Source organism: Toxotes jaculatrix, chromosome 3 (assembly GCF_017976425.1).
Source record: "Toxotes jaculatrix isolate fToxJac2 chromosome 3, fToxJac2.pri, whole genome shotgun sequence".
Lineage (NCBI taxonomy): Eukaryota > Metazoa > Chordata > Actinopteri > Toxotidae > Toxotes > Toxotes jaculatrix.
Window position 1 is genome coordinate 13,451,860 of NC_054396.1, and position 141,717 is coordinate 13,593,576.

General features: G+C 36.1%; 8 protein-coding genes across 33 annotated transcripts in view; 5 read left to right on the forward strand and 3 right to left on the reverse strand.

Moving 5' to 3' along the window:
* The window catches only part of cdk4 (cyclin-dependent kinase 4), an 11,583-nt gene extending 9,916 nt beyond the window's left edge, over positions 1-1,667 (forward strand). The window contains exon 8 of the mRNA XM_041034570.1: positions 536-1,667. Coding sequence (XP_040890504.1) covers positions 536-637 — 102 coding nt within the window. The 3' untranslated portion in view covers positions 638-1,667. The remainder of the gene's footprint in view (positions 1-535) is intronic.
* A 2,627-nt stretch (positions 1,668-4,294) lies between these two features.
* Positions 4,295-19,380, forward strand: LOC121179287 (arf-GAP with GTPase, ANK repeat and PH domain-containing protein 1-like). Of its 2 annotated transcripts, none has more exons than XM_041034046.1 (19): positions 4,295-5,444; positions 10,425-10,483; positions 10,582-10,669; positions 10,941-11,026; positions 11,141-11,282; positions 11,370-11,504; positions 11,622-11,743; positions 11,952-12,113; positions 12,807-12,890; positions 13,165-13,269; positions 13,371-13,530; positions 13,938-14,066; positions 14,166-14,303; positions 14,510-14,569; positions 14,998-15,149; positions 16,745-16,835; positions 17,822-18,044; positions 18,305-18,608; positions 19,099-19,380. In XM_041034046.1, the coding sequence occupies exons 1-19, from the start codon at positions 4,295-4,297 to the stop codon at positions 19,378-19,380; spliced, it is 3,672 nt and encodes a 1,223-aa protein (XP_040889980.1). The 2 variants fall into 2 exon arrangements, with proteins under 2 accessions (XP_040889980.1, XP_040889981.1); XM_041034047.1 differs by having other exon boundaries at positions 13,371-13,518.
* A 3,539-nt stretch (positions 19,381-22,919) lies between these two features.
* LOC121179311 (phosphatidylinositol 5-phosphate 4-kinase type-2 gamma-like) lies at positions 22,920-29,704 on the reverse strand. Its single transcript, XM_041034089.1, has 10 exons — positions 29,536-29,704; positions 29,344-29,441; positions 28,040-28,136; positions 27,416-27,565; positions 25,955-26,101; positions 25,455-25,493; positions 24,480-24,593; positions 24,145-24,403; positions 23,878-23,981; positions 22,920-23,735 (listed from the first exon to the last, which is right to left on the reverse strand). Exons 1-10 carry the CDS (start codon positions 29,683-29,685, stop codon positions 23,655-23,657), a joined length of 1,239 nt encoding a protein of 412 aa, XP_040890023.1. The 5' UTR covers positions 29,686-29,704; the 3' UTR covers positions 22,920-23,654.
* A 1,538-nt stretch (positions 29,705-31,242) lies between these two features.
* LOC121179405 (insulin-like growth factor-binding protein 3) lies at positions 31,243-33,582 on the reverse strand. The gene is made up of 4 exons (XM_041034232.1): positions 33,107-33,582; positions 32,447-32,475; positions 32,233-32,352; positions 31,243-32,103 (listed from the first exon to the last, which is right to left on the reverse strand). Exons 1-4 carry the CDS (start codon positions 33,441-33,443, stop codon positions 31,999-32,001), a joined length of 591 nt encoding a protein of 196 aa, XP_040890166.1. The 5' UTR covers positions 33,444-33,582; the 3' UTR covers positions 31,243-31,998.
* Positions 33,583-36,454: 2,872 nt separating this feature from the next.
* Positions 36,455-53,904, forward strand: LOC121178793 (SPRY domain-containing protein 3-like). Of its 2 annotated transcripts, XM_041033155.1 has the most exons (12): positions 36,455-36,559; positions 39,238-39,384; positions 39,570-39,645; positions 43,168-43,292; positions 44,364-44,496; positions 44,646-44,834; positions 48,062-48,211; positions 50,089-50,146; positions 50,604-50,723; positions 50,863-50,987; positions 51,089-51,142; positions 52,344-53,904. In XM_041033155.1, the coding sequence occupies exons 2-12, from the start codon at positions 39,257-39,259 to the stop codon at positions 52,368-52,370; spliced, it is 1,185 nt and encodes a 394-aa protein (XP_040889089.1). In that variant the 5' UTR covers positions 36,455-36,559; positions 39,238-39,256; the 3' UTR covers positions 52,371-53,904. The 2 variants fall into 2 exon arrangements, with proteins under 2 accessions (XP_040889089.1, XP_040889088.1); XM_041033154.1 differs by having other exon boundaries at positions 51,089-53,904.
* Positions 53,905-53,948: 44 nt separating this feature from the next.
* LOC121178792 (LIM domain and actin-binding protein 1-like) lies at positions 53,949-68,500 on the reverse strand. 2 transcript variants are annotated; one of them, XM_041033152.1, is made up of 10 exons: positions 68,459-68,500; positions 64,647-64,789; positions 64,071-64,116; positions 60,284-60,727; positions 58,818-58,872; positions 58,544-58,641; positions 57,738-57,816; positions 57,525-57,556; positions 57,284-57,417; positions 53,951-57,132 (listed from the first exon to the last, which is right to left on the reverse strand). In XM_041033152.1, exons 2-10 carry the CDS (start codon positions 64,766-64,768, stop codon positions 56,040-56,042), a joined length of 2,103 nt encoding a protein of 700 aa, XP_040889086.1. In that variant the 5' UTR covers positions 64,769-64,789; positions 68,459-68,500; the 3' UTR covers positions 53,951-56,039. The 2 variants fall into 2 exon arrangements, with proteins under 2 accessions (XP_040889087.1, XP_040889086.1); XM_041033153.1 differs by lacking the exons at positions 64,071-64,116; positions 64,647-64,789; positions 68,459-68,500 and adding an exon at positions 61,843-61,973 and having other exon boundaries at positions 53,949-57,132.
* Positions 68,501-70,310: 1,810 nt separating this feature from the next.
* On the forward strand, positions 70,311-92,779 carry znf740a (zinc finger protein 740a). 23 transcript variants are annotated; one of them, XM_041033113.1, is made up of 22 exons: positions 70,312-70,592; positions 72,643-72,783; positions 73,274-73,436; positions 73,652-73,834; positions 74,326-74,472; positions 75,156-75,276; positions 75,522-75,605; positions 77,439-77,522; positions 79,453-79,536; positions 80,044-80,127; positions 80,525-80,608; positions 80,983-81,066; positions 81,748-81,831; positions 83,856-83,939; positions 84,324-84,407; positions 84,768-84,851; positions 85,324-85,407; positions 86,247-86,330; positions 86,773-86,856; positions 88,478-88,561; positions 88,960-89,078; positions 89,248-92,779. In XM_041033113.1, the coding sequence occupies exons 3-22, from the start codon at positions 73,392-73,394 to the stop codon at positions 89,419-89,421; spliced, it is 1,965 nt and encodes a 654-aa protein (XP_040889047.1). In that variant the 5' UTR covers positions 70,312-70,592; positions 72,643-72,783; positions 73,274-73,391; the 3' UTR covers positions 89,422-92,779. The 23 variants fall into 23 exon arrangements, with proteins under 23 accessions (XP_040889054.1, XP_040889057.1, XP_040889056.1 ...); XM_041033115.1 differs by lacking the exon at positions 70,312-70,592 and adding an exon at positions 70,637-70,945; XM_041033112.1 differs by lacking the exon at positions 72,643-72,783.
* A 1,261-nt stretch (positions 92,780-94,040) lies between these two features.
* On the forward strand, positions 94,041-96,503 carry smug1 (single-strand-selective monofunctional uracil-DNA glycosylase 1). Its single transcript, XM_041033051.1, has 2 exons — positions 94,041-94,450; positions 95,115-96,503. Exons 1-2 carry the CDS (start codon positions 94,208-94,210, stop codon positions 95,643-95,645), a joined length of 774 nt encoding a protein of 257 aa, XP_040888985.1. The 5' UTR covers positions 94,041-94,207; the 3' UTR covers positions 95,646-96,503.
* Positions 96,504-141,717: the final 45,214 nt, after the last annotated feature.

Sequence of the window (141,717 nt, forward strand, 5' to 3'; positions counted from 1 at the left end):
AGTGCTGATATAATTTAAAATCAAACCTGAAATAATTGTTTTTCTCTTGGATTTAGTTTATCAACTCATGTAACAAAGCAAATGGACAGTAAACGTTACTCTTTCTGGGACTGAATCAGTGACCTAACAATACCTTTTAAAGTAGATGGTATATTTAATTCTGCCTCTCCATATAATGATGAAAATATTGCCATTTTTAACATTTCATTTTTTTTTGTACAGATCAAGCAAACGAGATACAACATGTTCATTAATGACCTTTAGAAGTGCTGGGAAATGGATTTTATTGCCTTTGGACAGAGCCAGGCTAGCTGTTTCCCTCTGTTTCCAGTCTTTCTGCTAAGCTAAGATAACTTGCTTCATGCTCCACCATCATATTAACTGTATAGACATTAGAGCAGTATCAATCTCATCTAAGTCTTGGCAAGCAAGTGAATATGGGTATTTCTCAAAATGTCAAAGCATTCCTTCAAGACCTGAAATTTGGCAGTCACATAGCTATAACACCCTGCTAATGCTTTTGCTTCTTCCACAGAAAATGCTGACCTTTGACCCCTTGAAACGAATATCTGCCCTGAATGCACTAGAACATCCATATTTCCAGGATGAGGAGAAATTGACTCAAACAAAAAGCTGAAGTGATGCAGCGAAACATGCAGCGAGAGGTAACAGCGTCTAAGTTTAGACCTGGCCTACCAACAAAGGATTTCAGTTTCATTCAGTGCATTGCCTTTCAACATTTCTGGGTTACGCTTTGGGATATTATTTTATTACTCCTGTATCAAAAAAGGATTAAAGCCTGAGAAATGGGATAAAAAAAAATGAAGAGGAGTGAACTTAAGGATCACTGGCATGCTTTCCAACATGTAAATGTCACAGTTAATGATGTTAACATGTCACGTCTTCAAGGACAGTACCAGTGTTTTTGATGTTTTGATTTCTGTATCTGTCTCATCAGCAGAGACTCATACATACAAAGAAACGTCTGTCGTCCTCTTCTCAGACGCTGCTCGTGTTTAGACAGAAAGAAGCAGCGATGTCGTCTTTTCTTGTTACAGGCTGAACAAAGTCTGATAGAAGTGCCACCTCAGAGGGTCAGAGCAGCCGGTCGTTTGTGATTTTACTGTATTTCTGACAAAAGGAAATCTGTATTAAAATTATTAAACATAACTGTATTTAAATCATGAAGAAAAGCAACAATAGTTTTGACATAGAACAAAAACGCACAAGAAAGACACGTGACAAAATACTGGTATTGCTCTTAGAAAAAGTAAGAGAAGTTATGTTTATTGAAGGACTGAAGGATTGGACCTCATTTTATGTTTAACATTTTCTTGTCAGCTGCTAAAACCGTCTGAAATCAACCAGCACTGCAACTACAAGTGAATAGAGAACAGTTTAATCACATTCAGACTTCATTTGTGTATTATGGAAGTCCATACAAAATGAATAAATATGATTCTAAGAAAACTGAAATGGACTGAAATATTTTGTGAAAAACACAACTATATTGAATACTAAGAAAAAGAAAATACTTAGTAGCCCAACTAAACAGATTTTTTCTTCTAACATTGCCTAAATATACAGTTAATGAATGTGACTGTCAGAGATGTTGGTTTTTGTGGGTGAACTGTTATGGCGTCTTTCTCAAAGGGTTACTCAAACCGTTTAGTATTTCAATTAAAAACATGCAGCTTCCAGACCCAGTTCTAAACAACCATGATGGCATCATTGGGGTTTTTTTTTCACAAACTTAATGAAGTTCCTTTCAGACGCACAGAAACTGTTTATACAACTTTCACACTTAATTTATGCAGATGTTTTTTGTGCAGATTGAGCAGTGCGCTCCACGTTGAGTTAATTGGTTTTGATTTTTCCCCTTTAAATTATTTCAATTTTTCACTGTGGTCACAATTGAAATGAATAATGTGTTGAATTAAGTACAACTGTAAAAGTGCAGCACTCCGCAATATATAAGAATATCATAATAGACTGCACATACTTATTGCACAGCCATTTGCAAACATTCATACACAGCATAGTTCAACTACTTAAAGGCTGCAAGTATGTTAAAGGAATAGTCCAACATTTAAAAAAATGTACTCATTAGCTTTTATGTTGAGCGTGGCCATGGTGGCTCCATATCATCACGATAACAGAATAAAATTCTGCAAATTTATATGACACGTAAATCAAAGAAAAATCCAGGGTGCAAAATAGATCCTCATCCCGATGAGCTACAGAACATATTTTTTGACCTAAATAAGCTTTCAGTATTTACTTAAAATTCATAGTGCGCTATGCAAAATATTCATATGCACATGTAATGTTTGTCCTTATTGGATTCACTTAAAAAGGATCCGGGAGCATGAAGTTTGAAAGTGTCAAAAAATGCTGATGAAATTGATTTTGTATTTTCTAAATTTTGACATGTTTATGATGAGGATACAAGCGCAGAGGGAAGGCAGGCAGCTTCCCTCTGAAGAGAGATGATGTGGTGAACAGAAACATGTTTTGTGCATTTATTTTTTTCCAGAATACATTTTTTTTCTTTCCCTCTGTTCTATTTTATTCTACTGTCCTGCATGTAATTATCCAAGCCCTTTAGTCCCATCAGTTTCTTCTCTCTTTCTTCTAATGCAATATAGTTAAAGGTTCCCTCCCTTAACATCTGCCTATTCTTTTCCTGATGTATTTCCTATTGTACTTATCCACAGACATGCAGATTTCTCTCTCCTGTGCATCCTCACTTCTCTCTCCCTCAGAGGGGACAGACTGCGAGGCAGGGAGGGAAAGCAGGAGCTGCACATAAATTGCTTTGGAAAAGGAGAGGGGGAAGAGAGGGAGAGAGAGAGAGAGAGAGAGCTGGAGACAGAGCAGATGCATTGGCAAGAGCAGAGCTGAGGTTTTTTTTTTTCTCCCTCCTGTCTCTTTTGTTGTGTCGGCACAGATAAAAATCTGATGAACGTGGGCAAGGACCACCACCACCTTACTGCAAGCCTATCATTCCCAGCCCGTTTGCCAGAGCTGGATCCCAGTGTGGAGCTGGTTGTGCGGCAGGCTAACGGCGGGCTAGCGGGGGGCTGCAAAGCTCTGTGGGCACAAGAAGAGGAGGAAAAAAAAAGGAGGAGGGGCTGTGGTGAGCTGGTGGGCTTCCTCTGCCTCACAGACACATTTTATTGACTTGCTAATTGGATGAGGCACTCGGAGGAGAGGATGCGGTGACTGAGAGGAGCAGCTCTCCAGAGGAGGGATACAGGGAAGCATTGCTTGGGTTGCGTAAATCTGGTTACTTTATCTTTTTTTTTTTTTTTATCAAATTTCTGGAGACATAACAACAGATGTTTTTCAGCATCTCCCAGTGACCCTCACACCGTGCATACATAATTTTATGCATGACATTGTCGAACGGAGGCTCCAGCTGCCAGACGCTTTGTGACAAGTGAATGATTTCCATTTTGATGTTTTTTCACCCTGTTCCTTCTCACCTGTTTTTTGCTTGGACTCATGAACTGGAGCTCTTTTTTTTTTTTTTTTTTAGGCAGCCTTGTTTGATGTACCATTTGATATGAACGATCATCTGATGGCAAGATAAATTCTTCATCAAATGTAATGTACAAGAAGCTGTGCAATGGGTGTTCTTCAGGAAAAATGAAGGTATGATATGAGAAAAAGCCAAGACACATACTGTAGTAAGGTGGCATTATTCAGCCAGAATTAATTTCAGTCCTAGTCAAAGAAATGGATCAACCGAATGTACTGACTGTTGCATAATTCCAGGCTGAAATCTGAAGCTGAGACATCAACACTGTAAAAAGGAATGCCTCCTACATGTCCATCCGTGTGTCTACATGTCAGATTTGTGCAGAATAAATGAGTTTAAGAAGGAAAGCAAAGGAGACACAGGCAAGGATTATGAATGAATCAGTGGTAGAGACCAGTAGTAGCGGTGTGCATTGAAGAGGATTAATGGAGGCATTAAAAAACAGTCTAGACTTGTTTCACCACTGGGTCAGCCTTTAAATATATTCTGGAAATTTGCAATTCGTAGCATTCCTTCTTTTTTTGACTGGCTCCCCATGTCTTTATTAAAGGTTTTAAAAGGGATGCAAGATTCCCGACACAAGCCTGATGTCAGACACAATCAACAACACAAGGTTTGATCAGATGTCTGTGTTTGATCTTAGATCTTCTTTCTCCTCTGCTTCAGTCTCGTCCCGATTGCCATGACTGAGGTGTGCAAGTCTGGCTAGGTCAGAGAGCAGGTGCCACTGTGCTGAGGTCTGCTGTCCCAATGAGCAAAGCAGGCAACCCACAGAGACGCACCACCTACCTCATTTCCCTCACTCTGGTGAAGGTTGAGGCTGTGCCAGAGGATGTAGCAGAGAACCAGAAGGAGGCTCTTCCAGAGGGGGAAGGGAGCCCTAAGAAGAAGGAGGAGGAGAAGGAGGAAGTGAGCAATGTCCCTGAAAAGGAGGGAGGACTTGTATGTGCAGAAGTGGTGGGAAAAGAAAACACACAGGTGGAAGCAGAAGTGGAGCTGGCACAAGTCAAGTATGGCAGCCCCACTGAGAATAGAGGGAAGCTCGAGCGGAGAGAAACTCATGGACACCAGAAAGATGTTGCAACAGCTGGTAAAAGCAAAGACACTTCTCTGGTACATCCACCTGTTAGGCAAATGGTCAAAGTATATGGAGGAACTACCTCTGAGGGAACTGTGCGCAGAGAGGGGCCTCGCTCAGAGGCCTTGCGCCCTAAGACGGAGATCTACAGGGAGCCCCCCATGCTGTTCTTGAAGGGTGAAAATGGAGCAGACCTGAGCAGTCGCTCACGCTGCAGCCTCCCTTTTTCCGTCCCGCCACAGGTCAGCCAGCGCCCTGAAGTCCTGATGAGATCACATGCAGGAGGCAACTCTGCATGCTGGAGAGAACTCAGAGAGGCCAATACGAGCCTGTATCACTCTGCTAAGACTTTGGACCGAAGGGATAACCGTATCGGGGACCAGTCCCCCTTAATGGCAGCTACAACTATGGGGCCTTACAGGGCGTCCTGGACCGACAGCGACGGCAGGGGCATGTTCATTCGCCCCGGAGCTCCCATCAGCGGGGGATTTTCAGGTGCAATGACCCGGGACAGCCCTCAGGGGGAGAGATTTAAGACAGTTTCTGTTTCCCTGCCTGCACCTCCTGCCACCGATGTGTCCAGGCCTCAAAGAAAAGGTACAAGTCGTACCCTGGACAACAGTGACCTACATTCCCTCTCTGAGGACCTGAAGAAGGGGAAGGAGGGCCAGGGAGGAACAATCCAGCGAGCTCCTCCACGCGACCGCAAGATGCTCAAGTTCATTAGTGGGATTTTCACCAAAAGTACAGCTGTGCCACCCAGCGTCAACACTGCACCACCCCTCTATCCAGCTGTAGAGAGGGGCTCGAGCGAGGAGGAAGGTAAGTTCACCTCATGCGTGTCCTGTACATGCACGCAGAACTTTTAATGTCAAATCAATCCTCATATTATACTGTTGCAGAAACCACTGTCACCATCTGCTGTTTCAGTGCATCCATCATTGCTCACTTGGGTTGAAATTAAGCAACCAAGAGGACCATTTTGTTCAGTGTGATTAAACAGGATCACATGTTTATTACCATTTATATTGCCCTCTCTGGAGTTGTATGAACCTGAACCAAAAAAAATCTGTCCCCACTTAAGCCCAGTAATGCTCTAATGCTCTTACAATTCATTCATTTACTTAAACATTTCATTTATTTTGGGCAGTTGCTGGGAATTAGACACAGTTGTGACATTCAATTATCAGGTGAGCGTAAATTTATTATGCGTATCTTCTTGCAAAGTGGATTTGAATTTGGCTATACCACTAATATACATTTGAATTGTCCTTTGTGATTATCTTGTTAGAATAAGCTGTTGAGATCTGAATGCTCTTTGCTTCAAGGGGAATGGAGAGGTTTACATGAGTGTGTGGTAACTGAAAGCTTTACAGGTTAACACTACAAGTGTCTGCAAACATGCTAGATAGTGAGTAAATAACATTTAGGGCAAAGAAACGGGTTTAAACTCCAACTTCTAATCTTTCCTTTCTTTGGTGAAGCAACTGCTGTTTTTATTACAGCCCTGAGCTCTCAGTGTATCTGAAACTACTCGGAAAGGCTACATAACTTAAAATAACTACGTTTGGTGAAGATGCAATCACAATCAGATCAAATGAAATGCGGCTCCTTTGAGATCTAACGCAGCTCTAAAAAGGAAAAAACACAGGATGCTCTTCCACTTGAAGCTGCAAAAGGGTCAGGTTTTTAAAAGAACTGCACATCTGTAACATTTATATAGTATTTATCCTCTTATTAGTCATTCATGAATATTATCATCGCACAAATGGGTAAAGCATTAAAGCATTAGATTCTAAAATGATCTGCAGCTTAAACAATTAGTCAATTATTTGATTAGCCAACTGACAGAAAAGTAATGGACAGAATATAAACAAACTAATAAAGATTGGGTATTTTGATTATCAGTTAATCGTTTAAGTCATTTTCAAGCAAAACTACCTTGATGTTCTCCGGTTACGGCCTCTTAAACGTGAGGAGTCAGTGCTGTCCTTTGTCTTATGTGATAGTCAGCTGAGTATTTTTTGGTTTGGGATCAGATATATTTTTCACTATCATCTGAACTTTTCCCAGATCTAATTATCAGCTACTCTTGACCAGAATTGTCAGATTTATAGATAATGAAAATGATTTTAGCCTTTTAATGAGTAGATATTAGATTTGCTACAAAAATGTATCCACATGCCAGGATAAATCATCTTCCTTTAAAACCAAATCTGGGTCTGTTGCTAATGATCCTACAGGCCTACAAGATGTCTGTTAGTGAAGTTAATAGACTATTATTTAGCTGTAATTAAATAAACTGTTGCTAAACTACAAACATTGCAAACACATAAAACCAACCATGATTAGATTATTTACTTAATAAACATTAAAGCCAAAGGTTTCAAAGTTAGTACAGAGTGTTCTTTGTTAGGAAAGAACAGTAAAGCCAAACAAAGCTTCACCGTAGGCATGAACAGCGAAAGCATTTAAAATGCTGTTACTGCTCAGGTACTTTGCACTTTGTACTTAATGGTTTGAATATGTGTTTTAGGGAATTCCCCAAACCATGACACTTAAACAAACAATTTATTTCACTCGTGTCAAAACCTATGAAAACACTTCATGAAATATTCAGGCTTCTCTGTTCAAAGTAAAGGAAATGATGCAACTTTATCAATCTTTAATCTTTATTAATATGTTCTAAAGAAAATCATCTGTGACAGAGAGTGTAGGATTGGAGTAAGCTCTGAATAATTTGTCAGGAGTAAGTGGGACATGAATAATTAAGGTTGGGGATACACAGAGCTGTGTTCATCGGAGGAGCGAGGAGACCGGGAACCTGCTGCTTCCTGCTCTGTGCATAGAGTTAATCAGCCTACAAATGGAGCCTATTCATTCGTCGACGCTGTATTGTGTTTAAGTGTTTGTGAGCAGCAAAGTCAACGCTGTGCCATGTTGAGCCTGTAATTTAAGCATTTTCTGTTGGTACTCTGATGACAAATAAGCATTACTGATCATATTTAATTAACAATTCGTCCCCAATGTCAAAAATGCGACAGACACGCACAGCTGCGTATTCTCAGCATCATGCGTGCACAGGTGGACATCATGTCTCTATGCCTCACACACACACATTGCTGTATCCATGAGAGACCATTTATTGTATGGAGACCAGGGCTGGAGGCTTCTGGAAAATGGAGTTGCCATGGCAACAGCAAGCCGTGAGAGATGCTATTTGGTCTGTGGTGTGACGCTGTTGATGGAGGGCAGTGTGGGTGTGGGGTTGCCCAAAGATGGGGATGAGGGAGAGTCGTCAGAGTTTAAAGTTAGAATCTGTGTCCCCAGAGATCCGGGGCTGATACCGCGGCCCCGCCCAAGCACAGCGTGACCCGACAGCTTCACAGTGTGTGTATGCAAACAGTATCTGTGTCGTTGGCTCTGATGATGCGAGTCCTACATTGATGTACATCTGTAAGCACTTCCACAGTGTTGCCTCCTGCCTCCTGAGTATGTGAGTGAGTGTGTTCACACTAGCAGACATTTGTCTTTGTCTGTTCAGCGTCAAGTCTGCAGATGTGTATGATGTCCTTCACAGCTCTGTGTGTGCATATGTGTGCGTATTGTATTCACCGAGACACCTTTGCTGTGATTCCACTGAGGGAAGACCTAAGGCATCAAAGCCCAATGTGTAGTTGAACCTCTTAACAAATAAGTCCCTAGCAAGCCATTTAATCTAGAACTTGAACCTTTAAAATATAAAGAATGAATTGTAAATCATTTAGATTTTTCTCACGCCAGTGGACTTATCTGTCTTGTTCCACATTGTTTCAAGATACTGACATTGTTCCTGAGTTAATCCATCATAATATATGAGCTGAATCTTTCACTTCTTTCAGGAGAATGTTATACAGTTATATTTTCTGTAGAGTGTTTTTACAGAAATATATTTATGACCTCCGAATTAAATTAAAGAATGAGCTATGGGATTAATATAATAAAAATACATTTTAACAGTTGCTGTAGTGTGGAAACGTCCACACAGACTGAAAACTGAAAAATCTTACTAACCTTACTTTCTATACCACTTTTATGAATTTGTGTTATATAAAACTTCTTTTTTTAAGTTCTACTTTGGTCTCTCAGCATCAAGTCTGATAAAGCATTACTAACTGATCTGACTGCTAAAATGACACAGCGCAGCTGGAAGATCATTATGATCACAGTTAACCAGTGACGTAGATATATTTGGTTATAATCTCAGAGCTATTTATCATCATGAACATAATGTAAGTATTTAAAATTAACACTAAATCATTTTGTCACTGCAGAATGGATGTCTATTTTCTCTAAAAAACAAAGCCAGAAAACCAACATAAGCACAACGCTGCTTGAATTTTTAAGCGTTCAATAAATGGTAACAGATCATTTAAGTAAAGGTAAAAGTAAAATGGTGATGAAAGAAGGTGCATTGTGTTCGAATTATATTCTCATGGTGTTGATTTACAATAGAAACATCGTATTTTCCCCTGTTTAAATGAAAGCACCCTTCTTTATAGAGTGGCTTAATAAGTGCTTGCATTTATTAAAATTCTGGTGCAACTCAGATACTTTAACCAACGGAGAACATGAGTTTGTTTATCTCTGGGGATTCTGCCTCAACTTACAAATTATGTTCTGTAACTATATCAGCCACTTGACACCAATTATCGTCTATCATTTCTTAAAGAGCCATTTCCATTCTGTCTGATGCAAAATAAAGTTGCATATATAACTAAACAAAAGCTTACTATTGCTCAGTCAGTTTTAAAATCTTTTTAATCTTTTAAATCTCAATCTTTTTGCTCTCAGATTCTGCCTTCAAGACTTAATTTTCTTACTTATTCCTTATTCACTTTTCCCAGTGCAGTTTTCCCTTTTTATGTAATACTTTAGAAGGTATGGTCAGTATAACAGTACTCAAGCAGGCAAATCGCTGCACTACCATAAAGGCTCTGGGTGACCCAGTGATAGACTAAAGTAACTTAAAGTATTTTAGATGAAACTGGAAAGATTTTGTGGTAACAAATCATTTTTATATTGGGCTATTTGACTTGTTTCTAATGCAGATCGGCTTCTTTCAGAAATCTTTTTAAATCAGGTTTCATCTTCTTTATACCACAGAGCACCGAGTGGCGTATTCTGTCTTGTTTCGCTTGACACCGACTTCTATAAAATTCATGAAATGAGGGAAACTCTACTTGGAATAAGATGAATTATCTCACCACAGCTGGCTGAATTCTTTCTTTTCTTTCAGTCTTCAAGGCTGAATAAGACAATAAATGACTTGTTAGAGGGAGTTTTTGCCAATCAACCACAATAAGAGACAAAAAAGTGGCATGCTTAACAATGTAAGAGTAGACTAAAGATATCTGACATGCTCACTGACTTGTGTAGGCTTTCACGTTCGTACACTTGATTGAATTTGCTGGGAGCTGCAGCCTTTCTGCACCCAGGATGGATGCTCGGACACCTTGACTTTCATCAATGTGCTGGGTCCACAGACCTTTAGACCCACAGACCTTTTCCCCCTGCTTCCAGTGTTTGTGTTTGTGCCAAACACAAACACTGGGAGCAGGGGGAAATTGTTAGCCCAAATATTAGCGCTGCTGAAATTGCAAATATAGCTTCCAGTAACTCCAAAGCTGTCTTATTTGTAGTTTGCATCCTGTATCTTGCTGTACAGCAAATAACCAATACAACAAATCATTACAGCACTGAGCTTTTTATTGATGAATCTCCCCCCCCACTCTTTTTTTTCCTGTGACTTTGTTTCTTCAGCTGTATGCACCAGTAGTCAAGAATGGACCATGAGCCAAACTGTACAAGAGCTTCACCTGGTAAGCACGAGGACATAACCTTTACTAACCGCTTAGTGGGAATTTATTCTAAATTAATATTTCCTTTCTCTCTATCTTTTTCTGTGTGTGGTCTCCAGGGTGTCCTGGGAGGTCTGTGCAGTGGGAAGTCTGCTCTGGTCCACAGACACCTAACAGGAAGTTACCTGCCGCTAGAAAACGCTGAGGGTTCGTTTCACATGTTGTCATCTACATCCTTTATGTGTGATTTTCTATGACACTCTCAGTACACATCTGGCAATAAAACTTTATCACAGCACGTTTTGCCTTGTCATGCACAGGTGTAACTCATTACATTAATACTGTCTATATTTGATTTAGAGGATTTAGGCCATGCTTGTCTTGTTGTTAGTTACACATGTGCTTTTACGGCTGTAACAAATGAAAATATCTGCTGAGAAAAAGGTCTATAACAGCTCTTTTTTCCCTACATTTACAGGACGCCAGTATATTAAGGATGTCCTAGTTGACGGACAGAGCCACTTGTTGATAATCAGAGAAGAGACTGAACTCCCAGGTGCTCAGGTGGGTTGAGAAGTGATCTGAATTTGGACATGATGTACTTCATGTGACTTAACCTTTACTCTCGGTGTGCTCTCGTGTATATTGAGTGATATTCTTCTTCTTCCTTTTCCTTAGTTTGCAAGTTGGGTGGATGCAGTTATCTTGGTCTTCAGTCTGGAAAATGAGGCCAGCTTTCAGGAAGTTTACAGAATCTACCACCAGCTTGCAATCCACCGGCCTGTCACTGAGATACCTTTCATAGTAGTTGGCACTCAGGGTAAGACGCTCCTACACAGCATCTTCTTTCATTCAAATGTTTGCTGAGGTGAATTCTTTTTATATTTGTTGTTTGTTCCTTTTCTAGATAAGATCAGCAGCACCAACCCCAGAGTAATAGATGATGCCAGGGCCAGACAGCTGTGCTCAGATGTACGACGCTGCACTTACTATGAAACCTGTGCGACGTACGGCCTCAACGTGAACAGAGTCTTCACTGATGGTATGTGTCCCTGACAAAGCCAGACCAGAATATGGAGCATACTGCTGCCAAAGAAGCAAATAAAGGAAGGTTATGTGTCTTTTTTAGGGATAATATATATATATTTTTGTTCCACAGCTGCTCAGAAGATTATGGCAGCCAAGAAGCAAGCTGCTCTACTGGCTTCCTGTAAATCGCTTCCTAATTCTCCCAGTCACTCTGGAGGATCCACCCCAGTGTCGGGCATCTTTCCAGGACAGGTAAAACTGTTACAGACTAGTTCTGCCTGAAAAAATGGTACAAACTTGGAGTATTTATTTTTTCTTACTGAGTATAAGCTGTGAGGCTATTTTTAAAGTCTGTAAACACACTGCTGTATCAGACTCAGTTATCTCCCTCTTCTGTTCAATTATCACTCCATCTCTCCCCCCACCCTCTCGTGCTGCTCCGGCTCTTTCCCCTCTTTAGGCCAGTAACGGTGGTCAGAGCAGTGATTACTCCTCATCACTTCCCTCCACTCCTGTCATCAGTCATAAAGAGATCGCCAGGACAGCGAGGGGGGAGAAACAGGACAGTGCCACGCCCGGGTCAGTCCGGAGCGCCACCCGGAGACGCACCTCTCGATTTGCGGTGAGGTGCAATGATTGTGTTTTTAGGGACTTAAGGTTCAGACACCCTTTGGAACAATTTTCATTTTATTCTCTATAACTTTTATTTTCTTTCTTTTTTTATGTGTACCAGGTTTATATGTAAAAAAAAAAAAATAATAAACCATGTAAAGACAAACCAAGGCTCAAGAACACCAGTGACAACCCTGTAGTCGCAGAGTGAAATTTTACCACTACAGACAATTTATTTGCTTAAATATTCAAAACCTATAGATCACAGCTCATAGAGCAAAATGTAGGAGTCGGTGATATAACCAATGTAAAAAGCACATCTCTGAGCAGGTAGTGTAGAGTAGGTTCTAGGGGCTTTTTTGGTAGAAAATGGTGAAAAAGTTAAGTTGAGTATGGTTGAGTTGCGGACCTTAAAACCAAAACAATGAGCTGAAAGACGCTAAAATGCTCCTTAGAGATGATGGGTATGACCCCTTACAGATTGCTAGTACATCTTTGATCCATTGTTAATATAATAATATTGATTAGAAATACATTTACAGTCAACAGAAAACCCCCTTCCCATTTCCAAATACTTTTAATGGCTTTTTTGAAATGCACAGTAACTTACAGGGAAAGCTTAGATGCTTTATGAGTTATAAATAATATTTGTAACCAATCACCCCATTCTTGGCTCTGATGCTGTTATTGCTTGTTTGTTTAGGGTCGGAGAGGCAGTGACTCAAACAGAAGAAGTGCAGACTACAAGGGAGATCTGGGCAGTGGACGCTCCATTCCCATTAAACAGGTAGGACACAGATTTGCGCCTGATGCAGAATCAATTATGATGCACCTATTGACCCTCCGCAGAGGACGTCACACCAGCAGACACTTGGAATCAAATGTGTGAAGGCAGTTTCATCACTTGGAGTGATGAAGTGTTGTGATATCCCAAATTGGCCTGATGAATAGTTGGTGGGTGTCTTGGCAGCCAGCAGTCACCATGCTGCAGAAATCTGCAAGATGAACACACAAGACTTTAGCAATAAATTCTCACTCTTCAGTTTTGTCACCTCCATCAGGGCATCTTGCTGAAGCGCAGCGGGAGCTCGCTCAACAAAGAGTGGAAGAAGAAGTATGTCACACTGTCCAACGATGGCATACTGTCCTATCACTCCAGCGTCAATGTGAGTCACTGTGTTGACAAGGCGCTCTAAAGCATTATGCTGCAGAAAGTATCACTGACGGCTGGTGGTTGATGGTAATGGCTGATGTTTGGCTTTGGCAGGACTACATGCTGAATACCCCGGGGAAAGAGATGGACCTGCTGCGAGTGACGGTGAAGGTGCCGGGAAAGCGACCACCTCGCGCTGTACCTGCCTGCGGCCCACCTGTAGGGCTCAACGGGCGGGTCAAAGATGTGCCGGGACCTGAGGGTGTCAGCCCAGGTCAAGAGAATAAACATCTATTTTAATTTTAGATTCCTCACAAAACGTTTGAGCAGACTGAATGAGCAAGTGTAGTTAAAAAAGAAAAAAAGATAAGGGCTCAGAACTATTGGAAATGCATTTTCCTTTTTTTGTGAGGAGTTAGAGGTCAAGCCTTTGTACCAGAATGGAACAAAAATTGCAACGAAATGAAAAACCTTTGCAAAAGAGCATCACAAGTGGTTTTACAAGTTTTGCAAGAGTGTGTGAAACATGACTTTTTTCAGTAATACTTTGGATTTTTTATTTTCTCTGGTGTTCATACAGTCAGTGATGCATGTATTTTAAATCTTGGGAGCTCCGTTTTACATGTAACGTTTGCCTAAATTACTCTGTTATTAATTACATTCTTGCTGTTCTCTCTTTAGTCCCTGTAAGTGCCAGTAGCCTCCTTCAAGTGGAGGAAATGGAAGGGCTGGGTGGTGCACTCTTCCTGAGGAGTAACAGAGGGGTGCAGCGATGTCCTTCCACATTATCTAACCACGCTCAAAGTGTCGGTGAGTAAAATTCCTCCATGTGTGCATGACTGGAAATTATTCATGTCTTTATACCACATTCATACAGTCTGGTACATTTTCCTGTGATCTTGTGTCTAGACTCTGCAGTTGAGGGAGTCTCCAGCTCCTCCTCCACCAAAGATGTAGGCTCTGCCTCCCCAGTGACTGACAGGAAGAAGCATCGCAGGAAGAAGAGCATGAACCAGAAAGGAGATGCAACGATTGGCCAAGCAGATGGTAAACACTAACAACTCCAAATATGTTTTCATAGTCAGCATTCAGCAATTCATAACAACAAAGGCAATAATATATTATGTAGATACTAAATATTCTGACATTTTATATGATGTTAATTATTAAATTGAATATGTGGTTTCAACAGGTAACGTTTATTATTTTCTCTCTGTCTCTCTTTGACTTTTCCGTGACATCTTCTCATGCAGCCAAGCGCAAAATGTGGAAACTTAAAAGCTTTGGTAGCTTACGAAACGTAAGCAAGACAGGTAATGTCGATCTGTCACTCTGCATCTTTCAAAGTCTGACTGTGACCCTCTGTACATGTCAGCCTGTCTGCTTGTGTTCCTGTCGCATCAGGGAGGGACATTACATCGTAACATGGCTAAATTAAACTCTTTACTAATATTCAGTTGGTGTTGTTCACATACATATACATTTTTTTTCCTACCTACATGAATGCAGATTTTAGGGTATAGGTCAGGGTTCATTGATATACAAAGAGTTACTCTTTTTTTTCTGATTGTGACCAAACATGGATGCTTAACTGCACTGATGCAACCAAACTGTAAATGTCTTTTTAGTTCATGATGCAGCATAAATTTCTGCATTTGAACAACTGTGTTAATGCTCTACATGGGCAAAACTACATCTGATTAAAAAAAAATCTCTGCATATGTTCGTGTTTTTCTGTCAGATGAGGATAACTTTGACTTCCTCATCGTGTCAAGCACCGGCCAGACGTGGCACTTTGAAGCCCAGAGTGTGGAGGAGAGGGACTCCTGGGTCCAAGCCATCGAGAGCCAGATCTTGGCCAGTCTGCAGCTGTGTGAGAGCAGCAAAAACAAGGCAAGAAAGAACAAAAGGCATACAGTGCACTTTCCATAGATAATGCATTCACTATATTTTACGATGGTAATTTATTTTTTAAAATTCTTTATGGCCATTAACACATCTAAAAAGAAAGTAGAGATACATGTGTACTTCTATATACATACTAATGCGCACATCTAATTCTGTATCAAAAAATACAGTATATTTGAACATCTAGATTTTACATGAGTGTATTTACGTGAATACCTGTCTACCTGTACACATTAAATTCATCCATTGCCTCTACACTATTTAGGTAAGGTCTGTATAGATGTCTCCACATTCCCTTTAACTCAGATGCAAACAAATAATATTTAGTATATTTATCTGGGGGTAATAAAATACTGCATCTGTATCCTCCCACAATATTCTCTCCAGTACTGTGATAATTCAATTGGGAAATGACAAAATATTATGAGTATTAAAATGACTCAAGATGTGGCTGTTAGTACTATTATGTGGCCTGAAATGTACCTGCTTGCATCGAGGTGGGCAAAGTCAGACACCTGAGGTTTATTTTTATGCAAATCAGGTGCTGCAGTGCAATATTGGTACTCATATTGGCATGAAATTGTGTGTGGGTTTCCATCTGCTCGGACCACCTCTTATTGCAAGTCAACAGTATAATTCTTAAGGCTTTAGTAGCCCAGAGGCACACACACCCAGAATAAATAGTTTATATAATGAAATCATTTTGGGGTAGAGAATGTGTCTGAGGGATGAGACTTGAGCTCAATCAAAGATATAAAAAAAAAAAAAAATTCCAACACAGTTTTGTTTGGACAGTGAAAATCCGTCTTTTAGTTTGTGAACGGCCTTAAACCTAAACTGAGTATTGATTTACTTGTAGGTTTTACAGAAACATCATTGTGCAAATGTCCAGTCAATGAATCCAAATATGACTAAAGGAAGGTAACCATCCTATTTTAGTAAGCATAGTACAGGCAGCAGATAGTAATAGTAATAGTGGAAATACATTTTTTTGGGTAGCAGCAGTTGTACCCTAACAGTATAATTTTTTTCTGGAATAGCCTGGGAGCAGCATTATGTACAGAAAGCAGAATGAGGCAATTTCATTAACTCCTGAAATGTAAACTCACATCTAAAAGTGACATTATCTGCTGTATTATCTGATGTGTGCTGTATATTTGCACCCTGGGACTCCTGGATAAGAGCAGTGTTCTCTTAGGAGAAGCCGGCCTGGACTCTCTTCTCATCCCATTAGGAAACTGTTACTGCTGCTACTTTTAAAAGGGGCAGCTATTTTGTTTCGCCATTACCAAAGCCTGCCGTCTTCAGTGCCAGCTAATGTGTAGTGCTGGTTTCTGTTCTTGAGTGGGGAGCACGTCCTGGAATTAGTTCAGTCATCTCCAAAAATGGTAATTGCAAATTTTATAGCTTCAAATGGTCATTATAATGATTATAACCATCAACCACAGTTTATTCACTGGGAAATTTAGAAATGATAATCACTGTTATTAGGAATGAGACCAGTTAGCAGGGCTAATATCACAGAGGGAAGTTTGCTGCTGTTTCTTCCGTTTTAACCGTATACTGTGTGTTTTCCACAGGCTCGCAAGAACAGTCAGAGTGAAGCAGTGGCTCTGCAGGCAATCCGCAACGCAAAGGGCAACAACTTCTGTGTTGACTGTGATGCTCCCAGTTAGTTACACTATCTTATAGCTTTTCTCCACTTTGTACATGTTCAAACCTGTGTCTGATTTTGGTATATTTCCCATCTTGTCTTATTTCAACCTTGAACATGTGTCATCATTCCGTATGACCCTTGTTAGACTATCCAAAGAACAGCTCCTTTGGATATTAGCATGTAACATATTTTTAAAATCTAGTTTCTTGTTATTCCTTCAGGTGTTGTGAAACAATCACAGATTGATTGAATGACTATACATGTACTTTGGCTCTTTGGGTCTTTTTGTGTGTTTTTGTTTCCTGACCACATTAATTATGCTTTATTTTTCATTATTATTGTTTTCATTTTGCATATTTGTTGAATTTTAATGGGCAAGTTGAAAAAACTTGCTGACTGAGTGTTCAAATCATGCTCATTACCTAAATGCTTTATTGAATCTGAATTGAGTTGCCATCCAGGACTTGAAATAATTTTTTACTCACGTCAAAAATATCTGCTAAAAGAACTGCTACAGTATTAAATGCAAGGTAAATGAAGCCACTGGGAAAAGAATGTGCAAATATTTTGATATGTTTTGAAATATTTTTCAGTCCAACACAGAGACAAAGGGTCTGTTTTTTTAGGAAACGTAATCAGCAAAATTTCACTAACATACCCTAGAATTAAAGTTGGTGTCTTGGAAGTCACTAAACCAAACAAAAATAGATTTAATCTAATCGGAAATCCTTTTGATACTGGAACACTTTAAAAGGCCAGAGTTTCAGGGGAATATAATGTTTGGCACACTGGCCACAGATTTAACAGAACGGCTTCAGAATTTGCCCAAACAGGATTTCACACAACTTCAGACACTTTCACTGCGTGACATGGCCAAACTGGCACATTTTAGTGGCACACAACAAATTCAAATGGCAGAAATCTGTCAACCATATGCACATAGATCAGTTTCAAATGAAGTATCAGCCTAATTTGTTGTGTGTACCCTCCCTCCCCCAAGATCCAACCTGGGCCAGTCTGAACCTGGGCGCTCTCATATGCATCGAGTGTTCAGGGATCCACAGGAACTTGGGGACCCATCTGACGCGCGTTCGCTCGCTGGATCTTGATGATCTGCCGCGAGAGCTGACTCTGGTTCTCAGTGCCATAGGCAACCACATGGTCAACAGTATATGGGAGGCACGCACCCTGGGGAGACGTAAACCAGCACCTGATGCTACAAGGTAGGGAAAAACAATAATGTTATGAGATGTAACATTGTTGATGTGACAAAAGGCAACACACAGTGCTTTAGTTAAATGTCTGTAGTACCTAAAGTGTGTAGGCATGAGCTGCATACTTGCAATTGTATTTTTGAGTTTACAAGTTCCAGGAGAATTAAATTGTTGTAACTCTTGAGCAGGAGAAAGATAAGAGGCTGTGAATATATTTCACTGAACGTTCGCCATTTGCTTGTTTCTCTTTGCTTTCTTTGCTTGTTCAGAGAGGAGCGTGAGTCATGGATCAGAGCCAAATATGAGCAGAAACTGTTTGTGGCGCCGTTGCCTCCTCCCACTCCCAGCGAGGGCCCAGACATCACGCTATCTGGCCGTCTTCTGTTGGCAGTGATGGAGCACAACCTCCCGAAGCTGCTGCTCCTTTTGGCTCACTGCACTAAGGAGGACATTAATGCACCTCTCAGTCTGGCCCTCTCCTCCAGGTCGCTCTTAGCACTGCGACTGCCCGGCTCTGCCCTCCACGCTGCTTGTCAGCAGGCTGATGTGGTGATGACGCAGCTTCTTGTTTGGGTGTGTTTCCCTCCCTCTCTGTTTATCTCTCTGGGGGTTTGCCAGCTGGGATATATAGGAAGCAACATAACGCTAAAGAACTGCAGTGCATGGGAACACAGATAATGTTGCACAGAAGGCACAGAATCAACAAGGCATGAAATGATTTGAAATTTCTTTGTCCACAGCAAACCATCATGTTGAGTTATGCAAAAATGGCAAGAATAATAATGTCACCCTTCAATAACCTCTAAGTAATACACTCAGCAAGAAACAAGAAGTGCTAAAACAGATGACTCAGCAGACCACTCAAGGTGATGTATATGTATGAAAGGCACTAAGGCTTAGTCACACCTTATTGGGATTATTTAAGGAAGCCCTGTCAGGTTTTAGGCCTCAGAGACCACAGGCCATTTTTTACACATGTAATAAAGCTTCCTTAAAGTGTGAAATATGGGGTAGTTACATAATCTAATCCAGTTTTTGATTTTCTTCCTCTCCTTGTGCTCAGTATGGCTGTGATGTTCGGTATCGGGACGCTCAGGGGCAGACAGCTTTGGCTCTGGCTCGCAGTGCTGGCAGCCAGGAGTGTGTCGACATCTTGCTCCAGTACGGATGCCCAAACGAACCAGCTCCCTCCGCTGCCACGACTGTCGGTTTCGCGGCAGCCGCGACATCCAGCTTCCCTGTGGCCATGACGCCGAGCCTGACGGTTGCCACGACGCTCAAGATCTCGCACAAGAGCGGTGGCACCAGCTTGAGCTACAGCACCTCTAGAAGAGCAGTGTCATAATGGAAATGTGGTGTGGTATAGTGTGTGTGTGTGTGTGTGTGTGTGTGTGTGTGTGTGTGTGTGTGTGTGTGTGTGTGTGTGTGTGTGAGTGAGAGAGAGTGAGCTTGTTGCTTTGCCCTCATAGTGTCCCATATATTCACACAGGCCAGCAGTACTGATGAACATGTTGCCAGATGTTGCATTCCTGAAACCAGATGAGGTGTTGAAGGGTGTGTGTGTGTGTGTGTGTGTGTGTGTGTGTGTGTGTGTTTGTCAGGGATGAAAACACTCACTGGTAAAACTCACACTGGTAACCACACAGGCACACTCAGTCTGCTACAATGATTTAACCAAAACTAAAAATAAAAAATTCTCCTGACTACACATGACATGACATCCAGATTGCTCTGCATTCAGATTTTACTGGGAAACGTATTGCGCTGTTTACCAGCTGGTATGATTCATATTTTATCACGCAGTCAATACTCAACTTTATTCTCTGGATTTTTCTCGCAGATTTCCATTCTTTATTAAGAATGGAAATCTGCCTTTGGCCTCAAACAGCTTAACTGAGCATCTAGAGCCCAGAAGTAACTGCAATAAGTTTACTATTTGATAGATGGACGCCTCTGTTTTCAAGTCTGTCTTGCTTGAATTCCCAATGTCAAACACGTCCATACTTCTTCTTAACTTTATTGACGACGAATGTTTTAAATTCAGTGCGTATACTGTGTTGCGTTCAACACAGCTGGTCGTTCAGTGCATAAATGATGTTGTGTAAGTTGATTAAAAACAAAAACAAAACTTTACGGTTGTAAAAGAGAGGCTGTTTTAAAGATAATCAAAATAACTGTATAGAGATACATTGATAAAATATTATAATATTCTAAAAGTGCTTCATTTTCCAGATTGTTATTGTATGATTTGTACAGTTGGTTCTGTGTATAAAACTCAAAGGGTTACTCACAGCTGTTCAGAGATTTACTGCGCAGCGTCTTGGTTTGGTTTTCCTTTGATAACCACCTGATTAACTCTTTGACATCCAAGACTGAGATTTCTATGTTACGTTTGCGTCACTGTGTGTGACATGAACACTGCACATGATGTGTGCATCATGGCAGCAGGTCATTATCAAGGCGAGTGTAATAGTAGACGTGTAAACGAAGACGTGAAACGCCTTGATTTTGATTGAATGTATACAAAAACAGATGGTTTGAGTTCATCATTTCCAACACTAACATGCGTTTTCCAGATGATACTGTTAGGGTGTTTTATTTTTGAATTAACTAATATTCATGCTGTGACTAATAGACATTTAAAGTATGGTTTAATAGATCAAAGGCTCTGATCTATAAAGCTGGGCCTTTGAACGACGATGATTATATTTACAAGTGGCTGAAAATCAACATGAAATAGGAGAATGTTGCCCAAATGAATATTTAAAAAACTATCCTCATGCAGTACTGTATGTATTTTTGTGTTGATCTGAAGACTCCGCTGGGTGTACTTGTCTGTGCTGTAAGCATCTCTCTCCATTTGTATTTTTTTACTCATGCAATGATTCATAGAGCATTCATTATCAATACACTAAGGCTACTGCCCAAGCTGTTTTGTTCAGAGTTGTGTGTGTTTTTCTGTGTCGGGGCTCTTAGCAAATTATATTTCGAAAGGCAAGCTGAGTTATGTTCTACATACACAACGTCTGTCCAGATTTGTTCATTTTATTGACTTATTTTGACCCTTTAACATAATGTAGAATTTACTCCTGGGGTTGCATCACGTGTGCTGGTGTGCAGAAGGTTTGTGTTTCAAACCGAGCTGAGAGACTCCTTTTATGTACAGGTGGAGTCCTCCAGTAGCCGGCAGCCATCGCATTAACACTCTTCTGGCATTTGAATGTGAGATCTTTTCGATGAGACCAGTTCTTGTTAAAGGCCCCTACTGGCTCTGACCTACTTCTTTCTAGGTCAAAGTCATGGAGACATTTTTATTCCATCATACCATCTCTGAGATGGTTTCAGTCTCATGGATTCACAGAAGTAAGGAGATTTATTTTGGGCCCACAGATGTAAAAACTAAAGAGACATAACAAACACAATGACTAGAAGGCAGCTTCAGAACTGATGCCAATATGGGGACGTTTTGTTGATTTGTAGATGTTGGTGCCCAGGAACTATACTGAAATATAAAAACATGAAGTTGGCATGTATGATATGGTCTGTAGAGTATGTATGATCAATAGAATAATGAATATATGAATGATATAGAATGCCCTCTATCCAAACATAATCTTCTCAGAGCATTTGGTTCATACAGAGAGGAAAATATACACATACAAAAAGAGAAGAATTCATCATCAACAAGGTCAGTCCTAATAAGAGATGGAGCTCAATGTGAATGGTTTCCTTGAAAACCTCTGAAGGACAGCTGATAAATATAATTTTAGTCAGTCATTGCATTTGCAGAGATGTTGCTGTTGAGTTTTCAAATTGTGTGTTTTGAAGGATTTGATCCCTGTAAAGCAAACAGCGTTAAGCTCTGCTGTGTTTGGGCAAGTTATAGCCACTAGCTCCACTAGTTTTCTGGTTGATATAAGTACTGTTGTTTATCTTCATTTTTATATGCCCATAAAAAACTGCTCTGCACTGAGCATGAAAACTGAACTGAGGAATGCAAAAACGCTGGTCCAACAGCGTTTGAAACTCCCAATTTCTTTTGGGCATATTGAGAGAAAATAATCTACAAAGAGTGAATGTACAATAATAATTAGCAGAGATGATCAATTTCATCTTAAAATTAAACAGAATTTCCTCACCGCTCACAAAATAAAGCAAGGCTGCTGTGATTATGTCAGTTTTCTGTTTTGTATTTCTTTTTTTTTAATTATCTGATATATAATTTAGTTAGAATAATCTTGGATTCTCTCTCACAAACACATTTCTTCTCATCTTCCCGTCCCTCGTCTGCCTCTGTTTGTCCACTCGATTATTAGTCCAAAAGAGAGATCCTCATCATAATCTTTGAGGAATATTCAGGAATGTGTGCCAGGAGGACTGGGACAGGGGGGAGAGAGAGGACTAAATAAAGACAAAAATGAATGCTTCATCACTGAGAATACATTTTAGAGGAACACATGGACTGATGTACAGATCCTTGATGCCATATTCACCTGGTGGGCTTATGGACATCTGAGCCACTATAAAGCTGAGAGGAGTGCTGCCCTTGAACAACTGCACTGGAGAGGTGCAAGTTAAACCTTTTAGGTTTCAGGCTTTCAAAATGAAAACAAAATGAAATTGTGTACTTGCAGTAACCGTGCAGCAGCCTGTGGTATTTTACTGACGTATTTACTGTCAGTGGTAAATTTGCAGTACTGTTAAGGAAACCAAAAAAGTGAAAGCGTAGGGAACGGGTTTGTGTACAGTCTCTGATGAAATGAATGGTCTGGTATACTTGTGAAAATAGGTTTTAATACACATAATCAAAATCTCATTACTGATAATACATTCCTCAGTAAACAACATTTCCAATGGCTTCACCTATTCATTTAATAATCACAGAGGATCTTTAAACATTATTTAATTTTCTCTTTGATTTACTTGCCTAAAGATGGAGGCTAACAGTATTAAGGCAGTATTCGGTGCTTCATTTACACCATTATGTTTGTGGTATTGATTTTAAAACCTGCACTTGGCAGCATTTGACTGTAAAACTATCTGTGCTGAAAAGGAGATATATATATTGTGTTGTTCCTCACTGAGACCCTGTAGATTTGCCCAGTCAACACAAATTATTTCCTTAATCTAAGTGTTGTCATTGATGGGAAAGAGGGAGTCACAAAGCAAGATTTAAAAGCAAAACAATAATATTTATCCTAATCAGCCATGCATGAGGCTTCCACTGAAGGAAAGCCAAAGCAGATTAAGGAGGAATGTGTTGAGGAACAATAATGTCCCCCACCCCCCCTCCACTGGCCACGAAGAAGAAGACATTTATGTCAGAAGTATTAACTTACATCACCTCACATGATTTGTTTTCTGCAAACCTATATTTCTGGCTCTCGCTCAGAGTCAAAGCGATGCTGCCAAAACTTTAAGTGAAAACAAAACAAACCCATTAACAACAGTAATGAGTTGCCAGGAAGACTTTTCTCCCTGTCACAGTGCAGAATAATGTGGAGGGTCAAAACTCAAAGAGCGCATAAATCATTTAAAAGTTAAGTCTAACTTTTCAGCGCTTCTTGATGCTCGTTTAACTGCTCTCCTGTTAAATGATGAGTGAACTGGATCTTCGAACTAGGCAAATATCTTAATGACGAACTCTCTGAAACGTTTAGCGTACTGCTCTGGATGAACTGTTGAGATTTCTGCTCCGGCCTGCAAAAACACACACAGACACAGTCGATCAGAAATAACCTGATGGAAAATGAAAACAACCCTTCACTCTTTGCGAGATAGAGATGTAAACCGTGCACACTGTGTGCTAAGCAATCCCTTTTAAAGAACATAGATCTCTTACCCCGTGTTTGACAGCCTTGGCAGCGTGAGCGGCTTTCTTCTTGGTGTCATACTGTGTCAGCACGTCAATCAGACCCATAAAATACACCTCTCTCTGGGGTGCACCTACAGGGGAGTGATTCACAGCATCTGGTGGGTGAATATTGATCTGCACGTATGATCTTATCTGCTGCAGCCCCAGCATGAGATGAGGTTTAGTTGTATTACAGCCTAGAGCTCCGATAACCTACTTACCTTCACCAGAGATATCTCAGCTGTCAGGACTCACCTACAGCGCTCTGAATAGCATACACATCCACATAAGGGTCGAACTCCCCGGGACCCATGGGTTTGAAGGAGTTCATGTAGCCAGCGATTCCCTCAGGTGAGGTGGAGACCGGCGCATGAGCCAGGCCATTTTCATCCTCCTCTTCCTCTTCATAGGACGACTCCATCTCCTCATCCTCCTCCTCCTCCCTCTCAGCCCGCTCGACATCATGGATGCCCAGCAGCAGGCTGTAGTCCATTATCCTCATACGTGCCAGAAACTGCAGAAAGAGGACAAGCACATGTCATATCAGAGTAAAACAATGATGGCATTCATTCCTTAAACTCCTTTCATACCTCAGTGTCTCTGTAGAGCTTGTCCATGATCTTCTCCTTCTCCTCGTCACTCACATGAACTTTTTGCATGTTATTCCTGAAATCCACGTCCTTATAAGTGGGCAGCTCTTTCACCTGGAAATACAGAGGTGAAGGTTAAGTTGCATTTAGCACAAAAATCACACCGTAAACACATTAGCATTTTTCTCATTAAAACATCATCAGCCTTCCTTTTTTCCAGCGACATAACATCACCCAAAACATTGTTTTCCAAATCCACACAGTTGGAAAGATCAAAGGTTTCCAGCCACAGCTCGGCAGTTATTTAAACTCAATCCATTCAACCAGCTACTTTTCAGCATTTTATCTAGGTCAGAGTTGCTTGAGGCCAAACAGAGGGCTTCTGATGTTGTTTAAAGTCATTTGATAAGGGATTTTTCTGTGAAAACACTTCTGAAAGTCTCATCTTAAAATTACATTGGTCACGATGCACAAACAATTAAGCAACAACAATTAGATGCAATTCAAGGAAATGTGATTTTACACTCAGCTCTCAGCCACACATTACGAAAAGTACAATTTTTCTGGTTTGCAGTGAGAGACACAGAATACCAAACTGGGGGAAACAGCCTGAATATGCTGTATGTCCACATCATCAGACAGTCTGTGGTGGCACAGCTGCAACCAACAAAGAGTTTACTTCAGGCTCTTTTGTTAATGTGAATCAAAGGCATTCAAATTTGTTAAAGGGACACCTCCCAGATTTTAAAGGTGAAGGTAAGATAACCAGTAAGGAGAAACAAGCATTATGGGAAATGTGGGATTCAGCCATTTGATTGTTTTTTTGTTTATTTTGTTTTTGACAGATACAAAAACTCATTGTATATCAGCCTCTTCTGCTTTGACTTTTATTTTTTAAAAATCTCACTCTCACAAGTATCCCAACTTTATGTGCGCGCCGCTCTAAATCACTAAATTGTAGACCAGAAATCTCACCTTCTCTTTAAAACTTGCTTCACGAGACACCAAGGACCCCTGAGGAAAGAAAAATCAGTCACCAATAACTATTATCCTGGCTATTTTTTTTTTAATCAATCACAAGCCCCTGAAACATGATACATGAATGGCCATGAACCCTGCTTGCAACAGAGGAGGTTGATGGTGACTAATTAAATTCAGAGAATTAAAGCCTCCACGTGTGTAGAATTATGTGCTGCAATTGCTGTGTCTTTCAAGTTAGAGACTTTAAATGTTCTAGTGTTCCCGCTCCTCCTTTCACAAATTCCTGTGAACTGCATTTGCTTCTTGACAAGACTGAAAATATTTTATCTTTGGTTGTCAAATTCCAAAGAAATAAATCAACTCTGAATCATACCCGTTGGTGGAAAAATGAACAGAGGTAAACCTAAAGACACTACAGAAGATTAAACTCATGACCCACCAGACTTTCTGCGTACCATTAACAATAACAGAGCCGTGACTGCTGCACGTTTTACCTTGAGGTCGTACTTCCTGTGCACATGTAGTCTGTGGCTGAACATGTTCCTCATAACTAACAGGTAGGTGTCCTCGTTCTCCACCGTGACCCTGTACATGGCCAAGAACTGAGGGAGCAGCGTACTGCCGTGGCAGGTGACAATATGCTAGAAAGGAACAGCAGTGAATGAACAATGAATCACAGCGAACAAAGGAAGCACAAACACAGCAGTGTTCAGACACAGTGCATAAATGAAGGTGCTGCTGTCTTTGGTTTAATGCTCTCCCGGATGATCCTTCACTGGCCTGTGGATAACTCTGGACATTTTGGTTGTCTCTGCTGTCTCCCTCTCTTTGTTTCCTGTCGTCTAAACAAGTATTGAAAAGCCAGAAGTAAGTTGACTGCTTGAGAAAAAAAAATTGTAGTTTAACAAAAAGAAAATCATTACTTAAATAGAGACACATGAGCATGCAGGTGACAGGCTACACATTTCTGCCAGTGTCTTCACACTACTCCACTGATCTATAAGTGGTGGCAATGCAGTAATAAACACAGCAATGGTGTGGCAGAAAAGGCTGGGAGGTAGCACGTTCACGTGAATGTGAATGACACAGGTTTCAAAATGTTTAAAAAATGGCTTTGTAACATTTGTCAAAAAAACAAACAGTGACGTTTGGTGTCTGTAAGGTCCACTTAATAACTTCTTTTCTGAGCAAACTTCATCCACTGAAAAAGACCCTGAAATGTGGCTGAAAGCACCAGAAAAAACACCAATAAATGGACATTGAATCACAGAAGATGTTTTGACATGTCTGAAAAAAAAGCACAGGTTTAAATAATGATGGCTGGATTTAATTTAGCTGCCTCTGTTTCAGGGTCTTGGTATTTTCCATGCTGGCTCACTCTCTCACTATCATGGCTTACTGAGACAATTAAATATAATGAGGTCAGTGTTAATGTTTTTAGTAACACTTGCTCTTTTCCTGCTGTGATAAGTCCGTATATGCTGTGAAAAAAAGTGCAAGTCAAATTATAGTGACTTGAGAGCATCTGATCCATAACCAGCTTTTCCTTAAGTCTTCTTCTGTGTTGAAACAGAAAAAGCCATGACAGTCTGCCTTTGCTTGGTGCTCTGTACATTTACACACTCAAATAATTTAGATGATAAAAAAAAAAAAAAAATCAAGAGATCTGGTCATGTATCATTAGTAGTAAAAGAAAAACTCCCTCTGTTTGAAATTCAAACACTCATCTTTCAGCTTTGATGTTGTAAAATCTTTGCCATGGCAACCAGGCTTATCATAAAAAGAGCACCTCTCAACTAGAAAATATGTGACTAACAGAATTCATCCTCAGATTTCACTGATTTCAGATTTCACTATACACAAACGTGTGGGTCAAAATAGTGTTTGTCTCACTGTGAGAGGACATTCAAACTCCAGATGGCAGAGGTCATTTTTCCACCCTGTGCCACTCGTACCTGGTGATACTCAGAGAGGATGTTGTGCATTTCCTCCACCTCCTCACTGGAGATTTCTTTTACTACCAAAGTGTGGTCGTATGACGTCAGCAGCAGCCCCACGCTTTGTCCCTCCTCATCTTTGAGTGGGGGACTGCGGGCCAGAGACACCTGTTGGTGAGTGAGAGGACAACATCATGAGCAGAAACTGGGCCAGTGAAACCTTTTACATCCCTCATACTGCTATTTTTTATTGCTGTTATGGATCACACTGGAACATTTAAAAAAAATTAGACTGATGTTCATTAAAGTTTAATACTGTTCATCTCTTCAGTATGACTTTTACCACCACATGCTTTAAAGTGAACATAAAGCTTGCCTCACACAATTGTGTGCTAACCAAATGTGCACTGTGCAGAGCAGGTGACGACTCTGTGTGCCACCTGGCGCATGCAAATATCACACAAAGACATGCAAATGTAGAAAGGAGCAGATCGATATGTATGAAAAATAGTCTGGTTTTTAATCAAAGAAAACACAGAAAAACCTTGAATGTTCTGAGTCTAATGTTTTTCTAACCTCCTGCTTTGCCCAAGCTTTTTCTGCACATTCAAAAGTTGATTTGCGTTGAGTTAATGATCCTACCTGGTAGTCTTGGTCCTCAATGCCAAAGCGCTCTCGCAGGTTTCTGAACACCTGTGGACAATACTCTTTGAATTTGAACTGTCCAGGAAGATTCTCTCTGGGGAACAAAGAAGTTTTAATACATAACAAATTAATAGCATGAACAATAAAGTTTGATTTACTGCCTCAACAGTCTGCACATCTATTCAACAAATGCTCTTGACTGAGAGCTACACAGGAACTATGAATGTTTAATGACATAAATACTAAAACATTTGTACTAGTTCACATAATTTAACTACTTTTAATGTGAAGGAGCCATAACTAAAGCCACCTTCTACAACTCCTTATATTTTCTTCTTAAATACAGACTAATGTCTTTTTTTAAACTGATGAACTCATTTAAAATGAACAAAATCAGAGTCAGAGGTAGTAACCAAATCCAAATTTTAAAACACGCTTGTTTTTTAATTGTCGGCACAGGCACTTGCATCTTTGGCTATATCTAAAATATTCATATTATTTGACTGAATTCTTCTCATTAAAAAGCTATTTTCCCTTCACTGGTTTCCACATCCAGTCATGTAAAAAAAAAAAAAAAAATTTTTTTAGCAAAATCTCACCAAGGCAAGGAAAACATATTTTCTTGTTCTTTCCACCTCTGTTTATAAGTCTTTACATGACCCGGATTCCTCAATGGATTAAAGGATTATTGAAAGCCACTCAGTTTAGTTTTCTAGACTCCATCCTTATAGAAACTGAACCTGTCAGAGTGTATAGCGCAGCTTCCATAAATACTTATTATCTTGTAACATACTCTGTCTGACTCTTTGTCTGACTGACACTCATGCTCTGTGAGCCCTGCAACATTTTCTGATGAGTTCATCAGCGTAGCTATTTTATTATTCGACTGGCACCTATTAATATTCTAGTGTTACACAACCTATGAAGCGGCTCGCTGGATGGGAATCATGCTGCATGTCCAACTTTAGTACACAATTTCATTCTTTTGCATAGACAGCGTTACATTATGGCAGACCTTAGTCTATACAGGCTCAATTTCTATTTCTTTCATCTTTTTGGCTAATGTCACTGTTATTGTTAGTGGTAATAGCTGCGGCTGTAGAAGTGTTGAGGGTATTTTTGGTTAAGAAAAGGATTATTGTTCTCTGTAGGGGTCTGCAATTTCTGATAAGCACAGGCAGGCAAATAAATCATTAGAGGCACACACACACACACACAAAAAAAAAATCTGTGCAAATGACAGGAAGCAGGATGAAGGTTCCTACAGTAAGGCAGACAGAGCTGTGAGTGGAGAACAGTACTTGTTGAAGAGGTGGTTGTTGACTTTTATCTTGGTGCTGGCTTTGAAGTTGTCTGGAAGCAGCATGACAGGTACAGGCACCTGGCTCAGGTCATTAATCTGCGATGATCGATGGGTAAATAGTCGATGAACATATTCACTCTCAGACCAACATGAACACTTACTTGACTCTATATGCAGCTCACATACCCACCGAGTGATTGACGCCCCACATCAGCACGCTCAACACGGGGTCACTGGCTCGGAAAACCTCCACTTTCTGCTGCACGAAGTGTTTCTTCTTGGTCTTCCTTTTGGATGCCAAAGCGTTTAGAGGATTGGAGGTGGCACTGGGAGAAGACATCGTACTTTCACAGGTATCCGTGTCTCAGTCCGTGAGCAGGGTTTCTGTTGTCACCTGTGGCGTCCTGTGTATGTAAAGTAGCCTTAAATCCGCCTTGTGGAGTCTCTGCAGCAGCAGCAGCAGCAACAGCAGCTTGTTGGCGCTATGATCCAACATCTACTGCACCAACGTCTTTTGATCGTTTTGCGTCGATTCACTCCAACAAACAACAATGACATCAAACCGGCGCAGGGCCCCGCACCACCGGCAACCTCGGGTCGAAATCAGGCAGTAGTGTCGGTTTAATGAATCAATAGGGAAAAATCATTTTGACTCACTCATGCATGTGATGTGTGACTGATTGTTAACTTGAGATAACAGAATGCTTTTGCATATTGTTTGTAAATTGTCACACACCTATAACAACAACAATAATAATGATTTTACAGATACAACAAATGCAATTGTCTTGTAAAAATTATACCTTTGTAATATATATATATATATATATAATGTCTGATTCCTCTGTATACTGTACTTTTTACTCCAGGATTTTTATTCAATAACTTTAACTACCTTGAAGATTTATAATATTGATGCAAAATATAATGATGAACCCAAGGGCAGAATGTTAAACAGAGTTAAGTGGTTTCACAGTGGAGGAGCAAAATGTCTGTAAACTGTAACACCATGATATAGGTCTATCTTAACTATACTTTTCCTACACTTCCAAGGGAAGCTGGATCTGTTTCTGTACAAAAATCTAAGTTTCTACTGCAGTTTGGTGATGAGATTTTCAATATGTTTAAATACAGTTTGTTGAGTTTCATCAAGCAAAATACCCAGATATTTTCACTCTGTGGTTCTCTCAGTATTGTATTCAGTGTGGTTAGGTGTAGATTGTTAAAATCAATGTCTTGCTCCAGACAAAAGCGTGAACTTTGTTTTGCTTGCTTTCAGGACTAGTTTAAGGTTCACAAGTGCATCTTGAAGAGTACTAAAATAAAGTTATAGGTTCTACATAGCAAATTGTACAGAGTCAGCAAACGAAGAATAGTGTCATCCGCATAAAGATGAAAGTAAGTAAAAGTAGTTCAGTAAAAGATCTGAGTAATTCTTCCAACACTGACAGGAAGCACCAAAGTGTTGAGACTTTACAATCATTCAGAAATTATAAGCAGGTGTGTTGCTGGAGGTGACAAATTTCAAAATAGCTTCAGTTCAAAATGCCTTATTTTTGTTACTATATAACAATAAAAATGTTAACTAACATTTTAGTCCTTCTGTTGTCAGGTTACATGTGACCCAGACAGCCATGATAAATACCTGTGTGAGATTCTCATCCAAAGAAATATTAAAGTAGTGCCTTCTTCTTCTTTTTCTTCTTCTTTTTCTTCTTCATCTTCTTCGTTCTGTTCTCCTGATCCATGATATTGGATTAAGGTACTAGATGGATTCACTTTGTGAGAGAATTTATTTTTATTTCTAAATATTATAACTGTGTTCAGTTCAGAAACTCAAAGAAAAAAAATATAAAGAACTAACTATAAATTTTGTAATACTGTTCAGTTTTTTTTTTAATCACTTCCTCTTGGTGAATTTCCTAAATAAAATCCTGAGGATAAAACAATGCTGCCATATAGGTTTGTGTTTAAAGACAAAAAAATTTCAGGTTTTTAAAATGATACCACCAGTATTTAATCTTTAGGGGCTATTCAAAGTCTCAAAGATATTAACATAAATAAAATATTATAATCAAAGTAACATAAATAGGATTACATCTATTGATTATGTACAAAATTACAGTAATACGATTACAGTGGTTTCAAAGTAAAAAAAACAAACTGAAAACATATAAATATGACATACTGAGTGCATACAAAAGACCAAATTACATTTGAACCTTGTGTATGGTATGTATCCTCTAATGTAAAAAACAACAGTTGCAACACTTGCCATGAGATATTTATGGAGTTAAAATCTTGAAACATAAGAGGAAACCACCCACAATGCGTGTAGGTGGAGTTTCTGCAAGTTCTTGCAGAGTTAAATTATTGGGTGTGAGACAGGTTGTCTCAGTAGAGTGTTTTGCTCCAATGTGATGCGTCAGATCAATACAGTCTTAATATGTTCAGCAGAGGGCGCAAGGAGATAAAGTTGTACCTGATTTTGAAACAGATTGTCATTGGTGGAAAGTTGCTTGTGGTTCATGGAGAATGAAATGTGAGGCACCATTTTCACTTCCTTTCGAATCTGCATGGTGTTCCTTCATCTTTATCTAATGTTGTTAATGAAGCTTCAGCCTCCTCTGCTGTAATCCAGGTCTCATGTATTTTAACAACTCAAGCTGCCTTTCTGTTTGGTGTTTGAGGCGACTGGCATGCCGTTCTCATCCACACACCAACACTTGCCACGTTGCTTACCTCGAGATGACCAACACTGCACAGACAGGACAAGCAAACAGACAATGAAGCTTTAATTTAGTTGTTGTGTTAGTTGTAACTACAAGCATACTTTTGCTAATATGATTTCAGTGATTTATTATAATTCATCTTACATTAAACTTACCTGCTTCTTTCTGAAGAAACCACGCTTGTCACAGTTGGGCATGTAGATATCATGATTTGACTTAAATAAATGGGCATCAAGACCTTCGATCAGTGTAGTCAGCAGTTTACGACATGGAGCCTGTAGGAAGAATTAACCAGATACATGTAAGTACATGCCTGATTTCACATCAGTGATGTACTGTTTCACTGAAGCAGATGAAGAGGATTTTTACCTCGTCTGGATTCTCAGTGGGTGCTGGATCTAGGATCGGATAAAGGCATAAACGCTTAGCACTGATCACTTATAACTATATGAATACCTGTTCAAATCCAACAACATGAATTTCATTTCACTATGAGGTCAGCTCCAATTATTCTTTCTTATTAACTCCTCTTAGACTGCATTGTGTAGTTTATTTGTAATCTACTTCACTCTTAGTTAACTGTTAGCACAAATAATAGTGAAACCCACCTTGGAAAAAATCAGTGGTTATACTGCTGCCGCCGAGCCATAAAAACACTTTCCATGCTTCTTACTGTTATATCTCAAAACATTTCTTCATTCTGATGTTTTTATTTAACAGCTTGTGCAGGACTGAGCAGCTGAAAAATTCATGAAACTCAGTGTGTAAAAACAGGAGTGTTTCTCTGTTCAAATTTTCTCTTGGCCATCACAAACTCATAATCATGTCAGAGGACGACTGGTTGAATGTCTGTTTGTTAATTAAATGTCAAATGTAAAGATGTAACCCTTGTCAAAAATCAGTAATATCTAGTAATAAATCAGATGGTGTTAAAAATCCACCACTGATCCTCACTTACAGAATGACTCTGCATCATTCATTCATTCATTCTAATCATCTTCAAGGCTTAAAGCACTGTGTGAGACTTACCTGCAGTGCTGATCTGTTCAGTCGGGCTGGCACTGCTGGCATTACTGCAGACTCCTTTGCCCTCCAGCAGGGCACGAAGAGGCCTCGGCTCATCCTCAGGAGGCGCACAACGCAGACCGTGGGCACAGCTCAGAGTGTAGACCCCACATGGTTCTCCAACAGCCAGAGAGGTGGCATTTAAATCTACAGTCGGCTGACTCTGTGAGGGCTTTGCTTTACAGGCCGGACATCCTCTGGACAGTGTGGTCGTCGGCACTGGGCTTGACAGTGCCAGCTGCAGGAGGAGTAGAACCAGGATGTTTAAACACAGAAGCATCTTACACTGAAAGTTGTCCATTAATGGATGGTAACAGTCCAGTCTCCAAGCACCGTTTTCTATAAAGACTTCCTATTCTAACTGTGTTCCCTCTTATCTTAGTTTAGTTCCACCAACTGCAGTTTGTCTGTGTGTCAAAAGGGTTATATAATTCCCTCAAGCCAAGACAAAGTGATAATGAGGCTGACATACGACACTGGCAGCAGCTTTTAAAGAGCCCAAACCAGCGGGGAAAGGTATGGGAGGGTACGTGATGGAGAATGTTAGCTTTCCCTCTCATTTCCACACAGCAGAGCACACCCCGTTTCTCCTTGTCTCTGACACATACACACTCACGCATGCTCATACCATTTGTTGCCTGTCATCCTGCAGGATAGCAATGCTTTCTAAACCGGCATAAATCACAAGTGATTGCTGTGCATGCTGCTCCATTGCTCGCTCTTTTCCCCACTGTGAGGGTAATTTATTTCCAGAGGTGATGCTTTCATGTGACCAACCAATTGCAGCTCAGCAGACTAGGAATTCACTTTTGATGTTTTTAACATTATTGCTGGTCATCTTTTTTTTTTTTTTTTTTAAAAAAGGGAAGTTAAATTGAATGTTTTGGTCATAATTTCTTAGAATTTGTCTTATAATTAGTCTCTAATAGTTGAAGCTCTGGACTAAAATCACCAGCTCCAGTACAAATAAACACAAATTAAACTCAAAAGTAAAGCCATCAGTTGGTGGAATCTACTGTAAGTAAGTACTGTATACACTGTAATTTTACAGTAGTTGTGTTTTACTTCAATACTTCTATTTCATGCTACTTAATTTTTTTTTTTACCAGATTACATTTTGGAAGGAACTATTCTACTTTTTCAGTTCAGTACAGTGATCTGAGAGCTGTAATTACTGATTACTTTACAGATTTTGCTTTCAAAATCTATAATGAGATTATTGAATGTGATCAAACTTAGTTCCACCACAACAAAATATAAATATCAAAATGTTTTTATATTGCTAATGGCTCAACAATCAGCAGTTTTGCTACGGAACCATGCAGTTCATAATGAGCTGACAGCATAGTCCTCTGAGAATAATTTTACACTCAGTGAAGCACACAAATTCAGTTAACAAACACTGATTAAAAATGTATAAACAAACTTGCTGGCCTCATAAAAGTACTCAAACCATGGTAAGAAAAAAAAAAAGTATAGCCAGTTACAATAACAGGCGTAAAAGTATTTAGTACCACCCTTTTTGTCCTTGTTTTTGACTTTAAGACTTTTCTTTAAATAGCAACCACTAAAGGAACACTTTGTTGACAGACTGTGTTTACAAAGTCTGTAACTGCAGGGATAAAGATTCAGAGGAATCGGTCAACACCGAGAGGCTGAAGGAGTGCCACTCAAGGCCGGATGACTAAGACATTAATAGCTACAAGCAAAAAGTCCCACCCTATAAATTCCACCATGTGTGAGTCACAAACACATTAAATTAGAAGACAGGATCACAAAAAACAGAAAGCTTGTCTTCTAACTTGAACTATCATTAATATCCAGCCTGTGACCACTTCAACTCAGATAATGTCCATGAGAATACAATGTAAGTAAAAATATAGCCTAATACTCAGGATTAAAGGGGGTATAAGAACTTCCTGGGCAAGCAGAATCACAGTAAATTACAGTTGTGTAACTTAAATAGCAAACACTACCACCTGTTTTTTCAGTCAGTGAACATTTTCTTATTTCAATTTCTATAAAATTTACTAAATAATAATGTATGTTAAAACTGAAACGAATTGTTGGTTAATCAACTAGATGAACAACAGAACCTAAATTGGCAACTATTTTGACAACCAATTAATCATTAAGTGATATTAATTTGATATTCTGCAACCTTTCACAGACTATAGATGAATCGAGAAAATAATTGAAAGATTTATTGATAATGAAAAGAATTTAGTTGCTTTTTTAGTATCTATATACACATTCAGTACTGTGCAAAGGTTTGAGGTGCATTAGATGATTAGATTCTTATCCATCATGTAATATTATCTAATTGATCCTAAATTCATTCTGCAGCATTTCAATGAGCCCAAACACACAGAGTCATAAAGAACTATCTTCAGAGACAAGAAGAACAAGGAGTCCTGCAACAGATGGTTTGGACCCAACAGAGCCTTCATCTCAATGTCATGGAGTCAGTCTGGGATTATATGAAGAGACAGAAGACACTGAGATGGATTAAATCCACAGAGGAACTGTGCCAAATATTGATTTGATTTAGATTTTTCTTTTGTTTACTGCACTTTGGAATGAAGTTAATTGATAACTGAAAACTATTCATGGCTTTATTTTTGAATGCATCCTCACTTTGACAATTTTTTTAGTACCTAAAACGTTTTCACAGCACTGTATACATAGCAATGTCACAAATATAAAATTACTCTGTGAGTCTACTCCAGAGTCTATTACTAATACTTACATAAATGGTCATGATGAAAGGGGAACACTGCACCACTTTGCAGAGGCACTGTTGGACACCAAACGACCCCTCTGTCATTCAGTATAGTTCTCCAAGGTGGTGACAGTTCTTTTTTTTTTCTTTATGCTTTTCACGTTATTCATCAAGGCAAATTTAAAATGGAACATACTCCTTTTTGGGCCTTTAAAACATAACCTCAGGCTAATCTGAGAGGCTTTTCCAAAAGTAAAACAATACATGCTTGATCAAATATAATTGTAGTGACAGTAGATAGTAAAATGCCCTTCCCTGGCGGTAAAATTTACATTTTATCACTGTAAAATAAAAAAAAAGACAAACAGCTTTCGTGAAAGTAAGTCCTAAGTTTTCATATACGGTCTTAAACTTTCTGCTTTTTTTTATTGTTATTTAGGCTGATATATATTCCTCATGCAAAACAAATGTTAAAGGCATATGTGGAACACCAAGTGCAAAACCAAAGAAAATACACCCATAGAGACACGTACGGCACGGCACAGGTTAAGGACCTCACGTTGTATTTATCCTCTGATGTGATTGGTTGAGAGGGCGGGATTTCCGACAGCGCAGGTTGGACATAAAGTGACAGACTTCACCCCCTTGAAATTGGAAGAAAATCCGAAGGACGACGCGTTACAAGTTTAAAAACAGTAAGGAATCAATATAAGACAAAGGGGCTTTGAATAGTGTGAGTGTAACCTGAGGTATATTCATGTTTACGTTATATTTATTAGCCATACAGCGCGACAATGTTAAGACGCCGAAAGCAGCTAGCCGGCCAACCGAGTCCTCCCTGTAGTTTGGGAAATGTGATGCGACGTTTAGGCCGCCTCGTAAATCCTAGAAGTGACAACTCAACAAAAAACAACATGAGGCGATAGCTCGCTTATTTGTTTGCTTTATGAAAACATATTACCACTTAGGTCCTTTTATTCAATCGTGTTCGTGCTGTGAACTTGCTTGACTTGTCACGAAAGTCAGCCCATAATTTCCTGTCACTGCTCGTATTTTAAGAGGAACAGGCAACATTTTCAGCCTTGTGTGTTGTTGTTGTTGTTGGGTTACTTTTTTTTTCCAACAAAACTAGCTAATTTTACTCCTGCGAGAAGCAGTGTGATACTACGTGGGTCCCGGCAACGAAGTGTAATGACCCACGTTTGATCAGGTGAAAGTTACAAACAACCGACATGGTACAGAGCAATGAACTTGATTTGATCAACAAAACTGTGAAGGTGCGTTCACCTAAGTCACCGTGACTTCGTCATAACCGGTCGGAGGAAATGCATAATAACATTACTCATGTACAGTGGTGGAAAACGTGCACACACACACCTTTTACTTAAAAATAGTAATGCCTCGCTACGAGTTATGCATTCAAAATTTTATTGAAGTAAAACTGCATAAGTATTGCTATCAAAATGTATTTACATTAAGTACCAAAATTAAAAACTTATATGTATTTACTTACATATTGTTAAGTACATGTAATATTAAAATGATCAAATAAATATAATGGAGTCAAAAGTACAATATTTGCTGAAATGTAGTGCGATAGAAGTATAAAGTGGCAGAAAATGGAAATACTCAAGGAAAGCAAAAGTCAAAATCAAAGTTACTTGAGTAAACATATTTAGTTGCTTTCCCCCACTGCATGTGCAGTGCACCAGCTTAGAGCTGAAACTGTCAATTAATTAGTTCATTGACATAAGATAATGAGCAGCTGTTATAATAACTGATTTAATTATTTACTAAAGTAATTTATCAAACAAAAATGCCAGCTTCTCAGATTTGTGAATTAGCTGTTTTATTCTACAGTAAATACAGAATATTTTTAGGCAAATAAGCAGTTGGATGTCTCCACCTTGGTGTTATGAAATTGTGACAGATATTGTCCACTACTTTCTGACATCTTATGGAAGTTACTCAGACAGCAGTCACTTCTAGGCTGATCCTGGCTGTTATCTGGCAGTGATGGCTGACAGCTGGCCCAATTATCTGTGTGTGCGTCTGACAGTCATTCTGTGTGTAGGCCAGACTTGGGGCGATGACCCAGGCATGTATGGGCCAGAAAAAGTATTCACCAAAAAATGCTATCTGGGTAGCTTCTGATTTGGCAGTTAAGTGGAAAGTTAAGTTTTCCCAACGAGACCACATCAGACCAGGTCTAGATCAAAAACCACTTTACCTAGACTTGTAAAATCTGGGCTAAATTAGCCCAAAGACTCTAAAGACTGTTTAAAGCACAGTTTCTGATTTCTTAACCTTTATTCTATTTGCGAAAACACAAAATCATTTTATTTCATTGTTGTTGTTTTTTTAGGTAAGTGTTTAATCTAGGGTTAATCTAGTCCACATTGACAAGTATGGGTATAGTGGCTCTTGATTTAGACCTGGTCTGATGTGGTCTGGATTGGGTAAAAAAAAAGTTACATTTTTTGTAATTTCACAAATCACAAATTTAACCAGTGATAAGGCATTAACTACTTTGTCATTAAAATTTCCCTTAATTTTCCCTGTAACTGCAGAATCCAAAGCTGCTAATTGGATCATAAAACCGTCATAAAATAATCAGCATATTAATCACCAGTATATATAATTGTAGCCATCCGCGCTATACCTGAGTTCAAACGTTGCCATTTGCAAGTTTGACATTTGTATTTCAGTTTGGGAAAGACCAGAAAGACACCACACACTCTGCGTGTCGTGTACACTGTCATTAAGAGCCAGTCTAAGCTTGATTCAGTCCCAGTTAACGCTGGGAGGAAGACACCCAAGGGAAGCACCTGACCATGACAGGGCTAACACAAACAGGGGACTCACGTTCATGCCTCTTGGCAGTGTACAGTCACTGTCCAGGCCTTTGCTTGTCTGTGGAATGTGGGATTAAACGTAAATGGAAAAACACAAACGCACAAAGTAGGAGGGTTTGGCCTGAGGATCAAACCCAGGTCCTTCTTGTTGTCAGGCAACAGTGGTAATCACGTTGTGGTCAAAGATGTTTACTCTCCATCTGCTCACAGCTTTTATGACTGAACTAACATTTAACTGTTCTAGAGTTGTTTATCATGACTGATCTGCTTGTTGTGTGCGTCAACGATGGGAGCACCCCTGAAGATTATAGTTTTATAAGACTGTATTTTGTATTTTGTTGTATGTGATTGTAGTTTACCTGCTGCATTTTGTTTTACACTCAGTTTTTACTGACTGAAAAATCATCAGGTACAGATTATGTACAGAGATTTAAAGAACAGTTGGCCTGATTTGTTTTTAAAGAAAATATCCTCTAAAGCAGTAATAAAGCTTTTTGATTTGGTTTCCTTTGTCCTAGACTGTAATGATTTTCAGACATGGACGACATAAACCTTCATTATCGCTTTCTGAACTGGAGGAGACGAATCCGAGAAATTCGTGAGGTGCGAGCAGTGCGATACAGGGAGCGGCTCAAAAGGATGCTGAGAGACGGAGACGTGCTCAGGTAACGGTGATGAGAGATGTTTCCAGTTCAAAATGGAGACATCTATTAGTCATATGGTTCATTCCTTGGCTTTATGCAAGAGCCCTTCCTTTGCCTGTCGAATCAGCATCCCTCTTTGTTTGTGTTTGGCAGAAGTGATAATTATAGTAAAAAATTTTTGTTTTTCTTTTTGGATCTCTTTGTAGGTATCATGGGAATTCAGATGAAGTTGGCTGTTTTGTGGCAGCCAGGCCGTTGTCAAGGAGAAATCGCTATTTCGAAGTAAGAGTTGATGATTTCCTCTCAGTTGGTGACTGTTAATTTGACACAGAAGTGACAGTAACAAAAACAATCTAGTAAAGGTTACAGCTACACAAGTTATTTGCTGATTTGATTTCACATGGAAATTTCCTGGCTTAACGGATCGACTCTGCGTCATGAATTTGGCTTACATATCTTGGCTTGAGTCCCTCTTGAAATTAGGACAAAAACCCAAACTGTAACTCTAGCCTGTTCTAATCAGCTGGATCTCCCTTTGTGTACCACAGGATGTGGCTGACTCGTTTATTCCCACATTGTTGGTTTGCTAAAAGTGTAATATTCTGTAGTACATATTATTCTCATTAGTTGTGTTCTTTACTCTGTTGACTGCACAGATGTTAGATCTTGACAGTTTTAACACAGTTGTGTTGACTTCCATTTTTCTTCACATCATCAGATCTGGGTTTTAATTTCGGAAGAGCGTGGTGTGATAACACATCCCAACTGCTCAGAAATGTTTTGAAATAATTTTCAGAATGATTAAGATAGAACTGAAAAGTCTAAGCTGCTAAGAGTTCAGCAGTATGGACACGCTACATGTAAATATACTGTATGTTTGCACTGGGGTGTGTTTATAGTGTAAAAAACGAACTGTGTCCTCATTTCCTCTCTAAATACTATTTTTTGTGACCTATTCACACCATAATCAAATGCAATGCTCCTCAGAGAAGTAATTCAGTCAAAGTTCAGACTACTAGACATTGGCTTTCAAGACACTATTCAGCCCACATACATTTGAGAAAACCAAAAACAGTGTCCAAAGTTACAGTGTGATTAGTGTCCTTTGGTGCCATTTCCAGTGAGTAGAAAGTGATGGAGTACATTCATTTCTTGTACTAACTGTCAGAACAGTACACCATGAAGATTAGTATGTAGCGCCAACTTTATTGCGTTACTATATATTATGGATGTATGACGCCGTCTTCATTCTGTGTAATGAGAGGAGGCTTGGCAGGCCTCTGCGTCTGACTGCTCCCCTTCATCTTCTCGAACAATAATGGATAAAGAAATCATGACACCTCCTGGGAATAGCACACGTCTGAGAAACAAAGATCTTTAAGCTTGGAAATAGATTTGTGAAATGACTTGGCAGCTCTTCTTGCACTGTGTGCTTGGACAGGCTGTGCAGTAATCGCTGAAGCCAATGCTGATTGTTCAAGTCATACACACCAAAATCATTTACACCAAAGTTCAGAGGCAGACTCAGCAATTAAGTCTCAGTCCCAATGAGCAAATAGCAATCAAAAGATTCAAACACCAGATTTCCCTCTGCATGGGAACTGTATATCTTTTCCTGAACAACTTTACTGTTCAGTCAGTTTACCAGGTTCAGTTAAGGTAAAAAAAAAAAAAACATATCTTGATGTCTTGGCAGACGTGGAGACAACAGTATATTTTTGGATCAGAGCAGAAACCTGAAAGAACCAAGTAGGGTGAACTTTTCTGCTGAAAATTGATCCTACATACAAAAGTATGACAATGTTAGTTAGTTGTTGTTAATAAGATGAAAATCATGGTCATTTTTAAAACGGCGAGACAGTTAGCTAGTTAAGCTAATGCTTCCAGCTGACTGCCGTTGTGCAACAAAAACCCTGTAAAATGAGGTCTTTAAATGTGCACTTGATGAGACTACATATGTGATTTTTTTTTTCTAAAAGGCCAGCAACAAGTCTTTGCTGCTGATGTGGGGCTAAAATGAGCCAGACTTTGCTGTTGACACCAGATTCTGACCCTTTGTTTGAAAACTGCATCGCCTAGCCAGCCAGTAAAACTCCTTATCCTATCAGAAGGGTCTGCACTCTACTATGTACTGCGAAAAAAAAAAGAAGAAATCCCGCTTTAACAGCTGCTGCACTCACAGATACAGTATATTTAAGTTTCAGTGCTACTTTTCAACCAGTGGGTTTACAGATTCGATGCAGGGGCTTTCTTATCTCAGCCCTGACAGATTGGTTTCACAGAGCCAAATAAGTCACAGCTCATTACGAATCATGTCATGGTTTGTTTATCTCACTGTTCTTCGTTATCTAGACACTGAGGAGCACAAAGGACAGTGACTGTTTCTCAGAAGAAGCCATGTTCTAACTTGCCTAACACACACATCCTGTCCCGGTCTGACGCGTAGTGAAACAGTAACTAACCCACTCAACCTTTATACTTACGTGCGCTTCATCCTTGTGACTCACTTTTGTGGGAGTCATGTAGGAGGAGGGAGGAAGTGATTTGCGTAAATGGGCATATGAGCTAATACATGGTCGTTAAGAGGATGCTGATTGTATATCTGACAGTAGATTTTACAAGTCATCTGCGTGTTTTACACTGACACAGAAAAAAAAGGGACGTATTCCTTCTCACTCCCAGGAGACCAGTGTTGAGGTCATGGGAAAGAAGTTGAAAATTTCCTCTTCTCCTTGCCCCGGATTTGCCAGCAATGCTCCGATTGCAGTGCGTCCATCTAGGGCTCCCTAGGGATGATGTCATATGGTCAGTATTCGGTTATGATAACAATGGTGCCGACCAGATCTCTGCTTCAGGGTTTTCACTTTGAACCCTCGTGTGGTGTTGTACAAAGTGACACGATATGGTTTCAGGTTGGTTTGGAAATTCCATTGAATAAAAAGAGAAGCAGTGCCATGATACAGTGAAAGTACAGTGTAATTGAATGTAAAAATTTGAGGTGGAGCCTGACGGAGTTGAAACAGCAATAAGCCTGCAGCACTCGAGTAGGGATTTTGAAACTTTTCTCTTCATCTTGTATGATTTTTCTACCTTCGGCCCTGTAAAAACCTTAACTAGAGGTCAATAGCAGCCCACCACTTTGGTCGGGACTGAGTTCTCTCAACAACTGCTAAATGGATTGCCATGAAATTTTGTACAGACACTCACAGTCCACAGAAAATGAATCAATCTGACTGTGACGATCCACCAACACCATACTTTAGTTCATGACTAAATACCTACAGTGACATTCCCATGAACCTCCACAACAACAAAAAAAATTCTGATTAAAAAAAAAAAAAAAAAACACATCTGTGTCCTTCACCCTGACTGCACCCTTCTCCTCCTCTTCCTCCTCCTCTGTCTCACAATAACAGCCTCCCACAGTTAATGAATAATGAGTAGTTCGTGACTCGTTGCTCTGGATGCGACAGCGACGTCCTGAACATTCTAGGTCGGTCTAAAGATGTGTCACAAGGAGAATAAAATGACTCCTCACATTATTTAGTAGAAATATTCATACTTACAGCTTCTGGCTATGTTTTGATGCGAAAATTCGTTAATACCATGTTGTTTAATGACCATAAAGAGACACTTCCAATTAAAGTTGGTGAAATTACTGTTTTAAATTTAAAGGAAATCAGCTTTTGTCTTTGTGGAGTCCTTTAAAAGCGAAAAGTAATTTTAAAAAGTAAGGGGATTTTAAACTGCAGTGATAAGTCCTTTTCTGTTTTGTGGTGATAAATCAACCTGTGGGCTTTGCAGGTGACCATCATCGATACAGGAGTGAGGGGGATGATCGCTGTTGGTTTGGTGCCTCAGCTTTACAAACTGGACCATCAGCCGGGCTGGCTCCCACAGTCTGTGGCTTTTCATGCTGACGATGGCAAGTAAGTGTCACTGGTCGTTTTATTTACATATACTGTAGACTGAACATCTTCGTAAGGGTACATGAGTCTGTTCGTTTTACAGATTGAGGAACCGAGAGCAGAGAACTGTGTATGATGAGTTAAGTTGGGAGGTCATGACAAGGCCCAATTTTATATGTGAAGTTTGGTTCTCAGAAACAGTTTTCTACTTTTAGAAAGAGCTTTGTCAGTCACTGTGAGAGTACAATACTTGATCTGATGTTTAGGGACTTGACAAAACCGAAAGAAGCTGCTTGTTTTTGCTGGACTGGCTCTTTAGCTGTAGTGATGTGACAAACACCAGGATTTATTGTACAAGTCTGGTTATCTACCTTGAGATAGTTTCCTATGTGTCCTGGTGTTTATAAGAATGTACCGTAAATTGAGGTCATCTCATTGCTATATTTTTGTACTTCCCCTAAAAAAGTCTCACAGTGGTGGGAACTGAAAGGAACCTTTATCACACAAACGCTGTTGGCACCATCAGAGGGAAGTCCAATAATAAAAAGCAGAAGATCAATTTATAATAGTAGTTTTTATCATAATAAACTTTGAGGTCATTATTTTTGTGCCTTCATTAGAGCTTAGACAGTAGAGAGATGACAGAGAATGACAGACAGCAAAGGTCTCTTCCTGGATCTGAACCTGACATTTCAGTTCACGGTGCAGCACCTTCAGCCCCCAGTTCACCAGGGTGCCTCAGGATTTTTGGGTTTTATTTAAAAATCTAGAATTAATCGGGGATTTCTCTGAATGCGATGAAATTTGACTCCGAATTCAAAAACCCAGGTCAAAATATAATCCAATTAGCAGAACCAACAGCAGGAAGTAGAAACATTAACAGTGTTAATTTGTATTTGTATTGTCTGTATTTTATATGACTTTCTGAGAGACACACTGAGAGGGAGTTGACACAAAGGAGTGGGTAATTGTGTTCCGTTTTTACTTTCATTTTCTGTTACTGGAAGGATTTTCTGAGTGTCCTCTGATGTGTTTCTATGAACATGTGCAAACTCTGAATTCATTCAGCCTTTCCAACTTGTTTTTCCACAGGTTGTATAATGGCAACACAGTGGGACAGCAGTTTGGTCCAAAATGCTGCAGAGGTGACAGAATTGGCTGTGGAATATCCCTGGACTCAGATGATGGACAACTCACAGTGTTTTTTACCAAGAATGGTAAAGAAGTAAGTACTCAATAACCATTTTATTAGTACCTTACCTTAAAAAGAATGTGTTAAACCAGTGCAATTTGTCTTTTGCTTTTTTGTTTTATTGTTTTTTTCGGTTCAGTTCATAGTTTGCTAAACAATGTTCTACCTGAATGTGTGCTTAGGTCGGCAGTGTGGAAGTCCCAGCATCTCCTGAAGCTCTATACCCCGCTGTGGGAATGCACTCTTTGGGCGAGGAAGTTCTGCTGGACCTGAACGCTGAGTGGGGCATGGAGGAGGATGATGGACAGATGATTGTGGACAGTCATGAAGAGGACTGGGGCCGTCTCCATGACATTAAGGTGACCGGCATGGTAAGTCCTGGAGCAAAGAGAGAAAGACGTGAAATACACAAAACTTGGACATTATTTTTATTGTAAAGTTTTAGCCAATGTTACTGCACATAAAGGTGAAATCTCTTCCAATAATTCACCAATAATAATCTCCAACTAAGTGCTGGCAGTTAGCGTTGCATTGTGGGTAAAGTAGGTGTTGTGTTTTGCTAAGAAAGAAGAACATGTGGAATAAAAAAACATGATATCTTTAGTTCTGCTGCATTGATTTTGATCTTGTCTTTTAAACTGTCCATTGTGAGGCTGATAGTGTTGTAGGAGTGCAAATCTAAATCAGTGTAGTTTTCATTCAGCTAAGACTTGGTGAAGAACCTTGACCCTGACCCTACAACTGTCCAAGACCTGGCACATACCAACACTTACCAAGTATGCCTCCAGACTTCTCAGCTTGCTTTATGCAAAATTGTGGAAGTGATTAAATGCAACAGGAATTTATCAAAAATGTCTCTCCACAAATGTATTAACACTGTCTCTGTATGGGAGTAGTGGATCTGTGTCAAATCCAAAATCAGAGGAATCCATATTGAAGATCATTAAGGCAAAATGCAAACTTTTAGATTGTTGATCGATTGTAAACCAAATCTTGATAGTCAATACAGATACTCAGATGTAAGTATTTTCTGTTGCTAAGAAATGAATCAAAAGAGATAGATATAGGAAGAGATAACCAGATTTCTTTTTTGCCGTTCGGGTCTTGACCCCTCCCTGTTACAGCAGGACTGCAGTGTTTGTGTTTGACTCAGGCGCTGATACACACAAAACCTGAACTGAAAGAGCATGGGAGGAGATCGCAGCTGAACAGCCCCCAGGCAGGAGCGAGTAACCTGCCTACCACCCGCACATTTATTTATCCTGTATTTCTGCAAATCTGGCTCTGTCCACACAAAACACTCTGAACTCCTTGCAACTCATCAGTCCATGTCTTAATACCACATGAAAGCTGTCAGGACAGAAAAAAAAACAAAGTGTCTCTTTCAAGTTTATCACTCATCCTGGTTTCTAGGCTTCTTTTTCTATGTGAGACACATTTGCAGTTCCTTTTTTAATTTGTCAAAGTAATACTTTTAAGTGTTGTTCTTTTTGAATTTGCTGACAGTTGCAGTTGCATGTTAGGTCAGGTATTTATTGGACTCGGATTTAAACTGTTGACATGCAGGTGTGGTAAACACTCTTATTTATAAAAAAAAAACAAAAAACAAATGAAGTAAAACTGGCACATGCACAGCTATTTTAAGATTAGTAACTGATTTACTGTCAGCTTTCATCCAAATGAAGTCAGCAGCAGTTACGACACCAGAGCAGCTGTTTACAACATGAGGTTGTACTGGGGAAAAAAAGGTAGATAAGTAGGTTTATTAAGAAAACACAGCTTCTTCTGAAATTAATCATTCTGTAAATGCTTTTGACTGAGACTTAAAATTTAGTTTATTTATTAGAAGTAGGTGTGTGCAGATGCACCTGTTCAAACATGTATCTTACATGTTATCGGTGCTGAAGTGACAGTGGTTGGGTTTAAAGTGTGGATCACACATTTTCAAACACTATTGGTCTGTTTTTGAAATCTCATGCAGCCTGCTTTTATTTATGATAGAAGAGTGGATTTAACTGGGGAAATTGGCAGCTATGTTTATAACGAGATGTTGAGGATACTAAACTATTGTTTTCAGATGCTCATATTATGGGCCCATGTGTTTATGTCCTGCTCTGATGACATTTGGGAAGGTCGCTCTGGAAAGGATTTGGTTGTGGTGGTGTTGATTTCCTGTGCTGCGTGTCGTGAACGGTTAAGTTGTCCCTGTTGCCGTAGCTTTCTTTTTAGTATCCAAACAGCACAGTGCACAGAGGACACGTCCAAATCCTGACCTGTTTTTCCCAGAAAGAAAGATGGATGACACTGCGACCTATTTTTTTTCATCTCATCGTCTTACATCCCTAATAGGGTAATGTGTGAATAAAACATGTCCTCTCATCTTGTTGGATTCTTGTCTGTTCCAGCCTGAGAAGGAAGCAGCAGCCATGCCAGTGCCAAATCAGACATGCCGTCACTAGCAGTGAAATTCAGTCTTCTGTTTTGTTCTGTTTGGAGGATCTGAGAAGTTTTGAGTCATTATCATGATTCGAACACATTTGATCCCCACCTACGGTTTTGCTCATTCCATCTGACACACCTGCAAGGCTAAAACAAGGCAGTGTTTCAGTTAGTCTCCACAAGTAGTTAAAGGAGCATTATGCAACTGTTTTACCTTAAAGGTACTGTGTTCCAGGACTGGGCTCATTGGCCACGTTGTATATACTGTATATACGTAATCAACGCTCTCCAACCCAACCCTCGGTGGAAGAGGGGGCCAGTCCTGGGGACAAATCAAGGGCTAAATTTCCTCTTCAGTATACCATTGGACTAGCTCCTAGCATCAACATTTCAGCACACAACTGCCATGAGTTCAAATGGTTTCGGTCATTAGCCAAATGCTAACTTTACATGAGTTGACAGCTGATGAGTCTGCAGAGGCCACTGTTGCCACTGCACAGCAAAAGTTACATGGTGTAGCTTCAAAGGCAATAGATTGATAGATTTGAATAAATTTGCAGTGGAAGGAAAGTAAAATGAATGTCTCCTTAACCACTGCATACTGTTTGAGCTTTTCAGAAAAAGAAAAGTATGAAAGTAGTGCATTATGCTTTATGGAGGTTAGTGGAACAGAGGCTACTTTAGAAATGGGGCAGGACCTCAGGTTTCTATATGGGACAGCAGAGCTGCGTGAAGCGAGCCTATGTAACTTTTTCTGAACATCAGCCGCTGTGGCCACAAGTGACATTTAAATAGTTATTGTTGAATGCTGAAACAGTAGCACAAGTAGAAAGGTCAACTAACTGACTCAGTAATGTTTAGTTGCATTACAATATTTACCCATCATACTCCAGCATTAGCCACCAGAAGGTACTGGTCATACCAGACTAGATAAAGTCATAGCAGCAAAACTGAGTGAGAGCTGGGTGAAAACTGTCTGTTGGTTCGTCATTGCCAACAATCTCTCTCACTTGTACAAGTCTTTACATTAATGATGGATGAAATGACTTGTCCTAACAAAAATACTATATTGTATTCTCATACTACAAAATTTATCTGAATGTTAGAGCAGTTCCTTGGTACAGTAACCTGTATGTGTGTGTGTTTTTTTTTTCCTCAGCTGCTGGAGTATGTGGGGAAAGGGAAGAGCATCGTGGACGTGGGCTTAGCTCAGGCCCGTCGGCCTCTCAACACACGCTTCCACTACTATGAGCTGGAGATCACAGATGCTGGAGAGAAGTGTTACATCGCCCTGGGGCTGGCACGCAGGGTAAGACCCTCCTCGTTTTAGCCATCACCTTAATGATCACATGTCAGTATCATTGCCACACTATGGCGGGACTTACTGTACAGACTGTGTGGTTATCTGTCGGTAAAGAAAACTTCGTCTTTCCCTGCTCTCATACCTCGTCATCCCTCTCCCTCATATGTACCACTGTTCTCACTGTTTCCAGTCCAAGTGATGGATTACCGAAAGAGGAAAAGCTAATAACAGAAAAAATATTGTCTCATTTTGCCTCCGCATCTGGTTTTCCATAGAAAGCAGCTTGTTCCAGTTACATGCTAATCTACCATGTTTATGAGATAAGAGGAGAACATCTGATCATTCTGTTTGTCTCAGTTTTTTTCCCATTCATGTTTTTATTATTTGGCTTCCTCTTTCCACATAGCCACCGTAAACAAGGAGGAATAAATAGAAAAGAATTAAAAGTATGCAGGAGATCCTCAGGCTAAGCAATTTAAGGTTGATATCCTAATTAATTTGGCTTATTTGGGAAGTATTTAATCAGAAATGATGACAGCGAGTGATGAGCCATATTTTGGAAATAAGTTGCGTCAGAGAGACAACTTGTTGAATGATTGTACACCAGAGATGCAATCAGCTGCCTTTGGCCTCAAGTGAAATTATCATGAACTTGTGCACATCCTGTTTAATATAAATAAAACTGCTCAATAATTGCTGAGGATGCAGTCACTGTGCCATTTAAATGACAGTTAGGAAATGAAGTGTGGCTCAGATATTGTTGTTTTCTGGTAGGATGTTCAGTCAGATCCGTCATTGCACACTAATTGATTGAGCGTCACACTGACTCGTCACTGCCAGCTGCGATGGTCCCTCACTCCCTGGGAGGTGGTGGATCATTTTTGCACTCACCCTCAACATTAAGCTCCCCCTGACTCCTCTGCTGTCAGTTGCTGTGTGTGGGCATGTTGCGCCCCCAGGGTCAGACCTGAGTGGGGAATAGAGCTCTGTCATTTCACTGATTGTTTTCCAGGAATTGTTTTTCTCAATGTGTCTGCGGTTTTGGTGGAGCATTATAAATCCATCAAACGGTCATTCCTGAGGTTTTGTTCCATCCCCCATCATCCCCTGCAAGATGCATCAGTCTGATGGGAAGTGTTACCGCTTGCTACACAAATCAAAACAAAGGTGTCTCTCTCTGTCTCTCTCCGGGTAACACATTCTTAACAGTTACTAGTTACTCAATGGTTGCTTATATTGAATAAAGGAGCAGTTGTTTATGGTGCATTCCTTTTCTCTTTTGCTGCTTCGGGGGAAAAGCCTTATTGTCTCTGTTTTTCTTACACACCAGTCTTTACAGATGCCTTATCGCCTTAATTCTGTGGTGTTCCTACTGTCTTATCGTGCCATACTTTCTCCTTCTAGCGTCCAGTTTTCGTTCCTGTTGCCGTGGACATCACCACGTCAGTGCTGCGCTTACAGGGGCTTATATACTTACTTGGACCTCCTAGAATTAGATCCCTATTATCACGTAAAATAGCTGTAGTTCAGAGGTGATTTAGCTGATCAGTGTCACTTTGAAAGTGGAAGATGGTGGTTCGCTGCTTGTCTGAAAAGAGACATCTCTTCATGCCCACACTTAGATATAAAATGTTCCACAGGAAGAAGCAAATACTAATGAATAGAAAGGATGTGGGTTTAATGTCATGTGGAAATTGATTTCAGATATTATGGGAAACTTTCAATCTCAGCACTTGTCTGAAGCCTCACAAAACACATCAGGGAAGTAAAATGACATGGAAACATACAGCAGTTTGATCAAGTTGGTGACATCAGCTTGTCCATTAATTAGAAAATCAACTCATGCGTCCTTAAATTATTTTTGATTGCACTTTGATTTACAGGATTATCCTAAAAACAGACATCCAGGTTGGAGCAGAGGGTCCATAGCTTATCATGCAGGTAAGTGCTGGCTGATCATGTTGGTGCATGATGATCTGCTGATTCTCTGTAAACATTTACATTCAAACAAAATCCATATGTGTCAGTGTGTCTTATGTTCTGTCTTATATTTTAAAGTGTTCTAATTTATTGTATTACAAATAATCACGTTGGTAAGGGCACCAAATTGTCGTTGGTGCTTCTGGCAGCTGTAGAGAGGACTAAATAGTTAATATTTTATTATTATTGATAGCCATGCCAATGATAATGAAATATTAAAAAGGTTAAAATTGATTTCTATGCGGCTTTCTTTGGCCTCCATCAGCTTGAAACAGCCAGGAGAAAATGATTTATGTAAATGTTAGCAATGTCAGAGGTTGTTTTGTGTTCTGATAGTTGCATCTGTGTCTTAATTGTATCATAGTAACTCAAGTATATAATACAAAACACTAATCAGCTTCTCCGTTGTTGTTGGCAGATGATGGGAAGTTGTTCCAGGGCAGCGGGGTTGGGGACGCGTTTGGACCGCGTTGCTTTGAAGGGGACATAATGGGCTGTGGAATCATGTTTCCACGTGACTTCAACCCTGATGCCGGAGGTGAACATCTTTATATTGTATCCACTGTTTTTTTGTTGTTGTTTTTTTAAAGAACTGTTCCTGTTGTATGTTATATGCTGTTACATGCAGCCTCTAACTGTCTGCCTTGCTTTCTTTTTCTGCATCTGCGGTCTTTCAGACGACATATATGACTGGGACCTCGACATGTTTCCCAAGCCCAGCGAGGTTCAGAATGACTTGTATGCAAACAATGACGATGAGGAGGAGGATGAGGGAGAAGATTTAGAGGGGAGGAAGGTCATGGTGAGTTGCAGTCAGAGTCTAGAAGGATAAAACCAGTGACCCTTAAAGCTTCGGTGCAAACATTTATATAATCTCTTTGCTGTCATCTTGTGTTTGAACAGGTGTTCTTCACCCGAAATGGAAAGGTGGTGGGCCGGAGAGAAGTGGCCTTACCGGTAGGCGGCTTCTACCCCACTATTGGTATGATGAGTAGTGGGGAGAAGGTCAGAGTGGACCTGCACCCCCTCAGTGGCTGAGGAGAGTGGAAGAAATGAAAACTGAGTGGTGAAATCAGAGCAAGGGCGAATGATTGAGCTCTGGTACATTTTGGAGAATGGACAATAAATAGTACCTCCACTTCCACAGGCTCCAAGATGTTACTTGAAAAGTCACTCCAGAGTGGGAGGTCACTGTCTCTCCCTAGTGCTGTAAGAATGATTTCACATGCTGGCAGAAAATTTTTACCAAGAATTATCAAAATAATGTATGTCAATATTACATGTGTGCCTAAAAAAATGCTTTATAATGAAATGGTTTTATACAGTAAGAAATTGTTAAACCAGTCCAAGGTTTTAGAGGGCAAAACACTATTTTTATCGCACGCTGTAAAGCCAATAAAATGCCAAAAAAGGGTTTCGCCAGAGTAATGAATGTAAAAATCCAAGTAGATCAGGCCCCAGCTTAACAAATGGACCCAATTTGTTCCTCATAGGAGGAACATTATCAGCAATAATATTCGTCAGCAGATATGTAGCGCCACTCTCACAGCCTGCAGCCAAACTGTGCTGATCACAAGGGGTCTGCTGTACTTCTTCCTATTGATGGTGTATTACTGACACTCAGTGGTGAGAGCGATAAGTCTTCCAAAGAAACAGTGTAGTGCACTGAATGAACAGTGAGTTTACTCTGAGAGAAACTGGCTGCTTGTTCTGACGTGGAGCCATTCCATAGTTTTTACTGCGCGTTTAGTAGCAAATGTGCAAGCCACATGCATTGGGAATTATGGGATAATTAAGTGTAATAATTATTTTTTAATTAACTCCAAATCACCATTATGACCTTTGATCAGGAATACTGGAGTAAGCAGCTTTAAAAAGCAAAATTCCACCCCAAGGTTTGTTTTGACGATCATGAAGAGCTGTTGTCCAAGTACATATGATTTTAGCATAATTGTAATAGATGACGTACTGTTATTTAAAAAATACAGGTAATGTTTGTGATAAACAATTGCATCTAAAAGATGTTAAAGCAAAAAACAAACCGTGTCAGAGAAGGAACCTCAAACCCCAAAATAGATGCAGACAAACAATTATTGACGCTTCTTTTTTTTTGTTTTGCCTCTTGTAATTTTCTCTGCATGTTTTTCTTCCACCACAGAGATGCTCGGTGTCCAGGGGTAACTAACGCTTTACATGTTCTCTCTAGTAAGTATCTTATCATTGGGCTTACACACAAACAAACAAGAAATACCTCATCTCCGGTTAATGAAAGTGATGCCAAACGTAGTATTGGTTTGGAGAAATCAGACCTTAGATCTTTTTGAGATATTGAAGCATATTGACAAATTGAACATTTCTGTAAAACATGCTTTGGAAGTTAGTGTGGTGTGAAATGTATTTCCTGTGGATCATTAAGGTGTTTGGGATGAAAAGGATACCAATTGTCTCAAAAAAGGAAAATTGCAAAGAACAATTTTCTTGAATATCAGACGTTGTCAGGACAAGAAAAAGTACACGTGGTATAGTAGTAAATTTCTGAGTAGTTACACATTTGAATATTTTATCAAAGGTCTGAAAATGAAGCCATAATGAAGATTTGCTGCTCTCAGGTATTTGAAAATCAAAATCACCTTGTCTTTTTCTGAGATCATTTTTGAGATTTTGCTGTATGTTGATTTCAGCCATTGTTTTCCACAGACTGTTATTTACCTGTGTAATGCTTTTTAAAAATGGTTTATTTGTTCTAGTTTTTCTGAAGAGTCCATCTTTTTAAAATTGACGACAGAAGATTTTGACACATTGTGTCTGTGGTAAAGTTGTAGTTAAACGTTAAAAAAAAAAAAGCTTTCATTTTTGACCTTCTGCAGAATTTTAGAGATAAAAGTGCTGCTTTGTCATCAGTTCATACTACATTAATGAGAGGTTTCTCTGCGAATCACCGTGTGTTGCAAGTTGTGAGTTAGCTGCGGCTGCGATTTGTAAAAGGTTTTAATGTTTACCTGTTACACTGTTTATTAATTTCTTTTTGTTTAATCTGCCTGTACACTTCACATCAGTTATACGGTAGAATACAAATTTGTCGAACTTCAGATGTCAGACCTAATGAGCAAAGTGCCTGTGTGACAAGATCCAGTCTGGACCCTTTATTAAATAATACACCTGGTTGTAGGATCCATGTAGGTGATGGAAATATTCCACCTGGATGATTCTGACTCTGAAGTTTGACAAACCGCATTCGCTCTGAAAACTTCCTATATCACCTCATCCTAAAGGTGTGTCGTACACTGTGCAGGTCACTGAGGAGATCTAAGAACACCTTGCTGGATCCATGTTGGACCCCAATTCTTGCTGGAGTATTCATTTGAATAAGATTGGATTGCATCCTGTGTAGCAAAAAAGGTGTATTAATGTTTGCATTTTCTACTTTATTATCATCATCATCATCATCCAGGTTTGGTGATCACAATGTGTCATCTTAGTTCACAGGAGCTGCTGCTGTTGGCTATCTTGTGTCTTGCTTCTCATATTTAGTCCTTCTTTGAATGAATCAAGTTTAAAGCAATCAGGGTATCTTTCAGTCTCTCCCAGTCCAACCCTCGAACACACTGTCATGTTTTGGGTTTTTTTGTTTTTTACTTTTCTCTCATCCATCCTGTCTCCTTCCACTTAAAGCAATCAGATAAACAAGCCAAAAACAATTAAAAAATGATTATTCTTTATTCAGTGTACAATTGACTTCACTTTCATCCCTTTTTTCCCTGTCAAGTTCAGTATGAATTTTGTTCTGTCTGATGACTTTAAATGTAAATTAGATTATTTTAGATTATCTTTTTTTTGTTGGCAAAACTTCCAAATGATGTATAAGAAATATTATCTCCTCTGCTACAGCTCCACAGTTGGGTGTTCTAGCACATTTTTTCTTTTTTAACATTTAAAGTTTAAACCCTTGATGATCCTTGATTGTTGTTCAGGGATGCAAGGGTTTACGGATGTTAAAAACACTTTGCGTCACCATTTTGGATATTTGAAAAAACTAAACTATATGCATTATTTAAATACTACAGAAGTACTTTAAGATTAACAGTAAGCACTGTATATTGTTAGCACTAGAACAATTCAAGAAATGGAGTATGAATATCACAAAATTAAATTAATTAGACCAATTTCTTTGAAGAACATAATATCTATCATCTAGCAAAGAGCGACCTTTTTCTTTGGCCGTCTCAAATTGAAATTAATGGCCACAATTCTGTGGTTACAGTATATCAGAGTAACTGGTGAATTCGAGTAAAACTCCACAGAAACAATTATGTCCCCGTTCTATTCACCTCAATGTGCATGATATCTAAAATTGTTGTTCCTGACTAAACAGAAAACAAGGGCACATTAAATATCATTGCTAGTAGAAAAAGACATTGTTAGCTTTGTGGAAATTCTGGATTTCCTTACTGATACATTTTAATTGTGTTTCAGTTAAAACTTTAATTTCCAGCGTGTCAATATACAAATTATAATTATTAAAAAATATTCTGCAGTGCAAACATAATATTCCACAGCACATAATAAAATAGAAAGTGTTTTACATACAATATAAACTGGATAACGTTTGAAAATGTTGCAACACAAATCCAGAAGGCCCAGAGATGACACATATTGAGACATTAGACTGAAATTAGAATGAGCTGTAAGTAAAACACTTTTTTAATTATATTTTCTCCTTTTATTGCTTGCTTAGAACTGATCAAGAGCAGATTTTGAACTGGAACAAGTTGACAAATTAAAAATAAATGTAATGTCAATTCGGAATTCGGAATGATTAAATAACCTCTGTGCAATTTGTCCTTGAAGTTCCAATTGCATTTTCACCAAACCAGTGAGCCCCCTGCAGGACAGAGTTATTATTGTTTACTGACTGCTCTGTATGTCTATTTAAAGATCTTATGATTACTCAGTTGCTGGGAAAAGATAAAGGCTCAATAACAGTCAAAGCAGTAAACTGCACACTGTCTGCTGTTTAGTATCTTAACAGCATGTGAACTGGCACAACATGACCTGAGGAGCGGAATTCAATTAATTTCCAAACAGGCTGAAAGTAAAATCAGACATAGTAGAAGAGTAGAAGTACTGAGTCCCGTTAGAGGAGATATTGTACAAAGGCAACTGGACGTATGGGACGGTGTCTTCATCCCTGAGAGAAGTCATGATCTGAACAATGTTGGTTTGGATCCTAATCCAGAGCACACTCTGGATTGTTGGTTCTGTTTTGTCATTTCTTTAATTTACAATTTAAAGTCAGGCAATATGTAAAAATATAAACTATAATAAACAGAAATTTGTTCTCCTGCAACAACGTAACAATACAGTGCTGGTGTTCCCTTTTTGGTATAAGATATTTAGGTCTTTTCTGCATTCTAGGAAGGGCTAAACTACACATAATGACTGTTTTGCATGATGCAGTCTGGTGCTGCCTGTAATTAAAAAGTACTTTTATATGCCACATAAAGTATCATGCTTTTTGGACACACCACCTGCAAATAATATGCCACTGATGATGCATATAATTATGTCAGAATACAGATCCAGAAATGCATAATAGATTTCCACCTTCCAGTATAATCAGGAGTCATATAAAAGCTGTTTTTAGATATTTTACAGTATATAATTAAATATAAAAAAAAAATCAAACATTTGTACTTAAGTAATTAAAGGCAGTTATTAAATCAAATATGCACCTATTACACATAATGTCTCTTAACTAAAATCTGGCAAAGCTAAATTTATGGGCTACTTATAAAGTGAAAAAACCAAAACTGACAAGTGTTATATGGTGAACAGATAAAACTGTGAGATGTTCCTATGACTCAGAGTCCTCCTCCTCATCATAGTAGCGGTTCCTCTTGATTATATCCTCTGCACTCGGCTCCTCAGCGTCACTTCCTTCTTTGTCGTCCTCCCAGAAGCCCACATCCTGGGAGGTGCGGTTCTGCTTTGGCTGCAAAGGTGGAGAAGGGGAAGGTGAGATGTCTGGAGAGATGCTTCTCAGAGAGCTCTCTTCCCCTGCCATCTTGTCTGCTGCTCCTGAGACTTTTTCTTTCTGTACTTGCTGGCCTTTTTCCACCTGCTGCGGTGTCTCCACGTCCTCCTCCGAGATGGTCTCGCTTGCACTTGCTGCAACTTCACTTGCTATTTGAGGCATCTTCTCCTCCTTCTCCTGCTGACTCAGCTGCTGCTTCTCTGGTTTGTTTTCTTTGGCCGATTTTTCAGATAGGCTTTTTTCCTCAAATGATGCTCTCCATTCCAGCAGGGACTTGAGAGGGCGACGGGGTTCCCTGGGCCCTAGACTGGGTGCAGGGGTGGGGTTAGCTGCGACTGTAAAAGGCCGAGTGCGCTCCTTTAGGGAAGAACTCCTCCTCAAGCTCTTCAGTTCAACGCGCTCTGAGCTCTGGAAGGACGATGATGGTGCCTCTTCCACTGGGGGCCACTTGGCTCTCCAGGGTCGGCTTGAAGTCACTCCCTCTGTGACTGGACTAAGTGCTGCTGTCCCAGAGTGGCTCTCCCCAGCCGGAGGAGGCCAAGCGATCCTCAGCTTGCGTGTCTCAGCTGGCTTCTCTGTAGACTGATGTTTCTCACTGGAGCTGGCATGTGTTTGGACACGTGTCTCCAATAAGGCGGTCATGTCTGTCACCTTTACCTGTGGGGATGCTTCCACAGCTGGGGTTGGCTGTTTGTCTGAGATACTCTCAGCTGGATGCTTCACTGTTACAGGTTCCTCTGGTTCTTTTGGCTTCACTGCTTCTTCACCTTCTTCTCCATCAGTTCGAGGTTCCCACAGTTCCTTGTGAGGGCGATGGCCAAAGCCCTCATCGTAGTTGCCTTTGGCTTTAAACAGCTGATTGAAATGGGGCTTGCAGTAGACATTACCATGCAGAGAGGCATAGTTCCCAAGACTAGAAACAAAGAGTAGCACAGGTATTATTTTGCTTCAGGAGATTATAGATTCTTTGACAAATATTCCTTTGTGGTTCTTGAACAGTCACCCAATCAAAAGATATGATGTCAAATAAGAGTGAAGGGCATATTTGGCAATTAGAGACAAACCTGAGCTTTGTGTTGCAGTGAACACAGCGGAAGCAGCTTTTGTGGTAGACATGCTGATGAGACACCAGTCTCTCCAGGGGGTACACTATCTTTAAACAAGCGGAGCACGTCTCCTTCACCAGCGGGCAGAACTTCTAAACAGACAAATACAGTCACATTTATCCATAATCAACAGGGGTTGAAATTGGATTTCTACTGATGACTCATGCATGTCGCCTGCTTGTTGTGATGACTGACTCACCCTGGATACTTTGGATGGCTCGCTGCTCTCACCTAAATGACACGAAACACACAAAATGTAATTCTCTGTTGCTCCTCAGAAGCTGCTAAGAAGGGTAATCACATTAAACTAGATCTTGTTCTGGATACTGAAGTAATTTGGGTATATTAAGTTATGTACTGCATAAATAATATTTATGTGGGAACATTTGTCCATGTATCCACCAAGACTCACCATTACACTCAGGTGCAGGTATGTGTTTCTGAGGTACAGGTGCAGATTCTTTTGGACCAGACCCATCTGGGGCCACACCCTGGAGGAAACACAAGGAAAAAAAGGAAAACACACCCCTGTGTTAACTGGCTGTTGCATTATAAATCACTTTGTATTCTCCCTGTTTCTGGAGTGGGTAGGAAGGAAGAGATTAAAGAACCAGTAAGGGAGCAAACAATAGATATACAGTAACATTAATGGACGGCTTTACAAAGAACCATAAATCACGAATACACAATGTTGTGTCCATTACAATGTAAACTTTACTTTTGGCTTGTTAAGGAATGTGGTTCTTTAACAAGCTCGTTCAGAACGCTATGTACAAGGATCCAATGTTTAATGGTCCTGATGGGGGGTGTTGTAGAGATATGTATATTTCTATTGATCACTGTTTACCATTCATAAGGACTACTGACATTTCTTAACCCCTCATTCAGAAAATCCATATTTCTTAATACACTATGATATATAGTTAACTTAGTTAGATTTTTATAGATATAAGATTTTTAATTGCTGTTTGAAAATGTTCATGAACAGCACCTGGCTGTGACTGTAACTTTGGTTTTAAGCAGCTGTTACGATGCAGTTAAGCTTTGTTGTTTAATGAAACTGCTTAATTTATGATTATGGATCTTTATGAAAAGGCTTTAAAGGTCAATTGTAAAACCTCAATTCATAAAACATTTAAATATACTTTGAGATATTATATGTTTGTACTTATAAGTTTGAGCATGTTTTTTAATTCAGCTTGTGTTGCATAAACTCACAGATTGTGCTTTGCCTTGTTTAGAAACAGCAGCCTGGTACTTCGCCATCTTCTCCCTCAGGGATGTCGACTCCAGCACTCTGTCCGGCACAGACAAACCTAAAGCAGAGGAAGAAGTTCACACTTCTGCTTCAACTGACGATGCTGTGGTAAACCCACATGAAAACTCTGGCCTTATTTCACTAAAACAAACAATGAGTGCGTACGTTGTCACCCATATTGACATGTACCTGAAGTCAGTAAATTACATGTGTACTTTGTGTGTTTGCCTTTACCACTATGTTGGTCCATGTCTTCTGATGAAGTACTGCGTCGTGTTGCCCTGCCACCCTGTGAGAGTAAAATGATTGATGGGATCAGAAGCAGAAGGTCAGTTTACTGCATTAGTACCACAAACTCATGTATGTATCAAAGGTATCACAACTTCCACCACTATTTGTTTGTCCACAACATTGTCATTGCACTGAGACTGAATCTCAAATCCTTTATCAAAAAAAAAAAAAAGATTATTCAGGTTAAAGTTGCCATGGGGTAGGTCTTATTTAGACCAGTCATTATGACTGACTTAAAAGCATCTCGCAGAGATCAGCACTATGTTGAGGGACATTGCCACAACATGGGTCTGCAGTGTCAAACAGGTAGAAAAATTATAATTAAAATTATACAGATCTTCATTAAAAACAACATCTTTAGAGGAAGAACAGAAGTTTAGTTACAGATTAAAAATGGAATAAAAGTAAAGGTGATGTCCTTTCCAGTCCTCCACTTCATACCTGGTAGTGACCAGAGTGCAGAGAATTTACCTGGACAGACACCAGCATGCCTTTGACCTGCAGTCACAAGAACCAAAATTGTTCCATTGCATTTTACTGCAAAGAATGAGCTACGTATGTGCCCACGTGTCACCGACACTAATGAGTAAACCAGACAGTGTGTGGAGTGGAAAGGAGTTTTGGCCAATTAAAACAGCACATTTCTTCAAACTGCTTCAGTGGAACCGTGGAGTCCTGTTGTGCCACCATCTTCCACAGCCAAGTGTTACAAAGCTCCTATTCACCCATAAATTTTCACTTCTTCTTCTTCTTCCCTAGTGGTGACATAATGGTGTTAGTCATACTACTAAGTACAGCTTCTAGAGCTGGAGGACACCATGGCAAAAGCAGGACAAGAGGTTTGTATTCACTTTCATTTGATTATGTATATTAATGTACAGCAGCTGCACATACAAAGAGCTGCACAATATGACACACACAAAAAATCAAACCCCACTAAAACTAAAGGCCAAGACTTTTGGGAAATCTAGGATACACACTGTGGCTAATGAAAAGTGTGATAAAGACAGTTCCTCTTGAGAGGTGATCCTCTGAAGAATGAAACAGCCCTAGGTCAGGAATGTTCCCGCATTCCTCTGTTGTGGAAGGTGAAGAGTGGAGCGCTTGTTATTTTGGGCTGAAAGGGATGAAGACAGAGAGAGAGAGAGAGAGAGAGAGAGAGAGAGAGAGAGAGAAAGAGTGAAAGAGTGAAAGGGAAAGACAGAAGCGGGTGGGGGAGAGACGAAGCAAAATCCAGGTGGAAGAAGACTACTTCAGAAAATACACAGGCCAGAAAACACTAGTAAGAATGCATTTAAAGAGAGAGGTCGTATGAAGGGAAAATCTGCCAAAGCAGAAAGTGATGATCTTCTACATTATTTACTTATGATGGACAGAGATAATAGCACTGCAAAAGCTAAACATTTTACCTTGCCCGTGGTGTCCTCTCCTTTCTCAAACTTCATCTTCAGGTTGTTCAGTGGCACTCTGGGTTTTTCATAGGAGGCACTGGGGCTGGTTGGAACTTGCTCTTCAAGCTTTTCAGGTCTTTCGCTGTGTGTCACCTCATCCCTGTCCATCCCTCTCTCTTCTTCAGCTTTGGATGCTTTAGGAGCTGCTGAGGGCTGCTGGACACGCCTGGCTGTAGGTTGACCTCCCTCAGCTGTCAGCTGGCCAGGGCTCTTTAATGAAGGGGCGCTTTCACTGATTGAAGGAGGCCTGGCGAGGGCAGGAGGCCTACAGCGAGAGCTGGACTGGCTTGGAGGTGGGACAGAGGAAGGTTTGCTGTGATCAAGGTTCTCCGCTTGCTCCCAGCGCTTCTTCAGAGCACTCAGGTTGCCTGACCGCAGGGAGGGGGTCGCACTCTCAAAAGACTGTGAGGAGGAGTAGAAGAAATGAAAAGCAGTTAAACTGTGAGCATGCCAAACTTAAAATGAAAGTGATTTCACAAACACTGTCAATCAAAAGCAATAGTTTCATTCTCAATTCATGCTAAATTATACAAGTATTCCCATTTGGCAGCAAAGCATATATTGTACCAAACATATTGCTTTAACTGCAAGTCAGCACAATGGAATAAGGGAAATGCCGGAGTCTGAACTTGGCTTTGCTGACAGATTAGGTGAACAGCTGTTCAAAGCTGGTCCAGGAAATAGATGTTTTGCTGCGGCTGCTGAATGCAACGATTGGCTCAAGATGGAGAAAGCAGGGCTGAGCATGCAGGCAGATTTTTCAGCTGCATTCCTTTCCACACAACAACTTCACCTTTCCCAAAAAAAACAAAAAAAAAAAACAAGAAAAAACTGAGGAGGGCTCTGTTCACCACTGAGCCATTCATGACAACAAAACATGTTGAGCTGCAAAACAGCACAACAGAACAACAGGAGGCCCACTACTGCCGTGTGACCTGCAGGAACTTCCTTAATTACAAAAGAGGAATGACACGCTGAAGAAAGAGGATCTGGACATAGGAATAAATCACAACTGCATAAGTAAACTAATCATCTAATAAATCTTAGTGAGCAGAGTAAGATTTTGTTGCCAAGTTTCCGAGGTCTGGTCAGTAGGGAACATTTAAACACTTGCATCTTATTATTAACCACAAAAACCACAATTCTTCATAAAACACACTATGGATACATTTTAAACTTAATTTAGAGACGGTTAGACATGACAAACTGTGATAAGAAAAAGCTAAAAGCACCAACTAAAACTGAATCCCATAAATCTAAAAATAAGTTATATTAACACAGAAACAGACAGACACAAAGACAAAAAAAGGAGCAAAGAAGAAAGAAATTAAAACATAAGCCTAAAGGGCTGAACAAAAGGGACAAAACCCCCCAAAGTGGACAAAAAAAAAAGAGAGAGAGAGAGAGAGAGCACAATTGCTGTCTTTGTGAGGCAAGTCCAGGGTGGACAGAAAGAACTGGACAGTGACGAAGACTGTTCCTCGTTTTTGAAGCAAAAAGGAAAAAACAAAAGAAACCTCTTTGAATGCGATGGAGCAGCCCAACGAGGTGCAACCACAACTAGACAGCAAGGAAAGTGAGAGTCCTTTGGTTGGTCCTTCTCTACAGGTCAGTATGCTGAGGGACAGTGAGAGGTAGCGTGCTCCCAGATGTTAGCAGCAAGACAAAATCTGCTTGTAAGAGTTAGCCCAACCCCTTCAACACCAGGAAATTGAATGAGAGAGAGAGAGGGAGAGAGTCAGAGTACCCAGGAAACCAGAGCAGGAAATGTTACATTCAGGGAAAAGTTAACTCTTTGTTTTCTGTGCCGGCTTTGACACGTTTCCACTTTTGAATGATTTCTGAGGATAATACTATTAAACACTGTATCTCCACAGCACTTATTTGTATCAAGGCTTTAGATAAGGCAAGAAAATAATTATACAAACTACAGAACACAAGAGAAGATGGAAGGAAAAAGACCAGAAGAATGAAAGACAAACAAAAGCCATTCAAGGATCACCACGTGAATGAGTCCTAACAGAGTTTTATACTGAATTTTAAACAGTACTCAGAGAAACAGAGAGAGGTATTCTGGGAGATTTTTCCACAAAATGCAGGCTCTAATGACAAACGCTCAGTCAGTTCTGGACTTGAGTCCAGATCAGATCTGCATCAGAATAGTCACACCACACAATATCATCAATATCAATAGCAATTTAGCTTGAGATTTCTGAACTTAAATACTAAACTAAAAACTTTCACCTTAATAATAAAACTGACTATAATTGGGAGTCTTATTGTTTACCATTGTTTACAATTTAGCATTCTGTACAAGCTGGAGATGAAACTGACATTAACATTAAAACCAAGTTACTACATAAGGACAAAACAAATTTCTCAGATTCTTAATACAATAATAATAATAATAATAATAATAATAATAATAATGATGATGATGATGGATGCCCACTGTAGATTACCAGAACCCAAAGTAATTTCAGTTTGAATGTCATAAAACAGAGGGAAGCAGCTAATCTTCACTTCGTGAGAAGGTATAACCAAAAATGCTTGGTGTTTTTAGCTTAGTTTTAGCTTAGTTTCTGTCATTTGTCTATTTACTTCATCTAATGGACTCATTGTTTCATTGTTGTGTTTGAAAAGCCCCCTCCCAACATACACCCACGTTAAGACAGACAGATGGTCTTTTACGCTCTCATTCAAACCTGGCTTAGACACATGAGGACACGAGTGTTATCGTCAAATACTTTAACTAGACTTCTATATTCCTGGACTAGTGGTATCAGCTCATTTCCACACATACTATCAGTTCCTGAAAATATTATGAATCATGAGATATATGATGAATCATAAAATGAACTTGACAACTTGAGGCATTGCTTAACAAAAATTTGCCTTCAGAGCATATTTGAACTTCTGTTCCGTTAAATACTGTATCTAAGGAAGAAGTGCAGGAACGTTACTTTAACAAATCAAATCAGGCATCTACAGGAGTTAAAAAAAGACAAAGCCTTCTTGTCATTGTCATTACCAGCTGGACCATTAAACAAAGACTAAAGAGGCTAATATTTTTTAAAGCGACTGGCTCCCACACACTGGTAAACTCAACCACAATATTACGCACAACTACAGCAACATTACCTTATATTTCTTCATGGTATTAGTTGATCTGTAATTCATTTTATCTCAATCCAGGTTTGTTTATCAGTCTTTCACACTGACAAAGCAGCTAACCTACAGTTGCAACCACAGAGAGCATTGCAAGGGGATTACACTGAAGAAGGATTATGAGCTTGATAGCCTGCCCACAGCAACAAGTGGCCAATGAGAGGTCAGCCAGAACAAGACATTTGGCCCAGACATTGTGTTGGCATAGATAGTCCGTGTGTGCGTGTATGTATGTGTACACTCCTCATCTCAGCATGTGGTAATTAGTTTAGCACCACCAGGAACTACCACGCAAATGAAGCAAGACAAGCAGCATACACACATTTCATTTAATCACTTAGTTTGCTAGGAGAGGCTCATCAAAATGCTGTGAACAAGATGCATAATAGATTTAAAATCGTGAATTACAATGAATCTACTGAATTATGAGAGAAACCTTCATTTTTCTGTCATGTATCAAATACAGCTGTACATTACCACTTCATAGTCACTAAGTTAGAAATGTCTCTAAAGTGATGTAACTGGGAAATTAAATGTTTCTAGCATCCTGCTCAAAAAGCTTCACAGAAATACTTACTGCTTTTTTCTTCTCTGCACTTGACTCCTCAGCAGCTCTCTGATACCTTAAAGAGAAGGAAACAACACTGACCTCTGGTGACTCAAAACAACAAAGAGCATATCTGCTTTTCTGAAAATTGTTACATATCTTCTTTATGGAAATTTGTGAGGTGTTAAACAGCATATACTATGAAAATGTATTACTATAGTTTTGAAATGTTTTATTCTAGATTGTATTTTAGCTTTCAGCTTGTTTCTACATGCTTGCAATTCATTCTCACTTTTTTTTACACTTTAAGCAAATGAAATGTTGGAGTAAAAGTATTCTTTATGTGTTTTAAACAAGCACTATGTAAGACAAATAACAAATCATAAAATCATGAAAGGTTTTATATTCATTTTCAATACATCTCCAGCTAGATCATAGGGGCTATCTCTTGTTTCCCACCTGCAGAAATGAAATGCACAAGCAGACTTAACAACAACTCTGAACTTAGACCTGAAAATGATGGTACAATCATTTGTACTAAGAGTCAGACATTAGCATGAACTTCTTGTATTACATTTGTATTACACTGTATTTATTGTTACTCACTTGGAGAAGCGTTCAGCAATAGCATTGTTTTTCCCTCGGCCACTGACCAGTGACAGCTCCTTCGCAGTGATGCGCAAAGACTGTGTCGCCCAGGACCGTCGATTGAATGGACCGCTTTCCATCTCTACTAACTACCTGACTACCTGAAACACAAACACACCCACTGTAAGCCACATGTGTTATATCTCCACTTCTAAATCATTCCCCAAACCTGTACTCTGATAAAACCTTCAGTGGGAGCAAACGGCACTTGAGTTGCACCATTAGCAGTCACTTTATGCTGGACCTGTTCCCAGATTTGCAATCAGAGCTGGCAAAAAAGGCCTCATTTTTACACCAGGAGTTCTTGCTTATTACAGTAAGAAAATAATGGTCCTCTAACTCCTCTTGTCTGCATTCATCTGCAATCAGTGCAGAACAGATAAATGTGTGGAGAGCAGGCAGGAAAGACCCAGACACAGACACACGGGCAGGTGCAGTGAGGGAACTTTAATTGTGAAACTGATGAAAACCAGGCTTATAGATAGAACATGGGGACAAGCAGGCAGGTACAGACAACAGGTAATTACATGCGGGTAGCAGGCTCACCGAGAAATAACACAAAGACATAAGCAAGATGATCTGACAAGGAACAAAGGAATTGAAGGGGTGTACATAGTACAAGGCTGATCACGGAAAGAGGTGCAGGTGGGGAGAGCTCAGGTGACTGCAGAGCTGATGAGAAGTGAGAACAGGTCAGTGGATATGTGGAGGGAGTCAGGTGATGAGAAACGGAGGGAAAGCCCAAGGATGTCTTGTGGACAGCGAGAGGAAAGCAAGTCTGAGGAGATAAAGTGAAGAACAAGGGGCTGGAGACTTGGTTGAGGGGAACTGAGGAGCAGATTGTGATAAATCTGTTCATTTTTCATCTCAGTACAGCAACTTGATAAAAGTATCAGCTGTGTGTTTTAAACAAAAGGACCACCCTGCTCACACTAATCCATGGCCCTCGATAAACAAGGCTAAAATCTATCTTGATGTGTACAGACTCTTCAGAAGGTTGGTGCCAGAGTCCAGGTTTGAGTATGAAGAAGAGCGGTCTGTAAAATCACTGATTTACAAGTTTATAACAAGGCCTCCGTTAGTTTATCTCTTGTCACAACCCCCCTACCTGACATACATACCAGACAGTCCATGAACATACTGTATGTGTGCTCATACCGTTATGCATGCAAAGCCACAAGTCAACATGTTCAAGCTTGTGCGCCAGTTTGTGCCGCTTGACTGCAAGATGGAAACACAAACTGCGAACCGCTAAGCTGAGTGTGAGCACATTATCATCATGAGAGGATAACGTTCACAGAGGACCCAGAGAGTCCCACAACACACACAAAGTTTTCTTTGACTTCACTCAAACAAACCCACATCTAAAGAAGCGCCACAGAGAGATCTGAGCCACTGGTACAGTTTCTGTGTCTGGAGAGATATCCTAATGTCAGGGCATGAATCCTTCTTTTAGAGTTCAGACGGTATGTTATGACCATGTGCTGAAACCACTCAATAATCAGAGGCAGACTGCGGCACACTGAGGCAGACTCAATAATCATTTGTCTTCCTATCTGTGCTTTTTCACCCAGGTTCACCTGTTACATCATCACTCAGATGCAAAGCGATAATGGTGACAAGCGGTGTGAGGACTTTGGACTGAATTGAATTTCAACACAACCTCAATTCTACACACTCAAAAATAGTGCATTACCTGCATACTCACAACTTTAGATGAATATAATATTTAACTATAGATATTACATATTAACAAAGCGTAATTATAAATATATGATTTCCACTGGCTAGTGGTTGGATTTCTAGATGAGGCAAAGTTTACCAAAACAAAAAACAAAAAAACCCCACATTAGACTCAACATGAAGGATGATCCACTTCTTCTTGTGTACTTTTATTAGGTTTCTTATGCCCAAATAGCTTGGGGCTAACTACTGTTGCTACAGGTTTTGAAGCCTGACAGGCAAGTTACCTTGTCAGTTCATCTGTATGTTGTGCTATATAGAGTTACTTTTATTAAGTACCTGGGTCGAAGCACAAAAACACTGTAACTTGCGGAAAAAAAGTGTTCTTTATTAGTTAACTTCTCTCTACCCTGTCAGTCCTTTTGCAGGACATCAGGGAGATGGAGCCTATCACAGCAAGCACTGCATGAAAGGCAGGGACACACCCTGGACAGGTAAACCGAGTCGCCAATCCACCTTTTTTGCATATCCTTAAACCATAGACGGTTGAAGGAAGAAACTGAAGAAAATGAGAAGAACATGAACTCCCAACAAAAACTACAAGGGTTAAGAATCAAATTCAAGTACTCCTCGCTACAGCTGCATAAAGAGAATAGCTGATGTGTGCCATCCTCTGAAAATCAACACACAGCAGGAAATGTTACTAATTTAAATAAAGAATAGGGTGGGGCCATAGTATGATTTTCCTGTATGTGAAATTTTAATCTGTTCAAAAAAAAAAAACTGTACAAACCACCCTTTGTAAGGTAAACACCTATATGTTATCATATACCTCATGTAAAAAAAGCAACAAGTCCAACATGTAACATATGCATCTACTTTTAATTGGTTTACTTGACCTTTGCTAATGTAACTTCTTCCACATGGGTACACACAAAAAATAAAAGGTACAGCATAAATATGTTACACCTTACAATCACATGATAGTCAACAGTTTTACTTTGTTCTTTTTTTCTGTACAGCAACAGGTAATGCAGTCTTTTACAAGTCATCACAGTATCGGTTTCACATTGCACTGGCATCAACAGCTCCACACCTCCTGGCATTATATCATTAACTGTATGTGTTACTTCTCTGAAATCAAGCTTTGTAAAAGAGAACACTGACTAAATTGACATTAATCAAAAGTAACAAAGATAATAAAATGTAAACACAGCCATTAGGAAGGTGGCCCTTTTTGGTAGACAATGAAACACATTGCAAGTGGAGCCTTGAATCCATTACAGGCTATCTGAAATATGAGCTTTTGAAATCTGATAATCTAAGCTCCACCATTTAGCCTGATCTCCATCACTTGTTATCAGTGAAAGGCGGCTACTGACCTTTAACACTCACTTTAAGCGAAGTTCTCCTTAACAGCAAGTAACCACAACACAGTGTGACTCATCCTCCATACTCAGGTAAGGAGGAGTAAACTGCTTAACACATGATTAACCTCAGACGCAAGAATTATTAAAAACAAAAGCACAAAAAACAAAGTTGTTTAAGTGGAAATAACTGAGTTTGAACTGGAAAATCTGCACTGGGGTGATGCAATAAAGAGATATGACTTGTGTTGAAGACAGGCTGCCCTGCTAAGGGGCCCAACATGTTATTTGAAGAACTTAAATTACAGGTGTATAACACTGTAAGCGACTGGTTGAGAGCGTTTGTGACTTCTGGTAAAGAGCCAAACTTCGACTTAAATAAATATAGCTATATACTATCGTATTTCGTTTTGTTACAGGTAAGTTTTGTTTTGACTCAAGGGTATAAAGGGACAGCCTGAGCTAAATACAAACTCAGCAGCTGGACTGGTTTGGCATCGACCATCTCGAAAGACATCGAGTTCTTCGAGAGCAAGACTCAGTAGAAGTGAGTTATTGTAAAAAAAAAAAAAAAAAAAAAAAAAAAAAAAAAAAACATAAATTTAAACAGGCATAGGCTAAATCCACTTTTCAAAATACACACTTTAGGTATTTTAACTATAGGACTGGCTAGAGTGGCTTCTATAAATTTACATGCCCTTGCTTTAAGTCTTGTCTTACCTGCGCGAACTTCCGTTGAGTCACTCTTTGTGAAACCTTGAGACACCTGACGCTTTCTGCTGCCACTGCGTCACCGCCCGGTGCGGACCGCCGGAGGTGGAGTAAACAGAAAGTGTCATGGGAGTGGAAGAGCCAGGTCACGTGATGCTACGGGGCAACGACCCCTACCTGGTGCGTTTAGATGTCTGCGCGTGCGTAGGCGTGCATGGTGCGCTTGCATACCTGCCCCCCCAAATTCCTGAGAAAAACAGGCAGCCCTCGCTCTTTTTTTTTCAGGCACAGATGGAAGGAAAACAAAAGAAAGGAAGCAGACATTAAAAAAAAAAAAACCGTCAGGTTTCTTACAGTTCGTGTGACAGAGCGGCGACTGATTCCCAGTGGACAGGCAATACATTCTAATAACACCACTAAAACTACCATTAATAACAACAATAACAAAAAAAAATCTTTGAAACACAAGAAGTAGCTTAAAGTGCTTTATTTAAAAAAAACTGAGCAGGCATAAAAGCAATACATTTAGAAAAACAGAGCTCTGATTCAGGGATTTTCATGCTCTTAAAGTGATGGTGGAAATGACAAATGTCAGCTAGATACCTTCAGAACTATAGAAAACTATTAGTTAGTTATTAAACAGTAATACCTCTGTGAGATTTTGCAGTTCTATTTCTAACTAGAAATAAAAACAGCTTTTCCTGATGCATGGCACACTGGATGTTTGCATTACATTTGCCTTCTAAATAAGACCAGCTGGATGGTGAAGTGAGAAGGCAGACCATGACTATAATCTGAAGACCTTTCTTCATGCTCCAGTGTTGGCAAGGGTCTGACCTGCCCAAGAGTCCAGGCCTGGGCAGTTCTAATAACTGATAAGTCTATTACCACACAGCAAGAAGATTTATCAGCAAATATAGTGACTTTAATTGTCTTTTTCACAAATAATATATATGATAGACTGACAAATTCAAGACACATTGGCTGTGTTATTCTCTCTCATTGGCCAGCAGTCGATCAGTTGTTTTCTCTGCTTTTCGTCACCTAGAAACAGGGTTTGATTTAAACCAGTGAACAGTCTCGACATCGAAGTTTCAGAAATTTATTTGATTTGATGATTTATGAGTCCAAAATATCAATTTACCTTACTCTTACAAGACACACCCTGCTGGGTGTTTATTCTGTAGAGACTGTTTTTGTAGTATCTAATAAACTGAGTGTACATCAACATAGTCAGTAGGGAGAGTAGTACCTTACAATGTTATGAGCTTCAAGATGATGATTTCCATGGTATGTCGACGAAAAACCGACTACCAAGGACATTATACACACAATCAGTTATCCCACAAATGAAGATCTCCCCCTAAAGGTAATGCATTTTTAAAACCCAAGGCTAACAGTGGGGGAAAATAAACAAACAACAGACATTATGCCCTATGCTAATAACTGATTAATGAGGACCACTTAATGTTTTTGTTTCAGGAAAACATGCAAACCACGCGTAACGCACAATTAAAAAGAAAAAAAAAGATGCAAAATGCAGGGTGCACTCACTAAATAAATCACTAAAATAAATCAGTACTAATTACGTCATCTCCCATTAAACGGCAGCTTGGTTTCTCATAACATAAATAATCCTATAAGAATAATAAGGATGCAGTGATGGTAATAATGGCAGTCACACTGTAATAACATTTACTATTAATTTGGCCCGAGGGGTGCTTCAGTCTAACAGGGCAAAGGGCGGCGGACTGAGCCATTGTGAGCACCAGTGTTAACACATCCATGGTGTGCACGTCCCTGTTTTCTGTCATTTTAAACGCTCACTCCTGCCTCTTCACCTGCGTCTCCTCTGTCGTCGTCTGCTGCAAACTGAGGCCAGCGCCACTACAATAACATACTGATATATACATTAAGTGGGCGTCAAAACTCCACAACAGCATAAAAATGGATTAACAACAGATTTTTTCCGCTCTTTTAAGCAACGCTCTCTGTTCTCGGGGAGCTGATAGAAGAAGATGACCCTTTTCTCTTCGCTGGAGGAGGCTTTGCTGCTGTGTGGGGGAGTGGGTTACATCCTGTGGCGTTTCCTGTGTTTGTAAACTAGACGGTGCTGAAAGCGTCGGGCTTGTGAAGCTAAAAGGTAGATATGTATATGTTTTCGTTTTTCTTCGATGCTCGGTGAATTTTTATTGTGCATTCAGTGGTCCGCTATTTCATTTGTAAAAAAAACATGCTCAGGGGCGGGCAGCAAAGGGATTTACACAATATTTCAGCGTCAATGTTAGCTATGGCTAGCGCGCTAACAAATGTTAGCTTAATCATCGGGAGGGGGAGGCTCTTGCAGCGACGGCCATCACGAATGTCTTTATCGCTCAATCTTGTCTTGAACCAGTTGAGGCTGTGTCTTATAGTAGCATCGCGGTGAAAAGATTAATTGGTGCCGTCTGCTAGATATATATCCGCCTAGAGATACTGTATCAAACCGATAATCAGGTGGGTAATTGTTCGATTACTAACATTGTAGTGGGCGAGAGCGCCAGCGAGCAGCTAGCTGTTAGCTAGCTGGTGTTAGCAGGCTTGTTCAACATCAGCAAGAGTAACGTTAGGTTGGGTGGTAGTGCGAAGGCCAGTACAGCCAGTTCTGAAAAAAAAAATATTATTAAAGCAACATTGTGTTGGGATTTTGGCATTAACCACTACAACGGTAACCAATGCGGTAACTATTCGACATGCTCTTGTAGTCTTTTTTTATTAGCATTAGCCAACGTTAGCTCTCTGTCTGTATTTCTAGCAACGTTAGCTAGCTAACCAACGCCACTGGCGAAAACACTGTAGCGTTTAAGTGCAGCTCTGCCTCCATCTGGCTACCGTTAACTTTTACGATGGCTCACTAACTTCTGCCACAGTTGGACAAAAGAACAAACGGAGCCAAAACGTTTCGTTAAACCTGGAAATGCCATTGTTAGATCGAGCAGTGTGTCTTTGAGTAACGTTTAATTAATGGCCTCCTCGTAACAAGCGAGTTAAGAAACCCCGTGTCAAAACGCAAAACGTAGTATCAGATCAGAATGGGTGCAGACCGAGAACTTTGCTTGCTGAAGTATTTAAGTATATTTTTGTTTTTAAACAAAGTTAGCAGTCGTTTGCATTCCCCTTCAACAGTAAATGTAGAGGTACAACCACTCCATTCATAGATACTCTAGGCTTGTACTTGAAAATGGTGTTCCCATCTAGCTTGATAGAAGAATTAGATGTAAAGGATTTAACTTTTTTCCTCATAGTTTTGCTTTCACACTCGTACAATAAAATGTGAAAGTTTTAATTATTTGTATCAAGAGTGAAGGCTATTCTCTAACTTACTTGAGAACAACAGAAATATACAGCAGACAGCACGTTAACATAACTCTTCCCTTCATATAACTTTTTTTCACACTGTGTTCACTATTTTTTTGCCATTCGGAATATAATTTCAAAACAGTTTTTTATTTATTATGACTGAAATATCTATAAACGTCTTTGTCTTCCATAAACCACAAATCTAATGCACCCAGAATCTGAAAATCAATATAATCATTTAAATCTAATCATTTTTTACATATTGGTGGCGTGATTGATTGTATGTAAGAATGTTGTAGAGAACAAGGGCTTATGGACCTTGTTTTTGAGAGCAATGTGCATTCAGTGGTTGTGTTTTCAGCTCTGTAAGTGTGTGGTTTTACGATTGCAGACCAGAGCTAGCACAAAAACTATGACCCCCTGAAAATACAACGATACAGCAAAATATTATCAGTGCATGAAAAACACTGCCAGATTAGGCTGTTTTTTATGTCCATAATGCCCCCAAACCAGCTGATGAGACTGACTTGTGAGTGATGTGAAATAGTTTTTCATTAGTTTCCCATAGCTAGAACTGATCAGAAATCATTTGACCAGTCATTTATAGTATCTCAGAGCCACTGTACAAATGGTTTAATGTTTTCAACATACTGTTTTTTTCTTCTGACTAAAATGTAAAAAAATTCAAGACGAGCCTGAAGCCATAAACAGAATTGCAATCAGTCATTAAAATTGTAAAATTGTCATCCCTATCAATAACCTGTCATCTGTTATCATCACAAGCAGTTATACACTTTTTGTTGTCTGAACTAAAAAAAATTCAATTTTTTCCCCTGTAACATTCCAACATACAGGCAAGCATTGTTGTGACTGTATGCAACAGCTGGTCACTGGGTGTATGCAGTATGAAGTACTGAATATCAAACATTTCAACGCTCGAGGGTGTCAGGATGAAATTCCCATGCAGTCCAATATGACGCACATCACCTAGACAGGTGATTTTCCACACCTTAAAAAGATAATGTTATTTATGATTTTTATTCAATTTTTTTTTCACTGTGTCTCACCCAGCAGTGGAACAGGTAGGACATTTAGTTGTATTCCCGGTCAGAACCTTGATTGATTGTTGAAGTGCATCACTTGCTTGCCATGGTCAACTAGAATTGGTTTAAAACAGAAAAAGCATAGCTACAAAGGAAATGTAAATTATTATTAATCAAATACTGGCCACAACCAGTAAACTCTTTAGGTAAGTATACCTACTAATGTCCATGAACAAAGCACAAGCTTAATCTTCTATCTTGTACAATCTTATTTGTACAAATGAAGAATATTTGTGTGTGTCATATCTGTGTTGTTTAAATGTCATTGTGAAAAGTGACCATCCTACCTGGAGTTAATGGAATATGTAACTATAAAGACAGCAAGTGATGCTGTTGTAATTTAATGTTTGTCTGTTTCATCCACATCCTCCTCCTTCCTCAGTTTTAATGCTAGATGAGTGAGGTGGGTGTGGCTTCCCACCAGCCCGACCATCCTGACTGACGGATCTCTGGATGACCTTGTCCCCACCCCTGTCCCTGCGCTCACATACACCACAGCAATGTCACATCTGCCCAGCAGCTCAGTCCGCGACCATATGAAATGGGTTTGTTTTGAGAACACCAAAGTGGTTACAAATAACTTTACTTGCAGTCTTGTGTCACTCAGGATGTTGTCGTTGATGACTAGCTTGGTAAATGCCATGTGACTGGCAGTAGAGTCTTAGATGCAGATAATTTCAAATTGTAGACTGTTTGTAAATGTTAGACATAGTAATGCGTTCTTCATTCCTTCTTTTTTTTTCTTTCCTCTTTTTTGCAGGCGGGGCTGCTTGGCTGCGAAGCTGTCCTCTCCAGTATGGCCCTGATGCAGGCCAGCTCCATGGCTGCTCCGCCCAAAAAAATGATGGCTCCACTTGGCCATGGACCACCGCAGAGAGAGGGACCTGACCGTGCTCCCCAGAGCCATATGATCCTCCCATCTGGAATGAGCTGTCCACCTCTGGTTAGGACCCACTTGGGAAATGCTGAGTGGAAATGGGGCTGTTACATGCTATGCGTTTAAGGGTGTGAACCCATTGGCTTTAAGAAAGTGAAAATTTAATTGTCGAAGCACTTTCCCTCTGTATGCAGTCATGATTATTTATTCTACTTTAAAATGACATCAACCCAAACGCTTAGTTTTAAAAGCTCCATATCCCATTGTCCTTACACCTGAGTCCAGATTTCTTGTTTATTAAACATAGCCCTACTCAGTAAAGTGTATTCCTCCTCCTGAGAAATCATTCCAATTATTTTAAATTATGTGTTGGTTTTACTGAAGTCAAGATGAAAAATGTATAAACCTTAAAATAGAAGTTCAGTTTACACTTCGTATTAGTCATGTTCAGATACAGGGGTATCCCAAAGACTTTTGGACCCCACTGTATTCTGTTTTTAGTTTTAAAGGTCAAAGCTCTGAAATTGGAAAATAATTGACTTTTTCTGGCTCTGTAGCTTATCCGGAAGGAAGGTGAATTCCAAGCTCCCCGCCTGCTGGATGAGAAGGAGATGAGGGCCAACGAGGACATGCAGCAGAAAAAAAAGAACAGGAAATCAGTGACGCCCTGTAAAGTGAGAGAACAAGAAGGAAGGGGAGGGAAGGTCAGTGGCTGTGCTTGCTAAATAGGGAATGGTCTCCGCCGTGAGTGTTGGTTTTCCCTTATAACACAAAATGTGTCTTCAGCCGCTTGCTCACATTTTTGTGAAAGCATTTAACTTTATTCAAGTGTGCCTGACTTGGAGCTTTCATGTGTGCACATTTTGTTTGTGTGGGGGTGGGGGGAGGAGTTCAGGGAAGATGTGGAGGGGGTGGAGGATCTCTAGAGAGGAAAGAGGGGGAGGGGAGCAGAGTGAAGCCGAGCACAATAACTGCAGTTGTGTGCATAACAGGGGGAGCAGTAACATGAGGGCATTAGGCCATTGGAAGGGATTGTGGGGTATTTCTCAATTCAGATGTAAATGACACGTAAAAAAAACCAGAACAAACTTTTGTATCTTTTCTTATTTATACTAACGACAAATTGGGTTTTAGAAACTATAATAAAACACGAATATACATTAAAAAACAGCATTTGATATTCAAACTCTTTAGATTGTAATAGAAATCATGTCCCTCTAGTAATGAAATTTCAGAGAAATTTTAGATTTCCATAAGATTCCGAGCCACTGGGTCAATATGCGTTTTTGTGGTAAAAATGCATTGTATCTTATTTTTATTAGTATTACATTATCAAGGTGGAATTGAAAACAAATGACGAACCATTATTCTTTACTTTCCTCCTTAGGGCACAGGTGGAGATGAGAATGGTCCATCATCCAAAGTGCAGAAAAACTTTATTTGTGATCACTGTTACGGAGCATTTAGGAGTGGATACCACCTGAAGAGACATATCCTCATTCACACAGGTATGGGTCATGCTTGGAACAACACGAATTTACAGTTAAGCAAAACAGCTTTAATGCCTGAATACTTGAATCATTTGTTGAAAGAGGCCCTGAGAGCTTGAGTTGGACTGAATCTAGGAGTGTGCAGCAACTGTAAGGTTTTGCAATGGCCTGCTTAAAAACCTTGTTTGGTTATAGCTTTTGCCTCACAGTTAATCGGTGGTATCTGTGGGGACTTTAACTAAAACTGGTGCTCTTCGGTTTAGGGGAGAAGCCGTATGCTTGTGCCGTATGTGACATGAGGTTTATTCAGCGTTACCACCTGGAGAGACACAGCCTCATTCACACGGGTATGCGTCCTTTAACCGTACCCATATTGCATAAATCTGACTACCTCTGTAGTCTGTCACTTGAATCAATGGACAGATGTTCAGGGTTCATTTTGTCTGTGGACAGTAATTTCCAACAAAGCCACCCCCCAAAATCTGTTGAGCCCAAAATATAAAGCAGTGTATTTGTCACCCAACACCAGAAAAAATTTACATTATGTGATTCAACACAGCGCGGTCCAGTAGTCCCCAAGTCCACTATTAAAAATTCATGTTATTTTAACATTCATAATCAAATTGATTTTGGATTTTTTTTTTGGATGTATTATTTGCCATAACCATTGCTTAAGTCCTGATGGGCACCACTAGTGGAAATGTTTACAAGATTTGAGAATTCACATTATTTAATCACAGTTTCAGAGAATCCCTGAGATCTTGGAGGCACATTCCTCCTTTCTCTTGCTCTAGAATGTTAACTGGGGTTGAGTTCGTAGATGGAGAAATTAGCCTCTGTTGTGATTGTCATTGTCTTCAACTGTGATATGTTGATATTGTCTAGCCCATGCCCATATTTTCCCCATTGTTTCAACTTGTGTTGTTAAAATTATTGTTTTGACGAGTGAAGTACGAGGTTATTTGTTCATTTGGATTTGTGTTGTTGGCGCAAATGCTGTTGGGTCCTGTGAGGATGTCAGATTGACACATCTGAGGATGTCAGATTGACTCATTTTAAAGCACAACTACTCTCAGGTTTATAATCCTATGTTCTGCCATCTAGCATTTGCTGCATGCCCTGTAAACACCTTGTGCAGTACAACACTTACACACAATACACTGTTGGGCAACGCTGTATCGCGTCCGAAGTACGAAAGACCACAGTCTGACCACCCACACTGTTTTACCATCCAACAAGCACTTCTGTTGAAACATATTGATGCTTGGTTTGGAGGGTTTGACTTAAAATCTTTATTGCATGCAATCACTGTAAAACTTTCAGTCAAATTGTAGTAACACAGGCAGCCATATTAGTGTTTTCAAAATATAGCATTCTCTGTTGAAAGACAAAAATATTTATTACTGTATGTCACAAAAAATACTACTACTTGAATGTTCATATTTTTCAGACCTTTCTGAAGATGTTCTTGAGATAATTTAGAGAATACATATCTATATATTAAATATGTATTGGTTACATGGCTAAATGAAGACAAACAACTGTTCTGGAAACAAGACTTTTTGATAGTGGACTTAAAAGTGGACTCAAACTTGTGGACCCCAGTGTATGTATGTGGAAGCCTCAAAGCACAAGCCTCAAAAAAAATACAAGATTTATTTCTTTAATTATTATTTTTGTATGTAATTATTATTTTGTCATAACTTCATGGACATCAAAGGACTATGTTCTTAATTGTTTATGTAAAATGAGTATTGAGGACTTCATTGAAAAACATTTATGCATAGTGTCAATATTTGCGTTGCAGTTGCACCCTTTCACACAATTGTTTTTTTTTCATTGTTTAAGAAGTGTGCACTGTGGGTAAGTCAACTTCCAACCTCGTTTTTCCAAGTCAGTGACTACTGCCCCAGTATTCAGAAAAAGAAATGCAAACTAAACTAATGTTGATCAAATCCAACTCAGTTGGCATGGTTTCTATATACATATGTATACTTTTATATTATATTATTCCAATATTCCAGTAGCTTGATTAAGCAGTTGCTCTTTGTGGCAACTCTTCATCTGTTCTTTCTGTTTTCCACATGATAAGTTTTGTGATTCACCCCCCCACATTTTTATCACATTTTCGCTTATTTAATAGACTGAATAGCTAATAATCTTATGCTCTGTGTGTGTAGGAGTGAAGCCGTACGCTTGTTCCATGTGTGACATGAGGTTTTTCCAGCGTTACCACCTGGAGAGACACAGACTCACTCATACGGGTATGCGTCCATTTACCGTACCCAGTTCAACTTAAGAAACTTTATTTAATCAGGTAGTCTCATTAAGAACAGGATTTCTCATTCAAAAGAGATCTGGGAACAAAAATATTTTTAGTCCGAACAACTGTACAACCACACAAACATCATACATAAAACATGCAGGTCCAAAACAACCCTTCAGCAGTTGATTAGAAAAGTCGTGTAAAAGTTCAACAGTAACCTTTTAATAATTTGGACTGACTGCATGCCTATATTAAGGACTCAGCCGAATTTTTAACAGTCTTGTAGACTTACGTATTGCACATAATAAAAGGGCTGTTCATTGTCCTAACTGTAGGATCGTTTTGCAGTGTACAAAAACGTACCAGTGATTAATGGTTGGTGTTTGGCCTCTGTAGTTCATACTTTAAGCCAGCTTTTCCTCAGCATAGTTTTCCAAATCTACTTTATCTCAGCCATTTATCATTTACAAATGAAGATAAAATAAAGGAGCATCTTTCTGGAGTCTAATAGACAACAGATCAGGCAAATATTATGGTGTTGACTCAGCACTTCTCTCACACAAAATGGCATGTTAATGGAAATGTCCAATAATGCATCATTTTATTGTAAATACACTGTATCACAAGATGTAAGTCAACACCCGTCACAAACTAAAATTGCACCTGTGGACCCCTCAAAGTGTATTATCCCTCTTGTACCATTGCTGTGCAACACAATCTACTCTGGCTTTATTTATTTTTTCCTATTTACAGTTCATTTTCTGGGCAAACTGTTTCTGGTGCTTCATTATTATAACAGCTTCCAGCATCATACACTGTATACATAGTTGTGTACAATCGTTCACATTTTGTGTATCCTGTTTTATATTAATTGAGATACAGCATTCATTTATGGATTTTTTTATTAACGGATCTAGCCATTGTGGTTGAGCTCATTGACGAGTTTTTGAAGGAAGTGACATGGTTTCACAGTTGCAGTGTAAGAGATGGAGGTGAGCAGTCATAATGTAAGGGCACAATTTAATTAAAAAAATGTAATTTACAGGATCTAATTTTTTCAGGAGACTAGCTCACTGTGTTTGGAAAATGTCATTGTCTTTAACAAAGTCAAATTTGCTGAATAAATTACAAATTATTTTAAGTAAACCTTTTAGGGGCAACAGTTTGTCTTAATGCCCTTTTACACGATCCAGTCATGTTGAGGTAGCTGATTCACTTAGGCCATGGTATATTATGGGAATAGTCCTTTGATGTCCACACTTATTTTACATGAAGACTAATGGCTGCACAACTCATGTTTCTAAGCTTTAATTGTCTGGCTTTTTAAATTGCAATTTTTATTATATTAGTTGCGCAGATGCCTCTGATGTAAGTTTATGGCGGAGATCAGATTGGAAGTTGAGGCAGAGCATCACTGCTAGAAAACCTTTGTAACACTTGAAATCAACACACACTTTCATGCCACCATAAATTGAATTATTGTGCACAATATAGATGCTGAATCATTTTCAACTTGCTGTAAGTTGTAACAAATATGCGCGCCACTGTGCTAAAAAAAAATGTCAGCACTCGTAATAGCGAATGGTGCTTCAGAAGTGTGCTTCAGCTGGCCAGTGTGATCACCGTCTTAGACGTTTTTTTTTTTGCTGTTTTGATGCTGACTTCTATGTCTTGTTTTAAACATGCTCGGCTTATATCCTGTTGCTGCTTTTGTTTCATGATGTATTCAAGATGATTTGAAAATGAAATTTCTCCATAACAAAGGACAGTTTTACTAATTAAAAGTAAAACATCTCACCCCTTTGCATGAAGCTTGACCAGAATGTGTAATGTCTGCCAGGTCCTAGTGGATTAATGCCTGTGAATGTTGCTTCCCTTTGATGCAAAAGAAACGTCTTAGCTAATATGTCGATACTTTGTGTATGTAGGGGTGAAGCCATACGCTTGCTCCATGTGTGACATGAGGTTCTTCCAACGTTACCATCTGGCAAGACACAGCCTCACTCATACTGGTATGCGTCTGCTTACCCTAGCTCATTAGGTAGTGGTGTTCTAGGAGTGCCTTAACTTTTCAACTTATATCAGTGTAAACCAAGGTTTAGGGTGGTAAAAATGACTACCAGCTTCAAATATTCACATTTTCATAAACAGAAAGATGTATCCAGACATGTATTAGGATGGTAAAATATAAAACCGTTTTTAGCTCTTGATGTACATAGTGGGGCACCTGAATGTACACAACTTCAGCTTTTCCCCTGCTGAATACTCTACTTTGTTCTGCGCAATTATTGTTTGCTTTGTCTAATTTTTTAAAATACACTTATCTGACTGAAATAACCCATTCATGGAAACAATCAATCACCCATCCTGCAAAAGAAGCATTTGTTTCTCAGGCTGATGGTATGACGCGTAGAAGCAAAAGAAGAGCTATTCTAAGGGAAGGGTTGATGTGTATGTGTTGAAGCTTGTTTTTTTTTTCTGTTTCTAGCTAATATTTACATACTTTTTTATGTGTGTAGGGGTGAAGCCATACGCTTGCTCCATGTGTGACATGAGATTTTTCCAACGCTACCACTTGGCGAGACACAGCCTCACTCACACGGGTATGGGTTCGCCCTTCTTTGTTACCTTAGAGCCCAAATACCCATTTTACAGATGTTTTTATCTGTCCCTTGTTTATAGAATGACTTGAGTTGACTGGTTTTTAAAATCTAGTCACAAGCATTAAGCAGTTGTATCCATTGGGGGCATGCTGGAGGAGTGCCTTTCAGTTTTTGCCTCTCAGCTTTGAAGTGCTAAAGCTTTACTGAGTTCAGCAAAAAGATGTTTTCATTGAAGTCCCTTTTTACGCATGTAGACAGATTAGTCAATGTTAGTGGAATGCATTTAGTGTTAAACCATATCGGGGCCACTGCTTTTGGCATGTCTGGATACATGGTCCAAGTGAGTGTGTTAGTTCATTGTGTTGTTTTTACAAAATATTTTGCTTTGTGTGTGCAGGGGTGAAGCCATATGCTTGCTCCATGTGTGACATGAGATTTTTCCAGAGATATCACCTGGCAAGACACACTCTCACCCATACGGGTATAAGTTTTACTTAACCCTCTCACTTGACAGTATCAGGGGTTGTAGATATTTGCCCTTGTGTGTAGGCATTGTCTACCTGCGAGAGTACTTTGATGCAAAGTAAATTGTTACTTGTGGTACTCAGTATTCTTGATTATCAAAGATAAAACCTTAAGCACTAGTAGGCTTTTCTTTTCTGGTATACTATACTGTATTTGCTAACTGCTTTTAGGATTGACACATTTTATGTCTTGTATGTATAGACTAGCTGGTCATGAAAGTACATGAGACTTTGTAATGACATAACACTGATTAGTTTTTGTAAAATGACAAATTTTGTGTACATAGCACATGAGAATTGTTTTCTAAAGTTTGGTACTGTATGCGTTTAGGGGTGAAGCCATACGCTTGCTCCATGTGTGACATGAGGTTCTTCCAGCGTTACCATTTGGCAAGACACAGCCTCACTCATACTGGTATGCTTGAATTAATTGTTCCCCTTTCACTGTGAAACCTTTCAAATAAACCTACTCAAGATTTTTTATAAAATTGATAACTCCCTCTATATATCATACAATAATGCCATTGTTGGTAAATTAACTTCCCTTTCTGAAAAAAAATGTTTAATAAAATTTGTAGGCTTTGTTGGAAAACTGTCCACTGAGAAAGTGACTCTCTCTGTCAGTTACCTTGTTTTCTGATTAACACTGTAATGGTACTACTGCATGTTTTTTGCTTGAGTACTATATTACATATTCATTGATATGCACATTACATGAAAAAGCGTTTTAGAAGCAGGCATCAACAGTCTAAAATTTCCCCAAAAAATGAAGGACCTGTTTTTCAGACACGGATATTTGACTTGACTAAATAGTGAAATGGTGCATCCATCCTGAACATGGGGTCATTTGAAAAAGCTTCAACATGAACTTAAAATGGGTTTATATGCAGGGTAGCGACCGGTGCCCAAGCTGGTCTGAACTGCAACATTTAAGCCCTGTTTCTTAATGATGCACCATAACTCTTGATGTCTGCAGGTACTTTTTCGTGTAATGTCTTGTAAAGCATGCAATTATAAACAGCCTGAGAGCATTTCATTATGGTTTGAACTTCATCAGTGTGTTGAAATACATCTAACACTCTTGTGCTCTGTTTAGGGGTGAAGCCATATGCTTGTACCATGTGTGACATGAGGTTTATACAACGTTACCAACTGGAGAGACACAGTCTTACTCATACAGGTATGTCCTCGTTGTTTGAGCTTTGATCCTCTCTCTCTCTGTCTCTGTCATTGGTCCTGCATGCGCCCACATTAATTTTTACATGGCTGCTTCAAACTCGAGTTTGTATTGCTTTCTGTCACTATAATGACAAGTGCTAATGTTTCATGTAACATTTACAAGGAGCTTCATAAGCACGTACATAACAATACTTTGCCAGGACTTTGTTTATGAAATGACATGATGACCATGAAGCAAAAAAAACCCCAAAACATTTGGTTTGTAGTTTTACTCAGATATTTTGCTTAAAACTTTTGATTATTTATCTTTTAGATGTCTGCAAGCCAGAATCAGTTTACATCACTGACATGTTTCCTCTTCAGACTTTTTCTTTTGTATTTCAGTTCAGCTAGAAATTCTAGTTTGACATAATCCAGTATAGAGTGCAGTCAGTCCAGTGGCTGTGTGTAATGAAAAAATCTTTCCTGTGGAAAAAAATTGAAATGTTGATTTGATTTTCTTAATGTGTTTTGCAGCACAAACATGAATCCTAATTTTTTTGCTTACATAATAAAAAAAAAAAACAGCCTGCTTCTCATAAATAAATGAAATGAGCACATGAAAATATTTTACACTTTAATTCCAAGACTTCTAGTGTCTGTGGCTTGCAGACTCTCTCCTCCATTTTGGTACATAGCAAAAACTGTTCTTATGATTTAAGTCAAATACAGTAGTAACAGTTCATTCCTCCTTCAGAAAATGTCATGTTCACATTACTAATACGCATTAAAGCTGTGTGAGGGAAGTTCTAGCTGGGTCTAACTGGGTCAAGGAAAGTGTTTACCCTGGAACAGCTGCAGATGTGTGACTGCCTACAGCTGATCAATTTGACAGATTTGTGCATTTATGCAACTAAAGGTAAACAGGAACCACATTGGCTGTAACTCTCATTATACAGGACTCAGGAATTTGACACAGACACTGCGTCCTGTTCATTTTGAAGCAGCTCTGGATAATGATGATCAAATTCTCAATTAAGGAGTGTGTGTTGGTAATGTGGCCTGGTGGGGGGTCTAAACCTGTGAGGAGGAAAACACTGTGAGGGGTTTCAGCTGATGTGGATGGGATTCACAGTGGGACTTTATATTTAGTTTATATTTAGGTTTAAATTCTCAAGGTGATTTCTTTTTTTCCTGTAAATAATTAAAACATGATGCAAATTTAGAGCTGACTGCTCACACAGCTCAGTCACTGTGTCATTTCACATTCAAAGTAATGGTGAGGAAGTAACATAATCCTCTTATGAATAGTTTAGTTTCATTTTTTGTAATGATCAGTTTTGTGTAAGGATATTCTGTCTGTTTATACAGTATATTTTTTTTAATTTGAAGAGAGAACAGAGTTAATGTTTGTTGTTAAAAAAAAATGTTTAAAACGTAGGTTATGTGTAATGGTTTTCAGAGCAGTTCCAGCTACTTTAAATCAGTTTTTGCAAGTTAAATAATTAGACATGCTCCTCAAACCAATGTCTGAATGTGTTGTGCATAGTTGTTTACCAACTGCCTAAAATTGTCTAACCTCTGCGATCAGCGTGACAAAAGTTTGTTAACAAATCTGTTGTTGAAATTAAACGAACACAAGCACTTATTGGCATAGTTTGAAAAACATTCTATTGTGCTAGTTGGAATGTGCCCATCAGGGACCTCGATTTCGTCTCAATTATTTGTCTAGTCATTTGGCAGGATCTTAGGTTTGAAGAGAAGTTAATGTTGCCATCTACACAAGATATTTTCATTATCTGTCGATTTTTTTCTAATTTAAACTTTGGCCTTAGACCTTCAGCAGTTATCTTCAATCGGATGTGAAAATTTGGAAAATCATTTCCAATTGGGTTTAGCAGATTTTTGAAGCACGCTGGAATTTCCAGTGTGAACAAAGCGCTGATAAGTGCAACCAAACTTTACTAAACAATTAGTAAAGTTTAGCATCGATCATTTTTGGCAGTTGAGTCTTTTAACGCTAAAGTTGGTACTTTGTGTGTATAGGGGTGAAGCCGTACGCTTGCACCATGTGTGACAAGAGGTTTTTTCAGCGCTACCACCTGGCGAGACACAGCCTCACTCATATGGGTATGCGTCTGCCAATCTTAACCCAGTCACAAGATTAGGATGCTGCAACATTTAAATGCCTGATCTAATCTTAAATATCTGTATTCATACACAAATTATGATGGTTGAGATTGATTGTAAGTGTTAATTGCCATTAGATGACATCATCATCACGTGGATATATGGATTTTTAGATCTCTGGGAATTTTGTAATCTAAAACAAACATTTTATTATATTGTATTGTGCCCTTGTAAGTTACTTTAGGGTATAACATTGGTTATTAACCACAGTGATCAATTTAGCCCAGATTGATATTCTTCAGTTATGAAGTAGAAGTGCAGGTTTATTTATTTTCTCTTGGTGGCAGAGGCACAAAATTAATTTTCTTGATGCTCTGCATTTAGGTGTGAAACCTTATGCTTGCACCATGTGTGACATGAAGTTTTTTCAGCGTTACCACCTGGCGAGACACAGCCTCACTCATACGGGTATGGGTCCGTGCACCGTGCCCATGACATTCAGTGTTAGAAATCAACGTGCACATTGAATTTTGTTAAGTTTACTTCAGACATGTATGCCTGTAATATTTAAATATAATGTCAGTATGCAGTATAAAGTTTTAATATGGTTTCATGGTCTGTATCATCAGTAAAGCAGGATAAGCGTCAACCATTCTTTGGTTTTTCTGATGTTTGTTGGTAACTACAACACTAAGAAAGGGATAGGATTTTTTTTTTTGCATGAATTGGCATTTGTGTGGTTAATAACCAATAGCTTAGCATATTTATTCCTAAATTTAAAAATGGAAAGTGAGGCAACGTAATATAATATTGCTACTTTGCATTTAGGTGTGAAACCTTATGCTTGCACCATGTGTGACAAGAGGTTTTTTCAGCGCTACCACCTGGCGAGACACAGCCTCACTCATATGGGTATGCGTCCGCCCACCTTACCCATGTCACTGAGATCAGACTGTACTGTACATTATATTAGATACAGAGTCAGCCATCTAAGGCAGTTATCAATTATCTTTTGAACTGACCAGAAGAATGATTTCTTGATCAAGCCTCCCCTACATGTTGTGCATAAAGGCAACATTAAGGTCTTATCATGTAAAGAAATACAGAACTGCAACATCATCAGCTCATGTGATGTGTTTAGTTGTGGATCTGGGAATTGGTTTACACATTTTGATGTATTCTTTATTGGATTTGAAGGAAAAACAACCATTTAAAAACAAGCATTTTCTTAAACAATGAGTTGCAAAAGAATTGGAAAAAAGTGGTTAACAACCCATCAATTCTGAAGAGATATTATTAGGTGTATATTGCTTATTGATGGATTGTGAACACCAAAAAAAAAAATGCTAAGTCTGAAAATAATACCTTAATGCTCTGCGTTTAGGTGTGAAACCTTTTGCTTGTACCATGTGTGACATGAGGTTTGTTCAGCGTTACCACCTGGCGAGACACAGCCTCACTCATACGGGTATGCGTCAGTGCACCTGCCCTTTTCACATTTTGTAGATCATATTACATAGTCTTTATTGTGCTGATATCAGAGGCGCAAACAGTTTTAACTCAGATGTTTAATTTCAGAGAGAGCTAAATTAGTAGTTGTGTGTAAATCTTTCGAGCATAGTATTTGCTATTTCAAATAAATATCTGTCGCCTTTACTCTAAGTAGGTTAATGTAGTTTTCAACGTTCTCTAGAACATTTAGCACCTTCTAAAAAAAAAAACATCTAAAAAGACTAAAAATCAGCAGTACACACACATTTGGCTTTATCTTGTACTTTTAAAATCTCCTGTAAATAAATTTTGGTCACCACAATTCTTAGAAATAGCCTGTCAGAAAAAACCAATATAATAATTCATCAGCCCCCTTTTAATAGGCACAGTCATTAGTGGTAAAATGTTCAGTTTCTTGAAATGTGTGCTGGCGTTATGTTTTCGCATTGACGTGCTTCTTAAAGACACTGATTAAGCAAAAGACTTATTAACATGATTTAAATCCTATTTCGGTTAACAAGCTATTAACATGAAGGACATAAAAGTAAAGATAATGACTGCAGTGCTCCCTGACTGTAATTGTAAGTCGTTAGGACAATGATGGTTAATCATTTTGATCCATGATATAGCTAAAAACGGTCAGTGTTATACAGTAGTTGTGTTTGCTGGCAAATGTAAGTGTTACATGAAGGAAACATTCTATTTGTGTTTTTGCATGAATTGGCGAATGTGTGGTTAATAACCAATAGTTTAGGTATTTATGGTAAAGAATGGAAAGTGAGGTAAAGTAATATAATATTGCTACTTTGCATTTAGGTGTGAAACCTTATGCTTGCACCATGTGTGACAAGAGGTTTTTTCAGCGCTACCACCTGGCGAGACACAGCCTCACTCATATGGGTATGCGTCCGCCCACCTTACCCATGTCACTGAGATCAGACTGTACTGTTCATTATATTAGATACAGAGGCAACTGTCTGAGGCAATTATTATTATTCTACACAAGTAACTAGCACATTTGTTTTTATCAAAAGTGTCATACGTTATGTATGTAAATGCAGCATTAAAGTAAATCTTTACATGGAAGTAAATACAGTACTGTGACATCATCAGCTCATGTGATGTGTTTAGGTGTGGACTTGAAATTTGATCAACACCGTTTGATGTATTCATTATTGGATTTGGAGAAAAAACAAAAACCTTTTAGGAAAATTTGACATAAGTGAAAAGTGGTTAACAACCCATCAATTGTGAATAGATGTCTAAGGTACATTACTGATTGATGGATTGTGAAACAGAAACTTAAAGTCCTGAAAATAATGTATTGATGCTCTGTATTTAGGTGTGAAACCTTTTGCTTGTACCATGTGTGACATGAGGTTTGTTCAGCGTTACCACCTGGCGAGACACAGCCTCACTCATACGGGTATGGGTCCGTGCACCTGCCCTTCTCACATTATACAGATCACCATTTACTCTTAGCTGTCCTAATATGAGGGATACGTTTGTGTACTTAGTTCTAAGGTATGTTTTTGAAAGGTGCTCAGGTTAGTTGCTTTTGATAAGGCGTTAAAATCACCAGTAATCTTCAGTTCACATTTCTGTAACCTGTACTTAGAACTAGCATTATTTAGCATAAAGTAATTGTTGCCCTCCAGAATTGTTGGCAGATAGTGTGAACCTCTTGTGTGTTACACTCTCCTGGTTAAGCTCACACCTGGCAAACGAAGCACCATGTGCCGTGGAGGTAACGTGTATGTATGTCTGCCTCCCTCCTCTTTTACTTCTCTCTCTCTATCCAGATGGTGTTGGTAGGAAGCCTAAAGGCCAGTTTTCTGGTTTTACAGTTAATCTGTTTGGGTAGATGTTGTTCATTGTTGATAGGGCCATGTTTACCAGCCTTTTGAATAAATTTTTACTATGTTTACCAGTAATACTGGAGGGCAATTTAAGAAATGTGGAAAACTAAAATGTGGAAACACATGATTCTCTATGTTTTGCCTTTTAGGTAGAGTTTAATGTTAATGAACCTGACTCTAGTTCCACTTGGGAATTTAGGTCCTTGTTGAGCCCTGGCTGCAATTCTTGGCATAATTTTTAGTTTTAAAAAATAAATAAATAAATACAGAGTCAAAAATATACTCTAAGTAAAAACTTTTTTGGCTGATAGTGATTTGTTAATAAATTAAATTGTGCTGTTTTCTTTTTTGTTTGTTTAATTGAAAAAAAAACCTAAGCTTTGCTCTCAGAAGTCAATAAGCAAACACAAAAATATTCCACAGTTCTTCTAGATCAGAACAGGCTCTTGAAACCCAAACACACTAAAACCAGTCCATAAACCACTGTTCCCCTTATCAATCAACCTGACTGTTAATTGATTTTTGGCTGATCAATATAGAACCCCCAAATAACATCCAATTCTACCATAATCACACTCATTTAAGACTGAATTTGAATGAATTATGGCAAATTGTCAAGTATTAATTAAGGTACAATATCTTTATCTTTCTAAAGCATCTGGAAAGCTTGATACCCAGTGACAACTTGTCCAAACTCAAACTGTAGGGAAAAAATGGTCAAAAATTAATCAATCAATCAATTAACTAGTTATTAATGTTGTGTGGCAGAAATATAGGCATACTTGATGAGAAGTGAGAGAATGCAGAAATGGTTTGGTTATTGTAGTCTTAGTGAGGGTGTTACTGATGATTATTCAGACAGTATTATTCAGACAAATATACAGTAATTTAAACGTTAGTCTCACACAGCGCATATAACTGATCCTGGTGTTTTTGCTTTGAAGCCAGACATTTTTAGATCCACACTATGTTAAGAAAATTGAACTCAACTGTATTTTTAGTTGCATGTCTGAACATTTCAACATATTTTCTAAATAAATAAATAAAAGGAAATGCACAGTACATACTTAAAATAAGGTTTAGTAATTATCTCTGCCAGTGTTTCAGTGCTAGTTCTAGCTTGAGCTTGAAAGTTGTATGTTTTGCACATGTGGGTGGTAGGGCTAATATATTGCTCTGTGTGTGTAGGGGTGAAGCCGTATGCTTGTTCCATGTGTGACATGAGGTTTATTCAGCGTAACCACCTGGAGAGACACAGCCTCACTCATACGGGTATGCGTTCCTTTACCGTACCCTCATTACTGAGAAAGGCTCTGGCGCTCGACAAACTCGAGTTTGGATTGTCAAGTCATTTGATGGGATGTTGAACCAGCCTCAGAATACTTGCCCCAGTTTTTGGGGCCCTCCATGTTGCGTAGATCTGGGCCACGAAAACAAGAAATTCCACTCTGATCTACACATAATGAGTTGATGACGAGGCCTTTTAGAATATCCATTTGCTGAAACTACACTGTTAAAATGATTAACTGATAGGGCAGAGTTTTCCAACTTTTTGTAAGTGTTGGAAATTTAGTCTGCAAAGAAAGATTAGCAAGTGAAAGTTGCACGCTACTTGTTGGTACGAGACGCTAAAATTGATGCATTGACTGTGTATCTGTGTGCTTTTTTAGGAGAGAAGCCATTTGCTTGTGACATGTGTGATATGAGGTTTATCCAGCGCTACCACCTTGAGAGACACAAGCGTGTCCATAGTGGGGAGAAGCCTTACCAGTGTGAACGGTGCCAGCAGGTATGTAAGAATGGACATGAAGCAAATCAACCCCAACATTTATGGTGTCTGTGTATTGTTTAAATTTATTCTTTGTGGCACCTGCTGTTGCGTTGTTAATACCTTTTAACCAGATTAACATCTGTGTTTAATTGAATTATTAACAATGTCCGATTTTTTTGTTTCAAAGAACTTTTCTCGGACAGACCGGCTGTTGCGGCATCGGCGGTTGTGCCAGGGTCGCAGTGTAGCCAAAGTAGAGAACCAGCCGTGCTGCGAACCACGCCCATATCCCCAAGAACCCCCACCCGCACCCCCAACCTGGAGTCCCCTGCATCCCCCCCCAGGCCGTCTGGCGGTCTGACATTCCACCTTCCCTTCATCCACAACACCGCCAGAAACAGGACAAGCCACAGGGTTTCTTCTTCTCAGCTCTGTGCTTAGTGGCGCCACACTCTAGCACAGACTGATCTTGCAGCTCCAGTCTTGGGATTACTAATGACAGAGGGACATTTGTGTTTTTGTTTCGTTGACTTTTTACTGTGTTTCCTTTTTCTTCCCCATTTTTTTAAAGACGAGACTTTTCTGTGATGAACAGTGGTCCTGTTTTGTACTTAATCTATTTGATTTTTGCAAAAAGAAAAAGTTTTTATTATTGTTGAAATATATCTGCATTTGGTGGTACTGGGGAAGGGCAGTGGGTATTGTTTATCCTGACATGTTAGCAACAAAATGGGATCAAGTGGTGAGGAAAAGTATTTGAGCTTCTTTCTCATTTTTCCTTGTGTGGCCCATTTTGACGCAAAAGGATTGTCACTTAGGTCAAAATTCATAAAACTGAACTGTCCTTTAAGGTAAAGCAAGGAAACCACTGTGTTGACATCTCATATGGACCAGATCTTGCTTTGCCTTTTGCAGCTAACATAGCGTTAAGCATTAAGACATTTTGCTGAAAGCAGCATCTGGTCTACTTTTTAACTCCAACAACAAGATTTTCCTGACTTGATCATCACAGGAGGTACAGTTTTAATGATTACTTTGTGTAAATAATTGAAAATGTTTATTATTATTTCACTATGGGACTTAAGTGGTGATTTTTTTTTAATGTACAAAATGGGCCAAAAAGAAACTGAGAATCTGAATTTGGTTCATATATGGTCAGTTACCACTGTTTCAGTGAAATCATGAGGAACTTTTGAGTGTGTTTCTATATTAAAAAAAAAAAAAAAAAAGTAATGTCAGACAGTGCTTCATAACTGTAAACCAGGACTTCCAAGACATGGACCAAGAGAGGGCCACCTGCAGTTGACTAGTTTCGTGTCAGACATGAAGGGTCGGGTCACGGGAGTATCACATGTGTACCTTGTGCTCTGTGCCGTGCATGACATGCTGATGACTCAGGAAATGGCAGCCTTAGCGAGTCCTCCTCTTGAGTTGTGCTATTGTACCGACAGCTGTATATATTTACAGTATATATACAGAGGTCTCCAGTACTCCAGCAGAAAACTGTCTCTCCCAGCTCTGTCCATAGATCCTGGTCTAAAATGGAGCAGGTTGGCCACTTAAAGTCCCATTATGTTGTTTGTACAGACTCTCACATTGTGAGATTAGTGGGGGTATACAAAATCTTGTGGCCTTAGTGTGTTTTTTTTGTTTTTTCATTTGCCTTTTTCTCAACTGTTTATTATTGTGGATCAGATGTATTTGCTAAGACAAGACAGCCTTTCATCATCATGGTTTGTGTTTTGTTTTTGTTTTTTTTAATTCTATAGCTGTCAAGGTTACAGAATGTGGATGGCTTCATTGGCGCTAAAACAGACTAACGTGTTGGAGAGAGGTTGTGTTTGCGATGGTAATGAATATTATGGATCGTTGTTACTGATGACAGTGTAAGACAGTATATAATCCTGAAGGAACCCCTGGGAGTTGGACAGTCCTTGTGAGAAGTCAGTAGTGCTAAGTTGTTTCCCACTGCAGTGCTTTGGCCGGTTGCAGGCCACAGCAGAATCAGCACTTGCTTGACTCTGCTTCACACTAACAATTGCCTTTTTTTTTTTTTTTTTTTTTTTTATCCAAATATTATGTGGTTGGTGTGTAATAATGGATGTCTGTCATGTCATTGGGTTTAGCATTAAGTAAGTGCGGATACACAAATAATCATTGTAGTACTAAATGATATTGTAACGAACGATTTCTTTTACCTATGATGAACTTTGATCGTACTGTGTGGAAAAGTCTTTGACGGTCAGACAGCAGAGAGACGGTTGATCAGAGCCACTGTGCTGCCTGTAGAAGAATTTCTCAAACTTGACTCCTTTCTGTGACTGGGGAGTTTGTGACGGCACAGTGTTACCCGGACTGTTTTAACCCAGAAATCAGTGCTGTGCGGGAGGCTTAGTCTACAAGACCGAACATACGTGTGCATAGCAAGACATCACAACTGTTCTTTGAAGCCACGGCGAATAACAGATGGCTGAAAACCATCAAGGGCGAATTCAGAGGACTGCAGTCTGATTTGAAAAGATTTGAAAGACTTGTTTTTTTTTTTTTTTTTTTTAATTTAAAGGTCCAGAAAAGATGTAGAGATGGAATCCCAGGGTGCTTTATCTGGTCTTTGATTTGTAGGATGAACAGATGTTTGTGTTTGATTACAAATAAGTTGCAGATTACTAAGCTAAGTGATTTTTTTTCTTAACCTAGAAGTATTATTGGGAAGAATTCTTTATATGGTCCATTGATAACAAGAAAATGTTGTGTGACAGTTTAAGTGTGTACAGAGAGGGGATTCAGTTTTAAGTGACACGAAAGGATAAAGTAAAACCCAGTGGCATTAAAGGGGCCAAGTTTGAGAAATGCATTAACTTACTCTGGAAACACTATTCCAAATCTGTGGAAGGGATACTGCTGGCACGAGCACATTCTGAAAATGGCTAAAGGGCAATACGGTATATAGTTGACGTCACTTGTTAATACCTTTTTGTCATTTATTGTTTTTTAGTATTATCAGTCTCATTGTTAAAATGCAATAGAATCCTTGAGTCTCAGATCATTTGTTTATAAGATTGAGGTTTAATTTTTTTCAGACAGATCAAAGGATTTATTTGCCTGAGAATTTCTCATCACATTTTGATGATTGTTTCAAGGACCTTTTTTTTTATTATTCTGATGAAATTGTAAACACTGGAGTGAAAGGAAAAAAAAAAGACAAAAAAGAGAGATGGATATTTTTTTCCTTCAGACTGTACTAGATTTTAGGTTTTAGACAAAGCCTATTTCTCCTCAACTTGACACGGAAAGTGGACAGAACAATTTGGATCAGTACAGTTGAGAGCCCAGTATGTTCCGTAATTTTAACATTAGAGGCAGTAGTACCACAAGAAAATGTTTTCTTTCTTATACAAAGTCCCTGGTATTTGTAGTAAATTATATTGATAATGGTATTAGATGAACAACAGCATAACAGTAGCTATCACAGATTAGTTGTTTTCTTTATTAGTCTTGCATGCAGAGTTATGGTCCTCAGTTAAGATAGGATCTTGATATTGATTATTTTGTGTAGGAAAATGAGTGCATAAGAATAACTTCCTAAAAAAAATGTTACAATGATTATTGTAAAATGGGCTAACTAATATGTACCCTTGTGATCCAATTAGTTTCAACTGTATGAAAATCAGAGGAGAGGCTTCTTACTATTATGCTGAAATAAAAGAATTTGTAAAGGACTTCTGTGTGCTTAGTGGATGTGTTTAGCTATCAGGCCCCTCTCCTGTGGAACCAACTGCCAGTTTGGGTTCGGGAAGCAGACACCCTCTCTAATTTTAAAATTAAGCTTAAAACCTTTTTGTTTGACAAAGCCTATAATTAGTTGTAGTTACAGTCCTAGTTATTTATTAAACTTATAGTTAGTCACAATTATCTCTATAGACACTGTTACAGTTAAGGATATAGCCCTTAGTAGGGCTGGCTCAGGCAACTGAACCATCCCTTAGTTATGCTGCTATAGGCCTAGGCTGCTGGGGGACATCCCATGATCTACTGCGCACTTTTTCTTTCTCTTTCTCTCCTCAGACCCACTCTCAAATTTATTAGCCTTTATTACATGTCATTAACTCTGTGTCCTATCTGTCCCGTAGTCCTGTGTTTGTTTCTCTCTGATCTCTCTTTCTCTACCTTTCTGCAGGTATCTCTGGCTCCCGAGCTGCATGTCCTATGGTCCTGGCTCCACCCACCTGCTGCTGTTTATTGTTTACAATGATCCATTTCTAACACGTTTAATGTTCCATTCTGCTACAGATAAATATTGGATTAATATTCTTTGGAGATTGTAATGTAAATAATTACCAGTCATGACAGCTTTTTGCCTCTGTGCTCTGTTTCCTATCATAACTGTAATCTGCTGAGCACACATTATCCACTAACTGTTCACTAACTGTAATGTAAATGCTGACCCTCTAACATTGTCCATTGTCTGTATTATGCTGCATGTCCTTCTCCCCCTCTCCTCCATTCCTAGCTGTCCTATCTTCCTCCTTTTCCTCCTTTCACCCAGCCCGGCCATCGGCAGGAGGGTCCCCCATCTGAGCCAGGATATGCTCAAGGTTTCTGCCTGTTAAAAGTAAGTTTTTCCTTGCCACTGTCACCTTAAGTGCTTGCTCTGGGGTCAGGCTCTGGGTCTCTGTAAAGCGCTTTGAGACAATTTTGATTGTGGAAGGCGCTATATTAATAGAATTGAATTGAACTGGAAACTTTCCAGTGAAGAACTAATAGGACCAAATAATAAATCACAGTTGTTGGTAATCACGTCCAGAAGATGGGCATTTTGCTTTCTCTGTTCACCTCAAGTCTTCTTAAGATTGTAGCTCCTCCCTTGGGCCCAAACTCCAGGGACATAGTCCACCCATCACCCACAGCCCTCAGCTGTAATGACACCAGTGTTGCTGTAGAGGGCAGCAGCAGCTTTGAATGAACAGGAAGTCGCAGAGGAAGAATTTACTCCGTGTAATGGAGGAAGAATTTCATGTTTATCAAAAACCTGAGCCGTAAAAACCTCCAGCTTCGAAGGCAGACACTGTCAAAACGTAATCGAAGCCGGCAAAACGTATTGCTAATGCTGCGTTTTCACCTGATAAAGAGGAAGTCGCTTGTCTAAAATGTTAGATGACAATACGCCGGAGGCGAACATGGCCCCGTCCTCCAGGTTCCTGCAGGTTGAACTGGAGCTGAACGCCCACCTCCGTCGGCTCACCTTCAGCGAGCCTGTCCGGTACATCTACAACCCGCTGGAGTACGCCTGGGACACACACCGCTGCTACGTGGAGAAGTACTGCCAGGGCGGACAAAGGATCCTGTTTTTGGGGATGAACCCGGGACCTTTCGGCATGGCACAGACTGGGGTGAGCAATGCACTGTAGACACCCGTGCATTTTCTTTCATTTGTTAACACGATTCGTTTAAAATACTTAGATCAGCACAGGAACACAAACAATAACCACTCTGTCCTGTAACTGGGGACAGACTTACCTAAAAACAACCATCATTCATCCCCTCCTTCTTTCTTTGAGGTCTGCGTGGTCTACAGGTATCTTGCAGGAACAGGTGACTTAACAGTGAGATTACTTTAAAAATACATTATGGATTTAAAAGGAGCTGAAATCAAACCCATTAAGGCAGATGGATTCATCATAGCTATGTGGAGCCTTCATGTCTTAAAATGAACCAGCAAAATATTTCTACATAAATTTGTGTTTAATGTGATCAGATGGTGGCCCACAGCTCATTTTTCCTCCAGGGTCCCCTCGTGGGTCAATCTTTCCATGTGTAAAATGTTGAGGAATTCGTGTTAATGTCACATTTAATGAGGGAATCGTGCATTCAAAAGAAATAATTATATTTCACTTTGTATCTGGCAAAGCTGCTTGTCTTGTACATGCTAGATCCCTTCCTCCCCCAGTTTAATCTATGTGTAATGTCCAATTTTGTTTCATTATAGTGTAACTATCAATGATGTGATAACAATGTGTTCAGGAGAGCTTAAATGATCAATCTTTCTTTGCACAGGTTCCCTTTGGTGAAGTGAAGTCAGTAGTTGATTGGCTGAAGATCACAGGGGAGGTCGGTCATCCTCATGACGAGCATCCAAAGCGACGGATCACAGGACTTGCCTGTACTCAGAGCGAAGTGAGCGGTGCACGTTTCTGGGGTTTCTTCAGAAAGTTGTGTGGTGAACCAGTGCTGTTCTTCCGCCACTGCTTTGTGCATAACCTTTGCCCGCTGATTTTCATGAGCGCCAGTGGGAAGAATCTGACCCCCCCAGAGCTGCCTGCAGCTGAGCGGGAGGCCCTCCTCACTCTGTGTGACACTGCACTGTGCCAAGCAGTGGAGGCTCTGGATGTCTCCATGGTGATCGGGGTTGGAAGGGTGGCAGAGCAGCGGGCGCGGCGAGCTCTCTCTGCTGCAGGTGTCAATGTGCGAGTCGAAGGCATCATGCATCCGTCGCCTAGGAACCCACGAGCCAATAAGGGCTGGGAGGAAGTAGCTAAAGCCAAACTGGCAGAACTGGGTGTCATGTCACTGCTGACCAACACATGAGCTAATGAGACAAAAGTGCAGGCTCACATTTTTAGGGCCCTATGATTTCCGCGATCACTGAATCGCGGAATTGGCCGACTAGAGAAGAGTCGCGGAATATTGCCGAATTTAACATAATTTGTCAAGTTGTGTCAGGTGCTGCGATGCTCCGCGATTCGGTGATCGTGGAAATCATAGGGCCCTACATTTTCCAGCTTTATTGACAATGTAGTACACTACACACACTAATACTGTAAACTCAACTGTTCAGGAGCTGTATTTTTATTTTACTGTAAACATGTCTGTGTTTACATTTTGAGATGGGTTTCTGTACAGATCAGTGGATGGATGGTGGCGAGGTTGAGGACAATTCATTCTAAAAGTAATCCTATACTTATGTATCTATGAGGTACTTTATGCAAAACATAAGCTCTTGGTGTTTGTTATGAATGTTTTTCTCAGGAAAACACATTTGATCAAATTTGTTCAAACCTATGGTTCAAACTGTATTTTGAAAAAAGGCCCATACTTACAGAGTATGTGAGTATCTTCAGCCTTGTCACAGGCAATATGAAATAAATATCCAAGTCCAAATATGTATTCGTTAGTAAATTTGTGATTTGGCTCTCATATGATATCACAATTTTAATCAGTTTCTGTAAGGTGACTTTTGATTGGTATAGAAATGGCCTCTATAGAAACAACCTATAAACATTTCCAAAAAATACAGTTATACATATTGTTCATGCTAGAATATTCTTTTGTATTCTTTAAAAAAAAAAAAAGCTATTTTTATTTGTCATTTGTTTTATTTGTATTTTATTAGTTTTACACATTTTGTACACATTTTACACTCTTGAAATGAGGAGTTTTCTACTTAAATAAATGTAGAATAATTAAATATGAGGTGATTTTCTTGCTCTGAGTCTCCAAAGATGAAGTCTTACTAACCACAAAGGCTAATATTTAGCATGTCAGCATGGTAATATGTAGTGATGGGTCCGGCAACACCGATGCGTCGGCGAATAAAAAACGTCATAAGGCCGTAAGGCGTCAAAAAATGCCAAAAAAAGTCATATTTTTGTAAGACCTCAAAATGTCATAAAAAACGTCATACGGCCTTAAGGCGTCAAAATCGGCCAAAAAAAGTCACATTGTTGTAAGACCTCAAAATGTCATAAAAAACTTCATAGTATAGTAAGGCGTCAAAATCGGCCAAAAAAAGTCAAAAAAATTTTTTTGACCTCAAAATGTCATAAAAATGGTCATAGTATAGTAAGGCGTCAAAATCGGCAGAAAAAAGTCAAAACATTTTTTGACCTCAAAATGTCATAAAAAACGTCATAGTATAGTAAGACGTCAAAATGGGCCAAAAAAAGTCAAAAATTTTTTTTACCTCAAAATGTCATAAAAAACGTCATAGTATAGTAAGGCGTCAAAATGGGCCAAAAAAAGTCAAAAAATTTTTTGACCTCAAAATGTCATAAAAAACGTCATAGTATAGTAAGGCGTCAAAATGGGCCAAAAAAAGTCAAAAATTTTTTTGACCTCAAAATGTCATAAAAAACGTCATAGTATAGTAAGGCGTCAAAATGGGCCAAAAAAAGTCAAAAAATTTTTTGACCTCAAAATGTCATAAAAAACGTCATAGTATAGTAAGGCGTTTTTTTCGGCCAAACAAAGTCAAAATTTTTTTTGACCTCAAAATGTCATAAAAAACGTCCTAGTATAGTAAGGCGTCAAAATCGGCCAAAAAAAGTCAAAAAATTTTTTTGGGGTAAAAATGTCATGAAAATGGTCATAGTATAGTAAGGTGTCAAAATCGGCCAAAAAAAGTCAAAAAATTTTTTGACCTCAAAATGTCATAAAAAACGTCATAGTATAGTAAGGCGTTTTTTTCGGCCAAAAAAAGTCAAAATTTTTTTTGACCTCAAATTGTCATAAAATACGTCATAGTATAGTAAGGCGTCAAAATGGGCCAAAAAAAGTCAAAAAATTTTTTGACCTCAAAATGTCAAAAAAAAACGTCCTAGTATAGTAAGGCGTCAAAATCGGCCAAAAAAAGTCAAAAAATTTTTTTGGGGTAAAAATGTCATGAAAATGGTCATAGTATAGTAAGGTGTCAAAATCGGCCAAAAAAAGTCAAAAAATTTTTTGACCTCAAAATGTCATAAAAAACGTCATAGTATAGTAAGGCGTTTTTTTCGGCCAAAAAAAGTCAAAATTTTTTTTGACCTCAAATTGTCATAAAATACGTCATAGTATAGTAAGGCGTCAAAATCGGCCAAAAAAAGTCAAAAAATTTTTTGACCTCAAAATGTCATAAAAAACGTCATAGTATAGTAAGGCGTTTTTTTCGGCCAAACAAAGTCAAAATTTTTTTTGACCTCAAAATGTCATAAAAACGTCATAGTATAGTAAGACGTTTTTTTCGGCCAAAAAAAGTCAAAAAATTTTTTGACCTCAAAATGTCATAAAAAACGTCATAGTATAGTAAGGCGTTTTTTTCGGCCAAACAAAGTCAAAAAAATTTTTGACCTCAAAATGTCATAAAAAACGTCATAGTATAGTAAGGCGTTTTTTTCGGCCAAACAAAGTCAAAATTTTTTTTGACCTCAAAATGTCATAAAAAACGTCATAGTATTGTAAGGCGTCAAAATCAGCCAAAAAAGTCAAAAAAAATTTTGACCTCAAAATGTCATAAAAAACGTCATATTATAATAAGGCGTCAAAATCGGCCAAAAAAGTCAAAAAAATTTTTGACCTCAAAATGTCATAAAAAACGTCATAGTATAGTAAGGCGTCAAAATGGGCCAAAAAAAGTCAAAAATTTTTTTGACCTCAAAATGTCATAAAAAACGTCATAGTATAGTAAGGCGCTTTTTTCGGCCAAAAAAAGTCAAAAATTTTTTTGACCTCAAAATGTCATAAAAAACGTCATAGTATAGTAAGGCGTCAAAATCGGCCAAAAAAAGTCAAAAATTTTTTTGGCCTCAAAATGTCATAAAAAACGTCATAGTATAGTAAGGCGTTTTTTTCGGCCAAACAAAGTCAAAAAATTTTTTGACCTCAAAATGTCATAAAAAACGTCAAAGTATAGTAAGGCGTTTTTTTCGGCCAAAAAAAGTCAAAATTTTTTTTGACCTCAAAATGTCATAAAAAACGTCATCGTATAGTAAGGCGTTTTTTTCGGCCAAAAAAAGTCAAAAAAATTTTTGACCTCAAAATGTCATAAAAAAACGTCATATTATAATAAGGCGTCAAAATCGGCCAAAAAAAGTCAAAAAAAAATTGACCTCAAAATGTCATAAAAAACGTCATAGTATAGTAAGGCGTTTTTTTCGGCCAAAAAAAGTCAAAAAATTTTTTGACCTCAAAATGTCATAAAAAACGTCATAGTATAGTAAGGCGTTTTTTTCGGCCAAAAAAAGTCAAAATCTTTTTTGACCTCAAAATGTCATAAAAAACATCATAGTATAGTAAGGCGTCAAATTCGGCCAAAAAAAGTCAAAAATTTTTTGACCTCAAAATGTCATAAAAATCGTCATAGTATAGTAAGGCGTTTTTTTCGGCCAAAAAAAGTCACAAATTTTTTTTACCTCAAAATGTCATAAAAAACGTCATAGTATAGTAAGGCGTTTTTTTCGGCCAAAAAAAGTCAAAAAATTTTTTGACCTCAAAATGTCATAAAAAACGTCATAGTATAGCAAGGCGTCAAAATCGGCCAAAAAAAGTCACAAAATTTTTTGACCTCAAAATGTCATAAAAAACGTCATAGTATAGTAAGGCGTTTTTTTCAGCCAAAAAAAGTCAAAAAATTTTTTGACCTCAAAATGTCATAAAAAACGTCATAGTATAGTAAGGCGTTTTTTTCGGCCAAAAAAAGTCAAAAAATTTTTTGACCTCAAAATGTCATAAAAAACGTCATAGTATAGTAAGGCGTTTTTTTCGGCCAAAAAAAGTCAAAAATTTTTTTGACCTCAAAATGTCATAAAAAACGTCATAGTATAGTAAGGCGCTTTTTTCGGCCAAAAAAAGTCAAAAAATTTTTTGACCTCAAAATGTCATAAAAAACGTCAAAGTATAGTAAGGCGTTTTTTTCGGCCAAAAAAAGTCACAATTTTTTTTGACCTCAAAATGTCATAAAAAACGTCATCGTATAGTAAGGCGTTTTTTTCGGCCAAAAAAAGTCAAAAAAATTTTTGACCTCAAAATGTCATAAAAAAACGTCATATTATAATAAGGCGTCAAAATCGGCCAAAAAAAGTCAAAAAAAAATTTGACCTCAAAATGTCATAAAAAACGTCATAGTATAGTAAGGCGTTTTTTTCGGCCAAAAAAAGTCAAAAATTTTTTTGACCTCAAAATGTCATAAAAAACGTCATAGTATAGTAAGGCGCTTTTTTCGGCCAAAAAAAGTCAAAAATTTTTTTGACCTCAAAATGTCATAAAAAACGTCATAGTATAGTAAGGCGTCAAAATCGGCCAAAAAAAGTCAAAAAATTTTTTGGCCTCAAAATGTCATAAAAAACGTCATAGTATAGTAAGGCGTTTTTTTCGGCCAAACAAAGTCAAAAAATTTTTTGACCTCAAAATGTCATAAAAAACGTCAAAGTATAGTAAGGCGTTTTTTTCGGCCAAAAAAAGTCACAATTTTTTTTGACCTCAAAATGTCATAAAAAACGTCATCGTATAGTAAGGCGTTTTTTTCGGCCAAAAAAAGTCAAAAAAAGTTTTGACCTCAAAATGTCATAAAAAAACGTCATATTATAATAAGGCGTCAAAATCGGACAAAAAAAGTCAAAAAAAAATTTGACCTCAAAATGTCATAAAAAACGTCATAGTATAGTAAGGCGTTTTTTTCGGCCAAAAAAAGTCAAAAAATTTTTTGACCTCAAAATGTCATAAAAAACGTCATAGTATAGTAAGGCGTTTTTTTCGGCCAAAAAAAGTCAAAATCTTTTTTGACCTCAAAATGTCATAAAAAACATCATAGTATAGTAAGGCGTCAAATTCGGCCAAAAAAAGTCAAAAAATTTTTTGACCTCAAAATGTCATAAAAATCGTCATAGCATAGTAAGGCGTTTTTTTCGGCCAAAAAAAGTCAAAAATTTTTTTTACCTCAAAATGTCATAAAAAACGTCATAGTATAGTAAGGCGTTTTTTTCGGCCAAAAAAAGTCAAAAATTTTTTTGACCTCAAAATGTCATAAAAAACGTCATAGTATAGCAAGGCGTCAAAATCGGCCAAAAAAAGTCACAAAATTTTTTGACCTCAAAATGTCATAAAAAACGTCATAGTATAGTAAGGCGTTTTTTTCAGCCAAAAAAAGTCAAAAAAATTTTTGACCTCAAAATGTCATAAAAAACGTCATAGTATAGTAAGGCGTTTTTTTTGGCCAAAAAAAGTCAAAATTTTTTTTGACCTCAAAATGTCATAAAAAACGTCATAGTATAGTAAGGCGTCAAAATCGGCCAAAAAAAGTCAAAAAAAATTTTTACCTCAAAATGTCATAAAAAACAACATAGTATAGTAAGGAGTCAAAATCGGCCAAAAAAAGTCAAACTTTTTTTTGACCTCAAAATGTCATAAAAAACATCATAGTATAGTAAGGCGTCAAAATCGGCCAAAAAAAGTCAAAAAAATTTTTGACCTCAAAATGTCATAAAATACGTCATAGTATAGTAAGGCGTTTTTTTCAGCCAAAAAAAGTCAAAAAAATTTTTGACCTCAAAATGTCATAAAAAACATCAAAGTATAGTAAGGCGTTTTTTTCAGCCAAAAAAAATCAAAAATTTTTTTGACCTCAAAATGTCATAAAAAACGTCATAGTATATAGTAAGGCGTTTTTTTCGGCCAAAAAAAGTCACATTTTTTTTTTACCTCAAAATGTCATAAAAAACGTCATAGTATAGTAAGGCGTCAAAATCGGCCAAAAAAAGTCAAAAAATTTTTTGACCTCAAAATGTCATAAAATACGTCATAGTATAGTAAGGCGTTTTTTTTCGGCCAAAAAAAGTCAAAAATTTTTTTGACCTCAAAATGTCATAAAAAACGTCATAGTATAGTAAGGCGTCAAAATCGGCCAAAGAAAGTCAAAAATTTTTTGACCTCAAAATGTCATAAAAAACGTCATAGTATAGTAAGGCATTTTTTTCGGCCAAAAAAAGTCAAAATTTTTTTGACCTCAAAATGTCATAAAAAACATCATAGTATAGTAAGGCGTCAAAATCGGCCAAAAAAAGTCAAAAAATTTTTTGACCTCAAAATGTCATAAAAAACGTCATAGTATAGTAAGGCGTTTTTTTCGGCCAAAAAAAGTCAAAAATTTTTTTTGACCTCAAAATGTCATAAAAAACGTCATAGTATAGTAAGGCGTTTTTTTCGGCCAAAAAAAGTCAAAATTTTTTTTGACCTCAAAATGTCATAAAAAACGTCATAGTATAGTAAGGCGTCAAAATCGGCCAAAAAAAGTCAAAAAATTTTTTGACCTCAAAATGTCATAAAATACGTCATAGTATAGTAAGGCGTTTTTTTCCGCCAAAAAAAGTCAAAATTTTTTTTGACCTCAAAATGTCATAAAAAACGTCATAGTATAGCAAGGAATCAAAATCGGCCAAAAAAAGTCAAAAAAATTTTTGACCTCAAAATGTCATAAAAAACATCCAAGTATAGTAAGGCGTTTTTTTCAGCCAAAAAAAGTCAAAAATTTTTTTGACCTCAAAATGTCATAAAAAACGTCATAGTATAGTAAGGCGTTTTTTTCGGCCAAAAAAAGTCAAATTTTTTTTTTGACCTCAAAATGTCATAAAAAACGTCATAGTATAGTAAGGCGTCAAAATCGGCCAAAAAATGTCAAAAAATTTTTTGACCTCAAAATGTCATAAAAAACGTCATAGTATAGTAAGGCGTTTTTTTCGGCCAAAAAAAGTCAAAAATTTTTTTTGACCTCAAAATGTCATAAAAAACGTCATAGTATAGTAAGGCGTTTTTTTCGGCCAAAAAAAGTCAAAAATTTTTTTTGACCTCAAAATGTCATAAAAAACGTCATAGTATAGTAAGGCGTTTTTTTCGGCCAAAAAAAGTCAAAATTTTTTTTGACCTCAAAATGTCATAAAAAACGTCATAGTATAGTAAGGCGTCAAAATCGGCCAAAAAAAGTCAAAAAATTTTTTGACCTCAAAATGTCATAAAATACGTCATAGTATAGTAAGGCGTTTTTTTCGGCCAAAAAAAGTCAAAATTTTTTTTGACCTCAAAATGTCATAAAAAACGTCATAGTATAGTAAGGCGTCAAAATCGGCCAAAAAATGTCAAAAAATTTTTTGACCTCAAAATGTCATAAAAAACGTCATAGTATAGTAAGGCGTTTTTTTCGGCCAAAAAAAGTCAAAAATTTTTTTGACCTCAAAATGTCATAAAAAACGTCATAGTATAGTAAGGCGTCAAAATCGGCCAAAAAAAGTCAAAAAAATTTTTGACCTCAAAATGTCATAAAAAACGTCATAGTATAGTAAGGCGTTTTTTTCAGCCAAAAAAAGTCAAAAAATTTTTTGACCTCAAAATGTCATAAAAAACGTCATAGTATAGTAAGGCGTTTTTTTCGGCCAAAAAAAGTCAAAATTTTTTTTGACCTCAAAATGTCATAAAAAATAACATAGTATAGTAAGGAGTCAAAATCGGCCAAAAAAAGTCAAAAAATTTTTTGACCTCAAAATGTCATAAAATACGTCATAGTATAGTAAGGCGTTTTTTTCAGCCAAAAAAAGTCAAAAAAATTTTTGACCTCAAAATGTCATAAAAAACGTCATAGTATAGTAAGGCGTCAAAATCGGACAAAAAAAGTAAAAATTTTTTTTGACCTCAAAATGTCATAAAAAACGTCATAGTATAGTAAGGCGTTTTTTTCGGCCAAAAAAAGTCAAAAATTTTTTTGACCTCAAAATGTCATAAAAAACGTCATAGTATAGTAAGGCGTTTTTTTCGGCCAAAAAAAGTCACAATTTTTTTTGACCTCAAAATGTCATAAAAAACGTCATAGTATAGTAAGGCGTTTTTTTTCGGCCAAAAAAAGTCAAAAATTTTTTTTACCTCAAAATGTCATAAAAAACGTCATAGTATAGCAAGGCGTCAAAATCGGCCAAAAAAAGTCAAAAAATTTTTTGACCTCAAAATGTCATAAAAAACGTCATAGTATAGTAAGGCGTTTTTTTCGGCCAAAAAAAGTCAAAATTTTTTTTGACCTCAAAATGTCATAAAAAACAACATAGTATAGTAAGGAGTCAAAATCGGCCAAAAAAAGTCAAAAATTTTTTTGACCTCAAAATGTCATAAAAAACATCATAATATAGTAAGGCGTCAAAATCGGCCAAAAAAAGTCAAAAAATTTTTTGACCTCAAAATGTCATAAAATACGTCATAGTATAGTAAGGCGTTTTTTTCAGCCAAAAAAAGTCAAAAAATTTTTTGACCTCAAAATGTCATAAAAAACGTCATAGTATAGTAAGGCGTTTTTTTCGGCCAAAAAAAGTCAAAATTTTTTTTGACCTCAAAATGTCATAAAAAACGTCATAGTATAGTAAGGCGTTTTTTTCGGCCAAAAAAAGTCAAAATTTTTTTTGACCTCAAAATGTCATAAAAAATAACATAGTATAGTAAGGAGTCAAAATCGGCCAAAAAAAGTCAAAAAATTTTTTGACCTCAAAATGTCATAAAATACGTCATAGTATAGTAAGGCGTTTTTTTCAGCCAAAAAAAGTCAAAAAAATTTTTGACCTCAAAATGTCATAAAAAACGTCATAGTATAGTAAGGCGTCAAAATCGGACAAAAAAAGTCAAAAATTTTTTTGACCTCAAAATGTCATAAAAAACGTCATAGTATAGTAAGGCGTTTTTTTCGGCCAAAAAAGTCAAAAATTTTTTTGACCTCAAAATGTCATAAAAAACATCATAATATAGTAAGGCGTCAAAATCGGCCAAAAAAAGTCAAAAAATTTTTTGACCTCAAAATGTCATAAAATACGTCATAGTATAGTAAGGCGTTTTTTTCAGCCAAAAAAAGTCAAAAAATTTTTTGACCTCAAAATGTCATAAAAAACGTCATAGTATAGTAAGGCGTTTTTTTCGGCCAAAAAAAGTCACATTTTTTTTTGACCTCAAAATGTCATAAAAAACGTCATAGTATAGTAAGGCGTCAAAATCGGCCAAAAAAAGTCAAAAAATTTTTTGACCTCAAAATGTCATAAAAAACGTCATAGTATAGTAAGGCATTTTTTTCGGCCAAAAAAAGTCAAAATTTTTTTTGATCTCAAAATGTCATAAAAAACAACATAGTATAGTAAGGAGTCAAAATCGGCCAAAAAAAGTCAAATTTTTTTTTGACCTCAAAATGTCATAAAAAACATCATAGTATAGTAAGGTGTCAAAATCGGCCAAAAAAAGTCAAAAATTTTTTTGACCTCAAAATGTCATAAAAAACGTCATAGTATAGTATGGCGTTTTTTTCGGCCAAAAAAAGTCAAAATTTTTTTTGACCTCAAATTGTCATAAAATACGTCATAGTATAGTAAGGCGTCAAAATCGGCCAAAAAAAGTCAAAAAATTTTTTGACCTCAAAATGTCATAAAAAACGTCATAGTATAGTAAGGCGTTTTTTTCGGCCAAACAAAGTCAAAAATTTTTTTTGACCTCAAAATGTCATAAAAACGTCATAGTATAGTAAGGCGTTTTTTTCGGCCAAAAAAAGTCAAAAAATTTTTTGACCTCAAAATGTCATAAAAAACGTCATAGTATAGTAAGGCGTTTTTTTCGGCCAAACAAAGTCAAAAAAATTTTTGACCTCAAAATGTCATAAAAAACGTCATAGTATAGTAAGGCGTTTTTTTCGGCCAAACAAAGTCAAAATTTTTTTTGACCTCAAAATGTCATAAAAAACGTCATAGTATTGTAAGGCGTCAAAATCAGCCAAAAAAGTCAAAAAAAATTTTGACCTCAAAATGTCATAAAAAACGTCATATTATAATAAGGCGTCAAAATCGGCCAAAAAAAGTCAAAAAAATTTTTGACCTCAAAATGTCATAAAAAACGTCATAGTATAGTAAGGCGTTTTTTTCGGCCAAAAAAAGTCAAAAAATTTTTTGACCTCAAAATGTCATAAAAAACGTCATAGTATAGTAAGGCGTTTTTTTCGGCCAAAAAAAGTCAAAATCTTTTTTGACCTCAAAATGTCATAAAAAACGTCATAGTATAGTAAGGCGTCAAAATCGGCCAAAAAAAGTCAAAAAAATTTTTGACCTCAAAATGTCATAAAAAACGTCATAGTATAGTAAGGCGTTTTTTTCGGCCAAAAAAAGTCAAAAAATTTTTTGACCTCAAAATGTCATAAAAAACGTCATAGTATAGTAAGGCGTTTTTTTCGGCCAAAAAAAGTCACATTTTTTTTTGACCTCAAAATGTCATAAAAAACGTCATAGTATAGTAAGGCGTCAAAATCGGCCAAAAAAAGTCAAAAAATTTTTTGACCTCAAAATGTCATAAAAAACGTCATAGTATAGTAAGGCATTTTTTTCGGCCAAAAAAAGTCAAAATTTTTTTTGATCTCAAAATGTCATAAAAAACAACATAGTATAGTAAGGAGTCAAAATCGGCCAAAAAAAGTCAAATTTTTTTTTGACCTCAAAATGTCATAAAAAACGTCATAGTATAGTATGGCGTTTTTTTCGGCCAAAAAAAGTCAAAATTTTTTTTGACCTCAAATTGTCATAAAATACGTCATAGTATAGTAAGGCGTCAAAATCGGCCAAAAAAAGTCAAAAAATTTTTTGACCTCAAAATGTCATAAAAAACGTCATAGTATAGTAAGGCGTTTTTTTCGGCCAAACAAAGTCAAAAATTTTTTTTGACCTCAAAATGTCATAAAAACGTCATAGTATAGTAAGGCGTTTTTTTCGGCCAAAAAAAGTCAAAAAATTTTTTGACCTCAAAATGTCATAAAAAAACGTCATAGTATAGTAAGGCGTTTTTTTCGGCCAAACAAAGTCAAAAAATTTTTTGACCTCAAAATGTCATAAAAAACGTCATAGTATAGTAAGGCGTTTTTTTCGGCCAAAAAAAGTCAAAATCTTTTTTGACCTCAAAATGTCATAAAAAACGTCATAGTATAGTAAGGCGTCAAAATCGGCCAAAAAAAGTCAAAAAAATTTTTGACCTCAAAATGTCATAAAAAACGTCATAGTATAGTAAGGCGTTTTTTTCGGCCAAAAAAAGTCAAAAATTTTTTTGACCTCAAAATGTCATAAAAAACGTCATAGTATAGTAAGGCGCTTTTTTCGGCCAAAAAAAGTCAAAAAATTTTTTGACCTCAAAATGTCATAAAAAACGTCATAGTAAAGTAAGGCGTTTTTTTCGGCCAAAAAAAGTCAAAAAATTTTTTGACCTCAAAATGTCATAAAAAACGTCATAGTATAGTAAGGCGTTTTTTTCGGCCAAAAAAAGTCAAAATCTTTTTTGACCTCAAAATGTCATAAAAAACATCATAGTATAGTAAGGCGTCAAATTCGGCCAAAAAAAGTCAAAAATTTTTTGACCTCAAAATGTCATAAAAAACGTCATAGTATAGTAAGGCGTTTTTTTCGGCCAAACAAAGTCAAAAAAATTTTTGACCTCAAAATGTCATAAAAAACGTCATAGTATAGTAAGGCGTTTTTTTCGGCCAAAAAAAGTCAAAATTTTTTTTGACCTCAAAATGTCATAAAAAACGTCATAGTATAGTAAGGCGTTTTTTTCGGCCAAAAAAAGTCAAAAAATTTTTTTACCTCAAAATGTCATAAAAAAACGTCATAGTATAGCAAGGCGTCAAAATCGGCCAAAAAAAGTCAAAAAATTTTTTGACCTCAAAATGTCATAAAAAACGTCATAGTATAGTAAGGCGTTTTTTTCGGCCAAAAAAAGTCAAAATTTTTTTTGACCTCAAAATGTCATAAAAAACAACATAGTATAGTAAGGAGTCAAAATCGGCCAAAAAAAGTCAAAATTTTTTTTGACCTCAAAATGTCATAAAAAACATCATAATATAGTAAGGCGTCAAAATCGGCCAAAAAAAGTCAAAAAATTTTTTGACCTCAAAATGTCATAAAATACGTCATAGTATAGTAAGGCGTTTTTTTCAGCCAAAAAAAGTCAAAAAATTTTTTGACCTCAAAATGTCATAAAAAACGTCATAGTATAGTAAGGCGTTTTTTTCGGCCAAAAAAAGTCAAAATTTTTTTTGACCTCAAAATGTCATAAAAAACGTCATAGTATAGTAAGGCATTTTTTTCGGCCAAAAAAAGTCAAAATTTTTTTTGACCTCAAAATGTCATAAAAAATAACATAGTATAGTAAGGAGTCAAAATCGGCCAAAAAAAGTCAAAAAATTTTTTGACCTCAAAATGTCATAAAATACGTCATAGTATAGTAAGGCGTTTTTTTCAGCCAAAAAAAGTCAAAAAAATTTTTGACCTCAAAATGTCATAAAAAACGTCATAGTATAGTAAGGCGTCAAAATCGGACAAAAAAAGTCAAAATTTTTTTTGACCTCAAAATGTCATAAAAAACGTCATAGTATAGTAAGGCGTTTTTTTCGGCCAAAAAAAGTCAAAAATTTTTTTGACCTCAAAATGTCATAAAAAACGTCATAGTATAGTAAGGCGTTTTTTTCGGCCAAAAAAAGTCAAAATTTTTTTTGACCTCAAAATGTCATAAAAAACGTCATAGTATAGTAAGGCGTTTTTTTCGGCCAAAAAAAGTCAAAATTTTTTTTGACCTCAAAATGTCATAAAAAACGTCATAGTATAGTAAGGCGTTTTTTTCGGCCAAAAAAAGTCAAAAATTTTTTTTACCTCAAAATGTCATAAAAAACGTCATAGTATAGCAAGGCGTCAAAATCGGCCAAAAAAAGTCAAAAAATTTTTTGACCTCAAAATGTCATAAAAAACGTCATAGTATAGTAAGGCGTTTTTTTCGGCCAAAAAAAGTCAAAATTTTTTTTGACCTCAAAATGTCATAAAAAACAACATAGTATAGTAAGGAGTCAAAATCGGCCAAAAAAAGTCAAAATTTTTTTTGACCTCAAAATGTCATAAAAAACATCATAATATAGTAAGGCGTCAAAATCGGCCAAAAAAAGTCAAAAAATTTTTTGACCTCAAAATGTCATAAAATACGTCATAGTATAGTAAGGCGTTTTTTTCAGCCAAAAAAAGTCAAAAAATTTTTTGACCTCAAAATGTCATAAAAAACGTCATAGTATAGTAAGGCGTTTTTTTCGGCCAAAAAAAGTCACATTTTTTTTTGACCTCAAAATGTCATAAAAAACGTCATAGTATAGTAAGGCGTCAAAATCGGCCAAAAAAAGTCAAAAAATTTTTTGACCTCAAAATGTCATAAAAAACGTCATAGTATAGTAAGGCATTTTTTTCGGCCAAAAAAAGTCAAAATTTTTTTTGATCTCAAAATGTCATAAAAAACAACATAGTATAGTAAGGAGTCAAAATCGGCCAAAAAAAGTCAAATTTTTTTTTGACCTCAAAATGTCATAAAAAACATCATAGTATAGTAAGGTGTCAAAATCGGCCAAAAAAAGTCAAAAATTTTTTTGACCTCAAAATGTCATAAAAAACGTCATAGTATAGTATGGCGTTTTTTTCGGCCAAAAAAAGTCAAAATTTTTTTTGACCTCAAATTGTCATAAAATACGTCATAGTATAGTAAGGCGTCAAAATCGGCCAAAAAAAGTCAAAAAAATTTTTGACCTCAAAATGTCATAAAAAACGTCATAGTATAGTAAGCCGTTTTTTTCGGCCAAACAAAGTCAAAAATTTTTTTTGACCTCAAAATGTCATAAAAACGTCATAGTATAGTAAGGCGTTTTTTTCGGCCAAAAAAAGTCAAAAAATTTTTTGACCTCAAAATGTCATAAAAAACGTCATAGTATAGTAAGGCGTTTTTTTCGGCCAAACAAAGTCAAAAAAATTTTTGACCTCAAAATGTCATAAAAAACGTCATAGTATAGTAAGGCGTTTTTTTCGGCCAAACAAAGTCAAAATTTTTTTTGACCTCAAAATGTCATAAAAAACGTCATAGTATTGTAAGGCGTCAAAATCAGCCAAAAAAGTCAAAAAAAATTTTGACCTCAAAATGTCATAAAAAACGTCATATTATAATAAGGCGTCAAAATCGGCCAAAAAAAGTCAAAAAAATTTTTGACCTCAAAATGTCATAAAAAACGTCATAGTATAGTAAGGCGTTTTTTTCGGCCAAAAAAAGTCAAAAAATTTTTTGACCTCAAAATGTCATAAAAAACGTCATAGTATAGTAAGGCGTTTTTTTCGGCCAAAAAAAGTCAAAATCTTTTTTGACCTCAAAATGTCATAAAAAACGTCATAGTATAGTAAGGCGTCAAAATCGGCCAAAAAAAGTCAAAAAAATTTTTGACCTCAAAATGTCATAAAAAACGTCATAGTATAGTAAGGCGTTTTTTTCGGCCAAAAAAAGTCAAAAAATTTTTTGACCTCAAAATGTCATAAAAAACGTCATAGTATAGTAAGGCGTCAAAATCGGCCAAAAAAAGTCAAAAAATTTTTTGACCTCAAAATGTCATAAAAAACGTCATAGTATAGTAAGGCATTTTTTTCGGCCAAAAAAAGTCAAAATTTTTTTTGATCTCAAAATGTCATAAAAAACAACATAGTATAGTAAGGAGTCAAAATCGGCCAAAAAAAGTCAAATTTTTTTTTGACCTCAAAATGTCATAAAAAACATCATAGTATAGTAAGGTGTCAAAATCGGCCAAAAAAAGTCAAAATTTTTTTTGACCTCAAAATGTCATAAAAAACGTCATAGTATAGTATGGCGTTTTTTTCGGCCAAAAAAAGTCAAAAAAATTTTTGACCTCAAAATGTCATAAAAAACGTCATAGTATAGTAAGGCGTTTTTTTCGGCCAAAAAAAGTCAAAAATTTTTTTGACCTCAAAATGTCATAAAAAACGTCATAGTATAGTAAGGCGCTTTTTTCGGCCAAAAAAAGTCAAAAATTTTTTTGACCTCAAAATGTCATAAAAAACGTCATAGTATAGTAAGGCGTCAAAATCGGCCAAAAAAAGTCAAAAATTTTTTTGACCTCAAAATGTCATAAAAAACGTCATAGTATAGTAAGGCGTTTTTTTCGGCCAAACAAAGTCAAAAAATTTTTTGACCTCAAAATGTCATAAAAAATGTCAAAGTATAGTAAGGCGTTTTTTTCGGCCAAAAAAAGTCAAAATTTTTTTTGACCTCAAAATGTCATAAAAAACGTCATCGTATAGTAAGGCGTTTTTTTCGGCCAAAAAAAGTCAAAAAAATTTTTGACCTCAAAATGTCATAAAAAACGTCATATTATAATAAGGCGTCAAAATCGGCCAAAAAAAGTCAAAAAAAAATTTGACCTCAAAATGTCATAAAAAACGTCATAGTAAAGTAAGGCGTTTTTTTCGGCCAAAAAAAGTCAAAATTTTTTTTGACCTCAAAATGTCATAAAAAACGTCATAGTATAGTAAGGCGTTTTTTTCAGCCAAAAAAAGTCAAAAAATTTTTTTTGACCTCAAAATGTCATAAAAAACGTCATAGTATAGTAAGGCTTTTTTTCGGCCAAAAAAAGTCAAAATTTTTTTTGACCTCAAAATGTCATAAAAAACATCATAGTATAGTAAGGCGTCAAAATCGGCCAAAAAAAGTCAAAAAATTTTTTGACCTCAAAATGTCATAAAAAACGTCATAGTATAGTAAGGCGTTTTTTTCGGCCAAAAAAAGTCAAAAATTTTTTTGACCTCAAAATGTCATAAAAAACGTCATAGTATAGTAAGGCGCTTTTTTCGGCCAAAAAAAGTCAAAAATTTTTTTGACCTCAAAATGTCATAAAAAACGTCATAGTATAGTAAGGCGTCAAAATCGGCCAAAAAAAGTCAAAAATTTTTTTGACCTCAAAATGTCATAAAAAACGTCATAGTATAGTAAGGCGTTTTTTTCGGCCAAACAAAGTCAAAAAATTTTTTGACCTCAAAATGTCATAAAAAATGTCAAAGTATAGTAAGGCGTTTTTTTCGGCCAAAAAAAGTCAAAATTTTTTTTGACCTCAAAATGTCATAAAAAACGTCATCGTATAGTAAGGCGTTTTTTTCGGCCAAAAAAAGTCAAAAAAATTTTTGACCTCAAAATGTCATAAAAAACGTCATATTATAATAAGGCGTCAAAATCGGCCAAAAAAAGTCAAAAAAAAATTTGACCTCAAAATGTCATAAAAAACGTCATAGTAAAGTAAGGCGTTTTTTTCGGCCAAAAAAAGTCAAAATTTTTTTTGACCTCAAAATGTCATAAAAAACGTCATAGTATAGTAAGGCGTTTTTTTCAGCCAAAAAAAGTCAAAAAATTTTTTTTGACCTCAAAATGTCATAAAAAACGTCATAGTATAGTAAGGCTTTTTTTCGGCCAAAAAAAGTCAAAATTTTTTTTGACCTCAAAATGTCATAAAAAACATCATAGTATAGTAAGGCGTCAAAATCGGCCAAAAAAAGTCAAAAAATTTTTTGACCTCAAAATGTCATAAAAAACGTCATAGTATAGTAAGGCGTTTTTTTCGGCCAAAAAAAGTCAAAAATTTTTTTTGACCTCAAAATGTAATAAAAAACGTCATAGTATAGTAAGGCGTCAAAATCGGCCAAAAAAAGTCAAAAAAAATTTTGACCTCAAAATGTCATAAAAAACAACATAGTATAGTAAGGAGTCAAAATCGGCCAAAAAAAGTCAAAAATTTTTTTGACCTCAAAATGTCATAAAAAACATCATAGTATAGTAAGGCGTCAAAATCGGCCAAAAAAAGTCAAAAAAATTTTTGACCTCAAAATGTCATAAAATACGTCATAGTATAGTAAGGCGTTTTTTTCGGCCTAAAAAAGTCAAAAAAATTTTTGACCTCAAAATGTCATAAAAAACGTCATAGTATAGTAAGGCGTCAAAATCGGCCAAAAAAAGTCAAAAATTTTTTTGACCTCAAAATGTCATAAAAAACGTCATAGTATAGTAAGGCGTTTTTTTTCGGCCAAAAAAAGTCAAAAAATTTTTTGACCTCAAAATGTCATAAAAAACGTCATAGTATAGTAAGGAGTCAAAATCGGCCAAAAAAAGTCAAAAAAATTTTTGACCTCAAAATGTCATAAAAAACGTCATAGTATAGTAAGGCGTTTTTTTCAGCCAAAAAAAGTCAAAAAATTTTTTGACCTCAAAATGTCATAAAAAACGTCATAGTATAGTAAAGGCGTCAAAATCGGCAAAAAAAAGTCAAAAATTTTTTTGACCTCAAAATGTCATAAAAAACGTCATAGTATAGTAAGGCGTTTTTTTCGGCCAAAAAAAGTCAAAAATTTTTTTGACCTCAAAATGTCATAAAAAACGTCATGATATAGCAAGGCGTCAAAATCGGTCAAAAAAAGTCAAAAAATTTTTTGACCTCAAAATGTCATAAAAAACGTCATATTATAGTAAGGCGTCAAAATCGGCCAAAAAAAGTCAAAAAAATTTTTGACCTCAAAATGTCATAAAAAACAACATAGTATAGTAAGGAGTCAAAATCGGCCAAAAAAAGTCAAAATTTTTTTTGACCTCAAAATGTCATAAAAAACATCATAGTATAGTAAGGCGTCAAAATCGGCCAAAAAAAGTCAAAAGATTTTTTGACCTCAAAATGTCATAAAAAACGTCATCGTATAGTAAGGCGTTTTTTTCGGCCAAAAAAAGTCAAAAAAATTTTTGACCTCAAAATGTCATAAAAAACGTCATATTATAATAAGGCGTCAAAATCGGCCAAAAAAAGTCAAAAAAAAATTTGACCTCAAAATGTCATAAAAAACGTCATAGTAAAGTAAGGCGTTTTTTTCGGCCTAAAAAAGTCAAAAAAATTTTTGACCTCAAAATGTCATAAAAAACGTCATAGTATAGTAAGGCGTTTTTTTCGGCCAAAAAAAGTCAAAATCTTTTTTGACCTCAAAATGTCATAAAAAACGTCATAGTATAGTAAGGCGTTTTTTTCGGCCAAAAAAAGTCACATTTTTTTTTGACCTCAAAATGTCATAAAAAACGTCATAGTATAGTAAGGCGTCAAAATCGGCCAAAAAAAGTAAAAAATTTTTTTGACCTCAAAATGTCATAAAAAACGTCATAGTATAGTAAGGAGTCAAAATCGGCCAAAAAAAGTCAAAAATTTTTTGACCTCAAAATGTCATAAAAAACGTCATAGTATAGTAAGGCGTTTTTTTCGGCCAAAAAAAGTCAAAAAATTTTTTGACCTCAAAATGTCATAAAAAACGTCATAGTATAGTAAGGCGTTTTTTTCGGCCAAAAAAAGTCAAAATCTTTTTTGACCTCAAAATGTCATAAAAAACGTCATAGTATAGTAAGGCGTTTTTTTCGGCCAAAAAAAGTCAAAAAAATTTTTGACCTCAAAATGTCATAAAAAACGTCATAGTATAGTAAGGCGTTTTTTTCGGCCAAAAAAAGTCAAAAATTTTTTTGACCTCAAAATGTCATAAAAAACGTCATAGTATAGTAAGGCACTTTTTTCGGCCAAAAAAAGTCAAAAAAATTTTTGACCTCAAAATGTCATAAAAAACGTCATAGTATAGTAAGGCGTTTTTTTTCGGCCAAAAAAAGTCAAAATCTTTTTTGACCTCAAAATGTCATAAAAAACGTCATAGTATAGTAAGGCGTTTTTTTCGGCCAAAAAAAGTCACATTTTTTTTTGACCTCAAAATGTCATAAAAAACGTCATAGTATAGTAAGGCGTCAAAATCGGCCAAAAAAAGTAAAAAATTTTTTTGACCTCAAAATGTCATAAAAAACGTCATAGTATAGTAAGGAGTCAAAATCGGCCAAAAAAAGTCAAAAATTTTTTGACCTCAAAATGTCATAAAAAACGTCATAGTATAGTAAGGCGTTTTTTTCGGCCAAAAAAAGTCAAAAAATTTTTTGACCTCAAAATGTCATAAAAAACGTCATAGTATAGTAAGGCGTTTTTTTCGGCCAAAAAAAGTCAAAATCTTTTTTGACCTCAAAATGTCATAAAAAACGTCATAGTATAGTAAGGCGTTTTTTTCGGCCAAAAAAAGTCAAAAAAATTTTTGACCTCAAAATGTCATAAAAAACGTCATAGTATAGTAAGGCGTTTTTTTCGGCCAAAAAAAGTCAAAAATTTTTTTGACCTCAAAATGTCATAAAAAACGTCATAGTATAGTAAGGCACTTTTTTCGGCCAAAAAAAGTCAAAAATTTTTTTGACCTCAAAATGTCATAAAAAACGTCATAGTATAGTAAGGCGTCAAAATCGGCCAAAAAAAGTCAAAAATTTTTTTGACCTCAAAATGTCATAAAAAACGTCATAGTATAGTAAGGCGTTTTTTTCGGCCAAACAAAGTCAAAATTTTTTTTGACCTCAAAATGTCATAAAAAACGTCATCGTATAGTAAGGCGTTTTTTTCGGCCAAAAAAAGTCAAAAAAATTTTTGACCTCAAAATGTCATAAAAAACGTCATATTATAATAAGGCGTCAAAATCGGCCAAAAAAAGTCAAAAAAAAATTTGACCTCAAAATGTCATAAAAAACGTCATAGTAAAGTAAGGCGTTTTTTTCGGCCAAAAAAAGTCAAAATTTTTTTTGACCTCAAAATGTCATAAAAAACGTCATAGTATAGTAAGGCGTTTTTTTCAGCCAAAAAAAGTCAAAAAATTTTTTTTGACCTCAAAATGTCATAAAAAACGTCATAGTATAGTAAGGCTTTTTTTCGGCCAAAAAAAGTCAAAATTTTTTTTGACCTCAAAATGTCATAAAAAACGTCATAGTATAGTAAGGCGTTTTTTTCGGCCAAAAAAAGTCAAAATTTTTTTTGACCTCAAAATGTCATAAAAAACGTCATAGTATAGTAAGGCGTTTTTTTCGGCCAAAAAAAGTCAAAAAATTTTTTTACCTCAAAATGTCATAAAAAAACGTCATAGTATAGCAAGGCGTCAAAATCGGCCAAAAAAAGTCAAAAAATTTTTTGACCTCAAAATGTCATAAAAAACGTCATAGTATAGTAAGGCGTTTTTTTCGGCCAAAAAAAGTCAAAATTTTTTTTGACCTCAAAATGTCATAAAAAACAACATAGTATAGTAAGGAGTCAAAATCGGCCAAAAAAAGTCAAAATTTTTTTTGACCTCAAAATGTCATAAAAAACATCATAATATAGTAAGGCGTCAAAATCGGCCAAAAAAAGTCAAAAAATTTTTTGACCTCAAAATGTCATAAAATACGTCATAGTATAGTAAGGCGTTTTTTTCAGCCAAAAAAAGTCAAAAAATTTTTTGACCTCAAAATGTCATAAAAAACGTCATAGTATAGTAAGGCGTTTTTTTCGGCCAAAAAAAGTCAAAATTTTTTTTGACCTCAAAATGTCATAAAAAACGTCATAGTATAGTAAGGCATTTTTTTCGGCCAAAAAAAGTCAAAATTTTTTTTGACCTCAAAATGTCATAAAAAATAACATAGTATAGTAAGGAGTCAAAATCGGCCAAAAAAAGTCAAAAAATTTTTTGACCTCAAAATGTCATAAAATACGTCATAGTATAGTAAGGCGTTTTTTTCAGCCAAAAAAAGTCAAAAAAATTTTTGACCTCAAAATGTCATAAAAAACGTCATAGTATAGTAAGGCGTCAAAATCGGACAAAAAAAGTCAAAATTTTTTTTGACCTCAAAATGTCATAAAAAACGTCATAGTATAGTAAGGCGTTTTTTTCGGCCAAAAAAAGTCAAAAATTTTTTTGACCTCAAAATGTCATAAAAAACGTCATAGTATAGTAAGGCGTTTTTTTCGGCCAAAAAAAGTCAAAATTTTTTTTGACCTCAAAATGTCATAAAAAACGTCATAGTATAGTAAGGCGTTTTTTTCGGCCAAAAAAAGTCAAAAATTTTTTTGACCTCAAAATGTCATAAAAACGTCATAGTATAGTAAGGCGTTTTTTTCGGCCAAAAAAAGTCAAAAAATTTTTTGACCTCAAAATGTCATAAAAAACGTCATAGTATAGTAAGGCGTTTTTTTCGGCCAAACAAAGTCAAAAAAATTTTTGACCTCAAAATGTCATAAAAAACGTCATAGTATAGTAAGGCGTTTTTTTCGGCCAAACAAAGTCAAAATTTTTTTTGACCTCAAAATGTCATAAAAAACGTCATAGTATTGTAAGGCGTCAAAATCAGCCAAAAAAGTCAAAAAAAATTTTGACCTCAAAATGTCATAAAAAACGTCATATTATAATAAGGCGTCAAAATCGGCCAAAAAAAGTCAAAAAAATTTTTGACCTCAAAATGTCATAAAAAACGTCATAGTATAGTAAGGCGTTTTTTTCGGCCAAAAAAAGTCAAAAAATTTTTTGACCTCAAAATGTCATAAAAAACGTCATAGTATAGTAAGGCGTTTTTTTCGGCGAAAAAAAGTCAAAATCTTTTTTGACCTCAAAATGTCATAAAAAACGTCATAGTATAGTAAGGCGTCAAAATCGGCCAAAAAAAGTCAAAAAAATTTTTGACCTCAAAATGTCATAAAAAACGTCATAGTATAGTAAGGCGTTTTTTTCGGCCAAAAAAAGTCAAAAAATTTTTTGACCTCAAAATGTCATAAAAAACGTCATAGTATAGTAAGGCGTTTTTTTCGGCCAAAAAAAGTCACATTTTTTTTTGACCTCAAAATGTCATAAAAAACGTCATAGTATAGTAAGGCGTCAAAATCGGCCAAAAAAAGTCAAAAAATTTTTTGACCTCAAAATGTCATAAAAAACGTCATAGTATAGTAAGGCATTTTTTTCGGCCAAAAAAAGTCAAAATTTTTTTTGATCTCAAAATGTCATAAAAAACAACATAGTATAGTAAGGAGTCAAAATCGGCCAAAAAAAGTCAAATTTTTTTTTGACCTCAAAATGTCATAAAAAACATCATAGTATAGTAAGGAGTCAAAATCGGCCAAAAAAAGTCAAAATTTTTTTTGACCTCAAAATGTCATAAAAAACATCATAATATAGTAAGGCGTCAAAATCGGCCAAAAAAAGTCAAAACATTTTTTGACCTCAAAATGTCATAAAATACGTCATAGTATAGTAAGGCGTTTTTTTCAGCCAAAAAAAGTCAAAAAATTTTTTGACCTCAAAATGTCATAAAAAACGTCATAGTATAGTAAGGCGTTTTTTTCGGCCAAAAAAAGTCACATTTTTTTTTGACCTCAAAATGTCATAAAAAACGTCATAGTATAGTAAGGCGTCAAAATCGGCCAAAAAAAGTCAAAAAATTTTTTGACCTCAAAATGTCATAAAAAACGTCATAGTATAGTAAGGCATTTTTTTCGGCCAAAAAAAGTCAAAATTTTTTTTGATCTCAAAATGTCATAAAAAACAACATAGTATAGTAAGGAGTCAAAATCGGCCAAAAAAAGTCAAAATTTTTTTTGACCTCAAAATGTCATAAAAAACATCATAGTATAGTAAGGTGTCAAAATCGGCCAAAAAAAGTCAAAAATTTTTTTGACCTCAAAATGTCATAAAAAACGTCATAGTATAGTATGGCGTTTTTTTTCGGCCAAAAAAAGTCAAAATTTTTTTTGACCTCAAATTGTCATAAAATACGTCATAGTATAGTAAGGCGTCAAAATCGGCCAAAAAAAGTCAAAAAAATTTTTGACCTCAAAATGTCATAAAAAACGTCATAGTATAGTAAGCCGTTTTTTTCGGCCAAACAAAGTCAAAAATTTTTTTTGACCTCAAAATGTCATAAAAACGTCATAGTATAGTAAGGCGTTTTTTTCGGCCAAAAAAAGTCAAAAAATTTTTTGACCTCAAAATGTCATAAAAAACGTCATAGTATAGTAAGGCGTTTTTTTCGGCCAAACAAAGTCAAAAAAATTTTTGACCTCAAAATGTCATAAAAAACGTCATAGTATAGTAAGGCGTTTTTTTCGGCCAAACAAAGTCAAAATTTTTTTTGACCTCAAAATGTCATAAAAAACGTCATAGTATTGTAAGGCGTCAAAATCAGCCAAAAAAGTCAAAAAAAATTTTGACCTCAAAATGTCATAAAAAACGTCATATTATAATAAGGCGTCAAAATCGGCCAAAAAAAGTCAAAAAAAATTTTTGACCTCAAAATGTCATAAAAAACGTCATAGTATAGTAAGGCGTTTTTTTCGGCCAAAAAAAGTCAAAAAATTTTTTGACCTCAAAATGTCATAAAAAACGTCATAGTATAGTAAGGCGTTTTTTTCGGCCAAAAAAAGTCAAAATCTTTTTTGACCTCAAAATGTCATAAAAAACGTCATAGTATAGTAAGGCGTCAAAATCGGCCAAAAAAAGTCAAAAAAATTTTTGACCTCAAAATGTCATAAAAAACGTCATAGTATAGTAAGGCGTTTTTTTCGGCCAAAAAAAGTCAAAAAATTTTTTGACCTCAAAATGTCATAAAAAACGTCATAGTATAGTAAGGCGTCAAAATCGGCCAAAAAAAGTCAAAAAATTTTTTGACCTCAAAATGTCATAAAAAACGTCATAGTATAGTAAGGCATTTTTTTCGGCCAAAAAAAGTCAAAATTTTTTTTGATCTCAAAATGTCATAAAAAACAACATAGTATAGTAAGGAGTCAAAATCGGCCAAAAAAAGTCAAATTTTTTTTTGACCTCAAAATGTCATAAAAAACATCATAGTATAGTAAGGTGTCAAAATCGGCCAAAAAAAGTCAAAATTTTTTTTGACCTCAAAATGTCATAAAAAACGTCATAGTATAGTATGGCGTTTTTTTCGGCCAAAAAAAGTCAAAAAAATTTTTGACCTCAAAATGTCATAAAAAACGTCATAGTATAGTAAGGCGTTTTTTTCGGCCAAAAAAAGTCAAAAATTTTTTTGACCTCAAAATGTCATAAAAAACGTCATAGTATAGTAAGGCGCTTTTTTCGGCCAAAAAAAGTCAAAAATTTTTTTGACCTCAAAATGTCATAAAAAACGTCATAGTATAGTAAGGCGTCAAAATCGGCCAAAAAAAGTCAAAAATTTTTTTGACCTCAAAATGTCATAAAAAACGTCATAGTATAGTAAGGCGTTTTTTTCGGCCAAAAAAAGTCAAAAAATTTTTTGACCTCAAAATGTCATAAAAAATGTCAAAGTATAGTAAGGCGTTTTTTTCGGCCAAAAAAAGTCAAAATTTTTTTTGACCTCAAAATGTCATAAAAAACGTCATCGTATAGTAAGGCGTTTTTTTCGGCCAAAAAAAGTCAAAAAAATTTTTGACCTCAAAATGTCATAAAAAACGTCATATTATAATAAGGCGTCAAAATCGGCCAAAAAAAGTCAAAAAAAAATTTGACCTCAAAATGTCATAAAAAACGTCATAGTAAAGTAAGGCGTTTTTTTCGGCCAAAAAAAGTCAAAATTTTTTTTGACCTCAAAATGTCATAAAAAACGTCATAGTATAGTAAGGCGTTTTTTTCAGCCAAAAAAAGTCAAAAAATTTTTTTTGACCTCAAAATGTCATAAAAAACGTCATAGTATAGTAAGGCTTTTTTTCGGCCAAAAAAAGTCAAAATTTTTTTTGACCTCAAAATGTCATAAAAAACATCATAGTATAGTAAGGCGTCAAAATCGGCCAAAAAAAGTCAAAAAATTTTTTGACCTCAAAATGTCATAAAAAACGTCATAGTATAGTAAGGCGTTTTTTTCGGCCAAAAAAAGTCAAAAATTTTTTTTGACCTCAAAATGTAATAAAAAACGTCATAGTATAGTAAGGCGTCAAAATCGGCCAAAAAAAGTCAAAAAAAATTTTGACCTCAAAATGTCATAAAAAACAACATAGTATAGTAAGGAGTCAAAATCGGCCAAAAAAAGTCAAAAATTTTTTTGACCTCAAAATGTCATAAAAAACATCATAGTATAGTAAGGCGTCAAAATCGGCCAAAAAAAGTCAAAAAAATTTTTGACCTCAAAATGTCATAAAATACGTCATAGTATAGTAAGGCGTTTTTTTCGGCCTAAAAAAGTCAAAAAAATTTTTGACCTCAAAATGTCATAAAAAACGTCATAGTATAGTAAGGCGTCAAAATCGGCCAAAAAAAGTCAAAAATTTTTTTGACCTCAAAATGTCATAAAAAACGTCATAGTATAGTAAGGCGTTTTTTTCGGCCAAAAAAAGTCAAAAAATTTTTTGACCTCAAAATGTCATAAAAAACGTCATAGTATAGTAAGGAGTCAAAATCGGCCAAAAAAAGTCAAAAAAATTTTTGACCTCAAAATGTCATAAAAAACGTCATAGTATAGTAAGGCGTTTTTTTCAGCCAAAAAAAGTCAAAAAATTTTTTGACCTCAAAATGTCATAAAAAACGTCATAGTATAGTAAAGGCGTCAAAATCGGCAAAAAAAAGTCAAAAATTTTTTTGACCTCAAAATGTCATAAAAAACGTCATAGTATAGTAAGGCGTTTTTTTCGGCCAAAAAAAGTCAAAAATTTTTTTGACCTCAAAATGTCATAAAAAACGTCATGATATAGCAAGGCGTCAAAATCGGTCAAAAAAAGTCAAAAAATTTTTTGACCTCAAAATGTCATAAAAAACGTCATATTATAGTAAGGCGTCAAAATCGGCCAAAAAAAGTCAAAAAAATTTTTGACCTCAAAATGTCATAAAAAACAACATAGTATAGTAAGGAGTCAAAATCGGCCAAAAAAAGTCAAAATTTTTTTTGACCTCAAAATGTCATAAAAAACATCATAGTATAGTAAGGCGTCAAAATCGGCCAAAAAAAGTCAAAAGATTTTTTGACCTCAAAATGTCATAAAAAACGTCATCGTATAGTAAGGCGTTTTTTTCGGCCAAAAAAAGTCAAAAAAATTTTTGACCTCAAAATGTCATAAAAAACGTCATATTATAATAAGGCGTCAAAATCGGCCAAAAAAAGTCAAAAAAAAATTTGACCTCAAAATGTCATAAAAAACGTCATAGTAAAGTAAGGCGTTTTTTTCGGCCTAAAAAAGTCAAAAAAATTTTTGACCTCAAAATGTCATAAAAAACGTCATAGTATAGTAAGGCGTTTTTTTCGGCCAAAAAAAGTCAAAATCTTTTTTGACCTCAAAATGTCATAAAAAACGTCATAGTATAGTAAGGCGTTTTTTTCGGCCAAAAAAAGTCACATTTTTTTTTGACCTCAAAATGTCATAAAAAACGTCATAGTATAGTAAGGCGTCAAAATCGGCCAAAAAAAGTAAAAAATTTTTTTGACCTCAAAATGTCATAAAAAACGTCATAGTATAGTAAGGAGTCAAAATCGGCCAAAAAAAGTCAAAAATTTTTTGACCTCAAAATGTCATAAAAAACGTCATAGTATAGTAAGGCGTTTTTTTCGGCCAAAAAAAGTCAAAAAATTTTTTGACCTCAAAATGTCATAAAAAACGTCATAGTATAGTAAGGCGTTTTTTTCGGCCAAAAAAAGTCAAAATCTTTTTTGACCTCAAAATGTCATAAAAAACGTCATAGTATAGTAAGGCGTTTTTTTCGGCCAAAAAAAGTCAAAAAAATTTTTGACCTCAAAATGTCATAAAAAACGTCATAGTATAGTAAGGCGTTTTTTTCGGCCAAAAAAAGTCAAAAAATTTTTTGACCTCAAAATGTCATAAAAAACGTCATAGTATAGTAAGGCGTCAAAATCGGCCAAAAAAAGTCAAAAAATTTTTTGACCTCAAAATGTCATAAAAAACGTCATAGTATAGTAAGGCATTTTTTTCGGCCAAAAAAAGTCAAAATTTTTTTTGATCTCAAAATGTCATAAAAAACAACATAGTATAGTAAGGAGTCAAAATCGGCCAAAAAAAGTCAAATTTTTTTTTGACCTCAAAATGTCATAAAAAACATCATAGTATAGTAAGGTGTCAAAATCGGCCAAAAAAAGTCAAAATTTTTTTTGACCTCAAAATGTCATAAAAAACGTCATAGTATAGTATGGCGTTTTTTTCGGCCAAAAAAAGTCAAAAAAATTTTTGACCTCAAAATGTCATAAAAAACGTCATAGTATAGTAAGGCGTTTTTTTTCGGCCAAAAAAAGTCAAAAATTTTTTTGACCTCAAAATGTCATAAAAAACGTCATAGTATAGTAAGGCGCTTTTTTCGGCCAAAAAAAGTCAAAAATTTTTTTGACCTCAAAATGTCATAAAAAACGTCATAGTATAGTAAGGCGTCAAAATCGGCCAAAAAAAGTCAAAAATTTTTTTGACCTCAAAATGTCATAAAAAACGTCATAGTATAGTAAGGCGTTTTTTTCGGCCAAACAAAGTCAAAAAATTTTTTGACCTCAAAATGTCATAAAAAATGTCAAAGTATAGTAAGGCGTTTTTTTCGGCCAAAAAAAGTCAAAATTTTTTTTGACCTCAAAATGTCATAAAAAACGTCATCGTATAGTAAGGCGTTTTTTTCGGCCAAAAAAAGTCAAAAAAATTTTTGACCTCAAAATGTCATAAAAAACGTCATATTATAATAAGGCGTCAAAATCGGCCAAAAAAAGTCAAAAAAAAATTTGACCTCAAAATGTCATAAAAAACGTCATAGTAAAGTAAGGCGTTTTTTTCGGCCAAAAAAAGTCAAAATTTTTTTTGACCTCAAAATGTCATAAAAAACGTCATAGTATAGTAAGGCGTTTTTTTCAGCCAAAAAAAGTCAAAAAATTTTTTTTGACCTCAAAATGTCATAAAAAACGTCATAGTATAGTAAGGCTTTTTTTCGGCCAAAAAAAGTCAAAATTTTTTTTGACCTCAAAATGTCATAAAAAACATCATAGTATAGTAAGGCGTCAAAATCGGCCAAAAAAAGTCAAAAAATTTTTTGACCTCAAAATGTCATAAAAAACGTCATAGTATAGTAAGGCGTTTTTTTCGGCCAAAAAAAGTCAAAAATTTTTTTTGACCTCAAAATGTAATAAAAAACGTCATAGTATAGTAAGGCGTCAAAATCGGCCAAAAAAAGTCAAAAAAAATTTTGACCTCAAAATGTCATAAAAAACAACATAGTATAGTAAGGAGTCAAAATCGGCCAAAAAAAGTCAAAAATTTTTTTGACCTCAAAATGTCATAAAAAACATCATAGTATAGTAAGGCGTCAAAATCGGCCAAAAAAAGTCAAAAAAATTTTTGACCTCAAAATGTCATAAAATACGTCATAGTATAGTAAGGCGTTTTTTTCGGCCTAAAAAAGTCAAAAAAATTTTTGACCTCAAAATGTCATAAAAAACGTCATAGTATAGTAAGGCGTCAAAATCGGCCAAAAAAAGTCAAAAATTTTTTTGACCTCAAAATGTCATAAAAAACGTCATAGTATAGTAAGGCGTTTTTTTCGGCCAAAAAAAGTCAAAAAATTTTTTGACCTCAAAATGTCATAAAAAACGTCATAGTATAGTAAGGAGTCAAAATCGGCCAAAAAAAGTCAAAAAAATTTTTGACCTCAAAATGTCATAAAAAACGTCATAGTATAGTAAGGCGTTTTTTTCAGCCAAAAAAAGTCAAAAAATTTTTTGACCTCAAAATGTCATAAAAAACGTCATAGTATAGTAAAGGCGTCAAAATCGGCAAAAAAAAGTCAAAAATTTTTTTGACCTCAAAATGTCATAAAAAACGTCATAGTATAGTAAGGCGTTTTTTTCGGCCAAAAAAAGTCAAAAATTTTTTTGACCTCAAAATGTCATAAAAAACGTCATGATATAGCAAGGCGTCAAAATCGGTCAAAAAAAGTCAAAAAATTTTTTGACCTCAAAATGTCATAAAAAACGTCATATTATAGTAAGGCGTCAAAATCGGCCAAAAAAAGTCAAAAAAATTTTTGACCTCAAAATGTCATAAAAAACAACATAGTATAGTAAGGAGTCAAAATCGGCCAAAAAAAGTCAAAATTTTTTTTGACCTCAAAATGTCATAAAAAACATCATAGTATAGTAAGGCGTCAAAATCGGCCAAAAAAAGTCAAAAGATTTTTTGACCTCAAAATGTCATAAAAAACGTCATCGTATAGTAAGGCGTTTTTTTCGGCCAAAAAAAGTCAAAAAAATTTTTGACCTCAAAATGTCATAAAAAACGTCATATTATAATAAGGCGTCAAAATCGGCCAAAAAAAGTCAAAAAAAAATTTGACCTCAAAATGTCATAAAAAACGTCATAGTAAAGTAAGGCGTTTTTTTCGGCCTAAAAAAGTCAAAAAAATTTTTGACCTCAAAATGTCATAAAAAACGTCATAGTATAGTAAGGCGTTTTTTTCGGCCAAAAAAAGTCAAAATCTTTTTTGACCTCAAAATGTCATAAAAAACGTCATAGTATAGTAAGGCGTTTTTTTCGGCCAAAAAAAGTCACATTTTTTTTTGACCTCAAAATGTCATAAAAAACGTCATAGTATAGTAAGGCGTCAAAATCGGCCAAAAAAAGTAAAAAATTTTTTTGACCTCAAAATGTCATAAAAAACGTCATAGTATAGTAAGGAGTCAAAATCGGCCAAAAAAAGTCAAAAATTTTTTGACCTCAAAATGTCATAAAAAACGTCATAGTATAGTAAGGCGTTTTTTTCGGCCAAAAAAAGTCAAAAAATTTTTTGACCTCAAAATGTCATAAAAAACGTCATAGTATAGTAAGGCGTTTTTTTTCGGCCAAAAAAAGTCAAAATCTTTTTTGACCTCAAAATGTCATAAAAAACGTCATAGTATAGTAAGGCGTTTTTTTCGGCCAAAAAAAGTCAAAAAAATTTTTGACCTCAAAATGTCATAAAAAACGTCATAGTATAGTAAGGCGTTTTTTTTCGGCCAAAAAAAGTCAAAAATTTTTTTGACCTCAAAATGTCATAAAAAACGTCATAGTATAGTAAGGCACTTTTTTCGGCCAAAAAAAGTCAAAAATTTTTTTGACCTCAAAATGTCATAAAAAACGTCATAGTATAGTAAGGCGTCAAAATCGGCCAAAAAAAGTCAAAAATTTTTTTGACCTCAAAATGTCATAAAAAACGTCATAGTATAGTAAGGCGTTTTTTTCGGCCAAACAAAGTCAAAATTTTTTTTGACCTCAAAATGTCATAAAAAACGTCATCGTATAGTAAGGCGTTTTTTTCGGCCAAAAAAAGTCAAAAAAATTTTTGACCTCAAAATGTCATAAAAAACGTCATATTATAATAAGGCGTCAAAATCGGCCAAAAAAAGTCAAAAAAAAATTTGACCTCAAAATGTCATAAAAAACGTCATAGTAAAGTAAGGCGTTTTTTTCGGCCAAAAAAAGTCAAAATTTTTTTTGACCTCAAAATGTCATAAAAAACGTCATAGTATAGTAAGGCGTTTTTTTCAGCCAAAAAAAGTCAAAAAATTTTTTTTGACCTCAAAATGTCATAAAAAACGTCATAGTATAGTAAGGCTTTTTTTCGGCCAAAAAAAGTCAAAATTTTTTTTGACCTCAAAATGTCATAAAAAACATCATAGTATAGTAAGGCGTCAAAATCGGCCAAAAAAAGTCAAAAAATTTTTTGACCTCAAAATGTTATAAAAAACGTCATAGTATAGTAAGGCGTTTTTTTCGGCCAAAAAAAGTCAAAAATTTTTTTTGACCTCAAAATGTAATAAAAAACGTCATAGTATAGTAAGGCGTCAAAATCGGCCAAAAAAAGTCAAAAAAATTTTTGACCTCAAAATGTCATAAAAAACAACATAGTATAGTAAGGAGTCAAAATCGGCCAAAAAAAGTCAAAAAAATTTTTGACCTCAAAATGTCATAAAAAACGTCATAGTATAGTAAGGCGTTTTTTTCAGCCAAAAAAAGTCAAAAAATTTTTTTTGACCTCAAAATGTCATAAAAAACGTCATAGTATAGTAAGGCTTTTTTTCGGCCAAAAAAAGTCAAAATTTTTTTTGACCTCAAAATGTCATAAAAAACATCATAGTATAGTAAGGCGTCAAAATCGGCCAAAAAAAGTCAAAAAATTTTTTGACCTCAAAATGTTATAAAAAACGTCATAGTATAGTAAGGCGTTTTTTTCGGCCAAAAAAAGTCAAAAATTTTTTTTGACCTCAAAATGTAATAAAAAACGTCATAGTATAGTAAGGCGTCAAAATCGGCCAAAAAAAGTCAAAAAAAATTTTGACCTCAAAATGTCATAAAAAACATCATAGTATAGTAAGGCGTCAAAATCGGCCAAAAAAAGTCAAAAAAATTTTTGACCTCAAAATGTCATAAAATACGTCATAGTATAGTAAGGCGTTTTTTTCGGCCAAAAAAAGTCAAAATTTTTTTTGACCTCAAAATGTCATAAAAAACGTCATAGTATAGTAAGGCGTTTTTTTCGGCCTAAAAAAGTCAAAAAAATTTTTGACCTCAAAATGTCATAAAAAACGTCATAGTATAGTAAGGCGTTTTTTTCAGCCAAAAAAAGTCAAAAAATTTTTTGACCTCAAAATGTCATAAAAAACGTCATAGTATAGTAAAGGCGTCAAAATCGGCAAAAAAAAGTCAAAAATTTTTTTGACCTCAAAATGTCATAAAAAACGTCATAGTATAGTAAGGCGTTTTTTTCGGCCAAAAAAAGTCAAAAATTTTTTTGACCTCAAAATGTCATAAAAAACGTCATGATATAGCAAGGCGTCAAAATCGGTCAAAAAAAGTCAAAAAAATTTTTGACCTCAAAATGTCATAAAAAACGTCATATTATAGTAAGGCGTCAAAATCGGCCAAAAAAAGTCAAAAAAATTTTTGACCTCAAAATGTCATAAAAAACAACATAGTATAGTAAGGAGTCAAAATCGGCCAAAAAAAGTCAAAATTTTTTTTGACCTCAAAATGTCATAAAAAACATCATAGTATAGTAAGGCGTCAAAATCGGCCAAAAAAAGTCAAAAGATTTTTTGACCTCAAAATGTCATAAAAAACGTCATCGTATAGTAAGGCGTTTTTTTCGGCCAAAAAAAGTCAAAAAAATTTTTGACCTCAAAATGTCATAAAAAACGTCATATTATAATAAGGCGTCAAAATCGGCCAAAAAAAGTCAAAAAAAAATTTGACCTCAAAATGTCATAAAAAACGTCATAGTAAAGTAAGGCGTTTTTTTCGGCCAAAAAAAGTCAAAAAATTTTTTGACCTCAAAATGTCATAAAAAACGTCATAGTATAGTAAGGCGTTTTTTTCGGCCAAAAAAAGTCAAAATCTTTTTTGACCTCAAAATGTCATAAAAAACGTCATAGTATAGTAAGGCGTTTTTTTCGGCCAAAAAAAGTCACATTTTTTTTTGACCTCAAAATGTCATAAAAAACGTCATAGTATAGTAAGGCGTCAAAATCGGCCAAAAAAAGTAAAAAATTTTTTTGACCTCAAAATGTCATAAAAAACGTCATAGTATAGTAAGGAGTCAAAATCGGCCAAAAAAAGTCAAAAATTTTTTGACCTCAAAATGTCATAAAAAACGTCATAGTATAGTAAGGCGTTTTTTTCGGCCAAAAAAAGTCAAAAAATTTTTTGACCTCAAAATGTCATAAAAAACGTCATAGTATAGTAAGGCGTTTTTTTCGGCCAAAAAAAGTCAAAATCTTTTTTGACCTCAAAATGTCATAAAAAACGTCATAGTATAGTAAGGCGTTTTTTTCGGCCTAAAAAAGTCAAAAAAATTTTTGACCTCAAAATGTCATAAAAAACGTCATAGTATAGTAAGGCGTTTTTTTCGGCCAAAAAAAGTCAAAATTTTTTTTGACCTCAAAATGTCATAAAAAACAACATAGTATAGTAAGGAGTCAAAATCGGCCAAAAAAAGTCAAAATTTTTTTTGACCTCAAAATGTCATAAAAAACATCATAGTATAGTAAGGCGTCAAAATCGGCCAAAAAAAGTCAAAAGATTTTTTGACCTCAAAATGTCATAAAATACGTCATAGTATAGTAAGGCGTTTTTTTCAGCCAAAAAAAGTCAAAAAAGTTTTTGACCTCAAAATGTCATAAAAAACGTCATAGTATAGTAAGGCGTTTTTTTCGGCCAAAAAAAGTCACATTTTTTTTTGACCTCAAAATGTCATAAAAAACGTCATAGTATAGTAAGGCGTTTTTTTCGGCCAAAAAAAGTCAAAAATTTTTTTGACCTCAAAATGTCATAAAAAACGTCATAGTATAGTAAGGCGTTTTTTTTCGGCCAAAAAAAGTCAAAAATTTTTTTGACCTCAAAATGTCATAAAAAACGTCATAGTATAGTAAGGCGTTTTTTTCGGCCAAAAAAAGTCAAAAAAATTTTTGACCTCAAAATGTCATAAAAAACGTCATAGTATAGTAAGGCGTTTTTTTCGGCCAAAAAAAGTCACATTTTTTTTTGACCTCAAAATGTCATAAAAAACGTCATAGTATAGTAAGGCGTCAAAATCGGCCAAAAAAAGTCAAAAAAATTTTTGACCTCAAAATGTCATAAAAAACGTCATAGTATAGTAAGGCGTTTTTTTCAGCCAAAAAAAGTCAAAAATTTTTTTGACCTCAAAATGTCATAAAAAACGTCATAGTATAGTAAGGCTTTTTTTCGGCCAAAAAAAGTCAAAATTTTTTTTGACCTCAAAATGTCATAAAAAACATCATAGTATAGTAAGGCGTCAAAATCGGCCAAAAAAAGTCAAAAAATTTTTTGACCTCAAAATGTTATAAAAAACGTCATAGTATAGTAAGGCGTCAAAATCGGCCAAAAAAAGTCAAAAAAAATTTTGACCTCAAAATGTCATAAAAAACAACATAGTATAGTAAGGAGTCAAAATCGGCCAAAAAAAGTCAAAAAAATTTTTGACCTCAAAATGTCATAAAAAACGTCATAGTATAGTAAGGCGTTTTTTTCAGCCAAAAAAAGTCAAAAAATTTTTTTTGACCTCAAAATGTCATAAAAAACGTCATAGTATAGTAAGGCTTTTTTTCGGCCAAAAAAAGTCAAAATTTTTTTTGACCTCAAAATGTCATAAAAAACATCATAGTATAGTAAGGCGTCAAAATCGGCCAAAAAAAGTCAAAAAATTTTTTGACCTCAAAATGTTATAAAAAACGTCATAGTATAGTAAGGCGTTTTTTTTCGGCCAAAAAAAGTCAAAAATTTTTTTTGACCTCAAAATGTAATAAAAAACGTCATAGTATAGTAAGGCGTCAAAATCGGCCAAAAAAAGTCAAAAAAAATTTTGACCTCAAAATGTCATAAAAAACATCATAGTATAGTAAGGCGTCAAAATCGGCCAAAAAAAGTCAAAAAAATTTTTGACCTCAAAATGTCATAAAATACGTCATAGTATAGTAAGGCGTTTTTTTCGGCCAAAAAAAGTCAAAATTTTTTTTGACCTCAAAATGTCATAAAAAACGTCATAGTATAGTAAGGCGTTTTTTTCGGCCTAAAAAAGTCAAAAAAATTTTTGACCTCAAAATGTCATAAAAAACGTCATAGTATAGTAAGGCGTTTTTTTCAGCCAAAAAAAGTCAAAAAATTTTTTGACCTCAAAATGTCATAAAAAACGTCATAGTATAGTAAAGGCGTCAAAATCGGCAAAAAAAAGTCAAAAATTTTTTTGACCTCAAAATGTCATAAAAAACGTCATAGTATAGTAAGGCGTTTTTTTCGGCCAAAAAAAGTCAAAAATTTTTTTGACCTCAAAATGTCATAAAAAACGTCATGATATAGCAAGGCGTCAAAATCGGTCAAAAAAAGTCAAAAAATTTTTTGACCTCAAAATGTCATAAAAAACGTCATATTATAGTAAGGCGTCAAAATCGGCCAAAAAAAGTCAAAAAAATTTTTGACCTCAAAATGTCATAAAAAACAACATAGTATAGTAAGGAGTCAAAATCGGCCAAAAAAAGTCAAAATTTTTTTTGACCTCAAAATGTCATAAAAAACATCATAGTATAGTAAGGCGTCAAAATCGGCCAAAAAAAGTCAAAAGATTTTTTGACCTCAAAATGTCATAAAAAACGTCATCGTATAGTAAGGCGTTTTTTTCGGCCAAAAAAAGTCAAAAAAATTTTTGACCTCAAAATGTCATAAAAAACGTCATATTATAATAAGGCGTCAAAATCGGCCAAAAAAAGTCAAAAAAAAATTTGACCTCAAAATGTCATAAAAAACGTCATAGTAAAGTAAGGCGTTTTTTTCGGCCAAAAAAAGTCAAAAAATTTTTTGACCTCAAAATGTCATAAAAAACGTCATAGTATAGTAAGGCGTTTTTTTCGGCCAAAAAAAGTCAAAATCTTTTTTGACCTCAAAATGTCATAAAAAACATCATAGTATAGTAAGGCGTTTTTTTCGGCCAAAAAAAGTCACATTTTTTTTTGACCTCAAAATGTCATAAAAAACGTCATAGTATAGTAAGGCGTCAAAATCGGCCAAAAAAAGTAAAAAATTTTTTTGACCTCAAAATGTCATAAAAAACGTCATAGTATAGTAAGGAGTCAAAATCGGCCAAAAAAAGTCAAAAATTTTTTGACCTCAAAATGTCATAAAAAACGTCATAGTATAGTAAGGCGTTTTTTTCGGCCAAAAAAAGTCAAAAAATTTTTTGACCTCAAAATGTCATAAAAAACGTCATAGTATAGTAAGGCGTTTTTTTCGGCCAAAAAAAGTCAAAATCTTTTTTGACCTCAAAATGTCATAAAAAACGTCATAGTATAGTAAGGCGTTTTTTTCGGCCAAAAAAAGTCAAAAAAATTTTTGACCTCAAAATGTCATAAAAAACGTCATAGTATAGTAAGGCGTTTTTTTCGGCCAAAAAAAGTCAAAAATTTTTTTGACCTCAAAATGTCATAAAAAACGTCATAGTATAGTAAGGCGCTTTTTTCGGCCAAAAAAAGTCAAAAATTTTTTTGACCTCAAAATGTCATAAAAAACGTCATAGTATAGTAAGGCGTCAAAATCGGCCAAAAAAAGTCAAAAATTTTTTTGACCTCAAAATGTCATAAAAAACGTCATAGTATAGTAAGGCGTTTTTTTCGGCCAAACAAAGTCAAAAAATTTTTTGACCTCAAAATGTCATAAAAAACGTCAAAGTATAGTAAGGCGTTTTTTTCGGCCAAAAAAAGTCAAAATTTTTTTTGAACTCAAAATGTCATAAAAAACGTCATCGTATAGTAAGGCGTTTTTTTCGGCCAAAAAAAGTCAAAAAAATTTTTGACCTCAAAATGTCATAAAAAACGTCATATTATAATAAGGCGTCAAAATCGGCCAAAAAAAGTCAAAAAAAAATTTGACCTCAAAATGTCATAAAAAACGTCATAGTAAAGTAAGGCGTTTTTTTCGGCCAAAAAAAGTCAAAATTTTTTTTGACCTCAAAATGTCATAAAAAACGTCATAGTATAGTAAGGCGTTTTTTTCAGCCAAAAAAAGTCAAAAAATTTTTTTTGACCTCAAAATGTCATAAAAAACGTCATAGTATAGTAAGGCTTTTTTTCGGCCAAAAAAAGTCAAAATTTTTTTTGACCTCAAAATGTCATAAAAAACATCATAGTATAGTAAGGCGTCAAAATCGGCCAAAAAAAGTCAAAAAATTTTTTGACCTCAAAATGTCATAAAAAACGTCATAGTATAGTAAGGCGTTTTTTTCGGCCAAAAAAAGTCAAAAAATTTTTTTGACCTCAAAATGTAATAAAAAACGTCATAGTATAGTAAGGCGTCAAAATCGGCCAAAAAAAGTCAAAAAAAATTTTGACCTCAAAATGTCATAAAAAACAACATAGTATAGTAAGGAGTCAAAATCGGCCAAAAAAAGTCAAAAATTTTTTTGACCTCAAAATGTCATAAAAAACGTCATAGTATAGTAAGGCGTCAAAATCGGCCAAAAAAAGTCAAAAAAATTTTTGACCTCAAAATGTCATAAAATACGTCATAGTATAGTAAGGCGTTTTTTTCGGCCAAAAAAAGTCAAAATTTTTTTTGACCTCAAAATGTCATAAAAAACGTCATAGTATAGTAAGGCGTTTTTTTCGGCCTAAAAAAGTCAAAAAAATTTTTGACCTCAAAATGTCATAAAAAACGTCATAGTATAGTAAGGCGTTTTTTTCGGCCAAAAAAAGTCAAAATTTTTTTTGACCTCAAAATGTCATAAAAAACAACATAGTATAGTAAGGAGTCAAAATCGGCCAAAAAAAGTCAAAATTTTTTTTGACCTCAAAATGTCATAAAAAACATCATAGTATAGTAAGGCGTCAAAATCGGCCAAAAAAAGTCAAAAGATTTTTTGACCTCAAAATGTCATAAAATACGTCATAGTATAGTAAGGCGTTTTTTTCAGCCAAAAAAAGTCAAAAAAGTTTTTGACCTCAAAATGTCATAAAAAACATCAAAGTATTTTAAGGCGTTTTTTTCAGCCAAAAAAAATCAAAAATTTTTTTGACCTCAAAATGTCATAAAAAACGTCATAGTATAGTAAGGCGTTTTTTTCGGCCAAAAAAAGTCACATTTTTTTTTGACCTCAAAATGTCATAAAAAACGTCATAGTATAGTAAGGCGTTTTTTTCGGCCAAAAAAAGTCAAAAATTTTTTTGACCTCAAAATGTCATAAAAAACGTCATAGTATAGTAAGGCGTTTTTTTCGGCCAAAAAAAGTCAAAAATTTTTTTGACCTCAAAATGTCATAAAAAACGTCATAGTATAGTAAGGCGTTTTTTTCGGCCAAAAAAAGTCAAAAAAAATTTTGACCTCAAAATGTCATAAAAAACGTCATAGTATAGTAAGGCGTTTTTTTCGGCCAAAAAAAGTCACAATTTTTTTTGACCTCAAAATGTCATAAAAAATAACATAGTATAGTAAGGAGTCAAAATCGGCCAAAAAAAGTCAAAAAATTTTTTGACCTCAAAATGTCATAAAATACGTCATAGTATAGTAAGGCGTTTTTTTCAGCCAAAAAAAGTCAAAAAAATTTTTGACCTCAAAATGTCATAAAAAACGTCATAGTATAGTAAGGCGTCAAAATCGGACAAAAAAAGTCAAAATTTTTTTTGACCTCAAAATGTCATAAAAAACGTCATAGTATAGTAAGGCGTTTTTTTCGGCCAAAAAAAGTCAAAAATTTTTTTGACCTCAAAATGTCATAAAAAACGTCATAGTATAGTAAGGCGTTTTTTTCGGCCAAAAAAAGTCAAAATTTTTTTTGACCTCAAAATGTCATAAAAAACGTCATAGTATAGTAAGGCGTTTTTTTCGGCCAAAAAAAGTCAAAATTTTTTTTGACCTCAAAATGTCATAAAAAACGTCATAGTATAGTAAGGCGTTTTTTTCGGCCAAAAAAAGTCAAAAATTTTTTTTACCTCAAAATGTCAAAAAAAACGTCATAGTATAGCAAGGCGTCAAAATCGGCCAAAAAAAGTCAAAAAATTTTTTGACCTCAAAATGTCATAAAAAACGTCATAGTATAGTAAGGCGTTTTTTTCGGCCAAAAAAAGTCAAAATTTTTTTTGACCTCAAAATGTCATAAAAAACAACATAGTATAGTAAGGAGTCAAAATCGGCCAAAAAAAGTCAAAATTTTTTTTGACCTCAAAATGTCATAAAAAACATCATAATATAGTAAGGCGTCAAAATCGGCCAAAAAAAGTCAAAAATTTTTTTGACCTCAAAATGTCATAAAATACGTCATAGTATAGTAAGGCGTTTTTTTCAGCCAAAAAAAGTCAAAAAATTTTTTGACCTCAAAATGTCATAAAAAACGTCATAGTATAGTAAGGCGTTTTTTTCGGCCAAAAAAAGTCAAAATTTTTTTTGACCTCAAAATGTCATAAAAAACGTCATAGTATAGTATGGCGTTTTTTTCGGCCAAAAAAAGTCAAAATTTTTTTTGACCTCAAATTGTCATAAAATACGTCATAGTATAGTAAGGCGTCAAAATCGGCCAAAAAAAGTCAAAAAATTTTTTGACCTCAAAATGTCATAAAAAACGTCATAGTATAGTAAGGCGTTTTTTTCGGCCAAACAAAGTCAAAAATTTTTTTTGACCTCAAAATGTCATAAAAACGTCATAGTATAGTAAGGCGTTTTTTTCGGCCAAAAAAAGTCAAAAAATTTTTTGACCTCAAAATGTCATAAAAAAACGTCATAGTATAGTAAGGCGTTTTTTTCGGCCAAACAAAGTCAAAAAAATTTTTGACCTCAAAATGTCATAAAAAACGTCATAGTATAGTAAGGCGTTTTTTTCGGCCAAACAAAGTCAAAAATTTTTTTGACCTCAAAATGTCATAAAAAACGTCATAGTATTGTAAGGCGTCAAAATCAGCCAAAAAAGTCAAAAAAAATTTTGACCTCAAAATGTCATAAAAAACGTCATATTATAATAAGGCGTCAAAATCGGCCAAAAAAAGTCAAAAAAATTTTTGACCTCAAAATGTCATAAAAAACGTCATAGTATAGTAAGGCGTTTTTTTCGGCCAAAAAAAGTCAAAAAATTTTTTGACCTCAAAATGTCATAAAAAACGTCATAGTATAGTAAGGCGCTTTTTTCGGCCAAAAAAAGTCAAAAATTTTTTTGACCTCAAAATGTCATAAAAAACGTCATAGTAAAGTAAGGCGTTTTTTTCGGCCAAAAAAAGTCAAAAAATTTTTTGACCTCAAAATGTCATAAAAAACGTCATAGTATAGTAAGGCGTTTTTTTCGGCCAAAAAAAGTCAAAATCTTTTTTGACCTCAAAATGTCATAAAAAACATCATAGTATAGTAAGGCGTCAAATTCGGCCAAAAAAAGTCAAAAATTTTTTGACCTCAAAATGTCATAAAAAACGTCATAGTATAGTAAGGCGTTTTTTTTCGGCCAAAAAAAGTCAAAAATTTTTTTGACCTCAAAATGTCATAAAAAACGTCATAGTATAGTAAGGCGTTTTTTTCGGCCAAAAAAAGTCAAAAATTTTTTTGACCTCAAAATGTCATAAAAAACGTCATAGTATAGTAAGGCGTTTTTTTCGGCCAAAAAAAGTCAAAAATTTTTTTGACCTCAAAATGTCATAAAAAACGTCATAGTATAGTAAGGCGTTTTTTTCGGCCAAAAAAAGTCACAATTTTTTTTGACCTCAAAATGTCATAAAAAACGTCATAGTATAGTAAGGCGTCAAAATCGGCCAAAAAAAGTCAAAAATTTTTTTGACCTCAAAATGTCATAAAAAACGTCATAGTATAGTAAGGCGTTTTTTTCGGCCAAACAAAGTCAAAAAATTTTTTGACCTCAAAATGTCATAAAAAACGTCAAAGTATAGTAAGGCGTTTTTTTCGGCCAAAAAAAGTCAAAATTTTTTTTGACCTCAAAATGTCATAAAAAACGTCATCGTATAGTAAGGCGTTTTTTTCGGCCAAAAAAAGTCAAAATTTTTTTTGACCTCAAAATGTCATAAAAAACGTCATAGTATAGTAAGGCGTTTTTTTCGGCCAAAAAAAGTCAAAAATTTTTTTTACCTCAAAATGTCATAAAAAAACGTCATAGTATAGCAAGGCGTCAAAATCGGCCAAAAAAAGTCAAAAAATTTTTTGACCTCAAAATGTCATAAAAAACGTCATAGTATAGTAAGGCGTTTTTTTCGGCCAAAAAAAGTCAAAATTTTTTTTGACCTCAAAATGTCATAAAAAACAACATAGTATAGTAAGGAGTCAAAATCGGCCAAAAAAAGTCAAAATTTTTTTTGACCTCAAAATGTCATAAAAAACATCATAATATAGTAAGGCGTCAAAATCGGCCAAAAAAAGTCAAAAAATTTTTTGACCTCAAAATGTCATAAAATACGTCATAGTATAGTAAGGCGTTTTTTTCAGCCAAAAAAAGTCAAAAAATTTTTTGACCTCAAAATGTCATAAAAAACGTCATAGTATAGTAAGGCATTTTTTTCGGCCAAAAAAAGTCAAAATTTTTTTTGACCTCAAAATGTCATAAAAAACGTCATAGTATAGTAAGGCGTTTTTTTCAGCCAAAAAAAGTCAAAAAATTTTTTGACCTCAAAATGTCATAAAAAACGTCATAGTATAGTAAGGAGTCAAAATCGGCCAAAAAAAGTCAAAAAAATTTTTGACCTCAAAATGTCATAAAAAACGTCATAGTATAGTAAGGCGTTTTTTTCAGCCAAAAAAAGTCAAAAAATTTTTTGACCTCAAAATGTCATAAAAAACGTCATAGTATAGTAAAGGCGTCAAAATCGGCAAAAAAAAGTCAAAAATTTTTTTGACCTCAAAATGTCATAAAAAACGTCATAGTATAGTAAGGCGTTTTTTTCGGCCAAAAAAAGTCAAAAATTTTTTTGACCTCAAAATGTCATAAAAAACGTCATGATATAGCAAGGCGTCAAAATCGGTCAAAAAAAGTCAAAAAATTTTTTGACCTCAAAATGTAATAAAAAACGTCATAGTATAGTAAGGCGTCAAAATCGGCCAAAAAAAGTCAAAAAAAATTTTGACCTCAAAATGTCATAAAAAACAACATAGTATAGTAAGGAGTCAAAATCGGCCAAAAAAAGTCAAAAATTTTTTTGACCTCAAAATGTCATAAAAAACATCATAGTATAGTAAGGCGTCAAAATCGGCCAAAAAAAGTCAAAAAAATTTTTGACCTCAAAATGTCATAAAATACGTCATAGTATAGTAAGGCGTTTTTTTCGGCCTAAAAAAGTCAAAAAAATTTTTGACCTCAAAATGTCATAAAAAACGTCATAGTATAGTAAGGCGTCAAAATCGGCCAAAAAAAGTTAAAAATTTTTTTGACCTCAAAATGTCATAAAAAACGTCATAGTATAGTAAGGCGTTTTTTTCGGCCAAAAAAAGTCAAAAAATTTTTTGACCTCAAAATGTCATAAAAAACGTCATAGTATAGTAAGGAGTCAAAATCGGCCAAAAAAAGTCAAAAAAATTTTTGACCTCAAAATGTCATAAAAAACGTCATAGTATAGTAAGGCGTTTTTTTCAGCCAAAAAAAGTCAAAAAATTTTTTGACCTCAAAATGTCATAAAAAACGTCATAGTATAGTAAAGGCGTCAAAATCGGCAAAAAAAAGTCAAAAATTTTTTTGACCTCAAAATGTCATAAAAAACGTCATAGTATAGTAAGGCGTTTTTTTCGGCCAAAAAAAGTCAAAAATTTTTTTGACCTCAAAATGTCATAAAAAACGTCATGATATAGCAAGGCGTCAAAATCGGTCAAAAAAAGTCAAAAAATTTTTTGACCTCAAAATGTCATAAAAAACGTCATATTATAGTAAGGCGTCAAAATCGGCCAAAAAAAGTCAAAAAAATTTTTGACCTCAAAATGTCATAAAAAACAACATAGTATAGTAAGGAGTCAAAATCGGCCAAAAAAAGTCAAAATTTTTTTTGACCTCAAAATGTCATAAAAAACATCATAGTATAGTAAGGCGTCAAAATCGGCCAAAAAAAGTCAAAAGATTTTTTGACCTCAAAATGTCATAAAAAACGTCATCGTATAGTAAGGCGTTTTTTTCGGCCAAAAAAAGTCAAAAAAATTTTTGACCTCAAAATGTCATAAAAAACGTCATATTATAATAAGGCGTCAAAATCGGCCAAAAAAAGTCAAAAAAAAATTTGACCTCAAAATGTCATAAAAAACGTCATAGTAAAGTAAGGCGTTTTTTTCGGCCAAAAAAAGTCAAAAAATTTTTTGACCTCAAAATGTCATAAAAAACGTCATAGTATAGTAAGGCGTTTTTTTCGGCCAAAAAAAGTCAAAATCTTTTTTGACCTCAAAATGTCATAAAAAACGTCATAGTATAGTAAGGCGTTTTTTTCGGCCAAAAAAAGTCACATTTTTTTTTGACCTCAAAATGTCATAAAAAACGTCATAGTATAGTAAGGCGTCAAAATCGGCCAAAAAAAGTAAAAAATTTTTTTGACCTCAAAATGTCATAAAAAACGTCATAGTATAGTAAGGAGTCAAAATCGGCCAAAAAAAGTCAAAAATTTTTTGACCTCAAAATGTCATAAAAAACGTCATAGTATAGTAAGGCGTTTTTTTCGGCCAAAAAAAGTCAAAAAATTTTTTGACCTCAAAATGTCATAAAAAACGTCATAGTATAGTAAGGCGTTTTTTTCGGCCAAAAAAAGTCAAAATCTTTTTTGACCTCAAAATGTCATAAAAAACGTCATAGTATAGTAAGGCGTTTTTTTCGGCCAAAAAAAGTCAAAAAAATTTTTGACCTCAAAATGTCATAAAAAACGTCATAGTATAGTAAGGCGTTTTTTTCGGCCAAAAAAAGTCAAAAATTTTTTTGACCTCAAAATGTCATAAAAAACGTCATAGTATAGTAAGGCGCTTTTTTCGGCCAAAAAAAGTCAAAAATTTTTTTGACCTCAAAATGTCATAAAAAACGTCATAGTATAGTAAGGCGTCAAAATCGGCCAAAAAAAGTCAAAAATTTTTTTGACCTCAAAATGTCATAAAAAACGTCATAGTATAGTAAGGCGTTTTTTTCGGCCAAACAAAGTCAAAAAATTTTTTGACCTCAAAATGTCATAAAAAATGTCAAAGTATAGTAAGGCGTTTTTTTCGGCCAAAAAAAGTCAAAATTTTTTTTGACCTCAAAATGTCATAAAAAACGTCATCGTATAGTAAGGCGTTTTTTTCGGCCAAAAAAAGTCAAAAAAATTTTTGACCTCAAAATGTCATAAAAAACGTCATATTATAATAAGGCGTCAAAATCGGCCAAAAAAAGTCAAAAAAAAATTTGACCTCAAAATGTCATAAAAAACGTCATAGTAAAGTAAGGCGTTTTTTTCGGCCAAAAAAAGTCAAAAAATTTTTTTTGACCTCAAAATGTCATAAAAAACGTCATAGTATAGTAAGGCGTTTTTTTCGGCCAAAAAAAGTCAAAAATTTTTTTTGACCTCAAAATGTAATAAAAAACGTCATAGTATAGTAAGGCGTCAAAATCGGCCAAAAAAAGTCAAAAAAAATTTTGACCTCAAAATGTCATAAAAAACATCATAGTATAGTAAGGCGTCAAAATCGGCCAAAAAAAGTCAAAAAAATTTTTGACCTCAAAATGTCATAAAATACGTCATAGTATAGTAAGGCGTTTTTTTCGGCCAAAAAAAGTCAAAATTTTTTTTGACCTCAAAATGTCATAAAAAACGTCATAGTATAGTAAGGCGTTTTTTTCGGCCTAAAAAAGTCAAAAAAATTTTTGACCTCAAAATGTCATAAAAAACGTCATAGTATAGTAAGGCGTTTTTCTCAGCCAAAAAAAGTCAAAAAATTTTTTGACCTCAAAATGTCATAAAAAACGTCATAGTATAGTAAAGGCGTCAAAATCGGCAAAAAAAAGTCAAAAATTTTTTTGACCTCAAAATGTCATAAAAAACGTCATAGTATAGTAAGGCGTTTTTTTCGGCCAAAAAAAGTCAAAAATTTTTTTGACCTCAAAATGTCATAAAAAACGTCATGATATAGCAAGGCGTCAAAATCGGTCAAAAAAAGTCAAAAAATTTTTTGACCTCAAAATGTCATAAAAAACGTCATATTATAGTAAGGCGTCAAAATCGGCCAAAAAAAGTCAAAAAAATTTTTGACCTCAAAATGTCATAAAAAACAACATAGTATAGTAAGGAGTCAAAATCGGCCAAAAAAAGTCAAAATTTTTTTTGACCTCAAAATGTCATAAAAAACATCATAGTATAGTAAGGCGTCAAAATCGGCCAAAAAAAGTCAAAAGATTTTTTGACCTCAAAATGTCATAAAAAACGTCATCGTATAGTAAGGCGTTTTTTTCGGCCAAAAAAAGTCAAAAAAATTTTTGACCTCAAAATGTCATAAAAAACGTCATATTATAATAAGGCGTCAAAATCGGCCAAAAAAAGTCAAAAAAAAATTTGACCTCAAAATGTCATAAAAAACGTCATAGTAAAGTAAGGCGTTTTTTTCGGCCAAAAAAAGTCAAAAAATTTTTTGACCTCAAAATGTCATAAAAAACGTCATAGTATAGTAAGGCGTTTTTTTCGGCCAAAAAAAGTCAAAATCTTTTTTGACCTCAAAATGTCATAAAAAACGTCATAGTATAGTAAGGCGTTTTTTTCGGCCAAAAAAAGTCACATTTTTTTTTGACCTCAAAATGTCATAAAAAACGTCATAGTATAGTAAGGCGTCAAAATCGGCCAAAAAAAGTCAAAAATTTTTTTGACCTCAAAATGTCATAAAAAACGTCATAGTATAGTAAGGAGTCAAAATCGGCCAAAAAAAGTCAAAAATTTTTTGACCTCAAAATGTCATAAAAAACGTCATAGTATAGTAAGGCGTTTTTTTCGGCCAAAAAAAGTCAAAAAATTTTTTGACCTCAAAATGTCATAAAAAACGTCATAGTATAGTAAGGCGTTTTTTTCGGCCAAAAAAAGTCAAAATCTTTTTTGACCTCAAAATGTCATAAAAAACGTCATAGTATAGTAAGGCGTTTTTTTCGGCCAAAAAAAGTCAAAAAAATTTTTGACCTCAAAATGTCATAAAAAACGTCATAGTATAGTAAGGCGTTTTTTTCGGCCAAAAAAAGTCAAAAATTTTTTTGACCTCAAAATGTCATAAAAAACGTCATAGTATAGTAAGGCGCTTTTTTCGGCCAAAAAAAGTCAAAAATTTTTTTGACCTCAAAATGTCATAAAAAACGTCATAGTATAGTAAGGCGTCAAAATCGGCCAAAAAAAGTCAAAAATTTTTTTGACCTCAAAATGTCATAAAAAACGTCATAGTATAGTAAGGCGTTTTTTTCGGCCAAACAAAGTCAAAAAATTTTTTGACCTCAAAATGTCATAAAAAATGTCAAAGTATAGTAAGGCGTTTTTTTCGGCCAAAAAAAGTCAAAATTTTTTTTGACCTCAAAATGTCATAAAAAACGTCATCGTATAGTAAGGCGTTTTTTTCGGCCAAAAAAAGTCAAAAAAATTTTTGACCTCAAAATGTCATAAAAAACGTCATATTATAATAAGGCGTCAAAATCGGCCAAAAAAAGTCAAAAAAAAATTTGACCTCAAAATGTCATAAAAAACGTCATAGTAAAGTAAGGCGTTTTTTTCGGCCAAA

Excerpts from the sequence above, each read along its gene's own strand:
- LOC121178792 (XM_041033152.1), bottom strand. The coding sequence starts at position 64,768 with ATGGAAAGCGGTCCATTCAATCGACGGTCCTGGGCGACACAGTCTTTG. Across the intron at positions 64,117-64,646 it reads ATTGCTGAACGCTTCTCCAA|GTATCAGAGAGCTGCTGAGG; the intron begins GTGAGTAACAAT and ends CTTCTCTTTAAG. Across the intron at positions 58,642-58,817 it reads AGACATGGACCAACATAGTG|GTTTGTCTGTGCCGGACAGA; the intron begins GTAAAGGCAAAC and ends CCTCTGCTTTAG.
- znf740a (XM_041033113.1), top strand. The coding sequence starts at position 73,392 with ATGTCACATCTGCCCAGCAGCTCAGTCCGCGACCATATGAAATGG. Across the intron at positions 80,128-80,524 it reads ACACAGCCTCACTCACACGG|GGGTGAAGCCATATGCTTGC; the intron begins GTATGGGTTCGC and ends TTGTGTGTGCAG. Across the intron at positions 89,079-89,247 it reads AGTGTGAACGGTGCCAGCAG|AACTTTTCTCGGACAGACCG; the intron begins GTATGTAAGAAT and ends TTTGTTTCAAAG.
- LOC121179311 (XM_041034089.1), bottom strand. The coding sequence starts at position 29,685 with ATGTCTTCTCCCAGTGCCACCTCCAATCCTCTAAACGCTTTGGCATCC. Across the intron at positions 27,566-28,039 it reads TTGAGGACCAAGACTACCAG|GTGTCTCTGGCCCGCAGTCC; the intron begins GTAGGATCATTA and ends ACTCACCAACAG. Across the intron at positions 24,404-24,479 it reads AGCTCTACAGAGACACTGAG|TTTCTGGCACGTATGAGGAT; the intron begins GTATGAAAGGAG and ends CTCTTTCTGCAG.
- smug1 (XM_041033051.1), top strand. The coding sequence starts at position 94,208 with ATGTTAGATGACAATACGCCGGAGGCGAACATGGCCCCGTCCTCCAGG. Across the intron at positions 94,451-95,114 it reads TCGGCATGGCACAGACTGGG|GTTCCCTTTGGTGAAGTGAA; the intron begins GTGAGCAATGCA and ends TTCTTTGCACAG.
- LOC121178793 (XM_041033154.1), top strand. The coding sequence starts at position 39,257 with ATGGACGACATAAACCTTCATTATCGCTTTCTGAACTGGAGGAGACGA. Across the intron at positions 39,385-39,569 it reads AGAGACGGAGACGTGCTCAG|GTATCATGGGAATTCAGATG; the intron begins GTAACGGTGATG and ends ATCTCTTTGTAG. Across the intron at positions 44,835-48,061 it reads ACATTAAGGTGACCGGCATG|CTGCTGGAGTATGTGGGGAA; the intron begins GTAAGTCCTGGA and ends TTTTTTCCTCAG.
- LOC121179287 (XM_041034046.1), top strand. The coding sequence starts at position 4,295 with ATGAGCAAAGCAGGCAACCCACAGAGACGCACCACCTACCTCATTTCC. Across the intron at positions 11,505-11,621 it reads GAACAGAGTCTTCACTGATG|CTGCTCAGAAGATTATGGCA; the intron begins GTATGTGTCCCT and ends TTTGTTCCACAG. Across the intron at positions 12,114-12,806 it reads GACGCACCTCTCGATTTGCG|GGTCGGAGAGGCAGTGACTC; the intron begins GTGAGGTGCAAT and ends TTGTTTGTTTAG.
- LOC121179405 (XM_041034232.1), bottom strand. The coding sequence starts at position 33,443 with ATGGACAACTTTCAGTGTAAGATGCTTCTGTGTTTAAACATCCTGGTT. Across the intron at positions 32,476-33,106 it reads TGAACAGATCAGCACTGCAG|ATCCAGCACCCACTGAGAAT; the intron begins GTAAGTCTCACA and ends ATCCGATCCTAG. Across the intron at positions 32,353-32,446 it reads CCACTGAGAATCCAGACGAG|GCTCCATGTCGTAAACTGCT; the intron begins GTAAAAATCCTC and ends TTCTTCCTACAG.